Source organism: Liolophura sinensis, chromosome 10 (assembly GCF_032854445.1).
Source record: "Liolophura sinensis isolate JHLJ2023 chromosome 10, CUHK_Ljap_v2, whole genome shotgun sequence".
Lineage (NCBI taxonomy): Eukaryota > Metazoa > Mollusca > Polyplacophora > Chitonida > Chitonidae > Liolophura > Liolophura sinensis.
In genome coordinates, this window is record NC_088304.1 from 28,654,746 (window position 1) to 28,789,998 (window position 135,253).

General features: G+C 40.1%; 6 protein-coding genes across 8 annotated transcripts; 3 read left to right on the forward strand and 3 right to left on the reverse strand.

Annotated features, from left to right (window-relative positions):
* Nucleotides 1–9,499: 9,499 nt before the first annotated feature.
* LOC135477076 (uncharacterized) lies at nt 9,500–14,868 on the reverse strand. Its single transcript, XM_064757230.1, has 2 exons — nt 13,651–14,868; nt 9,500–12,638 (listed from the first exon to the last, which is right to left on the reverse strand). The coding sequence occupies exons 1-2, from the start codon at nt 14,866–14,868 to the stop codon at nt 10,989–10,991; spliced, it is 2,868 nt and encodes a 955-aa protein (XP_064613300.1). The 3' UTR covers nt 9,500–10,988.
* An 8,534-nt stretch (nt 14,869–23,402) lies between these two features.
* Nucleotides 23,403–42,199, forward strand: LOC135476662 (uncharacterized). 2 transcript variants are annotated; one of them, XM_064756763.1, is made up of 6 exons: nt 23,403–23,685; nt 27,047–27,357; nt 30,913–31,046; nt 34,093–34,211; nt 35,417–35,541; nt 41,401–41,538. In XM_064756763.1, exons 2-6 carry the CDS (start codon nt 27,085–27,087, stop codon nt 41,401–41,403), a joined length of 654 nt encoding a protein of 217 aa, XP_064612833.1. In that variant the 5' UTR covers nt 23,403–23,685; nt 27,047–27,084; the 3' UTR covers nt 41,404–41,538. The 2 variants fall into 2 exon arrangements, with proteins under 2 accessions (XP_064612833.1, XP_064612834.1); XM_064756764.1 differs by lacking the exons at nt 23,403–23,685; nt 35,417–35,541 and having other exon boundaries at nt 26,645–27,357; nt 41,401–42,199.
* Nucleotides 42,200–45,400: 3,201 nt separating this feature from the next.
* On the reverse strand, nt 45,401–56,166 carry LOC135477077 (uncharacterized). The gene is made up of 5 exons (XM_064757231.1): nt 55,856–56,166; nt 51,981–52,114; nt 50,516–50,634; nt 49,652–49,779; nt 45,401–45,508 (listed from the first exon to the last, which is right to left on the reverse strand). The coding sequence occupies exons 1-5, from the start codon at nt 56,126–56,128 to the stop codon at nt 45,401–45,403; spliced, it is 762 nt and encodes a 253-aa protein (XP_064613301.1). The 5' UTR covers nt 56,129–56,166.
* Nucleotides 56,167–63,775: 7,609 nt separating this feature from the next.
* LOC135476647 (cilia- and flagella-associated protein 119-like) lies at nt 63,776–78,293 on the forward strand. The gene is made up of 10 exons (XM_064756745.1): nt 63,776–63,914; nt 64,688–64,719; nt 65,251–65,316; nt 65,801–65,970; nt 67,621–67,691; nt 67,925–68,041; nt 70,699–70,759; nt 71,267–71,380; nt 72,901–73,114; nt 78,155–78,293. Exons 1-9 carry the CDS (start codon nt 63,855–63,857, stop codon nt 73,095–73,097), a joined length of 888 nt encoding a protein of 295 aa, XP_064612815.1. The 5' UTR covers nt 63,776–63,854; the 3' UTR covers nt 73,098–73,114; nt 78,155–78,293.
* On the reverse strand, nt 74,965–89,447 carry LOC135476646 (DNA repair protein RAD51 homolog 3-like). 2 transcript variants are annotated; one of them, XM_064756743.1, is made up of 8 exons: nt 89,382–89,447; nt 85,691–85,872; nt 84,069–84,303; nt 83,358–83,524; nt 81,217–81,350; nt 78,149–78,280; nt 77,118–77,315; nt 74,965–76,214 (listed from the first exon to the last, which is right to left on the reverse strand). In XM_064756743.1, exons 2-8 carry the CDS (start codon nt 85,815–85,817, stop codon nt 76,122–76,124), a joined length of 1,086 nt encoding a protein of 361 aa, XP_064612813.1. In that variant the 5' UTR covers nt 85,818–85,872; nt 89,382–89,447; the 3' UTR covers nt 74,965–76,121. The 2 variants fall into 2 exon arrangements, with proteins under 2 accessions (XP_064612813.1, XP_064612814.1); XM_064756744.1 differs by having other exon boundaries at nt 89,378–89,400.
* A 19,506-nt stretch (nt 89,448–108,953) lies between these two features.
* LOC135476640 (protein phosphatase 1E-like) lies at nt 108,954–117,772 on the forward strand. Its single transcript, XM_064756733.1, has 6 exons — nt 108,954–109,078; nt 109,757–109,956; nt 111,684–111,872; nt 112,791–112,934; nt 115,259–115,352; nt 116,185–117,772. The coding sequence occupies exons 2-6, from the start codon at nt 109,846–109,848 to the stop codon at nt 117,378–117,380; spliced, it is 1,734 nt and encodes a 577-aa protein (XP_064612803.1). The 5' UTR covers nt 108,954–109,078; nt 109,757–109,845; the 3' UTR covers nt 117,381–117,772.
* The last annotated feature ends 17,481 nt before the right edge of the window (nt 117,773–135,253 follow it).

Sequence of the window (135,253 nt, forward strand, 5' to 3'; positions counted from 1 at the left end):
ACATTTAGTGCAAGACTTTGTCGGGTAGAGAAGTGGTGTAGGCAGATACCTGACTAAAAGAAGTGTGAAGAAAAGTGTCGACAAACATCTACATTAAACTGCAGTGAAGACATTAGGTCCGCTGCCCTGCATTGTAAATTACTACAATATGGTTTATACGCCCACATCATTGACTTCGTGGTTCATTATGTACGCCTGTGGCTCATTTCTGTCAGTCTGAATGAACATTACGTCGAGTCAGTATGGAATGGCATAGACATTTTAAAAAGTAGTGATGGCCAACACTATTTTATAGTGTAAAAACAAAGTACACTCAACAAAATGTAACCGCACAAACCAGAAATGCTATGTTAAAAAGAGTTTTCACGAAACATCCCCCCCACCCCCACCACCACCCCCTCTTTGACAATCTACGTGTATGTTCAAGTCATCAAAATGATGTGTATCTATGTCTGTTTGGGGTTTTACGTCGTACTTACCACCTTTTCAGTCATATGACAACAACGAGTCAATCGGTGTGTGTATGTATATACTGTGTCTTCTTGTGGCGGAGCGAATTCATGCCGCCAAAGTGCAGGTGTAGCTGAAGTACATGTAATATGCCGAAGGCACCAGACATGACACCCTACCCAATCTTCTTATAGTGACACCTGGTGAACCAGTCATGTTTCCTTGCTCTAACCTCTCAGTGCTAAGCACCAAGTAAGACAGCAACAAACCTTTGATATCACCCGACCCAGATTTGATCGATCCTACCGTCAAGATCAACGTGTGAAAACTGCAAAGGCAACAAGCCAGGTATTTATACTTCAGGATTTCTGGAAGGTTATTGTTTCTTCGACGGAGAGACTTTTATTTTATATCGTATTTCTGCATAAACCAGGATTTTGCTGGCGGATTAAACATCCCCGAGGCCCATTCCCTTTGCGTTGTTTTGTAATGTCTATGTATATTAAATGTGATGACAATACAGTGGCGTCTAATAACTTGCAACTGACATCACCGCATGTTTTTCCTATTTTTGCTTAATCCTTGGCGCTGCGGAGCGTGTAATTTGCTGTTATTGGATCCATTACGTGAACAGTTAGAATAAATCCTAACTGAGATAAACCGACAGCAGGCGGTTCATCACCGGTTACGTATGACCATCACACTGTGGTCACTGCTCTGTTTTTAGTCTCTATATGGTGTAATCTTGTATTACTTCATAAAGCAGGATTCTGTTGATACATTAACCATCCCTGCGCATGCTAAATGTGATAACAATACAGCATTCTGGGTTATTATTCCCCAAAGAGGTCTAATAAATTGAAGTCGTAAAACTGATCGCCATCGCATTAGTGAAAAATTCTTGATAATAGACAACATTAGATAAAATAAGTTAAATTAAAAAAATTCTGTTCACTCTGATGTTTTCACCTCAGACTTCGCTTAGTTTCGTAAGATTCATCACCTGTAATACCAACAATAATCAGTGCAGTCCTTGGAAAGAAGACACCTTTGTACGCTATTGACATCTGGCTCAGAAAGAGACTTAGCGGGCACGTGTCACATGTAGATATGGCCGTCTGAGGAAAGAGCCTACGGTCTGGTACTGAATCTAATGTTTAGATCCGTTTTTAGATCCTCTTTTTTTGGTTTTGAATAGGCAGACTTAGACATAAGCTCATATCAAAGCTGAGGTGTTACTGACAAAAACCTAGAAAATTAAATCATGCCACGACGTAGTGTTACCGAAGAAAACAATGGCAACGACAATCGCTAGGTTACACGGAATGCGGTTCTAAGAGTCATTAGTAGATTCCTCACTTTCTCACTACGTGTAGGGCTTTCGTGGCAGTAAGCGATCGATTACGCGGAAATGGCCTTTTGGGATATCTCTAATCATTTAAAATCCATTGGTCACACACGGGCAAATTCGTCAGTAAATTCGTCAGTAAATTCGTCATGATTAACTACACTCGGGTTTCTTCTATAAATGTAAATTCTATACAAGCATGGTATTCAGTTGGAACTTATTTCATTCATTCGCCTAGAATTCATTCATTTGCTTGATTGGTGAGACTTTAAAAAAATTATACCTGTTGCTGCCTCGCTTGGCGCTCAGCACTGAGAGGCTAGAGCATGACTTGCTGGCCCGGTGTCAGCATGATGCAACTGGGGGGGGGGGGGTCGTGTCTAGTGTCATCGGCATGATACTTCACTCGTGGAAGCACTTTGACAGCATGGACTCGCCCTATCACAAAAGGACACACTATATGTACACCCACTTGATGACTCCCGAAATATGAAAAATTGTTAAGTACGACGTTAAACTCCAAGCATACATTTTTGATTGATGATTCACGCCGTTCTCAAGAATATTACATTTATACGCCGGCAGCGAGCTTATGGTGGGAGGAAATCGGGCAGCGCCCGGGGGAAACCCACAGTTGCTAAGAGGCTTTCCCACGTATAAGAAGAACCACGGTGACCGCATTGACCAGAGGCCCCTGGTCATTCGCCTAGACATTTCTTACGTCTTTCCTACATCGTTGAAAACTGTTGACCGCTTCCCTTTCCAAGATTTCGCTTTAATCTCCTTCTTTATATACTGTTTTAAGTTTTTCGGTCCTTTTTGATCATTTTTATGGAGAGAGGTGGAGAAAACTTAAAAAATACACAAAGGTCAGATAAAAGAGTGCGAAAAGTTTTCAGTATCTTTCTTTCGATTTTTCGTCAATGAGAAGAAGACACTTAGAAATGATTTTTGTATGGGGGATTTTGGTGGATATTCATATTTCAATATATTCATAAATATTATCATATTTTAGATTGAATTAATGTTTGGGTGTAAAATCACAGTTACGATAACATCTTCAAAACAGGAGACGGTGAGTGGTTTTCGATATAATGAGCATCTAAAAAAAATCAAAATGACGAAGATGCCGAAAACCAGTTAAAAAGACCTACATCTTTTTTAGAAAATTCGAAAAACAAAACAATTGTTTAATATATAATATAGTTAATCTGTTAATGTATTAATGTAGTAAAGGCCATATTTGCAAATTAGTTTTGGCACTCTTTTATCTGATTTTGGCATCATTTTTGTTTTTTTCTCCCAAGAGAAGCATATTAGGCCATGGCGAGCCCAAAGTGAAACTAATAATAACCTGGACTTGAATCCAAGGTAAGACTGTTGTGTTACTTGTTGAAGCTTTGATAGCAAGCCTTGCCAAAGTTGGAATGTAAGTGATGAAGCTCGGACATCAGTCTTTTCTGTTTCGCAAACTATACGAGAAGATCGATAGTTTCAATTTTGACATTGTAAATTATCCTGGCTTGGACCGCAATACACCGAAGGATCCTGCATATGGCGTGTACATGTCTCACCTTGTTAGATCATTATTATTTAATCATTGTAGCAATTCCTTCCCGCAAAAATTGGTATGTTAAGGTTATTCCATGAAATATAATTCATGGAGAGTGTGATAGCTGTGAAACGGACACACGCAACCGGTGAAATACGACCTATCAACTTCCCTCAGTCAGTTTTTTTGTAACAGTTCAATGTATATGTTTAAACAGTAGTAAATTACACGTCCCCTTAGCACTATGACTTAAGCGGAGTGAGGGGGAAAAATGCTGTGTCGTTAATTGCAATTTATTAGACTGGTGTAGAATTACTGAAAACGCAGTGTTGTCGACCACATTTAACATACAATAACATAAAAAGAGCTCAAGGTACCAGGACTAACATAAAACGCCTTCACTGTAAATTCCTAATTTTTACAATGAGTATAATTCCCTTGGAAGTTCATATGTACAGGGCGTTTAAAGTCTGTGGCGCTCTGCTTGATGATTGTGTCTTAACTTAGAACAGAGGTTTAGGGAATATATATTCACCGTGTTGAATTAGATTGTCACGTTGGATAGATGAAGAGTTTCAAATAAAGAGCACCTAAGATACAGAGTTTAGTATCGACAACGTATATACTAGTATGGTACACGATCTAGATACTGATGTCGCTCATTTGCCCAGACCATTCCTAGACTCTTCCCAACATCACTGGAAACTGCTGACTGCGGCAGTGTTCCTTTCTAATTTCATACTTTATGCACTCTTAGTTCTTGGTGGCTTGGTGAATCACACTGGAATGTAACTGATGAAGGCTTTGACAGCCAGCCGGAGCAAAGCCTGTCAGTGAGTGTTATTGATCAAATCATGTATTCAGACTTTGTTAAGGGCTTCAATAGAAGCCAAAACTGTATTTTTCCACACTTCTACATGCGCACATCTAGGCTGTAGGTTATTGTCTTTTGAAAGTTCTCCATGCTTTATTTACAAGCATCCCTGATCTCGTTGTCTCTTGTTAATTTGTGCCAAGCTACAGTGCCTGAAAGAAAACATTGGAATGTTTTGAATATAACGTTAAAAATGACAGCAGAATGAAGAATAAAACTATGGCATCGGCGATATCATAGAAGGCGTTTTGGTTTCCACTGGTCAATAACCGATCAAACTGATAGTCCGTAAGACAAGTACAGCGACAACACCCCTCAAACAAGGCAAACTATTATCCCTCGTTGACGATGGAAAAGTTAACGGACCCCGTGCTCATATCCAACGATTACGTGCGTCCAGTTATCTCCCATGTATGTGTTCTATAACGTATACTTGTTTGTAAACAGCGTGACGATAGCTAGATCCGCTGTCGATGTAGAAATTCAGAGATTTGAAGCACTAAGTGAGGATGTACACCTTTTCCGGTATATTATTAAATTTGAGTGCATGCTCTTAGATGGGATATCTGGAATTGATCTCGATATCACTGGTATAATGAGTCGGTATCAGTGAGATGACTCACGTTTAGAGTGTTTAATTTCGAATGTAGACAAGCAACATGCCTTAGCTAATCATAATTTTTTAGTTCTTTGGTGGTTTGTGTTATACGTCGTTTTGGGAGTTGGCCTTACTATTACTCGCCTGGAACGTCCGTATTGGTTGACGGCTGGTATATTAATGTTTGTTTTGACGCATAGATTTAGCTCGATTCAAATTTAAAACTAGTTGTCTGTGGATAGTTTCGAGATTGTATACAAATTATATATCAGTCGCGGTTTGACACCAACTGTACATAAAGGTGTCATGCTGATCAAATAAAATAGATGCATATAAATTTTCTATCACCGGGTTAAAGGAAATTAGCTAAAAAATAAAAGCAGATCGCCGTTGATCTGGAATGCTTCGCAACTGTCAGGACTAACTGACACAATGCATCCTGTGAATGACTTGGCGATTTATTGGGTTCTGTCAACATAAAACGGTGGCTAACCAGTTACAAGATGATCTTGAAGTAAAAAAAACATACAACGAATGAAAGTGGATACGATACCTCACATAAAGACGTCTTTTACATGACTTAGATGAGAACATTTGGAATTGAAATTCGGAATACCAGAAAGAAAAGATGTACATGGAGTTTAGTGTATTCCATAAAACAAAACAAATAATGCTAAGAATGCGGGAATGTCATATGTCGGATTCGAACTCTCGCAGTGGTGTGATCCTTTGGTATATTACTATCTATTTGTGGATAATTTGCAATTTCCAAATTGAAATTATTCCATTGGTTAAAAAGAAGGTATGATACAAGATCTTTGTCTAAATAAGATGAAGGATTCTCACGATTGTGTTGTCGCCTTCAAACATCCAGCCACGGTGGATATACTCGACAGATCCAGTGCAGTGCATGTTAAATAAATTGTTCTTCTAAAATATTACTTTTCAATACATTCTGCATATCTTCGTATTCAGATGAAATAGTGATAGATCTGCCAAGAAAGGTGCGTATGTAATTGGTACCCAATGGCCTACACATCCACTGTTGGTAAATGCTATCGAACTGCACATATATACATTAGTCATGAGATATTCCACCAGTAGAGCTGAGCCGAACTACCTCCCTTGAGACCATTCTCCCATTTCAAATGTGCGTTTGTACGAGTAAGTTGTGGTTAGGTGACCTCAGAAAAAGGCAAGTGTAGAGTTTCTGTACTAGAGCGGCATAAGTTAGTTAATGACCTAGCCTTGACCTAGATTTTAATTTTGTAAACTTATTTGGAAAGCCCAGAATAAACGTTATGTATTTTTTAATCCATTTTGAGGTAATTTTAAAACCCTGGCCCTAATTAAATACAATGGACAACTTCGACGAACTCTTAACCTGAAAACATCGATTTCATCTACAATCCTTCGACATTCTTCGACATTCAACGCCTCATATCATTTTTTTTTTACATTCTCTTTCCTACAAAATATTGATCAGTGTTATGACATAACCCACATACTGCATGTTGTAAAAGGCGAGGTCCCAATTCTTGCATTTTCACGTCTCAACATTAATCTCGCGTTACGCCATAGTCACTGCCGCTTAACAAGGGAGTATATTCAGAGCAGTTCCATTCAATTAACAATCAATAATATCGTTTATAAGTATTAGCACTAAAGAAAGCCTTGTTGTTTTTGATGTAAGTATAACGGTGATTTGTTGTAATAAAACCAAGACAGATGCCTGTCTCCATGCCCAGCGTGCAGTATTGCGCCATTCGTGTCGAGCTAAAAACTCCTTGTCTTCTTAACGCTTATGACGTCCTCGGAGAAACAGTCTAGCATTTACATAGAAATTGATTTTATTTCCTCTATTCTTCTATTTTAATCCCCAAATATCTCAGGACAACGTTTCGCGTTGTTTACATGTAGTGAACGAGATATTCTTATTCATACTTGAAAGTTCACTTGGAACGTTACTAGTTTGATGTTCTGATATCAAAGTCTGCCATCTAAACAAACATAGCGTATAAAGCGACAGAGCTGGAGCACACAGTTTTGGCCGATGAAGAAAATAGATCCTTCTCTTAAAACATAGCTTTATCCTCGATAGGTACATAGCCCCAAGAATGTTTCGTGTTTACCAAAATCCTAAAACATATTTCTAATACTGTTTTTGAATTTTATTCATTCTTATGTTTTACTTATTGTTACTTTAGTTTTGGTTTTGAACGTTATCATTCCGATGCGGAAGATCATATCTCATCCCTAAGATGTTCTAACCACGATACTGCCAAAGTGGCGTTAAAGACGTGCCATTCAGACTTTCTGAAAAAAACTCAAACATTTTCTCTCGACCAATATGTTGTCATGTTAGAGTCTAATCGTTCTGAAATATGCCAAACATACGCAAGACTCACCATTGCTTATGTGGCAATTTAGTTTTGCTTAATAATTTAAGTCAACGCTTCAAAAATGCTGAATACAGCTTATGATGAGAGTGTGCTTGACCTGCTGGCACTCCTTTAACGCTACTTTCAATGTTTTGCTAAAATGATGGCTTCAGACATTCATTGTATAAAGTACATGCATTATTCATGTATGCACTGCTACTTATCATGAAGGTCATCAACAGATTGACAATCCCCTTCACGGTGTGTACGCAATTTACCACAAGGATGACTTTATATAACCTTCCCAGGCCGTGCTGTTAGATATGGCTCAGGGGCATTTAAAAGATCAGATACATCAAGTACAATCAGTGGGACAGAAAATGTCACAACATTTATTCTCCTGACGTGGTTTACATGAGCTTTCGCTACCGAGGCGAAGCACACACTGCAAGAGTGCTCATGCTACTACAGAATAATAAAAAAACTTTACCTTTAACCAAGGATACATTGTGGTTGACATTTGCATTAGCCTAATACCAGTCACCTGGATAATGTATTTGAAAATTTAGTATTTGTTTCATACCTGGATATAAACTGTTCAAAATCAGCAACCGCGGCGTTCTAAGCCCGGTGGAAAAGCATCCCCGAGGGCGAAACATCCTCGAAGCCCGGTTCATTTGCCTTATTTTAAGTCTTGAGCAATTCTAGACCAGTCACATCTAATTATGTTTTACCTAATTCTGCTCATACCATCATACTAGAGGACATGCATATACTGGTATATACATCTATATGTACAGTAAGAATAAAACGCTAACTGAAGTAAATTGACAAGAGGCCGTCTTTGGGTCACCTTGACTTTTTGCCAATCATCACACCGTCGTCACTGCTATGGTTTCACTCTCAGTACAGTAAGTGTTCTGTTATGTTCTCATAATTCCTTAAACGATTAGCCAATCGTCCTATTTACAAAGATTATATTCCGACTAAACAGTATACTACTAGAAGGGTTCTGAAAATGACCTTAAACAATAAGGACTGTAAATCCACTTAAAACCATGGAATTCCTTTCCTACTCGCCATCCAGCCGGTGACCCGAACTCTCAGCGATGACGTCATAGCTAATCACACGCAAAGCTGTTAGTCATTTAAAATGGAAAAAGAAAACAACAATGTCAATTTCGAAATGAATTCTAACTATTAAGAAACTAATACAGTGCCGTATTTATTCGAATAAGTGGTAAACGACGTAAAAGTTCCAATTTATGACACTGACAACAGTGAATACTTCAGCTCCTGAGATTTCAGACGAGAAATTGTATGCCTATCGGGAATCTTCAGTCACACTGACAAAGATCAGTTAGATTGACTTTGTCCTGTGTTGCATTTCGTGCATTTATCTCAAAATTTAATATTTCTTTTATAATTTCCGCCACCTGCCGCATGTCAGTAGATATTCTTTTCAATGAGTGTTTCTAAGTTCAAACCTATACAGGCGATGATAACGGAAGTTAATTCACAAGAGGCGGTATTTCAGAGGTTACCCTCTCCTCATGTGATGAAATTTCCGCGGTCCTCAACTCAGTGACAAAGGGAAATTCCAAGAGTCAAATGACAGCTTGGAAGAAACATGTTAGTCAATAAATTCTACTGTACAAGATCGATGGTCAAGATTATCCGTCAAGAGTGTTGGAACTCCGCCATCCCACTTTCACAAGTACACTACAAACCTCTGAACTAAAAGCCAGAAGCAGCGAGAGCTGGGTTCGAACGTGTGACTTCACTGTCTCAGACTGGTCTAGAGTTATTTAAAGAAGCTCTCGCGTATACAGCTATATGAAATACATTTGAACTGGGAACAGTTTTGTTTGTTTTTTTTGTTTTGATTGGTGTTTTACGCCGTACTCAAGAATATTTCACTTATACGACGGCGGCCAGCATTATGGTGGGTGCAAACCGGGCACAGCCCGGGGGAAACCCACGACCATCCGCAGGTTGCTGCCAGACCTTCCCATTTACGGCCGAAGAGTAAGCCAGCATGAGCTGGACTTGAATTCACAACGACCGCATTGGTGAGAGGCTTCTGGGTCATTACGCTGCGCTAGCGCGCTAACCGACTGAGCCACGGAGGCCCCGAACTGGGAACAGATTGCAGGTATATGTCAGAGATAATGATATTGGTAAAGTGATAATTTACCCGTATGAAAATGAAATAAAACGAGGTGAAACCTATCGTGTTGTTTTTTTAAACAACTTTACTATAACTGACAGACACACAAGATAAATAATAGGGTACACATTATATAAATCATATAACTGTTCAACATTTAACAGCAATCGATTATTTCTACGTGTACATACGTAATCAAACAGAGAAGATTACCCTATATGCTTAAATCTCATACATCAGTGTACACGGCTGTCAGAGATATTAATGTAATGTGACATTTAACTAGATGCATATCAGAAATTAATCACAACGAGTAGAGACTCATGTTGCGGTTTCAGAGAGCATGTGCAATTACAAAATTTTATTAATTAATTGTTGGTCATCTAAAACTTTGGTGAGATACAGGTGAACCACATTTGACGTACAGACCTGCGCAACATGCTAATGAAAAACAAACTGTGGAACACAAAAACGATGTCAATAGTTCATGAAGTGACCTATTTTCTTCCCCTATTACCTGTGTTGAAAACTGACTAAAACCAAACAAAATATTTTAAGATACAATACAGTAGCACTTGGTCATTTTAGCACTTCCCAACAACAAGTTTCCAGTCACTGAAGGACAGAACAACAATTACGGCAAGTTTAACTGATTTATGTTTTACAGGTAATATCTAGTGTGTAAAATCAAAAGTAACCTGGACTGAACATATCCTTAGTTATGTAACACATCAATGTATAGAGTAAATCAATTAACGATAAGAGATGCACGGTCATGCTGTTGGAGAAAGGCCGCCATGGTTCCGTGTCCCACAAGTAAAGCATTCTGAACATAATAATTTTCACTTCACGACAGTGTGATAGACGTACAGCATAAATAGTATTTATTTATTTATTTGATTGGTGTTTTAAGCCATACTCAAAAATACTTCACTTATACGATGGCGGCCAGCACTAAGATGGGAGGAAACCGGGCAGAGCCCCGGGGAAACCCACGACCAGCCGCAGGTTGCTGAAAGGCTTTCTTACGTACGGCAGGTGAGGAAACCAGCCTGAGCTGGATTTGAACTCACAGCGACTGCATTGGTGAAAGGCTCCTGGGTCGTTAAGCGCCTATTACCACTCCATAAAAAGTGGGAGCGGGGAGATCTACCAGATGGTTTTATTTCAGGCATATGGCTAACAGCACATGAAAAATGGATATATAATGAATTCAATATTTTCATGGCATTTGGATATTGCCACCTACAAAGACAAACTTACCACAAAAAACACACAATACCCACATATCTCAGCTATCCAACCGGTTGTTCGTATAGAAAAGAATTCTGTACGGGAAATAATTTTGATTTGAGAGTTACATCACAAGCCCTCCTCATTCTCTAGCTCCGTGCGACGAAATACGAAGTTATGTAACAGTCTTAACCCATTCATCAGTTCCATGAAATTAGATGTAAGTTATGTGAATTTCATGACTGCTCAAATTGCTTTGTGCGACCAGATGTATAGCTTGTGTTGGTTCATCCCTTCTGTGTGACCAGATTACAAGTCTATAAGCTTTTGTCTTACTTCAAAATGCTGTAGTAAGAAGCAGATGAAAGAATGGTTTCCTGCGTCAGTTCTTAGAATGGGTATCTCTGGTGCCCGTGGACATGGTGTATTTCTTATTTGAGATGACATCAAAGCGAGATTTTTTGTCACCAGACATTTCGGCTTTTAATTCCGCCCAGGTACGTTTGTTGGCACAATAAGACAAAAATATCATCACACCTTGACTCCCCGTCAGAACGGTAAATACGTACTGTAGCACTATAGATTCTAAAAGAGTTGCCAGAATCCCGAATGTCCAAGTGAAGCCGAAGAGCAGTGACAGTTTGATGTAGACAAAGACGTGTTGCTTTTTGGATTTGTTGGAGGCTTCCTTCATTTCAGGAACTGATCTTATCGCAAGTATTGTCTTTGTAAAAAATATAGCGTTCAAGACAAGAATGAAAGCCAAAGGACCAACAAAGAAAACGCCAATAGAGAAGGGACTGTTCAGAAAGCATATGGCCCCACCATATCCGATATCTACTCCTTTGCTTTGGACAGCGTGCGTTACTATACAAGATGCAATGATAAATATTGGAATAAAAATGCCAAAGAGAGAATACATAATCAATTTTTTCATATCTCGGTTACCATCGCTTACGTAAGCCCGTATGCTTGTGAAGACCCTGTACATGTGATATGCACAGATCAGCATCCAGGTAAATGAAGCCATCCAGAAAAAGTGAACAAGTACCCCAAATACCTGACACAGTACAACATTTGTTGTCCTGTTAGACGTTGTCAGAAAGATAAGATGTGAGCAAAACAGGTGGAATATAAGCGCCATGCTATTTTTTCCAGGTAACGTGCGAAGTTTTGGTACAGCGCAGTAGACAATGAAAGTGAAAAGTAGACCAGCGAGGGACAAACTTATACAGACCAGGGACACGATGGAGAGAGCTAAGTCTTGACCTTGCATTATACCCTGCGTCCTGTCACCAAATATCACCTGAGTCATGTTGGCGATAGTGTCAACACATATCCTCAAAATCCTACCACAGAAACGGAATTCGTTTCGATTCAAGCGAAAGGAGTAATTGCCAAATTCTAAATTGTATGTGAGTGGATCGAACGTAAAGTTTTCCTCAAAACGATCAGTGTATTCTACAAATGGGCAACTCAGTGAAAGGGTTTGATACGTCATCTCATGAACGCATTTATAATGTTGGCAGTTGGGAAATATATCAAAGGAAAATGCTGCATGGGCTTCTCTGTTCACAGGTGTCATACCCGCTGGATCTTTAAATGGTTGAGGACAGAAATAGGGTCTGCTAGATAATGTAACAAGTTCTCCAGAGGAATTGTAAAAGAAATTTTCCCACATGAAAGTAAACAAAACATTTTCTAGCTGTGTGGCATTTGTCTGACAGTGGGTGAAAATGTTGACGCTAGCAGTAACGAGATCTGCTTCTTTAGTTAAGTCTATTGTTTCCTTCTTCTTTGTGAAGAATGACATTTTCATGAATGCAATGAGAATTGGGTGGAAATCAGTTAGCTGGTCTTCAATTTTTGTAACATATTGCTTCCTTAAGGACGTTGTATCAAAAATTCGAGAAGGTGGGTAAAGAGTGACATCCAGCAAGTAGCCAATGAAATCTTCACATTCGACCAACTCCTTGCAAATTCCATCCTTCAGGCTTCTGCCCTCAGCACAGGTGATATTACGACAGGTATCCTAGAAGCACAGAAATAAAGGGATTATTAATTATTTGATTGGTTTTTAACACCACATTCACGAAATGTCCATGTATGCGATAAAAATCTTTTTTATAGGTGGAAGAAATCTGCTAGCTGAGACAAAACGGCCTACCCTTGGCAAGGTACTGACAAACTTTCCTGCATGTGACGTACAGATATGCCGATCATATTGGTGATAGACGTTTAACTGCCCAAACAGTCTAACGAGCGTCGCCGACCGCTTATTATAAGGAAGACCCGACGTACAGTGAGAGCGGGAGAATATACAAATTCAATGTCAGACAGGAACAAGGCTTATGATAAAACGACATACAAATGCCTGCTTGAAGATTAGCTAACGTTAAATTTCAGAAGAACTATGCAACGAGTGTTTTATTATTTTATTAAGCCGCACTAGTTGGATCAGTCGCGGGGAGAATACAGCTATTTCTAGGAAAACAAGCCAGGGGAGATCGGTTTGCGTTGTTTTAATGTTATTGTAATATATATGTGATGAAAAAAAATGTCATTTTAAGTAATTCTAGACCAGTGACGTCTAATAAATCACATTTAATTTCATTACATATTTTGACCTTATTCTTAAGCCATGGTGCTATGAGGCATGTCATTTGCTGTCTTTTAAGCACTTACATGGACGGTTACAATAAAACTCAAGCTGAGATAAATTGACAACAGGCCTTATTTCACCTGTTATGTGTGACCATTTGTTATCACACTTTTGTCACTGCTCTGGGTTTACTATTTGTGCTGAAAGTCTTTCAGTATATTAGAAAAAATGATCTCGATCGTAACAAAAAATGGGCAACACATTTGATAGTCTTACGGTTAAAGGAAAATGTAAGTTGTTGTTTCCTAATATAACTGATGCATACAACAAGGGATAAAGGTAAAGTTATTGGAGAAATCTCAACTGATACATGTGTAACATGAGTTTTTTTCCATGTTAAAATACTACCTTGTCTTTGAGTAAACACAGTGGATAACCTTACCGTGAACGGGTCAAAAGCCTGCCCTTTTTCACACATAATGATTTCTTTCCAGGTTGTTAGCGGCTGTTCGGGTTTGGGGTTGAAATCCAATAATACGGTCAGAGGCGGTGGTACCAATACTGGCTCCACCCGAGAACAACTCATTGATTTGTTTAATCTTTCTCCGTTGCAAACAGCACAAAATATATTTCTGTACGTGGTATAAAATGAGCTTTCCCCATAATAATCCACTGTGTTTTTAAAGGAAACACATAGGTTTTCTATCACAGGATCTGGGTTCTCTCCACACCTGTCCACCTCAGAGTGATAACACTCTCTAAGTGTTACTCCATCAGGTGGATAGGACTCAACTTTACACTCTTCATCCGCCAACACACGACGCCACAAATCAGCTTTGGACTTGGCAGTGTTCAGCGTATTATCCGTCTTACAGGCGACATGATGTCTCCAAGCCTGGGCATCAGGCACATTGTGACACTTAGCACAAAAGATGTTCCTGTATGTGATTTGGGTTTCCAAAACCGACACAGGCGTAGCCTGATCTTGATCGTTTATATCTAACCGCTCACATTTCTCTGCGGTGATGGGATCAGCATCAGGTAGACATGAACTCACCATAAATACATCCGTCAAATTTTCCCAAACCGTCCAATATTCTTTCGAACACGATACATCAGGGAAAGGAGTGGATGGGAAGTGAGGAGAGTCTATGTATAACAGATCAGGACAGCAGTCTCCGTAGAAGTGGCACATCTCGTCACACTGACAAGGATCGCACTCAACAATGCAATGACCATATTCCTGTGCGTCTGTCTGATTACAGAGTTGCCCAGACCCGCAGATAAATTTTGTAACATCCCTGGCGAGGAATCTGTTTGTGTGGGTAAGATCGAATTGATAGTCAGTATATACCGTAATGGGTGGGTTAGTGATGTTTTCCCACGTTACATCATCTCTATCGGTGCTAGTAGGCAAAAAGTTCCCTGAACTCAGATTTTTCTGAGGTGTATTTTCAGCGGTGTTTTTTTCTGCATTGTTAGGGTCTTCCGTCATTCCAGAATATATCCCCGGCGAGTCAATATCCTCAAGTCGTAAGGTAGTCTTGGCTGTGTCATCAGGAGTATTGCTTACGACGATATCAGTTTTATCTGTCCTGTCCAAAATCGTATTAGTCACGTTGCCTTCAGAAAGGCGAGTTGTCAAAGCATATATCACCATTCCATAGAAAACTGTACCTCTCCACCCAAGCAGTCGCGAAGCCCTCGTCATGTTGAGGTCTCTGTCAGACTGACAATACTCTAAGACCATTCGCTTATTTATATACATTATAGATGGATGAAATGTCGTCATTGGAATTGCCATCCCCTAATACCATCAGACGGAGTTCAAGTCCCACAGGAAAATTAAATGTCACGATAGGGATATGAGTCTCGGGGACTGTACAAATGACACCATTATGACCCAATGTTCTAAATGTCTGGCGTTTGGAGCATTATTTCCATTGCTGCTATTGGACACGCAACACTACGCTCCTGAATTATAGAGATGACGGACGCCGTCGTGTGATCAATTTTGTGCCCTTTATTGAAACTAGGAATACAGTTTGGGTGCAGCAGTAAATTAACTGTGCGTGTGTGTGTGTGTGTGTTTGTGTGTGTGTATTTGTGTGTGTGTGTGTGTGTGTGCGTGTGTGTGTGTGTGTGTGTGTGTGTGTGTGTGTGTGTGTGTGTGTGTGTGTGTGTGTGTGTGTGCGTGCGTGATTTACTCTGCCGTGATGCACGTTGATGCACTCGCCAATCCAACAACCGGTAAAACGTCTTCTGACACGCTTCACATGTGTACACCTCACTGCTTGGGGAAACGTCCGGGCACAGGTAGGGTACGTGAACTTCTCTCCCTCTGGGTGCTGCGTTCGCTCTTGCCTCAGCCATGTGTCGCGTCTGAAAAATGTCCTGTCGCACGTTCGGCAAGTAACCGCACCCCCGCGCCGCCGAGGTAGGGGAGGTAGGTCAAGCTCTCTCCTTCTGTGTGTTGTGTTCGCTCATGCCTCAGGTTGTTGTCCCGTATGGAAAATGTCCTGCCGCACGTTCGGCAAGTAAACTCACCCTTCGCCGAAGCCTCTCCAGAAGCGGATCGTTTCATACTGACAGCGTAGCGTCTCTGGGTGAACGTGGTCTGGCAGGCTTGCTCTTCCACGGTTCACACACATCAATTTTATCGCATCCGCGCGGACGTCAACGAAATTCAGGCGCCAAGGCCGCGTGGTCACCCACTGGTCAGTTTTTGGGCGCGAAGGAGCTGAAGAAGCTGTTCAAGCCGACGTTTTCTCAACCCTGATCAACATTTTTGATGTTTCATAAAAAAGGAAACAATGTTGCAAAAGATAGATACTGGGCGTCCACGTGAACGTCAACGAGATTTATCAGTTTGGGCTAAAGGAGCTGAAGCAGCTGCTCAGCCAAACTTTACAAGCCGACGTTTTCGCTCCCCTGTCACTCATTGGTCCGTCACGCTCCTCGCTCATTGGAGGACGCGATGCAAACGTCAAAGAAATATCCAAGCGGGAAAAAACGTCCAATCTACCCACACGATTGGTCCATTTTGATGCGACACTGCTCAACACTCAATTTTAGAAGCTTAACCTCCTCAACCACTCCAATCGGACACGTTCGAGACATTCCCTACTTCTGTCAGGTCTCAGTCTATAAATATACATGTATATATAAGTTACTTTATGTTTTCTACATGACCATTATGCCGTTATGCTATCAGTTGCAAAGGCCTATATCTAATTATGGTAACTATGTCAAATGACGAAAATCGTACGTTCTCACCAAAACATTGCAGGAAGCTCAGTTAACGCAAAAACAACATGCAATTATTCATTCTGCTAGTTTTTCTTCAAATTATGTTCTTCTTTGTTTTCTGTTAACAGTGTCAGAGAAATTTTAAACGGCAATTAACCCCTTTGCAAGGTCCACCAATTGCACTAAAAAAGACTTACCCCATCGGGTAAATCTATGCGTTGAAACAGACATTCGTATACCAGCTGTCAACCAATAAGGACGGCTCAATAATGACAAGGCCAATTCCCAAAACTACGTTTAACACAAACTACCAAAGAACTAAGAAAGTAAATAAAGCAGGAAAATAGGATGGAATAATACAAACAGAAGCAAGCAACAGTTTTCAGTGATGTTGGAAAGACGCAAGTTATGTTCTAGGCGACTGAGTGAAATCAGTATTCCAGTTGTGTACCATGCTAGAATATCAGTTGTGCATAACAAAATATTTATCTCAGTTGCACTTTAATTGCAACTGTTCGTATATTCAACGTGGCGATCTAATGAATATACTATCCCGTGTTAAGTGGATTTAGACACAACCATGAAGCAGAGCGCCAAACGCCAGAGATTCCAAAAAATTGTTGCAAGAGCAAGAGAACTGTGAAACTTAAGAAACTTGGAGCGAAGGCTTTTGATGGAATAACCTTGACACACTATTTTTGCAGCAATAGCTTGTGACGTGGATTGAAATCGTAACACACAGAGTCTAACAAATGCTACAAGACGAGATATGTATACGCCATATGCAGAACCCTTCGGTATACTGCTGTGCAAGTAACACACCAAAATTTGGACTTTGTACAAACATACGTTCAGATAAGATGTACCGTGTGGAGAGTCTGTGGTTTCCTTTAAATGGAGTGAAGGTGGGTAAATATCTTTCACAGCCTTTGTTATATTGTTTTGTTATTGGATTGTTTCCAGCTAGGAGATCATGAATATACCGTTTAGTGAATGAGAAAGATTGGACCTGGTGAGGATTACTTCTTAATAGTTTCTGCTTATAGCTGTATGCAAATGAGAACATAAGCAACTGTTGATATATGGTTTCCCCGAATTTCACATAGATGTTATTAAAGAGAAATTCAAACAACTAATTGAACATGGAAACATCTTGTATGTAGTTGAACTGAAGAAGTCTTTGTTGGATTTGACGTTAAAGTAGCAGTGACCAGTTTTATTAAACACCTTCAGTGATGAAATTCTATCAAGTAAATATGTGTGAGGAATTGTTATATAGAGAGTGGAGAAATCCAAAGTAGACATGTCCTTATACCGTACGTGTAACTAAGGGTCTCACATACAGTTACCACCTGAATTTTTTTTTCAATTGCACAACAGTACTTTTTGCAAAATGACCATACTTCTTGGTAGTGCCTTCGTTAAGAGAGTTGATACAAGTTTGATGGTACAGCTTCTCGATCACCCAATAAAGTGAGCTTTGTGTGGCGATTATGCAACCCGGTAAAGTTATGGGAGATCGGTGTGACGGGATACACTCCTCCGCTTGAGAAAGGACTGATGCTTTTTAAATCGTTCCTACAGAGTATTGGTAACTAATACTCTGTAGTTCTAATGTAACTGTATGTTAAATGTGATGACAACACAGGATTTTGAGTAATTATAGACCAGTGACGTCTAATAGATTGAAATTAACTTCACTGCATTCTTTTTCTCGTAATTCTGTTTAAGCCATGGTGCTAGGGGGCGTGTAATTTGCCACTATTTATGCATTTACATAAACAGTTAGTGCCAGATTTGATAAAACACATTCACTCCTCGTGGAAAGTACACCGGGACAGAACACGAAGACGACGGCTGTGGGTAAACGAGAATATTTATCTCGCACACAAGACGGCACAACGCTAGGGGGAAAAACAACACAAAGAACACCAACCGCTGAAGGCATGCGCAACAGAACGAAGACGTCACATGACATAGGCAGCGACCAATAGTCTACCTACAACAATACTTTTTTCTTTACTAGCTCAAGCCAAGTTACAAGGACTGAAGGTTCTACCTTCTCCCGTTTACACCATTTTTCTTTTGCAAAGTTTTCAAGCGCCGAAGGAACAATTTCCTTGTTAGCTCTAATATTGATCTTTCTCGGCTCCTTATACTTAGGATCCTTCACAAGCAGACTTCGTAGATCATCATTATTTACATTATTCAGGTTACCAATCAAGACATGATTTCATAGGTGGTAAGTAAAGTGTAAGGATTCACAGTCACAACTGTATCTACCAGAAGTATAATCACACCTCTCAAAATCTTTAATTACTTTCGCGTAATTAAATAATAATTAAGTGATTTTTTTAGTAAACTGGTAGGAAATGCAAGGGGGCTCCCATATGTTGAAGTAATTCGGTACAATATTAATAACTTCTGGATCCTTTAAAATTCGCAGAATGTTGATTAAATCAAGACCCTATCTAGGTACTTTAATTTTAGGAACAGTCTATTTTTAGCTTTTAAAAGCAGGCCAGGGACGACAGTGTGATAATTGGTAAGCGGTAAAATACGTTCTCAGATGAAATTACCTCAGTTAAGGTTTTATTCTAGCTGTTAATGTAAATTCTTAAAATAACAGAAAATGCACGCTTCCTACCACCAAAGCTTAAGCAGACTTAGGTAGATAAATGCAGTAACGTTGATCACCATTTATTTGGTGTTACAGAATCACAACGCAAAGTGACCAAGCTTCCGGAATGCGATGTTGGTTCAACCACATTTCAACACGACTCAGATGGAAGAGGAGTTACTGCACTCTCTGCGTAGAGTACATTTCTCTGATAGTTGTGTCATTTCTTGTCAAGGTTTATCTATTGATGTTACGCTCTATAAATCATTGGGTAACTATGTATATACTTATACTGGGTAAAGCTACTAAATACCTCACGGGGCCTCCGTGGCTCAGTTGGTTAGCGCGATAGCGCAGCGTAATGATCCAGGAGTCTCTCACTAATGCCGTCGCTGTGAGTTCAAGTCAAGTAAATAAATACCTCTCCCAGCACCTCTGACATCATCTCCTCTTATTTCGAGGCTCTAGGTTTATTGATGGAGGAAAGTCTGGTGGCTTATCCTCAGCACTCCGGTTTCCTCCACCCCTTCGTTTACCCCTGGAAACTGGTTTCCTCCACCCGTTCGTTTACCCCTGGAAACTGATTTCCTCCACTCGTTCGTTTACACATCGAAACTGGTTTCCTACACCCGTTCGTTTACCCATCGAAACTGGTTCCCTCCACCCGTTCGTTTACTCATCGAAACTGGTTTCCTCCACCGGTTAGTTTACCCCTGTAAACTGGTTTCCTCCGCTCATTAGTTTACCCGCCATTCAATCCAGTCAGGTTTCTGCAACAAGACTACCATATAGAATTCCAAGGTTCCACAAACATCACTTACAGCATATATAAATAAAGGCGTATGTGCATGGAAAGTTAAACCAGCGTACTGACGATAGTGTGATAGCTGGAAAATGGTCACACGTAACCGGTGAAATACGACCTCTTCTTTACCTCAGTCAGGATTTTATTCCGAACTGTAATTTCCTAATGGTAGGAAATTATAGTCCCACTAGCACCATGGCTTACGCAGAATTAGGTATAGAAAATATGCAGCAATGCTAATTGCAGTTTATTGGACATCACTGATCTATATTGTAATTCACTACTGTTATGTGCACGACTGCCGTCCGTTTCTAAATTTAGCTTGCCACTGTTTACATATGCTGAGTTCAGCGCCTGCTGTCTGCCTCTACCTTAGAATATTCCAGAATGCGCTCAGTTCGGTGCCTGTTTGTTTACATCAAGTGTTCACGAATTTTCTTATTCTAGACAATTCCACCAGGCTATATAAGACCTATGAAAGCAGGTCAAAAGGAGAACGGAGAATTATTGAGAGTTTTGGATGCTTTCGCTGTGTGTTACCTTAGTAGGCCTTTTGTGCTGAATTTTGGTGTCTTTATAGCCTCTGGCTTTGTTATATCTCCACCGAGCACTTGTTCAGTCCGAGCTTGTATATTTGAATTTGTATAAGTTTTATTATCTGTTCTTTTTGCTCTTATGTTCCAAATAGACAACGAGTATGGCGGATGGAATTTCTATTAAGTAACCATTGATGTAGACATTTGTTCCCGCCAAATTTTCGCAGCAAGATAAGCAAATACCGCTTCAAGGTTCCACAATCATCAAATATAGATTTGATGATATATATAAATATAGATTTTTCATCAAGGCGGTTGGATGAAATGAGCAAAACAGTTGGATATGCGCACATTCGGTCAGTTCTGCATGCATCTGTTTCCTGCCACTGTCCTATCAAGGCGGTTGAATGAAATGAGCAAAACAGTTAGATATGCGCAAATTCGGTCAATTCTGCATGCATCTGTTTCCTGTCTCTGTCCTGTAAAGGCGGTTGGATCAAATGAGCCAAACAGTTAGATATGCGCAAATTCGGTCAATTCTGCATGCATCTGTTTCCTGTCTCTGTCCTGTCAAGGCGGCTGGATCAAATGAGGACAACATTTAGATATGCGCACATTTGGACAGTTCCGCATGCATTTGTTTCCTGCCGCTCTCCTGTCAAGGCGGTTGGATGAAATGAGCAGAAAAGTTAGATATGCGCACATTCGGTTCTGCATGCATTCGCTTCCTGCCACTGTCCTGTCAAAGCGGTTGGATCAAATGAGCAAAACAGTTAGATATGCGCACATTCGGTCAGTTCCGCATGCATCTGTTTCCTGCCACTGTCCTGTCAAGGCGGTTGGATGAAATGAGCAAAACAGTTAGTTATGCGCACATTCCTTCAGCTGTGTTTGCATTTGTTTTTACTTATAGGTGTAAACAATTGGTCAATTTCCTGCCACTGCCCTTAATACATTCTCAATTTAATTACTTGTTAACTCCTCACAGCACTGTCCCTAAATCTGCCCGTAATACGTTTTCAATTTCAGACTTGTTAACTCCTCACAGCACTGTCCCTAAATCTGCGAGCCCCGAGCGCTCCGAATCTTATAATCTTCGCCCCCTGAGACAACTCCAGTCAAATTCTTGACAGGGGCTGACCAATGAAATTTTCCACAATAGGACGAACAGCTCATTGCACCCACAATAATGCTGGCCGCCGTCGTATAAGTGAAATATTCTTGAGTACGGCGTCAATCATCAATTAAATAAATAAACCAACTCATATTCCCACGAAAAACAGCATTTTAACAGGCCGGACTTCACCGATTACGTGTAACCATTTGCCAGCTGTAGCATTGTCGTTGCTGCTTTGGCTGTACATGTACTTTCTGTGCTGTTGTTTACATTGTATACAAATATGACGGCAATTGCCCACTTCTAACGCCCCTTTATGGTTCATGGCTAGTATAGAAATGTCGGATTTCAGGCTTACTCACTGCATTATTCTGTTGAAGCCATGGTGCTCGGGGATATGTAATTTGCTTCTATTTAAACCTTTACATGAACAGTTTGTGTGTTTTACTGAAACTTTTATACTGTGGTTACCCGTGATCTTATGAGCACACAGAGAATATAGACCTGCTGTAATACAGTTAGCTGAGTTAAGATAGATTGTTGTATATTGTAACACGGTTTGAAATATGCCTGTTCAAAACACACAAATGAAAAACCAGGACAAAATAGCATTTGTACCAGTGCAAGTTCTTCTATTCTTCTATACTTCTATAACTAATTAAACCTTGGAGGAACGCTGTATTCAATAATGTCTGCTGAAAAAGCCGTTCATGTAGTGTGGATATAGTCAGATTAAATCCTCGAAACTTCATTCTTGGCACGAGGTACAACATTCATAACAAACTTATATACACATGAGATGAACGCCGCCGAATAAAAGGCTGAAAATTGAAGCCGGTAATAAATAATTCAACAAACCGTGTTGGTCTGGCCTATTTTCTTATAAAATAATGGACCGAGTTGTGATCATTTACAATACCTGTAGCTCCCAACAATTGTGGAGTCATATCCGCCGAGGTCACAGACATTCGCAATGTGTACGTCCCCACTGGTGGTATCAGTCAGTAATATCCTCTTAAAGTGTACGATACGTGATATCCCTTTATGGTAAATGTACATTAAGGAACGTGAATGCTATGGGCATGCCATATAACAATGAATTTGTGGACACAATTTCGATTCAAAGTAATATTTTACAATGATGATGCACTGACAGAGTATATCAGCGCGAGAAGAGAAGCAGATTTGAACTGAATAGCAACTGCGTAAATGACTATTATTAGTGTTCCAAAGCTCCGTGTGGTCGTGAATGGTATAGGCTATATGTGTAGTGTGGATACATGTGAGCTCGGGCGTCCTACAAGGCTCCATTAACACATGGGTAACACTTGGGTAACATATGTTTAACATATGAATAACATCTGGGTAACATGAGTAACATATGGGTAACATACGAGTAACATACGGGTAACATGGGTAACATATGGGTAACATGGGTAACACATGGGTAACATATGGATAACATACGAGTAACATATGAATAACATATGAGTAAGATATGGATAACATATATGTAACATATGGGTAACGCATGGCTATTCCTCTGATTTTGGACAATTACCATGACAGTGTATAGTGAGATTTTTGTTAGTTTGTCAATTGATTGGGATGGTGTAGCGTGAAAGGTCATGATAATATATTTACTTTTCTCATTTTCGAAACCCTAAAAAAAGAGATACACGCTTTAGTTACGCTAGACAACAGCATCGCTTATGACATATTGTTGATAATGGCACAGCTGTGTAGCGAACTACGCATTTAAAAGAACAAAACAAGATTGTATCGTATAAAATAAACTGCATTTGTATGTCTGGAAAGTTCATTTTCATGCTCTGTCTACGTATCTGGGTTGATCACGTGATCGATTTTCTAGTTGACTACTGTCATATTATTATCTTATCGAGTTGTGTTTTTAAACTATATTTATTATGACTCATTTGTATGTGTAAATGAGCCTTCCTCCACACCGTGTTATAACACATGTATTATATACTTGTCCATCATACTCCCAGTAAAAGAAGTGACCCGTGCACATCAGGATTATTTGCCGAACTACAGCTGGTATATCTCTGATCGCATTCTGATACGTTTTTCTCAAACTGTGGCCACGTTGCCTGTTCAGTGTTGCACTGTGTTGCAGTAACAGAGAGGTAAGCTTTATATAGCTCGACTGTTGCGCAGAAGTCAGGTGAGCCTTTACGTGTTATATAATTCAATAACGCCGTACAAGCTGCTATTAGTTAAGTATTTACATAAACAGCATAAAACCATTACTGAACTAAATTTACAAGAGGCAGGTCGCTGTGAGATCAAATCCAGCTCATGATGACTTCCTCTTCGCACGTGGGTTCCTTTCGGGCTCTCCCCGTTTTCTTCCCATCATAATTCTAACTGCCGTCAAGTAAGTTAGAAATATTCTTGAGCACGGCATAAAACGACAATCAGATTACATAAAATAACTATCAGGCTACGATTCACAGTCTTTACCGAAAAACCGACCGAGGGATGACAGTATTGCATTGTTACTTTGAAGGCTAGTTTACATATATTTACATTTCCTAAATCTCAGGATTTAATGTTTTTTATAGCGTAGATAGTAGAACCAGTGCGGCGCCGACAGTGTGATAGTTGGCAAATGGTCAGACGTAACCGGTGAAATACAGCCTCTTGTCAGTTTACCTCAGTCAGGGTTTTATTCTAATGTCTCATGCACATCTTTAAATAGTAACTACTTGGCCTTCCTCAGCACCATGGTCTAAACAGAACTAGGTAAGAAAACCGCGGTGATTTTAATTGAAATTTATTAGATGTCATTGGTCTAGATATACTCAAAATGCCGGGTTGTCACCACATTTATTAAACAATCACTTGAAACAATGCAAAAGAGCCATGCTACGGCATACTTAGTCAATGAACAGATAGGTAATAGTGTAATATTTTCATTATAAAACCATATACATTCCAGCACGACGGTACAGAATGTATTGCTTTGAAGCATGAGCCTTAAACAAGCCAGAAAACATGTGGCATTTAGTCCGGCGTACCCAGTGATCAGTTGATATTAGAAACTGGTCTGTTTGTTAGCTTGCTTACTATACAAACCCAAAAAACAAATTCAAAGTAAAATACACTTATTGTATGTGTTCACAAATATGATGCCAAAACAATAGTGCGGAATGGATAAAATTAGATCATTTTGTACAGCATTGACTTTCATAATGGCAGCACCAATGCGTCATACACAATTGACTTTGTCTGCATGGTTAACGACGACCAGGGGAGAGAGTAGGATTGCTTTTACCTTTAACAACAAAAGAGTTCAAACTCAGAACTTCCGTATTATGATGTTCAAATATTTATTCTATCTATGTGTCGAAACAGTAATTCGTCAGCCAGCCCTCAACCAATATACAAAGACGTTCCAAATCAATAATCGTAAAGCTAATTCCTAAAAGGACAACCTCGTCGGGTCATATCAAAGACTTTAAAAGTGGTACTTGCTCCTGTGACTGAGTGGGGTGTAAATAGATAAATGAATCAAAGTATGCATCGTTCATATTAGGCTTTTTCTTAGCACTTATTTGTGTTCATCATGGGACGTCAGCGTATATATACTGTGCACAAGCGGTTGATTGATTCATTGTTGTTGTTGTTTGAACAAACTTGCATAAATCCACATCTTGATACCAACGGAATCGATCAGCATACACGCCTACAATGTAGTGTTTTCACAGCTGATTGAGTTTTGCTGGCAAAAGCGATATATGATGTACGTTGTTCAGTACAGGTCTTCTGGCTACACATCTGTTTTAGGCTTTACAAATGTAAATGTAGGGCTGATAGTATCTGTATAAATTTAAACTAATGTTATTTCAGTAAAATATGTTAATTCATATTCAAGCAAATCGTATGGTATCTGTCGGTCGTATAGGGATCACCCAACCTCATTTATTTATTTGATTATTTACGCCGTACTCAAGAATATTTCACTTATACGACAGCGGTCAGCATTATGGTGGGAGCGTAGGTTGCTGCGGGACTTTCCCATTTATGACCGAAGAGGCAGCCAATACGTGCTGGACTTGAACTCGCAGCGACCTCATTGGTGAGATGATTTGCTGTCATAGCGCTGCGCTAGTGCGCTATCCACCAGGCCAAGTTGGTCCCAAGCTATAAAATTACAATATACATGTAGGTGGTAACCAGCGCCTGCTAATGGGTACCCAGCACCGGCTAAGGTGTACCCAGCGCCGGCTAATGTGTACCCAGCACCGGCTAAGGTGTACCCAGCGCCAGCTAATGTGTACCCAGCACCGGCTAAGGTGTGCCCAGCGATGGTCAAAGTCATCCCAAGTCAATCGTATCGCAAACAAAACTCGTGTTGGTTACCTTTTCTTAACCAACGCATTTACAAGGATATATATTACATCTTTTTCAAAACTGAAATCAAACTGGCGTACCTGACAAGAAGAAGATTGTGGTCGCTGCTCTGGTTTTGCCTTAATGATGTTGCCTTTTGGGTTTTATTATACAAAAACATCTCATCACAGCGTGTCTAGTAATAACTACTGAACAACTGACATTAAAGAACTTGCAATTAACATATCTGTATTGTTTTACCTGATTCTGCTTACGCCGTCGAACTATAGGGGCTTATATAGTTGTACTGCTGTTTAAGCATTTACGTGAACAGTTATAAATATCCTCCCACCGAGTTAAAGTGACCAGAGACCGAATTCCACGGAACACAAGTGGCCATTTATCAAATACCACACTGTTATCGTAGGTGATGTTTTAGGGCCATAAATGAGGAGTTGTATACGTTCTTGAACCTTGGTCCCAGTCTGTGAAAGATCGTCCATAGAATTCGATCTAGTTTCTAGTGTCAAAAGTAAGGTCGGTCTTAAAAGTGTATCATTCTTCACAGGAATAAAGATGGCGAATGTCTATTGGCTAATACCGCAGATGGGACAGGATGGATGTAACGTTACTGACTTTTTAAGTCACTGGGGACCTAACTGAATGTATTTATAGTTTCGAGACCGGGCCTCCCAGCAAGGAGCAGGTGGTGATAAATAACATGAAAGTGAACGGATCCTTAAAGATCCATACATTCATCTGATTCATAAAACTGCATTCTTGCCCTGTCTCCAATGTTTTGAATTTGCTTTATTTTCACGTGACCAAAGAGGGCTGACGATTGGCTTAGGGCAGCTATGACATCATTGTAAAACTAGAATTGTATAGAGGTAGGATAAATATGATACGGGTCACGAGGTCACCCCAAAACTAGGCCATACCTGTAGACCAATCTGGCGCCATTGTCTGGTTTGCATGCGCGGTTGTGTTTTGAGTGGACTTTCACAAGTTTACTTGGATTATCCTGATACCCGATGAAGTCACGTGATCATTGCTGCGGGATTATCCGTGTCAAGGGCTGAGTGTACAGCCCTGTAATTTATACATTGGGGTTTCTGCACACGTCTCAATGCATTGGTTTGTCTTTTAAAGTCAGACAGAGGAAATCGCTCATCACGAATCTAGCAGCAATGAAAGGGATACTTTGTGCTGTGATTTTCATTGGCATTGCCTCTGGGCAGAGTCGAGTGCCTATCCCAGCTACACCCCTAGGACACGCGTACAAGGGTGTCCCTGCCAGTGCTCAAATCCACATCGAGTTCTTCATAGACCTATTGTGCCCGGACAGTAAGGCGGCCTTTCCAGTGCTCAAGCAGGTCGGCGACCACTATGGGAATTCTGTCAGGATTTCGACAATTCAGTTTCCGCTGCCGTACCACAGAAATGCCTTCTTGGCTGCAATGGTGAGTGTATGACCATTGGTTAAGAAAACGGCACACGTTCATTATTTCATGTAAATTTTAGGAATTAATGAATAGTTCACTGTTGTTTTTCCTATTGCAACAACAGAAACAAATAGAATGAAGTTTGGATATTGTATTTTCGGGCATTTCAAGATTATGCTTAATCTTTGCATTGATACAAGAACCGTTTTAATATCAAAATCATTTTTTGTTTTTGCTACAACAAAAACAAATAGTTGATCATCGAAAAACTGACAGTTTCTTAGCAAAGCTGTAAAAAATATTTCTTAAAAAAAAAATCTGATTTTGTATTTGGGCATTTCAAGATTATTTTCTTTGCATGAATATAGGAACTGTTTTGTTATGGGTGTCAATACATTCTATACCAGAAAGGGTACTGAATCCTTGCCAGTGGATTACCTGTTTAATTTTAATATACTTTCAATGTAATCGTATGATATGTTAATCCGAACAACGGAATGTTTGCAGTAAGTGAGGAGTTAACCGAGATCGAGTTGGAAAAATATTGCTTATAGCTTTGAAGGATTACTGAAGCGTAAGGTGTCTTGTAAGCTGCATTTAGTTATTGGCCTGTCCTGATGTGTAAGAGCGAAATAAGTCTGTCAGCCTTCCTTTCTAAAGTGTAAAATGAGACTTCGGAGGGCCCATAGTCAGTGATGTTGGGCAGTATGGTGTAAGCATTGTTATAACAACTGGTGTTTGAAAAGTTTCATATATTGTTGAAATGCCCTTGCCTTTTGTTAGTCGGTTTATATTGCGAGTGCAGTGTGGTGGCTAGTATTGTTAAAGGGACAATTTTGAAAACCTATACAAGCGTGATTTGTGTCTTTTACAGAGTTTACAGACTCGTGTTACAGTAAGCATAAATGTCGGGTCATAACCGATAGTACGTATGTGGCTCTCCATGAGTAGTTTCGGAATAAATTAACCATAGCTTTGACACTACAACTCATACGTTGTTGACCTCAAATACGTTGGGTAATTTTTACAGAGTGGACCGATTGTAGGCGTCACGATTCCCCATAGAGAAAGAGAAGTAAATTATTCAAAAGAGATTACAGAAAGTTACAGAAAATTTCTTCAGCGATATTACAAAAAAGTAAACATAGGTTAGTATTTGATGTCGCATTAAGCTATATGCCATTCACGTGAGGATTTCTGAATAGGTCATGGTTTGTATTTAAGTAGAAATCAAAATGCCGATAGCCCATCATATATTTACCGCCAAAAATAATGCATCTCAAAATATCTTCGGTGATGATGTTGAAAAATATCAAAATTTCAATAAAGACGAAGAAAACTCCTATGACGTCTTAAAGGGCAAATACAAACAACCTAATTTTGCTTTTAAAAATAGTTATTGAAAGTACTTCCAATGCGGTTTTAAGTTTTCGATGTAGTTTCTTTTACTTTAACTTTAAATCTTCTTTCGGCTGAAGGGTAAGATGCTTGATTTATTAGCACAAACATATTTGATATGTATTTGTTTTTCTCTTAATTGTTTTTATCCATATTCAATATTTTTCTCTTATATGATTTCTGTTAATTTATGACTTGAGAAAAGGGAAAGTCGGGAAAAAACAGCAGAATTTGGAATCCGTACCTCTACCGAGTGAAAGACAATACTCTAAACCATTCCCCCTCTCGAGATATCGCAGTAGACTTTTTGCCACACATATGGTTGACGAGAAGATTTTGGCCGTAATCTTCCCCTGGATGTCCGTCGTCTGTGATACGCTTAACGCTGATCAGTTGTGTCCCCTATTATGTGTACCGGTACAAACATTCATAACGATACATGACTAAATGTAATGTGGCGCTGTTGACATGGGACAGTGATTTATTTTCTCGGTGGTTGGGTGAGGTGGGAGGGGTAGTTGTGGCGGACATGCTAAGTACCATCTTTATCATGTATATCATGAGCACAAGTAAAGGGCTCAGCCGGTCGCTAACAGTGTTTTTCTCACGACAATCTCTTGGTCCGTTGCCATCTAACACGAATCCATCTCTCTTCATGTCAGTTGTGGCCTCGAATCAGTTGGATGGACAGGTACTTCGCACAAAGCCGTCGGTTACTCCCCGCTCTCTACTTTCCTAGAGTCATAAATAAAGTACGGTCTTAAGCAACCATGAAATACATAAATTATAGAAATGAATTCATTATTCAGTGTTATTAATGTTAACAATTTCACTCAGCTATACGCTATATAGTTCTGTGCACTGCCGTGCATGTTACGGGGACGCTGTATGTTAACCTGTAACTGTAGTATACCATAAACATCCAGGGTCTGCTAATACGAATCCATTCCCCACCTCCATCCCCACCCCAACCATTACATACACCTAACTTTGGTTGTATATATTACATTGAGACGTTGAGAGGGCTTCGTGCAAGTAGACCCGTACCATATCAAAAGTAATGTCACTAAATTAAGGTTTACATTGCTAGTTACATGCTATATGTATAACACGATGAATATATCGTCCCTTAATTTGGACTCAATAAAGATCTGGGTTGACTATAAAAAAGATCGCCAGAGTGTTTGATCATACCACCCACACGTAAATCATAAAAACGTATGGCGCAGAAACTCGCGATGTAGCTGCCAATGACTTTTTTTTTACTAATGTGCTTATATGGCCTTACGGAAATCTTACCTTTGAAATCGTTGAAGACAACTTCCCCTCAACATGTATGGTGTGCAAGCCTGTGTTTCATACAAATGACCATCAGTAACATCACAACGGTGGGTAGTTTTCCCCGGGGGACCTCAGTTTCCCCCACCCATAAGGCTGATCGCACAGAATATGTTAAAACGTCGTGAATAAAAATAGTAAACAAGAAATAAATAAGTAATAACACTGCCTTTTTTGTTTTATATATTTCTTTGGGGAACATTGGTCCTTGAGTTTTCTAGATCATATCTTCCCAACATCATATCTTCCCTAGATCATGTCTTCCCTAGATCATGTCTTCCCTAGATCATATCTTCCCTAGACCACATCTTCCCTAGATCATGTCTTGCCTAGATCATATCTTCCCAAGATCATATCTTCCCTAGATCATGTCTTCCCTAGATCATATCTTCCCTAGATCATATCTTCCCTAGATCATATCTCCCCTAGATCATGTCTTCCCTAGACCACATCTTCCTTAGATCATGTCTTGCCTAGATCATATCTTCCCAAGATCATATCTTCCCTAGATCATGTCTTCCCTAGATCATATCTTCCCTAGATCATATCTTCCCTAGATCATGTCTTCCCTAGATTATGTCTTCCCTAGATCATATCTTCCCTAGATCATATCTTCCCTAGACCACATCTTCCCTAGATCATATCTCCCCTAGATCATGTCTTCCCTAGATCATATCTTCCCTAGATCATATCTTCCCTAGACCACATCTTCCCTAGATCATGTCTTGCCTAGATCATATCTTCCCAAGATCATATCTTCCCTAGATCATGTCTTCCCTAGATCATATCTTCCCTAGATCATGTCTTGCCCTAATGTTGACTTCTTCTCTTTACCAGGGAGTTCAGGTTGTACATAACATGACGAACGGTAATGTGAACAAGGTGTACGAGTGGATGGGGCTCATATTTGACAACATGGATCAATTCGGAGGCTCCGTCAACTACAACGTCCCCGAAAACAAAACTGTTGGGTAAGATCAGCATAGCATATAGTCAGTTCGATTTTCTAAAGAAAATAGAATATTTGAAATACTGGTGTCTCTTCTGCAGTGATGTGACAAAGATTTCCACAACAGTAGGTAGAATACGGTCACAATTTTGTTTCATTTCATGAAAACAAGTCTTATATCTGACATGTCCATATATGACATCAGACCTCTATTACTTTTTCATATGCAACAAATGTCACGTTTGGTCAAGTAACTCAGACGCCATCATTCCGTCAAAATTTGGACCCTACTATGCCAGAAGCCAACACGCCAGGAGACGTCACTCACGTCTTCATCCCTACTATTTCCACCGGGCTCTATCGGGTTTCTTCCCACCATACGGCCTCAGTTTCTCATTAATTTTCCATAAGCGACAATGTTACGTTTAGCGCTATAGCTCAGTCCCAAACAGTCCGTGGCCTTTGGTGCATACCTTGCCCAGCCTGTAAGAAAGCAGCCATGAAAATCTTGACATAGGTTGACCATTAAAATCTGAACCTTTCCATGCCGGCAGCTGCTGGAGGGGTGCGTAGCAACGCCAAGGGGACGTCACTAGAGTCTCATCACCTCATCTCTCCTTGTGTCCTCTCGCTCAACTATCTTGGAAATGTGTCTGTCTGTCTGCTTCTGATAACTCTCAATCTTGAACTTTAAAGCTTTGTAGCGCATACTGCTCAAAACGAAAGTTGCTAATAGGGTTCTGATTAAATAATGCTGGCCGCCATCTTATAGGTGAAATATTCAGCGTAAAACACCAATCAAATAAATAAATAAATCATCACTACCTGACACCGTGGGTGTATTTCAATCTCTGCACTGGTGATGAACCCACACGAAAACGAGATTTCGAATGCCAACGTCTGACAGGAGGTCATGAGTTCGCGAACTAGGCTTTTACTCGCCATTTCTTCAGGGTTGGAACAGGTTACAGCTTGGAAAGCACTGAAATAAAGCGGCTTCTGTGTCTGTATATTTGCGTTTATTCATTCGTATCCTCTGAGATGAGCAAACTTAGTTCGAGAATGCTCTGACGTTAGGTTTGGCATAGATCTGAGATTTGCTTCACTCTTCCCAGTTTAGCTGTGGGAAATACAGATCTGCACTCTTCCATTTACTAACCTGGAACTCGGTCCTTCCGTGTGTGCTGTCCTTAATATGTCAAAACTGCCCGCTATCAAAACATTTTTCCTGTAATCCTAGAGTAATTCTTACTTCATATCACCTGGTTATTCGTGAATAATAACCATAACGTCACAATTGACACGAATGTATTTGTTACATCGACGACGAAACAAACTTCGTTAACCACCATTTTCGATTTCTCGGTACCCGAGAAAGATAAACTCGAGGAATGATTTGATTAAAATTAGTGAGATGTACACCATCTCAACGGCGATTGACAAATTGTTTGGGGGGTCTTTAATTTGTGTGTCAATAATGAATAGAAATGATATATAAGCAATTATATTGTGAAAGAAGATGGTCTTAACTTTGGGAAGAGCTGTCGAGTTCTCCCTAGCGGGTCATGTGACTTGAAAATGGTAGCTTGCGAAGTTCTGATGCTGTCCGAGTGGGTTTATTGGTTGCATTTGTGTTATGTGCGATGTTATGGCCTTTATTATTCACACATAATGAGCTAAGATGAATTCAGAATTATTTTAAGATCATGGGTACCTCTTTTTGTGGCGGGGCCTCCGTGGCTCAGTCGGTTCGCGCGCTAGCGCAGCGCAATGACTTAGGAGCCTCTCACCAATGCGGTCGCTGTGAGTGCAAGTCCAGCTCATGCTGGCTTTCTCTCCGGCCGTAAGTGGGAAGATCTGCCAGCAACCTGCGGTTGGTCGTCCGTTTCCCCCGGGCTGTGCCCGGTTTCCACCCACCATACTGCTATCCGCCGTCGTATAAGTGAAATATTCTTGAGTACGGCGTAAAACACGAATCAAAAAAAAAAATCTTTTGTGGCGTACAGCGTTGCCACTTGCGAGGCCGCGCAGGTAACAGGGCGGAGTTCCAAGTTAGTGAATGTAACGGTTCAAAACGGTTAATGTGTAAGCTTTTCTGGGAACATGGCCAACCGATCTCAGAGCTAGGTTTGGCAAAAGTTTTCTTCGGTCAAAGATAGCCCCAATCCAACATCAGAGCACGCTCCAACCTGATGCAGTTTCCATGGCAGTGTGTCACGTCGTTTGAGAAAAAAATTAAATGTTAAATAGGCCTTCACGGACTTAAATTTGCTGATACTTATGTTCCTTATCTTTTCATCTGTCAATTAATCACAAGCGCTTATTTTCCTTATCTGTGTGGGCCGGAGACTTCTTGGTGATGCTCAAAGCGATCGGCTGTACTGACAGTCTCGACATACTTGACAAGGCTAGGTAACTACATCTGGCGTTTGAATGGAGCGCGCTCTGACGTTGGTTTGGGGTCCATGAGGCTGGATAAAATTTTGCCAATCCTAACGTCAGAACCGTCGTCTACTAGAGAACACTGCACTCAGGTTACACACTTACGTTGATTCGAATTCATCCCATGTGTGCTATCGCCCAGAATTTCAACTTAAAATACACAGGATTACATTTGTGAAAAACGAAAGTTGTAATAGGCAACAGGTTCTATATCCCCCCCCCCCCACCCACACCCACACACTCAATGCAAACACCAGAGAGTTTAAGGCAGCTGGTATTCAACATAAACTGGATTATCTCCCATTACTCGTCCTTGCAGGGCCCTTGATTATCTCCCATTACTAGTCCCTGCAGGGCCCTTGGCGGAGGATTGTAAATGCGACCATGTTAATTGTTGATATTCACGTCTGATGTCATCTCATATAAGCATATGCACCTTCTCATATCTCTTATCATGTAAAGAAAAACGTCGACTGGCTGTCAAGTATGGACTAAAACTAATGAGCCCATGTCTTTCATATATATAGTACATCTTTTAATTCATGATCGGCCCTCGGGTAGTACTTCACACCTATGACCACCAATCTGTACAGTTTTCTTTGTCTCCTTGATGATTTTCTCTGAAGGGATTTTGCCGCACTTGCCGGTGGAATGGGTTTGTCGACATCTCACTTTGCTGACTTGTTGGTCAACGATGGCTCAATGAACATGGCCACAAGGGTAGACTGGAAATACGGCTGCACCCGTGAGTACTGGACCCCTGACCGATTCTAATTGGCCATTTTAACAACAACGACATCTGTTGTAGACCTGCTCTAGGTTACCAATGTTACCAATGTAATATTCCGGGAAACAAAATACAGAGTTTCAGCACTAATTCTTGCATAAGCATCGCTACTCAGTAATATCTACTGCTTCGTACTGTCCATTTTGTGTTTTTTATATTAGCTGTTTCCACATTACTTTTGGGAATTTAAATATTTAAATGTGCACGTTAATTATGTGTTGCAAGCCATGGCAGATTTAAATTTCAATGATGCATCAACATGTTGCAAGCCATATGCTTGGGCACTGTTTGCCTTTCTATTTGAATGGAACGCTCGAGAGAAATAGGACATTTTAAGCTAAGATCACGCAATGGACTCACTTTTAAAATATCTCATGAAACTTTTTTTTAGTTTGGTTGTTTTTTTTTTTCGGAAACTGTGCTCCTTAGATTTAAATCTCATAACGCAACTTCATTTACTCAGATACCCTCGGCGATGTTCATTCAAAAGTTCTGTCTAGTAAAATGCATTTGAAAGTTTGGATTCTACAGTTGCCTTTTCTACGAATACTGTCATCAGTGACGTCACATCCGGTTTTTGAAACTTAACACAGCTAGACCAGACGAATCTACTTTGAAACACGTTATTTCAACCAAAAGTTATGGATGTGACGTCACTGAAACCCTCTGGTTCACTACAGACCACCGTTTTAAACCATTTTTCATAGATGAAAAATTCGTGGACAGTGTTTGATAATATTTCACCTGACATATATTCCTTATAATGTTATTTTTACCTTTCAGCACGCATCTGCTCTCATTGTTTATTGTTTGTGACAACAAATGATGCCCGTTGCTGGTAGACCGTTTGGATAGTCTTACGTTCTTTATCTTTTCAAAAGGAACTTTCATTTCTTCCATCCTCAAATCTGGGCGTAATTGTATAATTCAACCACAATTGTAAACCACAAGCCAGTATGACCCAGGAACCTCTTAACAATACGGTCGCTGTGAGTTCAAGTCCAACCCATTCCTATCTGTTCGTATGCGTGAAGGTCTGTCAGCAACATGCGTATGGTCGTGATTTCCCCGGGGCTCTGTCCGGTTTCATCATAGCAAAAACTAATCAAATACATAACTATAACAAGCTAATAGCTTTACCTTAACCCCTGCTGTTCGGACAGGCGGCATTGCCGGCACTCCATGGTTTATCGTTAATGGCGTTCTGGTGACGGCTGACGAGAGATGGGGATTCGCTGACTGGAAACAGCTTCTAGATGGAATACTGGTGCAGGAAAAGAATAACGAGGTAGTATAACACGAGATTTAGTCCTGCTCCTGCAATGAAATTCCATAGGTCTGGTCCCTCTGCATTGTTTTAATGTTGCTGTATGTTAAATGTGATGACAACACAGCATTTTGAGAAATCTAGACCAGTGACGTCTAACAAATTACAAATAACATCACTATTTTAACCATTTTCTTTTTTAATTCTGCTTAAGCCATGGAGCTAGTCGGCGTGTAGATTGCTACTATGTAAGCATTTACATGAACAGTTACAAGAAAACCCTAACTGAGGTTAACATTATCTAATCTGTGAATCTCACCAGAAAGTCTCCTGTCTGCGTGATGCTGGAATGTATTCTGTTATCATAACACAAAATTGTGTCATATTTAACATAATATCCTGTAAGTCTAATAGAATGGTTATGTTGAATTAATAGAATATGTGTATTATACTGAACAAAATTAACTGCTGCAATAACAAAATACATTCTAACAGCAACCAGGTAAAAGACTTAAATATAACAGATGAATTTTTTGATTTGGTTTTACTCTTTATGCTGTAAGGCTTTCATTATATTAATATTTAAGTCAAATAAATAATACGGCAAATACCTTTGAAGAAAAGAGAGTACCCATCAGTGTTCACTGAGCATAGCTTCTCGTATCCGTTATATTTTCAGCATAGTTCTGTTTTGTTGGCCATCATTCATTGTTAGATTTCGCCATAATTTTAGTAGTTTAAAGCTCTTGAATATAATAAGCCACACGTTCAGCAACATTTTGGCAAGGAACCACGTTGTTTTAGCATGTACAACAAAAGATATAAAACCTGATAAAGAAAAAGTAGAGCTTCAACATAAATGTATGAAGAGGGACATAAGCATTATATACTTGCGGAATAGAAAAATGACGAGATGAAAGAGAGAAGAAGTTTTGGACTTTATGACTCCTAGTAGTCGTATGAATGTATGAGAAATTGTTAAGTACGTCGTAAAGCCCGAAGTATATACACATCCTAATTATTGCCTGTTTCGTAAGGGGAAACCCTTGCAGGAATCGTTCTTCGGCGTGTCGGGCCATCTACCCGCTTTATCAGTACCATCGTGACAGCCAGTAGTCACACATCCCGGCATGCCATCGCGGTACGCCTCGTTCACTGACATATCGAACATTCTACCCAGGCTTCGACACACTTCAAATGGTAATAACTCTTCATGATCACTTTCTAGCTGGCGAAATTAACCCAGGGTCAAATGACGGCTTTTGTTATCTTGGCATATGTGTGGGCATGTGCACACATGGCTGCACAACATTATCAAGAATTCGTGCTCATTTCATTGTACACATTAGTTTTTTCGCCTGCCTTTAATAAATGCAGGAACGTTTACAATTTTAAAACGTGAGTAGCATGGAAGTCTCCTAATATTGAAGAAAACTGATTATATAAACTGTTTAGAGTGCCGATGTGTGAAAGGTGGTTAGGATGACACCGTTTCAGGCAATGACAGTTTCTAAGCTTTGTGCCTCAACATGATATAGGGCTTCGCAGTAACGGGAATGGTTTGATTACAAACTAAAAGTTTTGAATCATAATTTAGCCAGAAAATAAGCAATCTGTTCACTGATATCTGACGTAAAAACCCTCTAGCTAGGTATCTTATCTGTAACCAAACCTTCACGCAAATGTAAGATATTCTGTCTGGCATAAAGCCGAGTCCACACGTTGCCATTGTCTAGTCGCTATTTCACGCCATTGTAACATTCGACAAAAACGCAGCTTACAAAACTAACGTGTCCTGTTTTCATTCCACTTGCCGAAATCAACGGGTACATTCGACAACTCGCATCGTCTGGACGCAGGCATTGAAACAGACTTCTATTTTCATTCCACTTGTCGAATTCGACACATACATTCAACAAATTGCATCGTTTCAGTGTATCTGTTCGCATCTGAACGTTTCAATGTAACTGTTCTTCTCATAAACGGTAGCCGAATTATTAAGTAAATTACAAAGCATGTAGTACGGCATAAAACACCAATCAAATCAATCAATAAATACAAAGCATGTGCATGGATGGCCTCTATTTGCGAATTAATATCTATATTTTAGTTTATTAGTAATTAGTGAATAACAATGGATTATTTTTATATTGATTTACATTATTCATCTTAACTGTAAATAAAACCAATTTGTTTCAATTGTTGATGATTTCATTATGGCATGAACTAAGATGGATGGAACGAAGTGGTGCAAATATTAGTGTTTTGCTGAAGAGAGATGTGTCATTTCGGTTCACTGATATAGCACAAAATATTAGTTTTACATCACACTAAGTTAATTTTTTGGTGGCATGCTAAGTGGTGTATTGTGCATGTGATTGGGAAGGCTTGTTAATGCTTCATGTCTTTCTTCATCGCTTGTATATATAATTTCTTATCTCACCTTTTCTTAAAGGGCATTATTGTTATTACCATTGCAGAATTGAATGGTTTTGATTTTATTTCAGAAAAGCGGAAGCCCACGTTTTCAGCCTATGTATTCTGCTCACTTTAGAATGCCCCAGATAGCTAGCAATCGTTTTGTATTTGCATTTCTTGGGATTATACTCTGTGTATTCCACAATACCGTTGGCGTGTAATGTCACAAAATGGGAAACATGAATAACTCTTGTTTTGCCATTTATTTCAAAATGCTTGAGCATGGTTTTAAACAGTCAAATAATCATAATTAATCAAACCATGTAAACATATTCAGACAAATGTGGACATAGTTATTAGGATTCGTGTACTTCTATTGACGGTTTGTGCATGAAATCCCGTGCAGGATCTACTGAAGGTCCGTGCAGGATCCTCTGAAGGTCAGTGCAGGATCTATTGAAGGTCCGTGCAGGATGTGTACAGGTTTAGGAGCTGAAAGTCAGTGCAGGATCTACTGAAGGTCAGTGCAAGATCTACTGAAGGTCCCTGCAGGATGTACTGAAGGTCCCTGCAGGATGTACAGGTTTATGAGCTGACATCCCGTTCAGGATCTACTGAAGGTCCGTGCAAGATCTACGGAAGGTCCGTACAGGGTCTGCTGAATTTATTCGTCGAAAGGCTCATGCACGATCTTTTGAAGGTCCTGTCAGGGTCTACTAAAGGTCCGTGCAGGATTTTCCCTGAAGATCTGAAAAATGTATGGAATTCAGCATTCTGGATCTCCTGAAGGTCCGTGCAGGATGTACAGGTTCATGAGCTTAAAGCCGGTGCAGGATCTACTGAAGATCCTTGCAGGATCTACTGAAGGTGTGTGCAGGACGTATAGGTTCATGAGCAAGATTTCCTGAAGGTCCGTGCAGGATCTACTGAAGGTCAGTGCAGGATCTACTCAAGGTCGGTGCAGGATGTACAGGTTCGTGAGCTGAAAGCCGGTGCAGGATCTACTGAAAGTCCGTGCAGGATCTACAATAAGGTCCGTGCAGGATGTACAGGTTTATGAGTTGAAATCCTGTGCAGAATCTACTGAAGGTTAGTGTAGGATATACCGAAGGTCCGTGCAGGATCTACTGAAGGTCGGTGCAGGATCTCCTGAATGTCCCTGCAAGATGTACAGATTCATGAGCTGAAAACCCGTGCAGGATCTACTGAAGGTCCGTGCAGGATGTACTAAAGGTCCGTGCAGGATCTACTGAATGTCCCTGCAGGATCTACTGAAGATCTTTGCAGGAAGTGCAGGTTCATGTCCTGAAGGCCAGAGCGGGATCTACTGAAAGTCCGTGCAGGATCTACTGAAGGTCCGTGCAGGATCTACTGAAGGTCCGTGCAGGATCTACTGAAGGTCCGTGCAGGATCTAGTGAAGGCCCGTGCAGGATCTACTGAAAGTCCGTGCGGGGTCTGCTGAAGGCCCGTGCAGGATCTACGGAAGATCCGTACAGGGTGTACTTAATCTATCCGTCGAAAGGTTCATGCACGATCTTTAGAAGGTCTTTCAGGGTCTACTCAACCCGTGCAGGGTTGTCCCCTGAAGATCTGAAAAATGCATGGAATTCAGTCTTGTAAGTGGAACCTTCTGATTATTCACTACTATGAGTGGGTACATTTTAAAGCAAACATGAACTGTCAAGTTCACTGACCTGAAGCATATATGACACCAGTATATTGACATCTACAACAACTGTAAATCTCCTCTCTAGAGCTTTCACTAAACACATTGTAAATCAAACCTTCTCTATCTTTCGCTTTACATCCTTGCCACAAAGAGACAAGCATGACGTCTGGAGCCTGTGAGACGCACGTATAGGTTTGTTTATGTTTAGCCTCATCACGTGCGTTCTCCTGCGAAACTATTTAGTCATTTAAGCATACATCAATAAAATTGTTTTAGGTTTTGGTTAGAATCATGTTGTACATACTCTAGATAAAGAGAATGCATCTGTATAAAGTATTGTTAGACAAAGGTTGAGACGGATTGTTTGTTTTTTCTGACATCACTTCCATCCTCACCACCGTGACCCCAGTGGCCACGGCGTTGTACAAGGTTTCTGTACAATATTTACTCGTGGTGGCAGGGATGTGAAGGGAAAGGTAGAGAGCGACGCATACACTGCAAGGGGTATGACACGAAGCATCGGTTGTGTTTCAAAGCCGTGTGACGTCATCCAGATTTGGATCAGATGGAATTGCCCTAAAAAGCCTTGTAGAGTGATCCGAGCCCAGGATCAAGAAACTATCTTAAACATAAATCTGAAATAGCCTTTACACCAAAACATTTTACGGCTTTAAATTTTTTACCGTATATACCTTAATCTTTTTTTTCTATTTTAATACACAAACTTTCACAAAATTGAAAATTAGCTCTTATGTAAAAAATTAAGCTGAGAAATAATACCACAAGGTAAGACTAATCCTGACTTTAGTCTAAGATAGCTTCGTTATCCTGGGGCCAGGGCTTTAGCAGATACGTAATAAGTTTTTAATGGTTTGGTTTATTTTTTTTAATATCTTGGCTTCATTTTTTTTTTATTCCGGAGAATAAATAATCTGTATTATTGTTTTTGTGTTATATTGTAAAGGTTTGTTTTGTGTTTGTGGGGTTCTGCATGTTCTGTGTTATATGGGCCGAGTGTCCGGTGAATGATATGTCCAACGTGAGCATGTGAGCTTGGGATACGCTTCATTAATCTGCATGGTTTTTGACACAAGGATTGCACTAACATAACATATCATAACGTCTAAGATGAGGTTCCAATGCAAGCCTTGACAATCAACGCTTGTTTTATAGGTTTACCATTTTGCCTTGCAAAAGAAAATAATTTTTGTAAAGATGTAACGTTTCTTGAGCCCCTTCATCATACTTATCTCCTACAGATTTATTAATTCTCAATTTTGACAAATTTCATTTCTTCACAGAATGTCCGGACGTAACAAGCAGTAAAACTGAACGTCACTGTAACCTCCGTTTGCATTACAGTTATCAGTTTTCATACACAATTGATTGCTTAGAGCAAAAATGAAAATTCATGAAAACTACGTCAAATGAATATTTATACATCTGACCGCTTAATGTTCGCACTAGTGGGTGAGCAATTTGCTACTCTTTAAACATTTACCTAAACAGTTAGAATTAACCATTTACTGAGATAAATTGGCAAGAGGCCATATATCATCGGCCAAGTGTGACCATTTCCAAATGTCACATTGTTTGAAAGTAACTTGTCCGGAAATTGTTGCATGAACTGAGAAATTATAGTTTTCGTTCTTGGAACATAATTATGTCATGATTATAGGACTGAAGCAGCCCAATCCGAAAGGTCTTGATATAATCCGCAAGATTGCCGCCAGCGTCAATATTAGCGTATAAAGCAAATATTTGAGCACCAAAAGAGAATTTTATCTTTCAGTGATGAAGACGAGAAGAATCCCTGTACCAAGACGTGTTGGAATGTACGTCAGGGGACGTCTCGCTCTCTAATAATCAAGTGATGAGGAATGACCACAGTCTAGCCTACACGATATGGTCCAAAAGACGACTGGATTCTTACAACCAACGGCATGAGGATTTCCGTTCCATTATTTGTAAAGCATTTATCGTAATGCAATAAACTCTGAACGATACGCAAACGTAGTAATTCAATATTCCTTACCTATCATATACATACATTTGAGTGTGTTCAAGGATAACTTACTATTTGAACAATAATTCAGTCTATGAAGTAATAATTAAAAACATACATTTTAGATACCATTTATTATCGATAAAGTTACTATAACTAAATAAAACGACATTTAGTGCATGAAAGCAAGACACTGATAATTCTTACAGTGAGCGACTATCTGCACAATTAAATGTTCATTGGCTGGTATATATTTATTGATTGATTTATACATTTATTTGATTGCTATACATGTTTATTCTTTACCACGGTCTTCACTAATACTGGAATAAGATCAAATAATTTATTTAACTGATTGGGCGGGGGAAAGTCATTTATAAACATCATATACTTGTCAAGGTATGGGGCACGATAAGACAAGGGTCTGTTGAGCATCGGAGACAATGGAAAAGGGGATTTCCCGCCGTTTTATATATAAACACGTGGATAAAATATCAAGAACACCTGTATTACATTACACCTGTATTTACACGTAAATTATACCTCGTCTCTGTGTTAAATGGAATAAGTCACAAAGGCTCGAAAACAAAATCCCTATATATATATATATATATATATATATATATATATATATATATATATATATATATATATATATATATACGGTCCAGTAACGGATTTCTTTCGCGTCCATTGTATGACTGTAATTTTTGATATTGTCCCGGATCTGTGGTTGCCTGATTCACAATTCTATCTTAGTTCCGCTTAACCCTAGACCAAGGCCCACACGATATTCCAACGATTCATGTGAACGATTATATGGTAACAAGTTAGATGCCCCCTATAACACTGACGGTCACACTGAACTATTGGTAAAAAGCATAGTGCTGTCACGATGTTAGTTGCTCTAAGTTATTAGACCTCGTTACTCTAGAATTACTCAAAATGTGGTGATGTCATTACACTTATTAAACATTTGCATGCCTCTAGTTTGTAACAGATCAGGAAGACTATGTTCAGCTGGTATAGTCTTGATCTTATTACCCCAAAACAACGTATAGCGGCGGTTCTTAATTTGTTTGTTTGGTGTTTGCGCCCTATTCAAGAATATTTCCCTTAAACGATGACGGCCAACATTAGAGTGGGGATACAGGGCAGGGCCCAGGGAAAACCCACAATCATCCACAGGCAGCTGGCAGTCCTCCCCAGGTATACGGCCGGAGGGGTCATTGCGATCACGGAAACCCCCGTATCGCGGTAAGACAATGATATGGAAATATTTTGTGAAGCTATAGTTTTACTGTTCTTTGTTCTCCAGTATTTTATTTATATGTATTTTTTCATAAAAATTGTAAATTTATCACAATAATTTCAATGTATTTTTAAACTAAACTATGATGCTGATGTTATTTAGTTTCATGAATTGCTCAGGAGAAAAAAAAAATCATTATAAAAGAATTAAGCATCTAGGCTTACGCAACGACATTTACGCGACACAATTCTTTCTACCTTTATGCTCAGGTGTGAATAAAATGCTTGAAATTTACTTATATACGTGTATATTGTCCGTCAGCAAATCTGACATTAAATTTCCGTTGTATACGAATAGAGAAAGACGGACAAGAATGTTTCACTTATACGAGGAAACCGGGCAGAGCCTGGGGGAAACCCACGTTCATCCGCAGGTTGCTGACAGACGTTTCCATGTTCAGACGGAGAGGAAGTCAGCATGAGCTGGACCTGAACTCACAGCGACCGCATTGGTAGGAGACCCTAATAGACCCTATTTGAAGACTTCGTTGAGAAAGCTTACTGCTTTAAGAACGCGTGTTACCCCGTAAAGCTGGCTTGTTGCGCTAAGATAGCTCCTTTAAATATGGCTTGCTCCTCTGTCGTGTTGCATTGATTCCTCTGAATGAAAACTTTAGCACACCAGACGTCGACCGAAATGGACGTAAACTATGCAATAATGACGGATTCATACAAAGAGAAGATGTCTGCAGTTTTCAATGATGCAGGAAAGACACAAGGTATTTTCTTGGCGAATGAATGCAATCAGTATCCCATCGTGCACCATGCTAAAAATACAAGTTGCTCTTTGATTGTAATTTTGTATATCCAAGGTGAAGATCTAATTCAACATGACGAATATACAATCACTAACCCTGGATTGTGGAATTATCATAGGAACAGATATGAAGCACAGTGGCAGAAATTCTCGAGACATTGTTCATATTTACTTACAGTATATTGTGTATACTCTTAGCAATACTTCAGAAACGTGGATGAAATAACGCTGACTCATCAGTTTTTGCGGTAATAACTTGTGACGTTGATTGAAATCGTCACATAACACACAGGATTCAACAAGAGGTACAAGGCGTCATGTGTTCACGGCATATGAATGTTGCGACTTCGGTACTCTGCTATCCGATTAAGAATAATTTACTGATGTACTGCTAATTTGCAAAAGGGTCTGTTTCCTTTTTGCCCTGTGAATGTTGCAACATAAAACATAGTATTTCTTGAACTCTGATGAATAAATCCGTCTCAAAGCAGAAAAGGGAGCTGGCCTTACAATCGCCAAGACCCACCTACTGGGTGTTCAAACCTGCCATTGGACAAGAGATTTGTGTGTTTCTCACCTCACACACATTTATTATGGGACTTTGACCGTTCGTGCAGTCTGAAAATCGTTGAAGACCACTTGTCTTCCACGAACACTGTTTGAATATTTGTACCTCACACATAGGAAAGTTTGTCAGGGATGTACCTTCCTCTTCCTCTACCCAGAAAACTGACCGCCATCGTATAAGTGAAAACTTCTTGACAATATATTCAGCTAACGGAGTTGTGTCATCTCTGATCATCAGAAGGGTAACGCATGTTCACCGTGAAGTCTATGCCAATCAGCTACCTCCTAGTTTTGAAGGAGGTCTGTTGGTAGAATGGTCAAGATAGTTGGCGTGTATTGCTGGTGATTTGTATGGTGCTTGACTCTGAGGTACATATACCTGGTTCGTAACTCGGAGAGGTTTGGGCCAAATTTCACCACTGTCTACATGAGTTAATGTTATAACCAGAAAGTGTAAATCTCTAGTCACGATACCACTGTTACTTAACCTTCCGTTTCTATGTAAAAAAAAAAAATCTGAAAATTTGTGAAGCGCGCAACTTCCAGCCCCTCACAAACCTTCTTGGTTTCCCCAGTATCCAGTTTCCCTAATATTACTATGCCTGAAAAGGCATTTTATACGTTATTACCACATAGCGTATAAACTATAAAGCAACACATCATTTCACCCGGTTTTTGTGAAATGTGACATCTTAATATCAATGTAAGCCAATATGGTGGTTAAAATAAGTATAACAAATTACGCTCAAATTAGACAAATCAAGCTGTTGTTTTATTAACACAGAATAATGGACATCTACATCCGGGGTCTGAAGTCACATTATACAAATGCTTTTTTTGGTACATGATAGTTTCATCTCCAGGGAAACATGTACATATTACTTTATACAATCAAAAAAAAAATCATGCTAAAATACATTCTGTTATTGCAGAAGATTATTCTGTTAAATATAAAACACATATTCTGTTAATTTAACATAAAGATCCTATTAGACTAACATGATGTTGTGCTGAATATAACAGAACATTGTGTTAAAATTAAAGAATGCATTGTAGTATCACTGAGATAACAGATTTTCTGTTCAGATTAACAGATTAATGTATCGATTCTATGTGGAATGGTCCAGCGATCGTCCTACACAAGGATAATCCTCAACAACGACAACCAACGTTGGGTATACAGTTCTCTCCAGGCGTACAGCACTCTACCTTCCCCGGTAGAAACTCACAGCGCTTCGTACAGCCATCCCCAGCTGATCTCTGCAATATAAAGCCGTAGTTGGTGGCCTCGCACATTTGGATTATACATACCGCAAAAATTAAATCCATTTCGTTGTAGGCATTTTTTGTTCGTTTCGAAAGCCATTTCATCTGGTAATATCTTCCTAGTGAATAGCTGAAATATTGCCCGAGTGGCAAGTATCTATATTCATACATTTACTTATCCCATGCCAATGCGATCATTTCAAACCTGGAAGAAAAGAGGTGCATCGGCACTATAGACAGGTTAAAGACTACACCTAAATGATTACACAGGCATGGTGAGTAAAAGTGAGTAAACGGTTAGACAGGTACAATAAATGCTTACAGTATAGTGGTGAGCAAATCATGTGACAGGTATAGTTACTAAAAGTGAGTAAACGGTTAGATAGGTAGATGTATGATGAGTAAATGATTACAGTGTAGTGGTGAGTAAATCATGTGACAGGAATAGTGACTAAAAGTGAGTAAACGGTTAGAAAGGCACATTTGTGGTGAATAAATGATTACAGTGTAGTGGTGAGCAAATCACAGATATGGTGAGTCTATGATTACACAGTGTTGTCAGTAAACATCACGCATTTATGGTGAGTAAATAATTATACGAGTGTGACGTGCAAACGGTTACACAGATATGGTGAGTCAATGATTAAATTTGTATTCGGAGAAAATGAGTACTCAGGTGTGGTGAGTATATAATTACTCCGGCGTAGTGATCAAATGTTTACGGATGCGTGGTGATTAAATGTTTACCGATGCAGGGTGAGTAAATCTTTTCGGATTCGTGGTGAGTAAATGTTTGCGGATGCATGGTGAGTAAATGTTAACGGATGCATGAAGAGTAAATGTTTACAGATGTATGGTAAGTAAATGTTTACAGATGCATGGTGCGTAAATGATTACAGTGACATGTTGAGAAGTCATGCAGACAAGCCTTGATCGCGCGACGACACAGGCACGGGCTTGGTGAGTGATTGCTTACATAGATATATCGGTGAGTGATTGCTTACATTGGTATGCTGGTGAGTGATTGCTTACATAGATAGATCGGTGAGTGATTGCTTACATAGGCATGCTGATGAGTGATTGCTTACATAAGTATGCAGATGAGTAATTGCTTACATAAATATACTGGTGAGTGATTGCTTACGTAGGTATGCTGGTGAGTGATTGCTTACATAGATATGCTGGTGAGTGATTGCTTACATAGGTATGCTGGTGAGTGATTGCTTACATAGATATATCGGTGAGTGATTGCTTACATAAATATACTGGTTAGTGATTGCTTACTTAGGTATGCTGGTAAGTGATTGCTTACATAAGTATGCAGATGAGTAATTGCTTACATAAATATACTGGTGAGTGATTGCTTACGTAGGTATGCTGGTGAGTGAATACAGGCAAAAACTTGCGTAAAGAAAAGGAAAGCTAAATATTATGTAGGTAATGGTAACGGAAAGAGCGCCTAAAAGTAGGCAAAACCAAGAGTCCATTAAGTTGCGTTGGCCAAATATGTTGTGCCATTGTTACGCCGCTTTCTTTCATCAACTTAGGGAGGATGAGAAGGTAAGAAAGTTTAATATAATCACTCAGTGTGGAAAGTGCCATGGATTCTAGAACGTTTTGTTTTTTTGCAACAGCTGTCGAAGGATAAGAAGGCAAGAAAAAATAAAAAATTAAAGACAGCACCTGAGTAATGTTTATATCCACTAAAACACCACCACTCAAGGTCTCTTAGTCCGGCATTAAATATTTTCTAAGATTTTTTCCAACCCTGTAAAAGTTTAGTGAAACTTAGTCTTGACACAGCTTCCACACGTCTCCATTATCGACAACAGGATGACTCACGTTTACTATAGCTCTCTAACGCCGAAGGTATTTTAAGTATAGTGGTCTAAGCAGTAGTTTATGGCAGATAAAAGTTGTGGGCGATAAAGCCTCAAGTGATTAATAGCTGTCTTGGAAATTGGGCATACTGTAAGAATATTTCTATAACTGCTTAATCTGCTGATACGGTAGGCCCACTGTGCCATTTACAAGGAACTCCAGCAACCCAGTTCAAATAGAATGCAAATGCACGACTGGGGTATTCCTGGTTCAAGTCGTAGCCTCAGGAGAAGTTGTGCTGGTGAGTTTGACGTCTGTTACATGTTCTCAAAGTTACAGTAGGATTGTTATACAACTAGATTCTTGCTCAATTCTGAAACAAATCTAAGGACCACAGAGGCTGATCCAGGCTTTTGACTGTCGCTTGATTTTATGCTTCATTTTTGTCGTGGTGGATTCTTGGATGAGAGTAGTGCTTACCTAGTTATTGGGGGAACATGTAAATTTTTCCCTTCCTTTTTCCATGAACTCAGTTTATCACCCGTCCATTCAAAAGATTTAACTTGCCAGTTACAAAATTGGTTGTGTGGCAGGCTGTTCAGAAACAGCTACGACATCGGGTTATAGTGATAACTCGCGTTTGATTGGCTAAAACTAATAACATCGCTTTCGATTGGCTCATGGTGTGTGATTTTGCTCAGTTTGAACTGCGAAATGTCACATCACAAATAAAATAAAAGGTATAATTTTTAAACTTTATGTGGATACTTCAGAAAGGCATGTATACAAATGGTCTAGAGTTATCTTTTATTTTAATGTGCGGAGCGTTCCAAAAGGCAAGTTTTTGTCTCTAACCATTTCTATTTGCCTGGGGAAAGAAAAGTACGGAATAAAACAAAGCCGAAGTGGATGGAGAATACGATAAATGGGGTGATCTGGGAGGCTGGGGCGGAAGAGGTTGTTGTTGCTGGGTGTAAATCACGACTTCCGCTTTTCTGAAAGGAAACGACAGAAGCTAAGTAAAAAATGAGAATTATTGAGATAGTATTTGTACGCGATGATTAACCGCGTACTCAGGATTATTTACCTCGTTCCACGGAGGCCAGTTTTATGAGTGAATGAAGGAAGGGGTGTACTTCAATGACACGGAGTCCAGTGTCATGACTGAATGAAGGAAGGTGTGTACTTCAGTGACACGGAGTCCAGTGTCATGACTGAATGAAGGATTGTGTGTACTTCAATGACACGGAGTCCAGTGTCATGAGTGAATGAAGTAAGGTGTGTACTTCAGTGACACGGAGTCCAGTGTCATAAGTGAATGAAGGAAAGTGTGCACGTCAATGACACGGAGTCCAGTGTCATGAGTGAATGAAGGAATGTGTGCTCTTTAATGACACGGAGTCCAGTGTCATGAGTGAATGAAGGAAGATGTGCACTTCAATGACACGGAGTCCAGTGTCATGAGTGAATGAAGGATTGTGTGCTCTTTAATGACGCGGAGTCCAGTGTCATGAGTGAATGAAGTAAGGTGTGTACTTCAGTGACACGGAGTCCAGTGTCATGAGTGAATGAAGGAAGGTGTGTACTTCAGTGACACGGAGTCCAGTGTCATGAGTGAATGAAGGAAGGTGTGTACTTTAGTGACGCGGAGTCCAGGGTCATGAGTGAATGAAGGAAAGTGTGTACTTCAATGACACGGTGTCCAGTGTCATGAGTGAATGAAGGAAAGTGTGTACTTCAGTGAAAATTTGGTTATTGAGTGAATCATGGGTGCTGAAGGTTCAGCTTGTTTTTCACTTAAATGACGTCGGTGAACTTTACGGGTGAGGAAACTGGAGTGCCCGAAGTAAACCACGGACGTTCGAAACTCACAAACGTATCAACTAGATTTTGGATTTCCTGACAAATAAACCAGACTTAGGATAATGATTACCGCAGAGTGAGTCAAACAGAACAGCCAGTGAGGACAGACAGACAAGAGTGGGAAACAAACCCAATATGTTTTCTAGATGCACCTGTATATAGGGGAAAGCCGTCGATATTTGGTACATTGGAAACGCCAATGGATAAGGAAGTGTTGTGTGGTGCTGTAGCCACAAGGTTTTGTGGAATGTGTCGTATTCTCGTAAGATAAGATTCACTAACCTGATTCCGATTAACAACTCGATAACACAGGTCGAGACAGAGATCAGGAAAAGCATGATTATATGTACAGATTTAAAGTGTAATGAATTTGTCAGTCCATCAATCAATTAACCAAATAATTAATTCTTGTTAACCACGTAACACAATGTTTCAATCCAGAACAGGGCTCACCTTGTGTGTGTAGTGTTTTTGGGCGAGGAGTGGGTCAATGACTTTTATCCAATCGCTGACGCTCCAACTCGCGTCTGCGGGCACCGGAACTCCGTTTATCGTGAACCAAGGCGTCCCTGCAACACCTCCTGTGAACAGAAAATAGCATTTTGGATGATTCTTTTTGTCACCAAACAGCACACTATATTACCATAATTGAGATAGACAGTGTACTGTTTGAGTTCAAATATTGAATTGATTTATTTATATGATTAGTGTTTTACGTCGTTCTCAAGAATATTTCACTTATACGACTGAGGCCAGACGGAGGAAGCCGGGCAAAACCCAGGGGAAACCCACGAACCTCTGCAGTTTGCTGACAGACCTTCCCACATACGGTCAGACAGGAATCAAGCTTGAGCTGGATTTGAACTCACAGCGACCACATTGGCGGGTCTGCGCCAGGGTCTGCGCCAGGGTCTGCGCCACACTGGCGTGCCCCCACATATTAGACAAATGCCAGGTTATTTGAGTTCATATTAACCAGTGTCACTGTTTACCTAATTAAACCGTGTTACACATATTACATTGTAGAACATTGTAAGCCTGTTTTTCACAATAGATTTCAAGAGTGAGGGAAAGATCAAACTTGACATTGCGGGTTTTTCATGAAAAGAACACTAATATTTCCATATTGAAAGTAATGAGGAGTCGGCGTTCGAAAACATATGTGTGCGTGCAGGCGTATTTCGACTCAAACTTTTGTTAAATACACCAAACATACGTGTGCAGGAGTAGGCCTATTTCTTCTCAATAGGCCTAATGGTGTTAAATACAAAAGACTTACATGCGAATGTAATTCAGTGTTACATACACACAACTTACGTGTGCAGGCGTATTTCCATTCAATCCTGGTGTTGAAATCCAAGTCTGAGTTATTGGTTAGAAGATCTTCAAAGGTCGCGCCGGACAGACCCATTGTAGTGGCAATGGCTGAAAATTGTCTACAGAAATTAAAAAAAAAAATAAATAAGTAAACATAGGTAGGACTTGAAATGCTGGATTCGTGCACATGTATACATGTATACCTGCTAACACCCAGAACAACAACAACATCAAAACCGAGCGGAAGTGTAATACAGAGGCTATGTCATTCCCACCGTTATGACACTTATGACAAATTCGAAAATGTAACGTACATGTACGGTTTTCAATTTTACTGATTCACACCATGGGTTAATGTACCCAACGTTTTCGTGACGAAAACTTGTCAGACATAAACAGTTTTGGGTGTCTAGCAGTTTGGACTGCCTGGCCGAAGGGGGGTTGCAAATCAACACGGCGCAATAACCTAGGAGCCTTTCATCAATGCCGTCGCTACATGTGATTTTCTAGTCCAACTCATGCTGGCTTCCTCTCCGGCCGTATGGATTGTTGTGGGTTTTCCCAGGGCTCTGTCCGCTTTCCTCCCACCACAACGGTGTCCGCCGTCGTGTAAGTGAAATATTCTTCAGTACGGCGTAAAACACTACGGAAGTAATTGATTTCAGGTGTTCTACATGTTTGATCTGTAACTTAAAAAGTTTTAATGCTCGAACGCTGAAAGCTGTACTTAACTGTAGAGATTGTACAGGATTGTATTCTGAATGTAGGTGTTTTTAATCTACTATTATTGGTTTTATAGCTGGAGCTGTTTATGGTTCTCTGAATCTTTCCTCATACTTTTAAAACTTTTAAATCGTCCCCATGTAAATAACCCGGGAACTTAGTGTAAGACTAATCATTGCTTTCATTTCTTTACTGTATTCTTTATGTTCATGTATACCAAAAAACTAAAACTTCAACGGGCTTGTGAGATTAATTCAAATAAACTTTTGACTGTGTTATTATTATTATTATTTCTTTATTATAAAATTGGAGCACTCACGAAAGTACATGTGCATGTATGTTGATATAATCATGTCGGAATACATAAAAATTCGCCGTGGTCAGGCCATACTAAAGCTTTAAAAATTGTACCTGTTTCTACCTCGCTTGAAGCTGAGCATTCAAAGCATCGAGCAAGGAAACGGGATTGGTTGCCCCAGTGTCAGTGTAATGTGATTGGGTGCGGGTATCATGTCTGGTGTCTTCGGCATGACACTTCTGTGGCGGCAGTACACTGGCGGCATGGACTTGCCTTGCCACAAGAAGACAGAATATATGTACACACACCTATTGACTCCTCTTCGTCATATGACTAAGAAATTGTTATGTACGACGACAAACCTCAAACATGCATACATGTACATATATCGCAAATTCGTCATAAAAACGATTTATTGTGCACAGATCGAAGACTGGTTCTTACCCTACAGTATCATTCTCGGGAAGGTTATAGTTCAGTGCCTCGCCGAACTTTGCCTGATACTGGAACACGTTCGCCATCCACAGATACACTTTATCCATGTCTCCATTTGTGAGATTGTTGACTACGTGAATGCCCTGGAATGGAATACAATTATAATACAGTACAATAGCACTTATGAACAAGAAAACGGAATTTCTGAAATTTCACAACTGATTAATATTTATGGCGCCGTTCAGTGATCACTTCCATTTTCCGTCAAATAGATGTGCTGAACTGTGATCAAAATTTTGGGATCACACACCACTTTAAACTTTGCGTGAAAATAGCTTTTAAAGATGATGTGGGAGTCGGTCCTGATAGACTGATTAATGCGTATCTTTTTTTCAATCACAATGACATACAAGGTGGTCGTCGGGCATTGAATCCCCGAAATTTCTTTTCCTCCACTGTTGTGACTGGTACCTTGGTGGCAATAAGATGTCAACAAAGATTACAGTGCCGTTTAGATCGTTTTGCTTGCTAAAATCACTCCGATTTCTTCAACACATACACTCAAAACATTTATCTGTTAAGTTTAACAGATTCTGCTATTGCACAAGATTATTCCATTAAACATAACACACATATTCTATTAATTCAACATTAAGATTCTATCAGACTAACAGGATATTATGTTGAATATTACAACACAATACATTCTAGCATCACTCAAGCAACAGGTTTTTTGTTAAAATTAACAGATTATTTTTTAGTGTAGAAAAGACGATCGGGTATATTTGAAATACACGTATTCTTGGATTAAGCGTTAACTTAAACAATTTACGGCGTAAAACACCTTTCAAATAAATAAATAACTTAAACAATCAAACTAGAAACAAAGAATGTGAAGTCGAGGCTATCCTTCGATGAAAACGTCACAAGCGCTTTTTTATCTTCACGTGTTAGCTCTAAACATAATTCATTTGAAGTGCACAGTAAAAAGCTATTCTGGATGTAAACAAACACTTCAGAACCAAAGCGAATAGGGTAGCCATTAAATTCATCATATTTGAAATGATGTGTACAGTGACAATGTATTTTTCTTTAAAGGCAAAGAAAACACTAGCAGGAAATATATTTCAGTTAAAAGGCCATTTAACACTGCCCAGGAAAATAGTTAGATTTATACTTTTAGAATATTTCTCATCTGAATGAAATGCATTTGAAACTTTGCATTCTATGTTGGCCATTTCTGAACAATTTTGGACCAGTGACGTCACTTCGGGTTTTTGCCATTTCACATAGATTGTTAGATTTCATGATTCAAAATGCATCAATACATTTACAGCTATGAGTGTTACCACCAAATGGGCCTGGAAAAGAGTTATTTCAAACCAAAAATATGGCTGTGGCGTTGTTGATAATCTCTGGGTCCCAACATACCGCCGTAGAAACCTGTGTTTAAATGCATTTTATTCGATTAGCGAAATTCTAAAAAAAAGAACATAACAAACTATTTTCTGAACAATGTTTAGTGGTCTTTCAGCTGATAAATATTTCATTTTAGTGTTTTCTTTGCATTTAAAAGAAGGTGGGAGATGCAGTATGGGAAAATAGGCACATGTTGTACATTGTCTATGTACAAATAGTATCCATTACGGGTACAAAGTCCAAAGTGACGTAATAACTATATTAGTGATATAGTTATTAAACAGTGGACAGAATTTCGGGAGACCATCAACAATGTTTCAGCTTGAATGCACAGGGGAAAATGCGTATAGGTCACTTATAACACAGTATCACATGACCAAAGTGATACCATCTATGGCTATGACTATCTATCGCATGTTGCCAAATGTCATCACTGACACACCAACACAATAATAGCACCCACATCCACTGACTCGATTAAGTAATTGTTTGTCTGCTTGCCCTGAACATGCATATAGCATTTGGCATTATGTCAGATGTCATGTGGGTAGGCCTACACCAGTGTTGCATGTTTCATGGTGTTTCATGGTACAATTCCAAGCCGTTCAGTGCTTTAATGTGTCGCCTTACGGAAGAGCCATGTCTAAGGTATCACCGTATTTCTTACTAACAAAGAATCTCATTTTCTTGTCCAGCAAACATTGATATGGTAACAACCACCAGTCGCCCAACTTTATTGTGTCCTTTCACTAAACATCATTTAGAAGATAGATCGTATTAAAAAAATTTCTTGTCAACCAAACACTTATATCACCATAAACACCAGTTGCCCAGCTTTATTGTGTCGCTTTAATAAAGAACCTCGGGACTGGTAGATCCAGGATCAATCCTTGATCGAGTCACACCTAAGACTTTAAAAGAGGAAGTTGTAACTTCGTCGCTTGGCGTTCAGCATGAAGGGGATAGTGCAATGACTGGTTGACCCGTATCAGTATAATGGCTCAGGCGGGGCAGCTTACTTGCCGTCGTCTCTGGGAAGCAGCACTAAATAAAAGAGCGGTGGAAATCCGTCCTGTAACAAGGAGGCACACTACACGTACATGCACCCTAAGGATTCCTTCTTCGTCATATGACTAAAAAATTGTTGAGTACGACGTTAAACCCCAAGCACTCACTCACTCACTCACTCACTAAAGAACCATGCAGACCATACCTTCGCAATAACAAAGGAGGACAATATTTTTGTCAACCAACCACTTATATCGTCATAGACATCAACTGCCCATCCGTATTCTATGGCTTCACTAAGGAATCGTGCAGATGATAACATCGTAGATGTATTTCTAACAAACAAGGAGTACTATATAATGGCCTACCAAAACATTGTTGTGGTAGCAGTCACCAGTTATCCAACTTTATGCTGACATTTCACTAAGGACCATGACCAAGTACCATCGTAATTCGTACTAACATCGGCTGTCATTTTCTTGCCCACCAAACGCTGATATGGTCGGTCACAGCTACCAGTCGCTCAGCTTTATATGTGCCACTTCACTAGTCATGTAGATTACACCATCGTATTTCTTACTAACACTAGGCCTCATGTGCTTGCCCACCAGACGATGACATCGTTACAACGACCAGTCGTCCAGCTTTTTTTGAGCTGCTTCGCAAAAGAATCGCTCAGCTTTATAGTGTCGTTTCGCTAAAGTGTCATGCGGATTGTACTTGTTCACTTAAGATACTTGTCAGCAATTGACACAGATAATAGCTGTACACTTAATGGTACAAAGTATATATTTGACCGCGCTGAGGTGGCCATCACGTGACTCAGGTTCAGTCACGTGCCTTGTTTCACCGAAGTGGCATCATTGACATACTCAGCATAAGTTGATAGGCAAATAACTGTTCGACCTCACTGGCTTAGATAGTTAAAGCGCTTTACCCATGTTTATCAAACGTTAGGAGATTTTTGTTCAAAAATTTAAATACAATTAAACTACTATTAATATGTTTTCTTCTAGGATGTTTAAAGTTTGTACACCTATTTTCTTTCCGGCAGAACTTAATGTAAACAGGCACAATTTTACCCTTTCCTGTTCTGAGTTTGGCTCCTTAAGCATTTGCTATTTATGATTGAAATCTTAAGTTGCTTGATAAATACGAGCCTTGGTTTGCTGCAACTAAAATGCCAATGACCAATGATAGTGTATATATAGTGTGACGGGTGTGGTGGCGGGATCATGGTCTAATGTCATGTGAATAGCGTTCCAGTGAGGTAGCACTCCATGTCGATAACGGTTAACTGCTATACATTTACTTTTGCCCGGAAACACTGTGGTAATGCGACCAAAATATTGAAGGTACCCCTAACCCCTCAACCCATCAATAATAAATAAATGAAGAAATACCTAAATTAAATGAAATTAACAGATAAATTTACACTTCAAGATTTCATAGCTCACCTTGGCTGCCAGGAAGGCGTTTCTGTGGTAAGGCAGTGGGAAGGGAATGGCGGCAATCCGTACAGAACCTCCATAATGGTCACCTACAGCCTTTAACACAGGGAAGGCAGCTTTACTGTCCGGACAGATCAAGTCAAGGAAGAATTCAATATTGACTGGGGCCGTAGGAGCCACGCCTTTATAGACGTATCCCAGGGGCCGCTTCGGGATGGGTACTTGACCCCGTGCAAGAGAAACGCCAACCAGTAACACAGCTAGTCTTAATAAGCCCATATTGCGGATTGTACAGCTGTATAATCCCAGTGCTTTTGTTTTTCTTTCTTTCTTTCTTTCCTGTGAAATCGGAGATATGTGAAGGCCTGGCCCCTAAACAGGTGTGAGCGTATAAGCCAGTCACTAAGACACCTGGATATGTCACAAGACGGTCCTAAGATCTCGGATCACCGCAACTGACCCCACCGTGCTGAACACGTGATGTGTGTGCCGTAGTTCATGTGGCCTTGTGATGCGACCTGTCCAGTACTGTTGACGGGGCGGAAGTTGGGGTGGAGGAGGGTTTAGCCACGGTATCTGGTAACGTTAGATATCTAAGATAACGGTAGTGTAGTTTTCTGTTCATTAAAAAAGAAAAAAAAAACACGTGCAGTGAATTACGCGTAAATTGGACAACATAATTAAAAGCAGAAAACATAAAAGTAGCATTATAATTACAACCGTTATATCATATAACCACCCACCCCTTCATGGATAATCAAATCAAAATGTATCGCAATTATGAGCTTTGTGGCTTTCATCAGTACTGCAGAAAACATAGATAGCGTCTGAACTATTAGTTGTCATAGGCCAGACCGGGAACGTGGACGGGATAAAAACATGGACGTGTTTTCAACTGCCGTATACAAGCCTATGGTTTACACACATTAGTCTGCTGGATTTATTTTGCCTGTTAATTGTTACACCGTGTGCCAAGCAAATGGCATTTTAAGAGGGTTCATGAAGTTGGGGGAGGAGGGAGTCTTCATTTATTTTTTTTCAATCGCGTATAAATATATCGCTTATTTCTGAATTCCTGAACTTTACCACGTGTTACACCTACTTTTACCCTATTTGCATGGAAGCTCAAGATGCAAACTATCTTTGGTGGAAGGCAAATGATTTCCAAAAAACCAGCCATATGCTAACACTTCCTCTCTGTGGGGGGAGAGGTGGGTTAGGGTGTGCCGTGGCCAACTAGTAAATTAAAACACTCGTTTTTATAATCACAGGGTCACACGAATTGTTTTTTCAAATCAAATTGCCGGTCAGGAAATTTTTCAGGATTCCCGCAGTCCCCAGTGTTCTTGGGACACTCTTGGCAATACGTGGGCTTTAAGGTGTGACATTACAACATCGTGGTTGGGCCACTGTATCTTTACGGAACGGAGGGGTATATCACTGTATTTGAACATGAACGCTATGTAATGAAATTATCCACAAACCATTACTTTAATTACCTGGTAATATTTAATATTTCTGGTAGTGAAATTCATCGAATATGAGAGACAGTAATCATTGTACATTCGTATATTTCTTCATGTTAAAATGTATTTATTCGCCTCCACCTTCCCATAAAGTGATGACGTCATGGCACAAAGAGACGTCACCACGATAACGTAACGTTCCAGCTCGAAATCTCCAAATTGACTATCTCTCTGTCTCGTGCGTATGAAGTTCACTGGAGACCACATGTCACATACCAGTGTGACATACATGTACATTCCACACGTGGAAAAGTTCGCCAGTATAACTTGCCAAAGGTACATGGTTTATTCCGGGCACTGGTTTACTCCGCCTATATAACGTATACTGGCCGCCATTGTATCAGTGAAAAAGTTTGAACCGATAGCAAAAATGGGCCGTAAGTGGGAAGGTCTGCCAGCAACCTGCGGATGGTCGTGGGTTTCCCCCCGGGCTGTGCCCGGTTTCCACCAACCATAATGCCGGCCGCCGTCGTATAAGTGAAATATTCTTGGGTACGGCGTAAAACACCAATCAAATAAATAAATAAATAAATATTGGCACTCGTCCGCGCCATCCACCACCCGCTGCATACCCCTCACTTTTACGGCGGTCCCTTCCGACACGTCTTGACGAAAGATGCCTTGTATTCAACCGTTATCATCAAACGGGTTTTACTTGTACTCGAGCCAAATGCCATTTGTTCACTTAGCCATGCAGTAAACCTAATTTCCCTACCGAGAAGAAATATTCCTCTCTATCCATGTCGGACAACTTTAGTCTGGATCTGTAAAAAAACATCGTATTATTTATTTATTTATTTATTTATTCGTATTCAACAATTGTTCATTTATGATTACTATCAGGTTTACAGCTGAAGGAATCCGGGGCAGGCAGTGTACACCACCAACCTTTGTTAGGTAATAGACCAACCTCCTGAGCCAATATTATAAACTGTGATATGTAGTGTTGTATATATTACTTTGATACGGGCTCTCGGTTGGTTGGGGGGGGGCGATCATTTATTTATTTTATATCTTTGATTGTTGTTTAACAAGGTACTCAAAATTGTATAAGTTTAGGGGTTTTGCCAGATATACGTCCTGACTTAAGGCAGCGGTCGAATCAGCAAGAGTTGGTTTTGAACCTGCAAGATCATTGGCCAACGGTCGATCAGTCACAATGATTTATTTATTTATTTGATTGGTGTTTTTACGCCATACTCAAGAATATTTCACTTATACGACGGCGGCCAGCATTATGGTGGGTGAAAACCTGGCACAGCCCGGGGGAAACCCACGACCATCCACAGGTTGCTGACAGACCTTCCCACTTACGGCCGGAGAGAAAGCCAGCATAAGCTGGATTGAATTTACAGCGACCGCATTGGTGAGAGGCTCCTGGGTCATTACGCTGTGCTAGCGCGCTAACCGACTGAACCACAGAGGCCCCCAGTCACAATGAATAGACATGCGTGTATACAACGTGTAGACTATTTGATATACTTACGGTATTGCGCCATCTTCCAGTTAATAGTGATACGTTCATACTTAACCCTCAAGCAGAAAATGTAGTTGAAATGTCCATTGTAAAAAAAAACAAAAAAACAATTATAGCCCTCTCCCACGTTAGGATGTGAGGCTGCTATAATCAGGCATGTGCTGCGAAAGAACAAGTATTTATTATATAAATATATGCATAGTCCGTGTGTCCATGGTGGCGAAATAACAGGTAACTGAACTAACCTCATGTACTACGTATGGCAAGATTTCACGTTGTGTAGGTTTTGTTATGGTATTTCTGGAAATGTTAGAATGTTTACATGAGTCTGCATGCGAAAACAATGTCTATATGCACAAATATTACATAGCTTTTATATCCCCAATCTGTGAGAGCCACATACATCACCGAGAGTAATATGGTGTGAACAGTCAGTCTTATATCAGAAACTAGAACAAAACGCACAGACAGATCTACATAAAGAGGCAATATATACCGGAGATTTTTGATAAAAAAAAACCAAACCAGCATATACGTAATCAAATAAACCTATGTGCCTAGCTCAAATTATTGCATTTCATTCAGTATATAACATGCTCGTACTTGCACTCTCTGCATAGCGTTAAAATGATCGTAAGGGTTGAAAAAGTTCGTATAATGCGAGTCGCTTTATAAAGCGTAGGGACTTTTCTACCAGTTTTGAACGGTGACACGTTACATACTAGGCTGTATTTATTTTTGACGCAATTATTTAAGATATTCAAAACTAATCACAAAAGTTTTATTTACTCTATTTGATTTTTTGTCAAAAAAATCCTGGTATGGTTTCTTTCAACCTTTTACATGTACATGTGGACCTAATCTATATACTTAGCTTATACAAATGGTTAATCTATACCGTATACGCTATATCATTCAGATTAGGACTGATAAATCTACGTGTGCATTTTTCAAGCTCGCTGACTGACTCATAAACCTGACAGTCGTCATATTAATTTTTCACTACGGCGTTAAATAACCATATCAATCTCAATAAACTCACTCACATAAAGTTTCACATAATTCATTCATTCGTTCACTGGTTGTTTAACTCAACCAATCAAACAGTGATCTATTTAACATGTGTATTGATGGGAAAGTCTCACATTAAACGTTTGTATTTTTTGTCAAGTAGTCAACTGTCAGCTATTCTATATATACAAACACGGGATGACAATAATATGTAAATGTTTCGAATAGCTCTGAACCATGCACGGAGTTGATATCCCAGGCTAGCTTGGTTATGTTTTCAGTATTCAGTCTTGAGATATGGAGTAGCCTGCATGGTAGGCTTAAGTTCTTCAAAAGTGAGTCTATATGGGGTCACACAAAAGTAAACGTCGCCTTTGTTAATTAAACCGGGACTCTCGCAAGCCACGCTGTGCACATGACCGACTCATTGAAACTCATGTAACGTGCTCTCGCTAATATCACCACAACCTTGATTCAGGACATTTTTCAGGTAGATGTACATGTACCATACGAATGGCGATGGTTTACACAGGACAATCCGTCGGTTTCCTCCCACCATAATGGTGGCCGCCGTCGCCTTGCAGCAGCCTGTGGATAGTCGTGGGTTTCCCAGCATAATGCTGGCCACCGTCCTCTGTCAGACACCTGCAGATGGGCGTGAGTTTCCCACCATAATGCTGGCCGCCGTTGACTGCCAGTAACCTGTGGATAGTCGTGGGTTTCCCACCTTCTGTCAGCAACCTGCAGATGGTCATGCGTTTCCCACCATAATTCTGGCCGCCGTCGACCTCCAGCAACCTGCGGATAGTCGTGGGTTTCCCCACCATAATGCTGGACGCCGTCCTCTGTAAGAAACCTGCAGATGGCCGTGGGTTTCCCAACATAATGCTGGCCGCCGTCGACTGCCAGCAACCTGCGGATAGTCGCGGGTTTCCCACCTTCTGCCAGCAACCTGCAGATGGCCGTGAGTTTCCCACCATAATACTGGCCGCCGCCGTCTGCCATCAACCTGCAGATAGCCGTGGGCTTCACACCATAATGCTGCCCGCTGTCGCCTGCCAGCAGCCTGAAGATGGCCGTGAGTTTCCCACCATAATGCTGGCCGCCGTCGTCTGCCAGCAGCCTGCAGATGGCCGTGAGTTTCACACCATAATGCTGGCCGCCGTCGTCTGCCAGCAGCCTGCAGATGGCCGTGAGTTTCACACCATAATGCTGGCCGCCGTCGTCTGCTAGCAGCCTGCAGATGACCGTGGTTTCCCACCATAATGCTGGCCGCCGTCGTCTTCCAGCAGCCTGCAAATGGTCATGCGTTTCCCACCATAATACTGGCCGCCATCGTCTGCCAGCAACCTTCGAATAGTCGTGGATTTCCCACCATAATGCTGGCCGTGGTCGTAAAAGTGAAATATTCTTGAGTATATACAGGGTAAAACACAAATTAAATAAATAAATATTGATAAATAAATTAATAAATGAATAATATACATGAGAAATTCTTGGGGCAGAACGAAACACCAAGAAATTAATAAATACATAGATAATGAATAAGTAAATATAATGAATCAAATCTCCCACGGTCATTGTTTCTACAGATAAAACCACATGTATAGCCTATACTAATATGAATGATCACATAATTCAGGTATTTACAGATCACAGAAATATTTATAAATAAATAATGCATTGATACCTATGTAAGCCTAAGTCTACCTATATATTATTTATCGATATGCAATGGATAAATCATTCATAGATAGGTTTGACTCGGGTTAAGGTTAGTCAGGTGATTTTAAGTGTACCGGTACCTAACCACCAGAAAAGCAAAAAAAAAGAAAAAGAAACTATTCATATATTTAAGCGGTCTTTCCGTTGATATGATTGTGGGCGAAAAGGTTTATAACCTTTAACCTAATTTAATATTCATCTTATCACGCGTGTTTTTAAATCTCAAGATTTGACACTGCGACTTGATTAAAGGATTAGCGTCCAGATCCGTTATTTATTCATAATTAGCTACCGCTGTATATATTGTTAAATTAAGAGTAAAGAAATATTGGGAAAAAGAACAGCAGTCTGAGTAATATGTCATTAAAATCACTAGATAATGAGGCTGGTTTTATACATTTTGTCCGCCAACACTCTGTAGTCTCCGCCGAATGACGCCATGCAAGTCCAACCTTCAGGAGCTGTCAGTGTTTCTCCATTTGGTTCAGTGTTAAAAAGCCACACAAGTGACAACAAGCATATCTAATTTCTCCACGAAATGGTTGGCTGTTCTGCAAACGGTTGTAAAAACAGTTCGTCGAAGAACCCTGAAGTTAGTTTTATCAAGTTTCCAGACTATTTGGCCCTCAGGAAAGCGTACATTAGCGGCACAAGACGGGAAGGATTTACACCCACCAAACACAGCCAAATCTTTGCCCGGCTGACAGGAGTTAGGATGACATCCTGTCGGGCAGCTAAATTTTAACAGCACGGAGGACGAATTAGGCTTTAAATACATGTATATAAACCCTAGAGATATGGTTTGGTGGGTGTAAAACAAAGCGGGAGTTCATTCGTCACTAGTTTTATCAATCATCGGTATGCCGGTAAAGTGAAAGAAAAGTATAGGTACAGCCACTTGATGGCTTCCAATGAGAGTCGCTTTGATACACGCCACCCTATTGGCCGTGTCTCTACTGTAGTCAAACGAGTGAGCTTCTAACAAATTGTGAACTGCGTACAACAACGCAATGGCCGTTTTTGACAGCTATGGCAATGCAAGCGATTGCTGACCGGCTACAGCGGACGATTAAAACCGAAAACAATCGAAAGCTAATCGTGTTGCTTCACTGCGATAATCAAGAATTAATGACCGGAGTTGAAATACTGGTTGTTGATTAAAATCACTCATCAAAGATGCGAAAACAAGTAACATCTGTCTGAATACTGCTCAGAAGGCCTAGGTGTGAAAGCAATCTTACATAGTGATAATCCATCCTCCATTGTATTAATTTCTGATCCAGATTACGAGGATTAACAAAAACGCAGGAAACAAAAGAGGATTAATGCCAGCCTTCATAATACCTGTTTGACATGCTTAAGTAATTCTGATCATAATATAACTAGGAGTAGGCCTATTAAGCAGTTGTAGGAATTTTTTTCAGTACTGCCTTGATTAAATGCACTAAAATTAATTCCCGCGAACCCATTTTTGAAATACATTCACTGTGATAATAGAATGATATTTACTGTGAAGCAGACAGAAGGCTCGAATGAATAGTAAATATTAAATCTGATATACACACGAAATGTAGACCTACAGTGTAGCACAGGACAAACCTATAGCTTACCGGCCCGTATTGCCAGTGCGGTTGGAAATGCCTGGACAAAGATCAAATTCAACGTGTGAAAACTCGGTCTTTGAAGTCTGACCAGAGATGCCCTTGTCATAAATCGGAACTTCAACGTCGTCAAATATGGGTTCAGATTGATACAGCAATATATTTGCTCCCCTGCTCCTGTGTAGTTAGAATCTATTTCGAAAACCATATCGTTTTGATACGAATTCTCAGGCTATAGCCAGCTCGACTTGGTTTGGCCATCTATGACGTCAGCCGCTCAGCTCTACCGGGAGGGCGGCTGGAGATCGGCTAGGATAGTAGGCCCTAAATGTATTTCTTTTGGTGGATTTAAAGTGTTAATTACGTTTCTCAGAGGCCCTCCTGGTAACATTTTGTTAAACAAGTTATAATCTATGTGATAAGAACAAGTAGCTATATCTAAACACTAATGCGTTGAGAACCCCATGCATGCATTTGTAGAGCTATATGCCTCGATGGATAGCCGATGTGTTGGCGAGCACGGACATGCAGTTCAAGGGAGATAATCGCTACCGGTAGTGCCCGCATCGTTCCCAAGCAACCCAAAGGCGCCATCTTTCAACAATTTTGATCGATGGCATTGTGTTAAAATCAAGTTCTCTCTAAGTTCTGTGAATCGAGGAAAAATGGTTCTAACTGGGGAAGATACGACACCTTATGCTCAAGAGCCTACAAAGTTAATTCAGGTAGGTTTGCACATGGTATAAGCAACACCTAGACTTAGAAACCAGATGAATGGAAAATGCCATGAACAACAACAACAACTTGAACATCAGCGATGTTTCGGTTTTTCATCGTCAGTGACCGTGCCATAGTACATAGTTTTAGTTTGCATTGTATATAGTATTATACATGGCACTAATGCCTGAACATATGTTGAGACGTTACCATTCATGTGTCGAAATGTAAAGTGCACTATACATTCTCACAATTTAATTGTGAAAAGAAACGGAAAATAGGACGGCTAAGCTTGGTACACACATTGATACAGGTTTACATTGATCGACCTCTGGGTATATATTTTTTTCCTTTTGTTTTCAAAAGGCTGAAATGGCTCAGATATGATAACAAAATCCATAAGTTTTCCACGAAGACCACTGATCATATTTCCACTGCAATCTAGATATGTCATACTTAGACCATTTGGGAAGAAATGCCTCAGGCAAGAAAGTAGGCTATTCATTCATTCATTAACAACAGTAATATGTGCCCATACTAAATTCAGGACTTTTTATTATTAAACCTTATGTTTGTATAATTTGTATAATTCCTTGTCAAATATATGCAGTGTTTCTTTACTTACTGTAATTCATTTCCATGTTTCATCTGATATTTTTAATTCCTGGTGGTCCTTATCTTTCAACATTAAACGAAGGACCTAAAATGTGGCAGAGGAGTTTTTTGTTTGTATCAAAACATTAAATGGGTGGTATAATTTCTATTGTTTTGTTCCTTTCAGCCTCGGTCTCACACAGCAAAAATATGCATCTGGTAAGTGCATCACTACATCAATAGTATGGACACTCACAATACGTATTTATTTATTTATTTATTTGATTGATGTTTTACGCCATACTCAAGAATATTTCACTTATACGACGGCGGCCAGCATTATGGTGGGCGGAAACCGGGCAGAGCCCGGAGGAAACCCACGACCATCCGCAGGTTGCTGGCAGACCTGCCCACGTACGGCCGGAGAGGAAGCCAGCATGAGCTGGACTTGAACTCACAGCGACCGCATTGGTGAGAGACTCTTGGGTCATTACGCTGTGCTAGCGTGCTAACCAACTGAGCCACGGAGGCCCCCAATAGGTATTTAAATAGAAAATCATGGTGTTTACTTTTGTGGAATTATACAATTTTAACCATTGCTGCAATATCAATATTTTTGGCGACATTGAAAGACAGTGAACCCACGTCATTATAAGTATGTTTTATTATTACATATGTATGATCCTCAGTCATTATAACCTAATGCAAACCTAATATAATTATAAATGTTTTTTTTCCTCATTTGTTCAGGGCAGATTTATCTGTGGATGACATTGACAGACTGAATGAATCCCAGAATGCTGACCATATCAAAAAGTAATTTATTATATATGTACCAATACATTACTAATGTCAAGAGCATTAATGTGCATCTGTTTCTATGGTTGTTGTTTTTAGTCATGTTAACATTTTATATGTAAGTTCACCCAAAACCTGCATTGTAAAAGTCCATCATGTATAATATCAGTTGAGTACACCTGAAAACACCTGTTCATTTCACATTAGCGAAACACATGCTCATCTTTTCCCCTTCTATAAAAGCAATTCTGTATCATTTATTTTTGGCCAAGAATTTGTTTCTTTAAATATGTCAGATTAGGTAATACTTCTGAAAATAAGAATGGATGATTATGGTTTAATGCAACTGAGGCAGTATCGCAGTGTTCTGGTAGTTAAGAAAAGGACACTACAGAATCATAACATGGGTTGTGTACTTTACAACATTTGACAAAGAGATACAGTCATTGGGTTAAATCTGACTCCTAAATCCAGTGTTCACCTGGACTTGTTTTTCTTTCAGAGTGTTGGCAGAAATATTTCACCTGGAGGATTACCAACAGGATCTGAAAACTGGAGTACTCATTGACCTCTACTATTACACTGTTCAGTTTGCCAGAGATCATTCCTTCAACAAGGAGCAGACCTCCACATTATTCTCTATTGTCAAGAAGACTCACGAGGTCTGCATAGGTAAGGATGACTCATGGTTGAATCCTGTATTATCACTTAGGCCACACTGATTTAAATACTATTACTAAAACATGGTTGAAAATTCCACCCAGTTCAGTCACTGAACTTTACAGGACATCTGGTGATAGGTGAGGGTTTTTCTGAACTCAAGAAAAGGTAGAAATTCCTCTGGCACAATCAGACAGTGCCATCACTCATAATGAGGTAAACTATTTTTACCCATGAAAATGCCAGGTGAAAGTGAATGGTATGATATATTACTGGTCCACAGGGGTGTTAGCTGTCCTCTCTGAATGTTCTGGGACTTCATTATCTGATTGTTCATTTCATTTCCAACTAAGGCCACACCAGTTTAGTTTGTTGTTTTATGGGTAGAATAAATTTTTTCCAATGTCAGAGGGTATAAATATACAACTTTCAATATCATTGAATTTTGTATCATAGTAGCCTGATAAATTTAAAGACACGTTTGTTTCTTTACCTAAAGTGTACATTGGACTACTCTGGCTGTGTGTGCTACTTGCAGCATATCATGAAATCTTCTTCCTAGATTTCTATTAAACTTTGATGAAATTTTCATTGGATGGGACTTTGGAGCTTATTAGACATTTCATTGTTTAGTTTGTCTGTCTATCTAGCTGTACGAGGACCCTCGGCTTGCTCATTTGGCTCAAATGTCACCCTTGCTGTAGTTGAACTGCTCTTTTCCAATTATTTTGATATGGTTTGCTTAGTGTTTTGTTAAGCGCGTACTGAAGAATATTTCACTTATATAACAGTAGCTGCAACTACGGCTGCTGGCGGACCTGGCTTCATGTGATGAGGAAGCCAGTATTAGCTGGACCTTAACTCAATGCAGTCGCATTGTTGAGAGCTTCCTGTGTCATTCTACTGCGCTTGCATGGTAAGCTCTAGGCCAGCCCTTCTCTTGACCAAGGAGGTTGTGGGCTCAGTTCTTGCCTCTGAGAGTTTAGGCTAGGTCTGTATTCAAGCGCAGAGGTTTGTCTGGTATCCAGCAAAGGGCAGGCCTTCTAAACACAAGCTGTATGTCCATAAACCTGTCTTGCCAGTGCAAGTCAAAGATTCGAGACATTCAGACACTTCACTCGTACAACACAGCCGCAAGCAGAAGACAAGGTAAAAGATAACATGGAAGGTATAGGGAAATGAGCAAAATTGCATGATACGTCTGATAATGACCAGAAATCATAGTATGTAAGACAACAGAACAGTGTGCACAGCACATATAAATTGTCAACACAACATGATTTTGGACTTACAGAGTATGAGGTCATGAAGCAGAGTTATGTATTACAATGTAGCTCCCATGTTATTTTGACAATGTTTTCACGAGTGTGAGCGAGTAAGCTTGTTGGCGTGAGTAAAACGGCAAATGCTCAAATGCCTGTGATCTTGAATTCTGGAATATGATTACAGTGCAACATGCCAATGTACAGGTACATCCATCAGCTGTGTTGATCCATCAAGATGGCTCGGTAAATTCTTTTTCCATAATTTTATCTATGTTCTCTCTCTCTCTTTCAGATACAGGGAAGATATAAATTTCCTTAAATAAAGGCCTGCACTTCTATCACATGTAGTGCTTAACAGCAGTTTACACATGTACAGTATGTCATGTTACTTTTCCAGAAACTCCATTTGGAAATGTTGATCAGACGTTTGCCTACTTCAAAGAGCTCATGCTGTGCCATGCTGTAAATGTAAGTAGATGGTGTTCCAGTGAGGTAGCACCAGTGAGGCAGCCCTGTAAATGTCAACAAGAGATTACTCCTCAGTGTCATATAACATATATATAAGAACCAAACAGTGTTGAAAGTGAAATTAAAACCTTATCAAGCATATAACCAACATGTAAGAACCTAACCTCTACAAACTACATTTACTTTTGTCTCAAAACTTTTAATGTGTTAATTTATTTTACCTTTATTGCCAGCGCCCACCCCACAGTATTGAGCTATTCAGTGCAGATGAGGTGAAGAGCATCACAGAGTATGTGATAAACACATACTTCAGACATTTCAAGATGTACAAGTATGCATTCACACCCTTGGTAAGTAACTTGTGGCCGCTGGAGGTTATAGAGTTATCATGTGGAACGATAAAGCTGTCCTTGAAGTGTGACATTGAATTTAGGCTTAAACCAGTTGTTCAAAACTGGTTTAAGACTTGATACCAGATTTAAATTTAATCCAAATCTTCAATTTTGTACTAAGCCTGAAAAAATTGTGTACCAGTGTTTAAAATATGAACTAAGACTGTTGCTGTTATACTGTGACTATGGAGAAGTGCATTGGCTGCTGAGTTTGGCTAAACTTTTAAATATAAAATAGGACTTAATACCACTGTTAACTAATACACTTTTGAACAACTGGGCACAAGAGGACAAGGTAGCAGTGTATCAAGACAAGGTGGCAGTGTATCAAGACAAGGTGGTAGCGTATCTAGACAAGGTGGCAGTGTATTAAGACAAGGTGGCAGTGTATCAAGACAAGGTGGCAGTGTATTAAGACAAGGTGGCAGTGTATTAAGACAAGGTGGTAGTGTATCAAGACAAGGTGGCAGTGTTTCAAGACAAGGTGGCAGCATGTCAAGACTATGTGGTAGTGTATCAGGACAAGGTGGTAGTGTATCAAGACAAGGTGGCAGCGTATCAAGACTATGTGGTAGTGTATCAAGACAAGGTGGCAGAGTATTAAGACAGGGAGGCAGTGTATCAAGACAAGGTGGTGGTGTACAGCATTAAGACAAGGTGGCAGCATATCAAGACTAGGTGATAGTGCATCAGGACAAGGTGGCAGTGTATCAAGACAAGGTGGCAGTGTATCAAGACAATGTGGTAGTGTATCAAGACAAGGTGTTAGTGTATCAAGACAACGTGGCAGCGTATCAAGACAAGGTGGCAGCGTATCAAGACTAAGTGATAGTGCATCAGGACAAGGTGGCAGTGTATCAAGACAAGGTGGCAGTGTATCAAGACAAGGTGTTAGTGTATCAAGACAACGTGGCAGCGTATCAAGACAAGGTGGCAGCGTATCAAGACTAAGTGATAGTGCATCAGGACAAGGTGGCAGTGTATCAAGACAAGGTGGCAGTGTATCAAGACTATGTGGTAGTGTATCAAGACAAGGTGGCAGAGTATTAAGACAGGGAGGCAGTGTATCAAGACAAGGTGGTGGTGTACAGCATTAAGACAAGGTGGCAGCATATCAAGACTAGGTGATAGTGCATCAGGACAAGGTGGCAGTGTATCAAGACAAGGTGGCAGTGTATCAAGACAATGTGGTAGTGTATCAAGACAAGGTGTTAGTGTATCAAGACAACGTGACAGCGTATCAAGACAAGGTGGCAGCGTATCAAGACTAAGTGACAGTGCATCAGGACAAGGTGGCAGTGTATCAAGACAATGTGGTAGTGTATCAAGACAAGGTGTTAGTGTTTCAGGACAGCGTGGCAGCGTATCAAGACAAGGTGGCAGCGTATCAAGACTAAGTGATAGTGCATCAGGACAAGGTGGCAGTGTATCAAGACAAGGTGGCAGTGTATTAAGACAAGGTGTTAGTGTATCAAGACAAGGTGGTGGTGTACAGCATTAAGACTAGGTGGCAGTGTATCAAGACAAGGTGGCAGCATATCAAGACTAGGTGATAGTGTATCAGGACAAGGTGGCAGTGTATCAAGACAAGGTGGCAGTGTATCAAGACAAGGTGGCAGCATATCAAGACTAGGTGGTAGTGTATCAAGACTAGGTGGTAGTGTATCAAGACAAGGTGGTAGTGTATCAAGACAAGGTGGTAGTGTATCAAGACAAGGTGGCAGTGTATCAAGACAAGGTGGCAGTGTATTAAGACAGGGTGGTAGTGTATCAAGACAAGGTGGCAGCATATCAAGACTAGGTCATAGTGTATCAAGACAAGGTGGCAGTGTATCAAGACAAGGTGGCAGTGTATTGACAGGGTGGTAGTGTATCAAGACATGCCGGCAGCATATCAAGACTAGGCGGCAGTGTATCAAGACAGGGTGGCAGTGTATCAAGACAAGGTGGCAGTGTACAGCATTAAGACTAGGTGGCAGTTTTATCAAGACATGCCGGCAGCATATCAAGACTAACCTAAAATTGATCACAGTTTTATCTTTGAATTATCAGTGTGTCAAGACAAGGTGGCAGTGTATTAAGACTGGGAGGTAGTGTATTTAGACAAGGTGGGAGTGTGTCAAGACAAGGTGGGAGCGTATCAAGACTAGGTGACAGTGTATTAAGACTGGCAGGGTATCAAGACAAGGTGGCAGCGCATAAGGACAAAGTTACAAATACGCTACTATTTTAAGAAATTTATTCTGTTTTCTGCATTAGTTTTATTCTGTCCTTTGCATTAAAATTTTTCTGCCAGTTGTAAGTACATATATATACTTAACATATTTAAAGGAGCGTGGGAGCTCAATATTTGCCACCTACATGTACATACATATAAGCTTGTTCCAACCAAAGTGAAAACGCATCATTTCTGCTATTCGGCTGCAGTTCTTGTGAACTATCTTTTTGGTTTTTGAATGCAACTGTACAGAAACAGTGACAGGCTGAAGAAAAGAACAAAAGAGCACTCCGCTTAGATTGACTAGTGTTAAATGTGCTCTTTGTTCCCCCGATATTTCACGAGTGATTTTCAGAATGATACATATAGTTTTAACATACATGTGTTGTCTTGACAGGTGAGGTTAGATCTGAGCATGAACTACATCGGGATGCCTGACCCCCCACCAGAGCCTGAAGGTCAGTTTGACATGTACATGTAGTGTATGGAGAAACTGAGGTACGCATGATGGAAATCACATCATTTCAGTTATGGTAAATGACCAAATATTGCATTTTTAGAGGCAAGTAAAGGTCATAAAATATTATTCTCTGGAGCTGAAACTTTTGTTTTTTTCCTCAAGGATATCATCACGTTTCTAAGATGAACAAAATTGTGAGAATTAGACAAAATGTGCAACTTAGTGATTGGCAAAATTTTCGATCATTCTTACTAAATGCTGCTTTATAGGTACATGTATATATGCTGTTCGAAACTGAGAAGCCTTGCCCTTGTCATTTCAGTCATGAGAATTTATCTTTAAATGTAAGTCCCCACGCGTAGGTGTTTCTTGTCTCTCTCCAGGATTTAAGGCATAGCATGATGTTAATATAAGCCATTGAGAACTGGCAGCAAGTTAAAGGGAGAGACTGGCCATCAGATCTTAAATGCAAACTCTGTTTCATATACTCATCTTTTCTCTGCAGAGTCTGGAGTTGTCTCTCCTGAGTCAGGTGCACCAGAAGAGGGAGTTGGTGGACATGAGACACCAACCAGTGAAAGAGAAAAGAGTGATCTCATGGAGGAACCAGAGGCCAAGCGTAAGTTACTCTGACACTGCTTTAAAGTGTGCTGTAATCAGTCTGTGGAAGGATGAAAAGTCAGTGAGGTTTATGGGGGACAAAGCCAGTGCCTTCTCCACTGGTTCAAAAATGGATGTTTTGTCGTCTGATGCTCACCAATGCAATACTCTGTCACTGGAGACAGACACTCCATATCCCTTACAGAGATGCCAGCAGCTGCAAGTAAAGCCACAGCTGAGCCAGTGAGAGCTGGATTAGTGTCTGCAGCCTCAGTAACAGGCATGTTTCTTTAGTAAACTAAGCTTGAGAGGCTTACCTGATATAAAACTTTAATAATTGAATAGTAAAGTTGACATGTATTGTGTATTGTGTGTTATTACCCTAATTTTTCAACCTTTTTAACCACCTTTGCAACCAATATTTTGAAACCTTCTGACAGAATTACATGTATGGGGTGTACAGAAATAATTTGTACAGTTTTATGAAGCTTGTGTCTTTAATGACACAAACTGATCATTTTAGCTTAATTTTCATGAAAATGGTATCACAAACGTGCTTCAGTGGTTGAAAAGGTTGAAGATCTACAGTAATGAAGTCTTTTTATATTACCTCGATCGCCACAATATAGCTGAAATACGTTAAGCCATAATAAGCCTTCGTTCATTTGTCTTGCCTCGTCTGAGTTTTTCCATTTTGGCCAGTTGCCTATTTCAAGGTCAGTGTAGAGATCTGAAGTTTCTATTAATTGATTGTGTGTGTTGTGATCAGAGTATATCCATGAGACCACTACATTTCTACTATAACTGAACATACGCTGCTCAAATGCCATTCTACCGGCAAACACAGCTGTTGTCGTCAATGGACTTATACCAAGGTTGCTGAGACACAACTATCACATCATTCTGCATCGATGCAACCCACCCCAACACGGACAGTTTCACTAAAAAACTAGAGCCCAAGGGCTGTGAAATGAATCTAATGCTCTTCTTCTATTTTTATTTTCCTTGTAACTAATGACCAATTGTCTTCTAACACAATCCATTGATCTTCTTCACCCAAAAAGTGCCTATCAGTTATTCCGTCTGTAACGGATGACCTGGCCCCATCTCATTATGACATGACTTTAAAGAGAATGCATTGCACCAGAACGTCATATTATGATATACTGTAAGATTGTAGACATTTTCTCGAAATTTGTTTATATCCAAGTCATTCCCATTTCTATTTGTTTGGTTAGTGTGAAAATCGTAATTATTTGTGCCACTGTCACATGCCAACGGATCAGGGCAACATATCGTAATACAATCCGTCAAGACATGGCAAAGTATGTGTTAGCTGTTAAACTATTGACAGTGAAATCTAAAGTTGAGTGCCCTTATATTATAAGGCAATACAAAAAAACAAATTCCCTGTGAAAACTAATGTTGGAAGAAATTTGCAAACAGCTAGCATGTGTAACTTGATTATGATGTTAAACAAGAATGAAATAAATGAATGAATTGACACAATGATTTATGTATTTTGTATTCCTCTAACAGCTGAAGAGTCTGCAGCCAAGAAGGAACTGCGCTCCATGATCAAAAACTACCTGGCTGAGGAGATGAAGAAGATGAAGATGTCAGTAGAGGATCAGCTGAAAACCACAGAAGATGTGCTGATTAAGAAGTTAGAGGTGGTGGAGGGGGCTACGGCCAAGAAAGGTGGAAAAGGATCAGCAAAGGGGAAGAGAAAATAATCTAACCACTGTTTCAAGTAATTCACTTCTATAATGAACTATTCTTATGGGCACGAGGATTTGGGGGTTGTAAAGGTTAGGGTGTTGCCATTGTTCGGCATTGACCTACTTCTCAGATTTTCACTGTAACAACCAGGTTCTTAAATGAACTCACTTCACATTCTGTACCACGTGGGATCTACTTGCAGTTGTCAACATCCATATTGACACAAGCAAACCATGCTTCCCATATGCTCCATGATCCTTGCTTGAACAGAAAGGTCAATCCTTACTTCCAATTAGAATCATTTCAGAATAGAAATGGGAACGGTTGTCATAACTTTTCAAAACATAGACACAAGAATTCATTTCACCAAAAGGCGCAGTGATTTATATTACAGCAAATGTAGCAAGTCAGTGAGAGGGAGTTGCTACAAGATCAGGCCTAGGGATCACAGAGCAATCCTCATCATAGACACCAGTCAAAATTTCATTCATTAAATTTAGTATGTTACTTTTCGTTATTTTAGCTGAAATTTGTTACCAATAACTTACAGAGAATTTACGTTGTCAAGCTATATTTTTGACAGTATAAGAAATAAATAATTTTAAAGTGATCTGAAAATCGCTTTGTGATTCCCGGGCGCAGACTTCAACTAAATGAGGCAGTGAAGGGTAACATGACAAAAGACAATAGCAAGGTCATCAAGTGAACATAAAGTCAGCCACTAAAGCTGAATTAATTCATAAAGTAATATTTTAGGAATTTTCTAAAAATTTTACACCCCTTATCAACAAGATAATTAAGAATCAATCGTCAGTACCTAGCCACTTATTTGGTGACTCCATTTTGAAATGTTATACTATTAGAGTTGTGTTTAGCTGTCCGGCTCGTCCTTGTCCGGAAAGGGTGTTCTCGGTTCCCTTCTTATAAATGTGTGCTTCAAAATGCATCTGCTTAACACTTAAACTTAAACAAGCGCAAAATCCAATTTATTGCATCCATATCTGTCTATCCACAATAAGAAACCACACTGACAATCAAGAGTTAATAGGTTTTTTGACATGACAGACAATTATCACGTGACGCTTTCAGCACTAGTGATTAGCCAACTTCATAAGGGCTTCTACAAAGTGGCTGCTGGGAGTGAATGTCCATCAGTGCCATGTCCCCAACACTAAACTTCATCTTCTCGGCTTTCAAAACAAAGTCTTTTCACATATTTTTCTGTGATAACTATGTCCAACATCGTCTTTTCTATGTATATATAGTGGCAGACTTTATGTTCACTTTAACCACAGGCTGGTGTATCATATGTTGCGGGCACTACATTCTCTTCACGGGAATAAACGTTACTGATAAATGACCTAAAATTTCGCCCATGACTTCGTACACCAGTTTACCCCATTCTGGGAGTTCATTTACCTTCAGAAAGGTATTTTGAGGTCCTTTGAAAGGTACTTTCTTATTGTACTGGAAAAAATATATTTCAGCACAAAAAGCAGTATTTTATGACATTTATTTTCCTCTAAAGATGCACTCTTTGGCAAAATTTCAGGTCATTCTACTGCATCACGTTTTTAAGTTTAACCACGATCAGTGTTCACGCTCTTCCTTCGGGTTGAGCAGTTGTCCTCTCAGGAAGCAGTTTAAATCAGACAAAAGTACAGAGACCAAAAACAATCAAGCCTCTTGCGGTGTGCTTGTCATTTACTTGATGTAAAAGGTGAAAGAGATGTTGTGCAGACATATAACTGCTACTTACTGGTTTTTGATAGATGATATTTGTCATTGACAAGTATATATATATATATATATATATATATATATATATATATATAGAACAATGAAGAGGACCATCACTGAAAATGCATATTTAATGGTTGGTGTATTTGTAAAGAAAATATATATGAAAATAAACAAGTTATCGTTGCACTTTGGGTCTCGTTTCTTCTTTAACAACCAACAGTTTATCATGCATGTATCATATATAGTCTATCTAGTCTCTTTTTTCAACTTTGTATTCAGGTGTTTTATGTGTACCTACACACTATACACATAATATACATGTATATGGCAGGTGGACGCTTTGCTTTGGCACGACTCCACAAATGTAAGGCATTTTGGCAGGTGGACGCTTTGCTTTGGCACGACTCCACAAATGTAAGGCATTTTGGCAGGTGGACAATTTGCTTTGGCACGACTCCACAAATGTAAGGCATTTTGGCGGGTGGACGCTTTGCTTTAGCCCGAGTCCACAAAGGTAAGGCATTTTGGCAGGTGGACACTTTGCTTTAGCCTGGCTCCACAAATGTAAGGCATTTTGGCAGGTGGACAATTTGCTTTAGCCTGGCTCCACAAATGTAAGGCATTTTGGCGGGTGGACGCTTTGCTTTAGCCCGAGTCCACAAAGGTAAGGCATTTTGGCAGGTGGACACTTTGCTTTAGCACGACTCAACAAATGTAAGGCATTTTGGCAGGTGGATGCAGCGCAGTTTCAGCAAATGTGAGGTCTTTGGCAGATCTGTATTTTCATCTGTTCACATGATCTCAAGGCACTGGGAATGTTCCCCTGCAAATGGGGAAGCTTTTTGACAGGTCTCTTTTTTTTTTCCCCATCTTCATATGATACATGTATGATCTCCAGGCACTAGGAATTTTCTCCTGTTCATATGATACATGTATGATCTCCAGGCACTAGGAATTTTCTCCTGTTCATATGATACATGTATGACCTCCAGGCACTAGGAATTTTCCCCTGTTCATATGATACATATATGATCTCCAGGCACTAGGAATTTTCTCCTGTTCATATGATACATGTATGATCTCCAGGCACTAGGAATTTTCTCCTGTTCATATGATACATGTATGATCTCCAGGCACTAGGAATTTTCTCCTGTTCATGTGATACATGTATGATCTCCAGGCACTAGGAATTTTCTCCTGTTCATGTGATACATGTATGATCTCCAGGCACTAGGAATTTTCCCCCATTCATATGATACATGCATGATCTCCTGGCAGTTGGGTTGTTTCCTCTATCAATGACGAGGTCTTTTGGCTGGCGGGTGTTCCTCTGGACTAGAGTCCCTCACTCTCTCTGAGTCCTCACAAACATCACGTATCCCACCAACCTAGACAAAAACACATGCCAAACATTAGCATTATAAAAAAGGCACACAATGTTTTGAACCACTTGTAATATACATATTTATTTTATTGATTTTTAAATACAATAGAATTTTCAGTTTCACTATGGTGGCTAGTTTTATGGGTGGAGGAAACCACAGGGCATTGGCAAGTTACCGGCAAACTCTAACATGCATGACATTTCTCATATGGGTGGAAGGCAAAGTCATCTTCAGACCACAACAGAGTCATATCCTACTGGAAAAATATGTTTCAGGGCGAAAAGTAATATTTTGTATAGAGTCATACACAGTCCTCAAATATTGCCACCAAGTCCCTGAGGGCAAGGGAAGCTCGGGGAAATAAGAAAATCCAGAGACCAGAACACACTCTTGCGTGACCTCGCAATCCAAAGGCCATCAATTAACCACTTGTGCAAAGGCCTCCTCAAACTAATATTCCCACCAATGCCCTGAGAACAACATAAACTGGGGGAATTCAGAAAATCCAGAGATTAAGAGTGATCGCACATCTCGTGTGACCTCATGATCAAAAGGTCATCAACTTAACTACTTGGCCAAGGTATGCTGGCTGTATTTCTATATAACCAACACCTTCACAAACATGTACTATTACCAGGATGTTGTTGAAGATCAATGTGACTTTATTATTCATTTCATTTTAAACTATAGGCCACACCATTTTAAATTGCTGGTTTACAGGCAAAATCAATATGTTTCCAATGTCAGAGGGTATAAAAATAAAAAGAAAACTTAAATATTGCCTGATTTGTGGTAAATGTGAACTGTGTTATCAATTTTATTCCTGTTGAGGATGTATTTACATTATAGGAAAGCTGTGTCGCCTATAAATGTCCATGCAAATCAAGAGTAAAAATTGAGATTTACCGTGACCTGGTACTGAACGACAGTCTCTTGTCTGGATGGGGACTTGTAGAGCAGGGCGTACCTCTGCTTATTCTCCCAGTAAAGAATCACGCGGATGGTGCTGGCATGACCCCAACTCTCTCCCAGCGCGGGTACCAGGTGTGACCTCCCATGAGGCTCCTTGCTTATCTTTGTCGTCATCTGATTGGTCAGAACAACCTGCCAATCAAACAGCAGAGCTGATGTGGGTCTTCTACACTTTATGGACACAATACAAAGCTTCAGTTAGGATCTTATTCAAACTGTTCATGCATATACTTAGTGCCAACTACCACCATAGCTTAAGTAGATTTAGATAAACAAAGGTATGCAGTGATGTTAACTGCAATATAGACTATAACACTGGTTTAGAATTACCGGTACTCAAAATGCTGTATTTTCATCACATTTAATATACAAACGCATCAAAACAATACAAAGGGACCAACGATGACAGTTGCTTTTCACATAGCGGTGAAGTAAGACAATATCACTATGAGACAGGTAAAATCTTGATTATTGTTTCATTTATTTATATATTTGATTGTTGCCATAAAGTATCCAGGATGAACCATCAAATTTTGATAAGTTGCTGACAAACTTTCCCACAGGTGATGTTCAAATGATCTTCAACACACGTTAGGCTGCATCGAAGACCACATAATTATCACCGACGGATTTGTTATGATGATGGCACTACAAATGGTGAGAGCAAGGGAGTCCAAAAGCCCCCTTCCCAAACTATGGCATGTCAGTCATGTAAGGCAATATCACGCTTGAGAGCGAGATTTGCAGGTTATCAAATAGATTTGTAGTCACATGTCAGTCCTATGATTTTTAATAAAATTTATGCTGAGAAGCAGGGTTTTGCACAATATGAACTATCTCCGCAAAGCTGGGACTGAAACTGAAGTGTTCTTCTGCATCCTTGTGATTGAAAAAAATAAAGTTTCTTATCCGATTATGGTTTAATGACAATTCTAAAAACACACTTTGATTTCACTTTCTCTTACCGCCAGTCTGTTTGCTGTCGCCATGGTGATGAAGCTTTGGGCAAGTCCTGCAAGTAGGCGTGTCCTCAGTGCCAAGTCTTCGAAGTCATGACGGAAGTGAAATGCAATGCTGTCCACGACAACCAACTTGACCTGTAAAAACATGCCCATTTGTCAGTATACATGCTGCCAACGACTCCCTGTGTATCCCAGTATGCATGTAAGTGTGTCAAGTCCAAAATGTAAAGGCAATGTGACAGCTCTGTGGCATCTGTTTGTAACCATGAAACTGCTTTTGAATAAGTTAGAGTAAATAAGACAAACTATAGCTTTGGAAAATCTTTTGGGGTCAAATTTGTACGAACATTTATATACTTAAATATAATTATTCCAAGAGGCTATACCTTATACAAAATATTAGACTTGTATGTACATGTGTTATCACTTAAAATTGGAAAATAAAGTTTTATTTATAATGCAGGTCACTTTTTCAAACTTAAGAATCATTTTTACACTTAATAATACAGCTGAGAGTCTGATATTTACTAAAAGACATTAATTTCAGATATTCCTGGTAAATAACCGGCCCGGATAGCACAGTTGGTAGAGCATCCGCTTTGGAAGCGGTAGATCCAGGATCAATCCTGGATTGAGTCACACCTAAGACTTGTAACTTAGTTGTAACTTCCTCGCTTGGCATTCAGCATGAAGGGGATAGGGCAATGACTGGTTGACCCGTATCAGTATAATGGCTCAGTATAACTGATCCATAACATTTTTTCCCCAAAATGATACGATATATACACCAGTTTTATTTTGTTTTACAGAGGAGCCGCCAATAAAACATCAAAAAATGCAATTAAAATAGAAAATGCATCGTTTTATTTCCTCTAATGTGATTTCCCAGGTTTTCAAGACATTTCGATCACATAATTAAGATCGTAACAGGAACAATTGCTGGGACTTTCAGTTATAATTTTTTATACCTTCCTTCACTTTTGAGAAAAGATTCATTCTGCTGGTACAACAATGGTTTCAATTGGTGTGGCTTAAAGCTAAAACTGGTGAGATTGCATCTCCTTGGTGAGGCTAAAAGCCAAAACTGCTGCATGATGCATCTCCTTGGTGTGGCTTAAAGCTAAAACTGCTGCATGATGTATCTCCTTGGTGTGGCTTAAAGCAACTGCTGCATGACGCATCTCCGTGGTGTGGCTTAAAGCTAAAACTGCTGCATGATGCATCTCCTTGGTGTGGCTTAAAGCTAAAACTGCTGCATGATGCATCTCCTTGGTGTGACTTAAAGCTAAAACTGCTGCATGATGCATCTCCTTGGTGTGGCTTAAAGCTAAAACTGCTGCATTATGTATCTCCTTGGTGTGGCTTAAAGCTAAAACTGCTGCATGATGCATCTCCTTGGTGTGGCTTAAAGCTAAAACTGCTGCATGATGCATCTCCCTGGTGTGGCTTAAAGCTAAAACTGCTGCATGATGTATCTCCTTGGTGTGGCTTAAAGCTAAAACTGCTGCATGATGCATCTCCTTGGTTAGGCTAAAAGCCAAAACTGCTGCATGATGCATCTCCTTGGTGTGGCTTAAAGCTAAAACTGCTGCATGATGCATCTCCTTGGTGTGGCTTAAAGCTAAAACTGCTGCATGATGCATCTCCTTGGTGTGGCTTAAAGCTAAAACTGCTGCATGATGCATCTCCTTGGTGTGGCTTAAAGCTAAAACTGCTGCATGATGTATCTCCTTGGTGTGGCTTAAAGCTAAAACTGGTGCATGATACATCTCCTTGGTTAGGCTAAAAGCCAAAACTGCTGCATGATGTATCTCCTTGGTGTGGCTTAAAGCAACTGCTGCATGATGCATCTCCTTGGTGTGGCTTAAAGCTAAAAATGCTGCATGATGTATCTCCTTGGTGTGGCTTAAAGCTAAAACTGCTGCATGATGTATCTCCTTGGTGTGGCTTAAAGCAACTGCTGCATGATGCATCTCCTTGGTGTGGCTTAAAGCTAAAACTGCTGCATGATGTATCTCCTTGGTGAGGCTAAAAGGCAAAACTGCTGCATGATGCATCTCCTTGGTGTGGCTTAAAGCTGAAACTGGTGCATGATTCATCTCCTTGGTGTGGCTTAAAGCTAAAACTGCTGCATGATGCATCTCCTTGGTGAGGCCAAAAGCTAAAACTGCTGCATGATGCATCTCCTTGGTGTGGCTTAAAGCTAAAACTGCGGCATGATGTATCTCCTTGGTGTGGCTTAAAGCTAAAACTGCTGCATGGTGCATCTCCTTGGTGTGGCTTAAAGCTAAAACTGCTGCATGATGCATCTCCTTGGTGAGGCTAAAAGCTAAAACTGCTGCATGATGCATCTCCTTGGTGAGGCTAAAAGCTAAAACTGCTGCATGATGCAACTCCTTTGGTAACGGATACATGATTACCATCCTGACTCAGGATCGACTCGGAATTAAAACAGCTCGTTATGTTATGTTTATTACGAACATAAATGATCTTGTAATACTTTAGTGTAACTCCAAAAAACGAAAGGCTCATTCTGACTCAATATTTCGGCACTTTATTTTGTCATCATCAGAAGCAATCTCATTGGTTAAAACTCACTCAAGGAACAGTGAGTGCTCCTAAACCCAGGCGCATCAGAGGGAATTTGAAAGTGGTATGGCCATCGGTTGATTATCCTAGCACAAAAGGCCAGGGTCCAGGGGCCACCTAGGGCCCATAAGCTTTGGGATGCTACAGTGGAGGTTGGAGATGTCCTGAAATGGTTTTACAGGGTATTTATTCTTCACACAGATCCATCGTAGTTTTATATGCTTGACAGTCTACAGTGCATGTGGGTCTTCATTTTGTTGGTCACCATTGATTTGGTTCGACCTTTTTTTTTTTTTTTTTTTTTTTTGACAAAAAGTGGCCATACTGCTTCCAACACCACTGTAAAACTCTATATTTTGTGATCAGAACAGAGTGGTATCAAAGTTAGTGAGTGAGTGAGTGAGTGAGTGCGTGCTTGGGGTATAACGTCGTGCTCAACAAGGTATCAGAGTGTGCAGTGTTCAGGATATACGGGGACTCACCTTCGGGTGTTCTTTTATAAAGTCTGGTAAGAGATGGACAGTGGCTAGAAGTTGAACATAATCGTGACACCTGTAGTAGTGGACTCTGGATAACACAGACTCCAGACTGAATGTCTGCAGGGCCTCCATTTGCTCTGAGAACAACAATAACAGTCCTGATGACACAACAACCATAACACAGTGTGGACACCTGATAAGACAGAAACAATATCATACAGTGAGGACACCTGATAACACAGACTCCAGGTTGAATGTCTGCAGGGCCTCCATTTGCTCTGAGAACAACAATAACAGTCCTGATGACACAACAACCATCACACAATGCAGACACCTGATAACACACACTCCAGGCTGAATGTCAGAGGGTCTCAGTCTGCTCTGAGAACAACAATAACAGTCCTGATGACACAACAACCATCACACAGTGTGGACACCTGATAACACACACTCCAGGCTGAGATCAAGAGAGATAAATTCTTGAAAAGGGAAGTAGCTTATGTATTAATTCGGAATTTTGTGGTTGATTAATTTTCATCATACTGTTACTTCCAAATGCTTACAGCCTTGGGAAATTAGCCTGTTACTCTCCGTGAAGGGAGGTAACCTACGCATTACAAGAATATGGAATACCTCAAGCAACTGATACATGTAGATCTTCTTTGCAAGCAATTTACATTAGGGCAGGCTCCATAGGCTTGTCTTTTGTTGTGAGATGAAGTTGTGAGAATGGTTTGACAGTGCTATTTTATAGTAGGGCGCAATCTCTTCCTAATGCTTTTCACCTTACAACATAAACAGCTGTTGGAGAAACTGGCCACCAAATTAGGCGTGAACGATTGTTTGCGTGGCAGTTACGTGGGGTGTAATTGTGCAGACGGATAAATCGGTTATGCTGATCTGCTCCCCGGAGCGTTCCTACAATTGCATCGCTTGAATTGCCTAGTGCTCAACTACGACAGCTACCAAAAAATAGAAGTCTTCCCAGGTTATTTTAATGCTTGTTTGTTTGCAAAAAACGAGTCTTAATATGACCATGAACAAAAACCATGGAACTGCAAAGTATTCTATTGAACTTGAACCTAAAGCCATTATGCATTAATGCAGTCACCAGCTTTCTGCTCTGGCCAAATTTGAGGTCTGCGCTCTATTTAATAATCGGGTCAATGCATCCGTGCTGTCTCCTGTCATTTTGCCCTCAAGTCCAGTCAACTAACCAAATATTAACTTAGCAACCGCGTATAGGTAACTCCTGAGAAAGCTTCCGGATTAAAACAAAATATTAAAACTTTTGGCTGAGAAAATACCATTCAACTTTCAGCCACATTTTCCCCACCGTGACCATGTGCTCTACATGTCTCCTTTGCTATGTACACAGCACGTGCTAGTTGGTGGCATTTGTGCTCTTGGTAAGCTAGCGATAGGCAGAGAAAGGTGACATTCAGTTTGAACTGGATTTAACTTTCACTAGTCAACAGCTTCCCTGAGCTGGTCATCACTGACAATCTCTCCTGTCAATGGCTATGTCATTTCACCCTGTGGATGAAACCCTTTTATCAGAGAGGGATGGTGAGGGCTCCATAAGCCAGTTGGATATTACACACACTACAAGTAGCAAACTATAGAAGTAATTATTAATCATCAGGAGAAAAAAAAAACACTCAGGAATGCAACACATGCTGATCTGGCCTTGGAAGCCATGTGATGCTGAGTGTGTATGACAAATATGTTTTATACTGGCTTCCTGATCCACCCTGATCAGTGCTGATCACAGTTCATGCTGTGTCCCCAATGTAGCCATTGTGCTGAGGATTCCCCTGCAAATGCATGATGGCAGGCTGTACTGCACTGCAACCGACTTCACGCGCAAATTAATAGGTTTTGCCGCAGTTACAGTGAGTAAAAGAGAAAAATCTATTAAATTTCTGTAGACGACTTTCAGGTTTATGGGTGGAGGAAGCCAGTGTGCCCAAGTAAACCATGGACCTTCACCAGGTACCGAACTAACCCTTTGAAATAAAAGTGCATCTGAAACAGCGAGAGCTGGATTTGAACACGAAACTTCAATGATAATCAGCCAGAACTTTGACCATCTATTAAAACCAACAGGTCCCAACCAATGCTTATGAAATGACCTCTGATACCTGCATTGTCACTGATGGCTGCTATCTGCTGACAGTGTTCTACCGTGGCTGAGGCAATGTCCACCAGTCGCTCTACAATAAAACTTCCCTCTGTATCCACATAAACAGCCTCGCCCCCCAATCCTCCAAATGCCTCTGGGATCTGGACGTCAACGGACAACTGAAGGCTGAAGAGAATTCATTTCTTAAGCATATACTGGATTTGTCCCAAATGTATACCTGAATATGTGCATTTTTCTACAGGCACTTTAAATTTAAATATACAAAATAATATAACAATTTATCACTTAGATTACTTGCACCTGCAGCTGTGTTGGATCTCAAGAACAGAAATATTATGGTCCAGTTCACATAGCTATCATGAAAGGTGACAACCATGGAATTTTTCTTTAGAGATCCAACACGGTCTGCTTGTCCCAGCCAGAAACAAAATTAAGGTCTCCTTTTATAGTTAAGTAGGCTACACAGGGAAATTAACTACAAAAAACATTGAGACCTTTGCCACTGCTGTCACACAGCCCCAAGTGCAAACCATGTGCTTGTCTCACCTCAAAAAACAAAAAAAAAAATTAGCCTGAAAGACATCCAGAGCTTTTTGCCATTATTAAGAAGTTCTGTCTTATATTAAAAATTTTCGCCCATATTCCATCACCACATATATGATTAGTAAGACATTTACAATCAAAGTACACATATGTGGACATCTCTTACCAGACTTGTGTCTTGCCGACCCCTGGGGCCCCACAGAGCTCTGTAACCTTACACAGCGGCACTCCTCCACCAAGCATCTCATCCAGCTGCTCTGAAAATGTGATAATGCCCCGTGAGGAGTCTTCCTGTCTGAGGATGTCTAGTGCGGTGCGGGTTTGACTGACGCCAACCTTACTGCTAAAGCCTTGCACAGTGGTCAGGATATCCAGGGCCTCTGATGCGGATACTCTCAGGTCTGAAACAGTGAGAAATACAGCTGAACGTAGACACAGTAGACAGGTATCCATCATCAACGAACTTTTGTAGTTTCACAATCTCTAAAGGAAACACCTTTAATAAAAACATGCCTACGGTAAATGACCTAAAGTTTCACAAGTGAGTTGATGTCGTTTTACTTTCACACGATCCAAGTTGGCGGCAAGATGACAGAAAAGAGTGATAAGCCCCCTTTCCGTTCATTACCCTGCATGGCACTTAGTAGCTCTGATAGCTAATCCTCGCCACATGGGGTCAAGTAACTGACAGTGAGGTGTATATGTCTCCCGGCTAGTTGGCCTAGTATCAAGACAGTTGATGTCTACTAGAAACCTTCAAAGTAGCACTGTGTGCAAGTCTGGTATATTGGGAGATAGGACTTGTTTGAGCTCTTATCACATTAGTGAATCTCACAACAATATCTGGCTCTATATCAAATTAAAATGCATGTTTTATGATTTTTTGTGTACAGTTTTGCCCAGATGTGATTTACGCGTCGCCAGCGACAGACAAGATTATTGTTTTACCTCTCACTATCAAAAATCACGTGATCGATGGGTAGACATAAGGAAATTTCATAAAAACCTATCTGTATGACTTTAATTTCATCCAAGGGGACTCAATGAAGTATTAAGAAAATTAAGCATTCTTCTTGACAAAATATGGGTGGAAGTTGATTAGTCTTTCAAATTAGGCCAGAATAAACAAAACATGTTTAGCTGTAGCATTGCAAACGCACGTGTGTAGGTGTCGCTTTAATCACAGTTTGACATCTTCATCTTATCTGCTGGTAGGTCTAGTTTGCAAGTATTGATTCGTAGTATGCTAAATTGTGCTACAGCTTTGTATACGGAGAGCCCTGCAGTTTAAAAACAGATATTTGACACGACACTACACATGCGTAAAGGTACTGGGTAGTCACACAGTCACACAGTTAATCTCCACAGAGTTTTCTCCCAAATTCCCATTAATCATAAAATATCGATAACAAAACAACCAACCTGTTGCACAGTGCATATACTAAAATCATAGTGATTAAAACTGAAGAAAACATGAACTGTTGGTAGTAGGAGCATAGACTAACTGCTCAGTGAAGCGTGAGCTTGTCTATTCTTGAAATGTCTGTATAATCCCCCTGACCACACCTGATGCTCTCCCATGGCGCTCAGTCAGTAACAACAACAACCAACACAATAAAATGTGAATAAATTGAAGGGTCATTTAAGAGATGTAAAATATGCCTCAAAATGAACCATTCTTATTACTTTTTCTTTTCTCCAGTTCCCTTAAAACCATAATTCTTGTTTTCAGGTGTTCTTTTCATGTATCTTTTAACTACAGCTGACCACAAATTTCAGCATTCTAACCTTTAGCCAGTTCTGTAGGGCGTACATCCTTTAAATCATCAACTGTTAAAAACCCAGCCGAGGACAACTTCACTTTGTGGGCTGAGGACAAAGGGAAGCTACTCAGTTCTCTTTGACTTTGCATCATTGGAGTTCATCATTCAAACTTCAGATAATTTATGTGGGGACATCATACGAAACACCTGAAACATAAAATGTTGAAGAAAAGGTATAAACTGAATGTTCCATTGCTCCGACCATCCTTCAGTACGAAGCAGGTCATAACATGATCAAATCAAAATGTCACCAAATAAGACTGCTCACATTTGCAATGTGAAGCTAACGCCTTCACAAATATACATGTATATAGGGCAACAAATGTATTACATTTACCGTACAGTACGGCCAGACACTCGACATTAATTCTACATCCACAGTGGCCAGAGGATACTCTAGCGGTCAGCCCATGGTCAGCTTATGATAAGCCGACCATGCACCTTCATACGCGTACCGTGACGCGATACTCTGGTCATCGCACGCGAACCATCAGCGGACTGCAGGCCAATCATCCGCCCATGATCTGTAAATGCTTTAACACTAAATTCAGACCTGTAAACCCTCATGCCTCTTATGAACATTGTGATGGTTCACATGTTTGTGCTCCCTAATGTTCTGTTCCTCCACCTGTATGCACCGTTCTCTTGACAAAAGAGGATTCAAGTTTATACTAGGCATCTCAAGTACCTGTACACACCATTCTCTTGAGGACAGATGATTCAAGTTTGTACTGGGCGTCTCAAGTACCTGTACACACTGTTCTCTTGAGGACAGATGATTCAAGTTTGTACTGGGCGTCTCAAGTACCTGTACACACCGTTCTCTTGAGGACAGATGATTCAAGTTTGTACTGGGCGTCTCAAGTACCTGTACACACCGTTCTCTTGAGGATAGATGATTCAAGTTTGTACTGGGTGTCTCAAGTACCTGTACACACCGTTCTCTTGAGGACAGATGATTCAAGTTTGTACTGGGCGTCTCAAGTACCAATACACACCGTTCTCTTGAGGACAGATGATTCAAGTTTGTACTGGGTGTCTCAAGTACCTGTACACACCGTTCTCTTGAGGACAGATGATTCAAGTTTGTACTGGGTGTCTCAAGTACCTGTTCACACCATTCTCTTGAGGACAGATGATTCAAGTTTGTACTGGGCGTCTCAAGTACCTATACACACCCTTATCTTGGGGACAGATGATTCAAGTTTGTACTGGGCGTCTCAAGTACCTATACACACCCTTCTCTTGAGGACAGATGATTCAAGTTTGTACTGGGCGTCTCAAGTACCTATACATACCCTTATCTTGGGGACAGATGATTCAAGTTTGTACTGGGCGTCTCAAGTACCTATACACACCCTTCTCTTGAGGACAGATGATTCAAGTTTGTACTGGGCATCTAGAGTATACAATATTTTGTATACAGCATAAATTACTTCACTTATTATTAAATAACAAGCCTACTTAGAGGCATTTATGGCAGAGTTATATGCTGTTTCCAAATTTGAAAATGGACTCAAGTTCTTTGTTTTATCAATTTACCACAGTTTCATATTGGATACAAAACTACACAAGAATATTTGACTTTGGTGTGTGTAATGTGTGCCAGCATGCATGATTCTATACAGCAAAAGGCACTTTAAAAAACCAAGTTTGAAAAAGTACGTCATGAATCATACTGGTAGATCACACAAGGCAACCTACAATTTACAAAATTCAAATCACTGACTCGAAGGAAGGTCTGCATGTTAATGTTTTCCATTTAATCTAGCGTCCATTAAATGTATCCTCAATTCACAATCATCATTTGTTAATTCTTAAAGCACAAAAATGTATTTATTATAAGTGTGCGCATGACTAACGCAATTATGTGTAGCCTTTACATACATCTACGGGTGAACACATGTGATGTAGGCCCTCAGCCTTTATATACATGTAGCCTAAATCTTGCAAGCTGAAATTTTTGGTACCAGTAGAAAAATCTAGTCAGTTCCAATCGAGTTATTTCTGTTACTTTAGAATAGCCCAAATAATTACCTGTCACAAAATATCAGCCTTGTGTGTGTAAACGTCACATTCAAGATTGGTAATAAAGTTCCCAAAATTTACACAGCAATGATTTTAACAATTTAAATGGCACAGGTAGGAGTCTGGCATTATGGTGGGAGGAAACTTGTATCAAATAAGTGTTCACACTGTACAACATGCAGGTTATGTGGTGTGAGGTAAAAATTTCAAAGGATTCTTTTGTCAGATCAGTAATATACCTGTCCTTAGCTTTGTGCACTTTAATGTGTCAGTCCATCATTAACAAACAGATGTTGAGGGTAACCTGACTAACCCATCAAAAATGGGTTGTTCTAAAGTTTTTATCTGGCCATTGAGGATTTTTTCTTTTTTTTTTCAATGTTAATTTCCTTAAAATCACTATGTCCTTCATTAGCCAATAGGCTATGTTCCTGTAACAAAGAATTTTTAAGAATTGCCTCAGTTTTCACTCCCCTCTGTTAATATCATACTCACACCGGGCCAATCACTTATCAGTCATGTTTCCTTGCTCTAACCACTCAGTGCTGAGCGCCAAGTACCATTTTTAAAGTCTTTGGTACAATGAATAGTCAGTTACGTCACTGTTATTTGTACATTATGCCATCCATGTTCGTCGCTCATTTTTTATGAGAACGACGGTAAGTATTCCTGTTGAAATTCGAAGAAAATATTTATTTTATCACACAGTATTTCAAAACTCACAAAACACTGGGGGTTTTGTTCAGCGCTGGATTTTTAACTAGCTCTTTATGTATTTAAAATTTTTTTTTAGTTTGCAAGTGTGATGCAAAAGCAAATAAAAAGCTGTAACTTCAGCTTATCTGCATACCGTTTGAGGAAAGGTACAGAGCAGCATGTGTAAGCATTGGTACATAAATACACCTTGAAAGGCGGCATGACACATGGCTTTATTGCAAACAGGCCTTTTATTAGTCCATGTCAGGAACGACAGAAGTTTTTTCAACACAGGGTGGGGGGATCCTGCCAATGAAAAATGGCTTCTCTCCAGACTAAATTTAAAAAGCTGATGCAGTTACTGTACCTGTGCAGTGTGCTTTCCATAAAGCTTACCATAAATCGCCAGACGAAAAGATAGGAGCACAAGTGTCTGAAAATTAAAGGCCATGGAGACGTACTTGATAGATAAATTTTGTCTCAAACGCCGAGAAACACTGTCACGGCAACTGTATCTGGTTTTTAAATGGAACACGCTCTGGCTTTGGTTTGAGGTCTTACATGACCAAACAAAATTTTGCCAAATCGAACATAAGGGCAATCTCGGACTGCATTCATTCACTGTACTATTTTGTAGTTCTGACATTCTTCATCATACTGTTTATATTATTGGCGTTGTGGATTTCTGAACACCAACTCAATGAAACTCATCTCACTGAGGTCGACACTGGTGGCACTCAAAGTTATCTGCACTAGCTAACATAATTTAAGCCAAAACTAGACCATTAAGGGCAGAGATTCCGTCATGCCCGCTGCCGCACTACAAATGAATTTGCGATGAAGGCACCTAAACCTACCGCAAATAATTGCAAAATTCACATATTTTTACCGCTGTGAGAAAATCAAAGTATTTTAGCAGTGAAAATACCAGCCTGAAATTTATGTGAGCAGTCGTTTTTCCCGCGGCGACCTCTGCTCCCGAGCGCCGACTTCTTCTGTCAAATCAACGCGAGAGTTGATGACGTCAAGGAAACATGGGTGTACATTGGTAATGTTAGTGTTTCGTGATGGGGGAGGCGCACAAAAATAATGTTCCGGCATTCAAACGATTCTTAGAGAAATTCTGCGAAGTTATCGAGAAGCGAACAGACGGAGACGATGACCTGCCGATAAGGCTTGCCCCGTCTTATCTGGTCGAATCCGAAATAGAGGGCGAATGTTTGGACTGGTTTCTTCAATATCTTACTACAAAGTAAGTATAAGCATTGCAACAACAACAACCGTTAACAGCTGACTAAAACTTAGCGTAAATGGGACGGGTGCGCTGATCTTAAGTACCTGTCATCTTACTGCATTGTTGGGTTTTGCCAGGAGCTGGTCGTGAACTTTGATTTATCCTGAAATTTGCACATCATGAGATAATTTATTCATGTGATATATTGACTGATATGTTGATTATTCCGAATTCTGGCTAGGCCGTCATGGCAGGGCACTGTCAACACTTACAGACAGTGATTCTGAGGTAATTGACTTCACAGTTCCTTGCCAACATTCTGACTTCCGTAAGAATCCTTCTCCTGTCCTGAGACCAAGTAAAAGTATGGTTTCGCTGTTCTTTCAACGTGCTTGATGTGCCATGGGAGACATACACACTTTTTAGTCCTGTGACTAGAGTACTGGAGGTGAAAACAAACCGAATTTAACCCAGGCGAAATATACCTTGAATAAGTATGTATAATTAAAAATATAGCTTTTAGGTAAAGATTTTTTTCCTGGAAAAGTAACCAGAATGTGCCTAAACTTAAAGTATGATACTTTCATTGTCTTGTAGTTCTTTAAACCTTAGATATCGACAAAAATCAGTGTTACGCCCAGTTAGCTCCATATTATTAATCACCTCCTGGTCTTGGGGAGGAACCCAGATGCTCAAAGCTATGAATTTAGTGTCCTGAATGACTGGTCCAGCTAGGCTCTTTCCTAGACCTCCTCAAAGTGTGTGAGGTGAATATAATTAACACATACCCTGTAGTTTCATTCTAGCCCATTCATAACATGGCTTCTGCCATAATTTTGTCAAACTACTATAACTGTTTGATATTGTATATTGAATGACATGTGAATGGACATGCTTAGATTGTAAAGATTTGCTGTATAGATTATAGACAAGGATTATTGTAGATTTCAGCTTTAGAGTTTATTAAAATCTCAGAATCTTGTGTATAGGTATGTTTTAAGCCAACATTTGATAAAACAGACACTTAACAATAAGTTAAATTATTACAATTTTGTTGTGCACAGCATACAGTAAAGCATAGAACAGCGTCAGAATTTGTTGGCTCTTATATAAATAAAAGTTTATATATATGTAAACATGTAGATATATATATATATGGTACATCCTGCTATATGATAATGTTTAATATAATTGATAATGATATTCAGAAACACATGAACATGTATGGCATATGAACAGTAATTTTGTGTGCTGGCAGGAGGTGAACTGGGTCTCTAGAGGTCCCATCTACGAATATACAGTGTACTATCTGTGCATAAGGCAAAAATAGTTGTGGCCAGTTTTCTGTGTTTTTCTGTAGATAAAAAGCATGAAATTATTCATGCAAATGGGTAAATACAGGGATAAACTTATGCACAACAAATACATTCAAAATTATATGTAAAGAGATCATCATCAGTTGATAGGTGGTGATTAAGTCTGTGTATGTATCCTGAAGCCCTAGAGCCAGTGTGTTTTGCTTTGACTTGTTGATACATGTATGGCATCCATGAACTTCCTCATTGTTGTGTATTTGCGATGTTGTTATTCATTTGCTGTCAGTTAATTGGATAGGCATACATATGATATGCCATGCATTTTTCAGCCATCCAGATTTGACCTGTTGTCTGGTTAAGCTGTGCTGGAACATGAAACTCTTGCCATATCAAATCAACTTTCCTTCACTTAATAATTAAAAGCACTCAGTACTGTTTAGTATATGCACAGTTTCAATTGTTTGTTGGGGTTTTTTTCTGTATTTTTTTGTAAGTTTCTCATACATGTACATATGTGTAATCAAGTAAAGCATAATATACAAGTACTTGTACACTGATCAATACGGTATTGCTAATTGATGATATTTTCATGCATGCAACAATTGTAGAGCACTTCGCTTGCTAAATTTTGCACTCACGCTTTTATTGTTTGAGTGTATGAAATGAAATGCCTTGTTATTGAAAATGCATTTCATGTAACCAATATCCACAGTAAATTTTATGGGAAATAGCTGAATTTATAGTCTATATCTTTCACACTGGTCCAAGTCCAGGCATATATGTGCATATATATATACATGTATTGATGTGGATGGGTATGTGCAGTATACGCTACAGGTTCTAGTAGTTGAGCAGGAATCCTGCATCAAGGTTTTCGGGGGGGAGGCGGGGGAGGCGGGATGCTATGTCTTGATCATCGCACGTACTATAACCCCAGAACTTTGTCCCACTCATCGATCACCAGTATGTGGCTGTTGCTGCTGCTGCATTGATCGCGATCAATCCTCAGCTGAAGGGTTTATTGATAGAATTCTGCCGTGGGACTAAATGGCTAGCTGTATGACTACACAGATGAACATCATTTACACGCACAGCCACATTTGGAATATACGGCTGCTCCAAGGGCTTAATTATGGAGTCCTATTGATTGTGATTTGTTCTCATTTAGCGGTTTATCTCAGAGTTCCATTGACCAGTTCTTTGTGCGATGACCGTCAACCTATTACAGAGTCCCAGGTGACTTTAACACTTCCACACCTATTCTTTCCCTGCACAGTCTCATCCTCCTTAACATCTAGCCTAACTATAGAGGCTTTGCTCAGAGCTTTATAGCAGCAACCTTTAATCCTCAGCAGACATACACATAGCACACATACACGTAGCACACATACACATAGCACACATACATGTACACGTACTCCTGTGCATGCACTACTGGTATAAATTTATAACTGTTAAGATGCCTTCACAAAGCCATTCTCACAAAATACACATGTTTGTTTTGTAGAACCTTAACACCTACTTTATTTCTTCTAAATTTTGGAACACCTGGTCTGCTCATTTTAGCCAATTTATGTGTAATTCTAGCAGGAATATTGAGTTTCTTGTTTCTCACAAATGAACAACATACTCATATGTTTACTTTTGCAAAAGGCTGGTAAAGGAATGTGATATTCAACTTTCAACACAACTAATATCTGTCCCAAATTTTAGAAGAATAAAGGTACCCACCAAAAGGAACCCTATATGCAAATGTTCTTATTGAGCATTTCTTCAGAAAAATCTTTTATTGTTTTGTTTCTGATGTGTTTTTGTATTCTATTTGAAGGACGTCCTAAATTTGTTTCGTAAACCGTAATCTACCCACATACTGTATAAATGTACTCATTGAGCATTTCTTCAGAAAAAGATTTCTTTTTTTGTTTTTATTTTGGATGTGATTTCCTGTGGAAACAAAGAAAAAATGACCTTCTCTAATGGTCCACATACATAATTGCAAATGATATGGCCAGATCATCTGAAACCAACATTGTTTAACAGTTTAAGGATGGTCTAATAGGTGTAGACTAAATGTTGTCACTTTTCTGTTTGCTGTTACATGTATTTATGTAAATATTGGTATATTTGTTTATTCGTATAAGCAAAGAGCAGATAAGTAAATGTGTGTCCTGTAGCATGATGTGCCTGTGGACAAGCAAACAGTATGTACTGTACAATAACATGTATGTCCTGTTAAACATGCATATCCTGAAGATTAAAAAGGGGAGCAAACATGTACGTCCTGCCATCAACATGGAGCATGTGTCACAAATAGATATGTGTTCAGGTGTTTAATAACATACTGTATATGCCTTTGAACGTATCGCCGGCCGTACGTTGGAAGGTCTGTCAGCAACCTGCGGATGGTCGTGGGTTTCCCCTGGGCTTAGCCTGGTTTCCACCCACCATAATGATGTCTGCCGTCATATAGGTGAAATATTCTTGAGTACGGCGTAAAACACCAATCAAATAAATAAATAAATAAATAGAACTTATCGCTGCAACACACAAGGTGTGAGTTTCAAACTGGCCTTTGGCAGGGAATAATATGGTGTGCATATCTGCTTATCACATGTGGAAATCTTCATCAGTAACTTGCCAAAGGTCGGTGGTTTATCCTAGCACTCATTACCGAGTGTGTCCACCATTAGCATCATGAAGAGCATGAACTGTATACCAACCTCTCTGTTTTTGCCCTGCCATAGGTCCTAGATTATCAAGCCTAGAATTTTGACAAGAATCTGCGAATCGATTCGTGCAAAGACTCGCGCCACACTTGTCACACTTGAGAGTCCACACAGAGAAAATGTATCCTACCTAACATTTTTGGCTGTACTCAACCTGTGTAGGGAGAGATTATAGCATTCTGTGCTTCTTTTATACATGTTGATCCAACACTGACAATCAAAAGTATACATATATAAAATATAGACATACACTGTATGGGCCTGTGTGTACATGTAGGTGTAGCTAGCGGTAATTAGGAATCCTGCGGACACTATTGTTAGGACAGAGCATAATCTCCCATTGTTTTCTGCAGACTTGTTTAAGATACATGTATACTTGGGCAAACACGTATGTTGTGTACTGGCAGGGTTCCAGGCAGTTTCCTGTTGGTGTATCCAACCCTGCTGTCTGTCTGAAGATTTAGCTGTTTGGTTGGTGATTAGTTCTCATTAGGCCAGTCATGGCATGTGTGTATTCATGCATATGGCTCTGTTTTAGATAGTAAAAAAAAAAGCACCTCTATATTATTATATACTCTAATTCCTCAACCTTTTCATATATCAAAAAGAAGCATTCAGTGTAATTTATGCACATTTATAATCTGATTTTGGAGACAAAAACTACACTGGTTGGATTGGCCCAATTCAGGGCTTCACCAAAAGTATTCTTTTCTCTGTCTACGTGGAATAATGCCTTCAGGATATGCCTGGATAAACACCTCGCAAACATGCAAAAGGTTGAAGAATTACAGTGAGTAAATTGTAAAGTCATGAAAGTTTACCTTTCTTTTGAGAAATAAAGTCCTGTTTTGCACTAGTGTTCTTCAGTATCATGCTGATTCTTCAGTGATTACTATATTCTTCAGTGTTTTCCCTGCTTGTGAAAGCTTATATTTATTGTAATAGAATTTCTACAAAATGGGCCGGGATCCCGTCGTCTCTTACCCCACTTTACATGTATGTCTCAGAACTCCCATTTTGTGCTGAAATTATGTTTGGCAAAAGAAGGTTAGATGCATCCAGACGTTCAGACATCCAGACATCCAGACATTCAGACATCCAAACATTCATACATTCAGGCATCCACACATCCACACACCTAGACATTCAGACATCAACACATCCACACATTCAGACATCTACACATTCAGACATCCACACATCCAGATGTTCATACATCCAGAAATTCACACATCCAGACATCCACACATCCAAACATTCAGACAACCAGACATTCACATGTCCACACATCCAGACATTCAGACATACACACATTGACATCCAGACATTCACACATGCAGACATTCACACATGCAGACATCCACTCATTCACACATCCACACATTCAGACATCCATACATTCAGACATCCACACATTCAGACATCCACACATTCAGACATCCATATATTCAGACATCCACACATCCACACTTTCACACATCCAGACATCCACACATCCACATATTCTCACATCAACACATTCACTCAACCAGACATCCAGACATTCACGCATCCAGATATTCAGACATCCAGCCATTCACACACCCAGACATTCACACATTCACACATCCACATATACAGGCATCCACATATTCACACATTCAGACATCCACATATTCATTCATTCAGACATCCACACATCCAAGCATTCAGACATCCCCACACTCACACATCCAGACATTCACACATCCACACATTTACACACCCACACATTTACACACCCACATATTCACACATCCACACATACAGGCAATCACACATGCACATATTCACACATCCACACATTGACACGTCCACAGATTCACACATCCGCATATTTAAACATTCACACATCCAGACATCCACACATCCAGACATCCATACATTCATAAATTCACACATTCAGACATCCACGCATCCACACATTAAAACATCCAGACATCCATTCAGTAGAATAGTAGCACAGTAACCAGCTTTTAAATCTAGTTATAATCTTTATTTGAGCCTTTTTTTACAAATAATTTAGATCTTTTGAATAGATCGCTTTTCTTTTAACACTATTCTCCTTTTTGCCATGGTGTACAATACATGGATGTTCTTGTTTAAAACTGCTAGGGATCCATTGAAAAGGGACACCAAACTTGAAACCTCAACAATAAAACCGTTGAATGTATACAAAGTTACTGTAAATCTTCAACCTTTTCAACCACTAAAGCACTTTCTCAGTGGAATTTATGAATACATTTATAATGAAAACGACAAGAAAAATAATTTATTTGTGTTACTAAAGATGCAAGTTTCGTAAAAGTGTTTAAATTATTTCTCTACATTCCATACATGTCGTTCTCTCGGAATGTTTTAAAATATTGGTTGCATAGGTGGTTGAAAACGTTGAAGAATTAGGGTAACAGAAACCTTTCCTGAAAAAAGTAACTTGATCCAAAGCTGTGTAGTTTGTTGTTCATTTCTGTTTATATGCGATTTTGTTTTGTTGGCAAATTGGTAATATGTTACTCTTACATTACAAGAGGTCAGTGGTCTGTTCAGCTTGGACCTGAATTGCCATTACACAGGTAAAGGTTCCCAGCTGTGCCTTTACCCTTTCCCAGAAGCAATCCTTTGCTTTTGTTGTTGTTGGTGGTGGTGGTGATGATTCAATCCACTGTTTTAAACTTGTGCCCAAAAATATCGTGTATCGTAAAGTGTTGCAACAAATTAAAGTAACATAAAAACAAGTTAATATTAAAGAAGAAAATAAGATTTTGTGTTTAATACACAGCCATTAGTGGTTTCCATGTGTAGAAATAACCGCAAAGAAAAATGCTGTATTGTACATGTATTGTTTTTTGGGGTTTTTTTTTACATCTTAGAGTGAATGCCTGTGAGACATTATAAAATGGCTGAACTTTGGTTGTAGAAGATTGTAGTATAGCTATAGTCAGACCAGTGGGTAATTCTTTGTATCTGGAGTAATTGTACTGTCAAATATTGCATGAGTTTGCACACTCCCACTCTGTTCAAATCTTTTCTCTTGCCAACAAATGCTGAAATGTTCCAGCAAGCCAATTACTGTTACATGTAGCTCCGTTGCAAACATTCTGCCTGACCATGAATAAACAATGGGAAAGCTTTTACTGATACGATTGGAATGTCTCTCAATTATCTGTATGTATTTATAGTTTCCTTGTGTGCAGTGGTTGAGAAGGAGTAGCATGGTGTATTGAATTTGAGGGACCTTTTTGAGCAATTAACTGGCATCTGATCTGGGAGTTGTGTTGTATGTCATTCTGAAATAACAGTATATAATAAAAAAGCATAAATGTTAAAATGAAAATGGATGGAAGGACATTGTCTTGTGCTGCACCAAATAGCATTTAGACAGAGAAGAATAACTTTGTGGAACTTCTTTAATAATGTCTTTAATAAAGCTGAAAGATTTGCCATTATGGCCTGCACCAACTTAAAAATTATATCCAGGCTTGCAAACTGCTTCGGTGGCCTAATGGTTAGAGCATCCACCTCATAGTCAGGACACCCAGGATCAAACCAGGGTCAGGTCATACCAAAAACTTTAAAAATGGTACTTCTTGCTGCTTTGCGTGGCATTCAGCACTCAGAGGTGAGAGCAAGAAAACAGCCTGGTGTCAGCATAATGTGATTGGGTCGGGGTGTCATTTCTGCTAGTGTCCGCAGCATGGTACATCAGTGGCTGCAGCGGTTTGGCGGCATGAACTCACTGCGTCACCATGCGACAAGAAGTATATGTATATGTACACACACCTAATAGCTCTTCGTCATCAGATGACTTAAAAACTGATGAGTACAACATACAAAAACCAAATTCATTCATTTCTTCCTACTGGTGTAATTGGATTTTCATTAAAATTTCAGAAAACCATGCTGTATTTGGGTTGGGCCACATCAGTTTTTTCTAAAATTAATGCTGTTTGAACATAGAATGGTGACCTGTTGATAGTGCATGCCGTTGATGGCGTGGGTGATACACGTACATGTGTATTGAATTGATCTGTAAAGCATAGCCCTGGGGGGATTTGCCATCTTCTGATGGCTGTTATTTTCTTTCGGGGAACTTGAAAAATTGATGAGCCTGTGACAAAGAAAAGAAAATTTATCCCGAACTCATTTAGCTAGGAGTGTTAAGAACAAAACACCCATTATCTGCATTATTAAACCAGTTGTGTAATCAGCATGTTTGAAAGTGTACATCATGTCCTGTGTTCCTTTGGTTAATTATCCAACATTGTATATGTATTATATTTCATATCTCTGGCTAGAAATCAGTCGAGGAAGGGACTGGGTGCAATGTACACTTGTCAAGAAAGGTGAAGGGTGCCAACTGTCCACTATCTATCTGTTAACATTGAGTCTGACAAAAAAGGGACATGGAGGCAACTGTCCACTGCCTATCTGTTAACATTGTGTGTGACAAAAAGGGAAAAGCTGGCAGGTGTCCACTGCCTCTCTGTTAGCATTGTGTCTGATAAGAAAGGGGAGAGGGGACAACTGTCCACTGCCTGTCTGTTAACATTTTGTGTGACAAGAAAGGGGAATTGGACAACTGTCCACTGCCTGTCTGTTAACATTGTGAGTGCCAAGAAAGGGGAAGGGGGACAACTGTCCACTGCCTGTCTGTTAACATTGTGTGTGATAAGAAAGGAGAAGGGGGGCAACTGTCCACTGCCTCTCTGTTAACATTGTGTGTGATAAGAAAGGGGAAGGGGGCAACTGTCCACTGCCTGTCTGTTAACATTGTGTGTGATAAGAAAGGGGAAGCGGACAACTGTCCACTGCCTGTCTGTTAACATTGTGTGTGATAAGAAAGGGGAAGGGGGACAACTGTCCACTGCCTGTCTGTTAACATTGTGTCTGATAAGAAAGGGGAAGCGGACAACTGTCCACTGTCTGTCTGTTAACATTGTGTGTGATAAGAAAGGGGAAGGGGACAACTGTCCACTGCCTGTCTGTTAACATTGTGTGTGATAAGAAAGGGGAAGGGGACAACTGTCCACTGCCTGTCTGTTAACATTGTGTGTGATAAGAAAGGGGAAGGGGGACAACTGTCCACTGCCTGTCTGTTAACATTGTGTCTGATAAGAAAGGGGAAGGGGACAACTGTCCACTGCCTGTCTGTTAACATTGTGTCTGATAAGAAAGGGGAAGGGGACAACTGTCCACTGCCTGTCTGTTAACATTGTGTGTGATAAGAAAGGGGAAGGGGGACAACTGTCCACTGCCTGTCTGTTAACATTGTGCCTGATAAGAAAGGGGAGAGGGGACAACTGTCCACTGCTTGTCTGTTAACATTGTGTGTGATAAGAAAGGGGAAGGGGACAACTGCCCACTGCCTGTCTGTTAACATTGTGTGTGATAAGAAAGGGGAAGGGGACAACTGTCCACTGCCTGTCTGTTAACATTGTGTGTGATAAGAAAGGGGAAGGGGACAACTGTCCACTGCCTGTCTGTTAACATTGTGTGTGATAAGAAAGGGGAAGGGGACAACTGTCCACTGCCTGTCTGTTAACATTGTGTGTGATAAGAAAGGGGAAGGGGACAACTGTCCACTGCCTGTCTGTTAACATTGTGTGTGATAAGAAAGGGGAAGGGGACAACTGTCCACTGCCTGTCTGTTAACATTGTGTGTGACAAGAAAGGGGAAGCGGACAACTGTCCACTGCCTGTCTGTTAACATTGTGTGTGATAAGAAAGGGGAAGGGGACAACTGTCCACTGCCTGTCTGTTAACATTGTGTGTGACAAGAAAGGGGAAGCGGACAACTGTCCACTGCCTGTCTGTTAACATTGTGTGTGATAAGAAAGGGGAAGGGGACAACTGTCCACTGCCTGTCTGTTAACATTGTGTGTGATAAGAAAGGGGAAGGGGACAACTGTCCACTGCCTGTCTGTTAACATTGTGTGTGATAAGAAAGGGGAAGGGGACAACTGTCCACTGCCTGTCTGTTAACATTGTGCCTGATAAGAAAGGGGAAGGGGGACAACTGTCCACTGCCTGTCTGTTAACATTGTGTGTGATAAGAAAGGGGAAGGGGACAACTGTCCACTGCCTGTCTGTTAACATTGTGCCTGATAAGAAAGGGGAAGGGGGACAACTGTCCACTGCCTGTCTGTTAACATTGGGTGTGATAAGAAAGGGGAAGGGTGCATATTTTAGGGAAACAGTGCAGCACGTTTAAAATCCTGGGTAGAGGTATGTGTTTGGTAGTTTTACATTTTTTTTTAATATCCACTTGCATACTGAATACACACCAAATCTTTGAGGAGGTTGGATTTAGGGTCACCGAATCAGTAGGATGGTTAACAAGCGTTATTAATAGGGACGGGAGTTAGGTGTATGGGGAACCGTTGTATGGTCATGGCAGGCGATTCATGGCCAGAGTGCCATCTAATCCTGCTATATCAGGAGCTGCAAATGTTAAATAATCATAGAGTTGCCGAAAGGGTAAGCCATCATGTCACACCCACACAAAACACCTAGCATGTCTACGGTGTACCCGGGCTGAGAGTGGATGAACAGTGGCTCGATCTGTCACGACAAGAGTTTGTAACTGATGAAGGGACATGTTAAGTGCTGTGGGCAATATTGGCAGCCGAGAAATGATCATTTATAAGGGTTTAAGTAGTAATCTCTGCTTCATTAGGGACGCATTAATGGCAAAAAATGAGAGATTGATGTATGGAGTGTGGTATGTGTGCTGTATCATCCAGGTGTGGTTTGGGATTATAAATATCTTTGAAACATGTTTTAGGAAAAGAGTAAACTGAATTGAACAGGCACCTGTTCATATAGTGTGAAATTTGAGATTAATTTATTTATTGTATATTTGATTAGTGTTCAGTGTTGAGCCTGAGATTTTGTTTTAACTTCTACGACAGCAGTCAGGTTTATAGACAGAGGAAACTGGATAGCCCAAAATGCTATGTACATGTAAACCCTAAACCTCGCCGCATCACTTACCTGACAAACCTGATGACTATAAGCCACAGGCTATGCTATGTATATGTAAACCCTAAACCTGCATCACTTACCTGATAAACCTTCTGACTATAAGCCACAGGCTATGCTATGTATACGTAAACCCTAAACCTGCATCACTTACCTGACAAACCTGATGACTATAAGCCACAGGCTATGCTATGTATATGTAAACCCTAAACCTGCATCACTTACCTGATAAACCTTCTGACCATAAGCCACAGGCTATGCTATGTATATGTAAACCCTAAACCTGCATCACTTACCTGATAAACCTTCTGACTATAAGCCACAGGCTATGCTATGTATACGTAAACCCTAAACCTGCATCACTTACCTGATAAACCTGATGACTATAAGCCACAGGCTATGCTATGTATACGTAAACCCTAAACCTGCATCACTTACCTGACAAACCTGATGACTATAAGCCACAGGCTATGCTATGTATATGTAAACCCTAAACCTGCATCACTTACCTGACAAACCGGATGACTATAAGCCACAGGCTATGCTATGTATACGTAAACCTGCATCACTTACCTGACAAACCTGATGACTATAAGCCACAGGCTATGCTATGTATATGTAAACCCTAAACCTGCATCACTTACCTGATAAACCTTCTGACTATAAGCCACAGGCTATGCTATGTATACGTAAACCCTAAACCTGCATCACTTACCTGACAAACCTGATGACTATAAGCCACAGGCTATGCTATGTATATGTAAACCCTAAACCTGCATCACTTACCTGATAAACCTTCTGACTATAAGCCACAGGCTATGCTATGTATATGTAAACCCTAAACCTGCATCACTTACCTGATAAACCTTCTGACTATAAGCCACAGGCTATGCTATGTATATGGAAACCCTAAACCTGCATCACTTACCTGACAAACCTGATGACTATAAGCCACAGGCTATGCTATGTATATGTAAACCCTAAACCTGCATCACTTACCTGACAAACCTTCTGACCATAAGCCACAGGCTATGCTATGTATATGTAAACCCTAAACCTGCATCACTTACCTGACAAACCTTCTGACCATAAGCCACAGGCTATGCTATGTATATGTAAACCCTAAACCTGCATCACTTACCTGATAAACCTTCTGACTATAAGCCACAGGCTATGCTATGTATACGTAAACCCTAAACCTGCATCACTTACCTGATAAACCTGATGACTATAAGCCACAGGCTATGCTATGTATATGTAAACCCTAAACCTGCATCACTTACCTGATAAACCTTCTGACTATAAGCCACAGGCTATGCTATGTATATGTAAACCCTAAACCTGCATCACTTACCTGACAAACCTGATGACTATAAGCCACAGGCTATGCTATGTATATGTAAACCCTAAACCTGCATCACTTACCTGATAAACCTTCTGACTATAAGCCACAGGCTATGCTATGTATATGTAAACCCTAAACCTGCATCACTTACCTGATAAACCTTCTGACTATAAGCCACAGGCTATGCTATGTATATGTAAACCCTAAACCTGCATCACTTACCTGACAAACCTTCTGACCATAAGCCACAGGCTATGCTATGTATATGTAAACCCTAAACCTGCATCACTTACCTGATAAACCTTCTGACTATAAGCCACAGGCTATGCTATGTATACGTAAACCCTAAACCTGCATCACTTACCTGATAAACCTGATGACTATAAGCCACAGGCTATGCTATGTATATGTAAACCCTAAACCTGCATCACTTACCTGATAAACCTTCTGACTATAAGCCACAGGCTATGCTATGTATATGTAAACCCTAAACCTGCATCACTTACCTGACAAACCTGATGACTATAAGCCACAGGCTATGCTATGTATATGTAAACCCTAAACCTGCATCACTTACCTGATAAACCTTCTGACTATAAGCCACAGGCTATGCTATGTATATGTAAACCCTAAACCTGCATCACTTACCTGATAAACCTTCTGACTATAAGCCACAGGCTATGCTATGTATATGTAAACCCTAAACCTGCATCACTTACCTGACAAACCTGATGACTATAAGCCACAGGCTATGCTATGTATACATAAACCCTAAACCTGCATCATTTACCTGACAAACCTGATGACTATAAGCCACAGGCTGTGCTATGTATATGTAAACCCTAATCCAGCTAAAGAGCTGTTTTTAAGAAAAAGAAGGATTTTCAAAGTGTCTATTAAATCTTTGACCAGAATTTACCAAAACTAATCATTTTACTAATGTGAGTCAGCTAGTACAAAACAGTTTTAATGGAAAAGATTCTTTTCCGTGCATACCCGTAGCTTTCTGTGTTAGCCCTTTTTGTGTGTATATGTGTGTGGACAACATTTTCACTACTTTATTACAAATTCCAAAATTACTCAAGTACCTGTTGAAATTTGTGAGGTGTTTTTGATGACTCAGCTGTGAGATGTGGATCATGAAGCCCGTTTAAGGCAATATTTCTATCATTAAGCTTGGTTTGTTCTTATCTGTTATTTTAGTTCTTAATTGTGTTACAGTAACTTACCCACAATTTATGTTGTCAAGCAATATCTTAGAGTTAAGTGTGAGATAGCTTCGTGACCCCGGGCAAGGCCCCAACATCACCATTCTGTCTTAGAGTTAAGTGTGAGATAGCTTCGTGATCCCGGGCAAGGCCCCAACATCACCAATCTGTCTTAGAGTTAGGTGTGAGATAGCTTCGTGATCCTGGGCAAGGCCCCAACATCACCAATCTGTCTTAGAGTTAAGTGTGAGATAGCTTCGTGATCCTGGGCAAGGCCCCAACATCACCAATCTGTCTTAGAGTTAAGTGTGAGATACATGTAGCTTCATGATCCCAGGGCAAGGCCTCAACATCACCAATCTGTCTTAGAGTTAAGTGTGAGATAGCTTCGTGATCCCGGGGCAAGGCCCCAACATCACCAATCTGTCTTAGAGTTAAGTGTGAGATAGCTTCATGATCCCAGGGCATGGCCCCAACATCACCAATCTGTCTTAGAGTTAAGTGTGAGATAGCTTCGTGACATCGGGCAAGGCCCCAACATCACCATTCTGTCTTAGAGTTAAGTGTGAGATAGCTTCGTGATCCTGGGCAAGGCCCCAACAATACCAATCTGTCTTAGAGTTAAGTGTGAGATAGCTTTGTGATCCCGGGCAAGGCCCCAACATCACCAATCTGTCTTAGAGTTAAGTGTGAGATAGCTTCGTGATCCCGGGCAAGGCCCCAACATCACCAATCTGTCTTAGAGTTAAGTGTGAGATAGCTTCGTGATCCTGGGCAAGGCCCCAACATCACCAATCTGTCTTAGAGTTAAGTGTGAGATAGCTTCATGATCCCAGGACAAGGCCTCAACATCACCAATCTGTCTTAGAGTTAAGTGTGAAATAGCTTCATGATCCCAGGGCAAGGCCTCAACATCACCAAGCTGTCTTAGACTTAAGTGTGAGATAGCTTCGTGATCCCAGGGCAAGGCCTCAACATCACCAAGCTGTCTTAGACTTAAGTGTGAGATAGCTTCATGATCCCAGGGCAAGGCCTCAACATCACCAAGCTGTCTTAGACTTAAGTGTGAGATAGCTTCATGATCCCAGGGCAAGGCCCCAACATCACCAGTCTGTCTTAGAGTTAAGTGTGAGATACATGTAGCTTCATGATCCCAGGGCAAGGCCTCAACATCACCAAGCTGTCTTAGACTTAAGTGTGAGATAGGTTTATGATCCTGGGTCAAGGCCTCAACATCACCAAGGTGTCTTAGACTTAAGTCAGACTCAGTTTTTACTTGTGATATTACTCTTTAACATAGATTTGAGCATGAATGGCTCTGACAACTCTCAGTATTAAATCAAAAAGCCGTGAAAGTGGGTCACAATTTTAGCATAGTAAGTCTGAATGAAGTCTACAACAGCTTTGTGTTATAGTAAATTAACCATCTACCTTCTAAACATGATTGACTGCTTCCTGGTGGTTCCTGGCCTAGCCTATTATAGTTTGATTTAGACGTCAGTGAGGTTGTGATGCAGGCCATCCATATGCCTTCCGGCCTGTCTAGGGCTTTGAAGGGTGCTTGTATGAGACTGGACAAGTCATCCTCTCAGTTTGCCTCCAGGTATGTGTGTGCTGTCAGGGTTGTTAAGTGATAAGTGGAAAGCTGTTTGTCCCTGGACACTGTCAATGCCCAGTCTCCGCCTATAACCCCAGCCACAGAGCCAATTAATAAGTCCTTGGCAAAAATGTGACTGTCCCTGTTGTATGAAGTTTCCACCAATGCTGCATGCACTGTGTGGTTCTACATTGCACATTTGAAGGTTATTTCAAATGTTTTATTGTCCACGCGATTCTGTGTATCTTATTGTCGTGATGACCCTGTAAACCAAATTTATTTGAATCTGCTCGGATTCTTGTAAAAGACACCTATTTTAACTCACTTTGGTTTTCGTTTTTTGAATAATAAAGCACACATTGTTTTCCACTGTCAAATACAAAAAAACACACATTGTTTTCCACTGTCAAATACAAACTCCCCATGTCTGTTTGCTGTGTGTCAAAACCATTGCCTTTGGTCAACTGCTTTGCTGCAGTAGCTTTGCACAATTGTGATTCTGGTGGATTCAGGTTATGAAATTCCACAGGAATCCATTTAGATTCTGGTAAAAAAAACATGACAAAAATAAATGCCTGTGAATGTATAGTAACGCTAGGCCAATAGAAGAAAATAGTTGGAGTGCTTTAGGGCTAACATTTCATTTGTATGCCGATTTGAAGTCACACTGATCATAAAGTTTTGTGCACATGTACGTGTATGTATTTGCTTATCGCATACATGTAAATGTACATGTCATATGTACTTGTATCAAGAATTTTCATGGTTTGAAAGGCAGCTTAAATTACATGTGGTTAAGTGTTTATATATTCTGTAACTCTTCAACCTTTTCGCAGATTTGCAAGGTTTTTAATTAAGCATATTCTGAAGTCCTTATTCTCTGTAGACACTTGGCATGAAGGCCTGTAATCAATTAACTCAACCAATATAGTTTTGTCTCTAAAATCAAATTAAGAGTGTGCATAAATTGCACTGAAAGTTGCTCTTTGATATGAGAAAATGCTGAGGAATGAGTTTACAACAGAACTATTTTAACAAAGTATGTTGACAGGCATGCTGGTGTCTTAGAGATTCAGAATGACGTCATCAGGAATCTGCTGAATGAGCAAACTACCTCCTCGTGCTCGCCTCTTTATTGAAAACCCAGTTAACTGTAACATTGATAAACCTGTGGTGTCCTCAACCTGAAGTAGTCTCACTATTAATAGTGTATATTAGTGTATGAAGTTTGTATCCTGTTAAACAGACGTAATTGTCATTCTACACACGTGTACATGTAAATAGTATCAAGGCTAAAAATACAGGTATGTTTTTGACAAAAACCCATCCAGGTTTATTTCAAATCATTGTTCATGACACATCTTAGGGGCTTTTATGGCCCACAACTTGAAACAGATAGATGTATACTGCTTATAAAGCCTGTTAGTTGTGTGTGAGTGAAATACATGTAGTAGTAATAATGAAGTCGAGGCATGACGACGTAAATGTAACAGATTGGTGCACTTATTATTATTATTATTATACATGTAGTTTAATGGCCTTTTTAAACACGTAAACATGACTTTGACATGTACTTGTTAAAACACGTAATATGGCTGAAAAAAGTAAAATGGTCAGAACACAGCAAGAATTCTTTCACTCATTATTACTTTCTAAATGTACATATATTATTGTGATGTCAGGTGTTATGTTTGGTCCTAAATCTACATGTATATATTATTGTGATGTCGGGGGCCTCCGTGGCTCAGTTGGTTAGCGCGCTATCACAGCGTTATGACCTAGGAGCCTCTCACCAATGCGGTCGCTGTGAGTTCAAGTCCAGCTCATGCTGGCTTCCTCTCCGGCCGTACATGGGAAGGCCTGCGAGCAACCTGCGGATGGTCATGGGTTTCCCCCGGGCTCTGCCCTTTTTCCTCCCACCATAATGCTGGCCACCGTTGTATAAGGGAAATATTCTTGAGTACGGCATAAAACACCAATCAACTAAATAAATAAATAAATATTGTGATGTCAGGTGTTATGTTTGGTCCTAAATGTACATATATTATTGTGATGTCAGGTATTATGTTCCGTCATTCATTCATTATTAGAGCTCAAAATAAAAACAACAATCTCAAATTGAACAAAGGTCATCTAGTGGAGACCGGTTGGGTGGCCTAATGGTTAGAGTGTCTGCCTTGAAGTTGAGAGACCTGGGATCAAACCCAGGCTGGGTCATACCAAACACCTTGAAAATGGTACATGAACATGTTGCTTCCTTGCTTGGCACTCATCATTGAGATGTTAGTGCAAGAAAACAGGACTTGTTGGCCCGGTGTCAGTATAATGTGAGACTGGGTGGGGTGTCATGTTTGGTGTCTGAGGAATGATGCTCCAGTGGTGGCAGCACTTTAGCGGCTCTGCCACAAGTATATGTACACATAGTTAATGACTCCTCCTCATCATGTAACTGGAAAAATTGATTTAAAAACCCAAGGCAAATAGTATATATACATCATAAAGATTGCTTTGTATCATGCAAATATTCAAAATGTTAGACACATAATTGATTGTATGTTGTATTTTATCAACATGTTGTTTTATTGACGTAAATGAAATCTAATAGATTTCACACCGTTATGTACATCACATTCGGGTACATCACATTGGTGTACTGCAATTTTTGTTCTTGTCGTCACTGTGAAGAGGTCAAAATACGTAACATTTTGACCCTTGCAAAAACAATACAAAATTGCTTCGCGCATTTATATTTGTGTTGAGTACACTCATAGATATGTGTTTGTACGTGTTTGTTAGTTGAGGACGGTCTATGGGGGTATTCATACAATGTTGTGTTAACTGCACTGCAACGACGACAGCTGCAATATATCAGGCGCAGGTGAATCTCATTATGTGCCCTATGGGCCGACAGCTAATTGCGTAACACACCTACGTATAATATACAGGTATATGTCAATGTCTCTGCTTCAAGCAGCGTGCAGGCACATGGTTACTATCATGTCAGGTGTACATGTAATGGCCATGGACATGCCTTGATGCAGAGGCCTAATTGCAACTTCTACATGTAGTTTCTGTCTGTGTAATTAGCTTCAGAAACATATGCAGAAGTAAAAATAGCTAAGACACAGCTACTTACCAGGTCCACTGGATTTAGTGTATATGTTTATACTGACCCCTTCCCCCTGATGTGGAAGGATATTTTGAAACATTCTTTGAGAACCATAAGGTGTAGGCGAAATAATTTGCATAGTTTTATGAAAGTCATTTTTTGCATCATTTTCAGAATAATTGTGTGCATAAATTTCATTGAAGAAAGTGCATTAGAAGTCGAAATAGTTGAAGATTTACAGCATATACCGGGACAAAATTAAATCATTTCCATGTAATACGCCTTCTTCGATACAATAAATGTATTTTTGTCAAAGCTCAGCAACTGACCCTGCCGCATGAATAAAACATTAATGTCCTCAGTCACTGAATCACACTCATACAGACTGAATGGTATGGGTTGGGCATCATGAATCTGTCCATTTTTCTTTAGGCCTATAACTCAGCACATGCACGTCCACATGTAACCTTGGTAACAGATTTGACCAAGAATGAGACTTTGGAATATAATGTCCCATTGTCTAAAGTATTACAAGTGTGATTATAGGGTTTACATATGTTCTTCAGAAATTTCAGAATCTTCTAACATGTTTGTCATTGTAATGTTGTGATTTTAACTTATTTATTTATATATTTAATTAGAAAAAAAAAGAACTTTGAAATCCAATATCCTTAAAATTTTAATGTGATTTCTCATGTACATACATTCTGGACCATTGTACAATTACCAGTCAAAATTTTAGAATGTGTTGGTCAGCTGGAATTGAGGCTAACACATTTTGCAACCTTAGTTAAATCCATATTCACACCAGCAAAAGATACATGTGCGTGTACTGCTGGATAAATATTCACAGTTCCTCTCCCTTGCCGAGTTCCATACTACATGTATATATGTGTTTGGTGGGGTGTGGTGATGGCCATGATTTGACTTGAATATTTGTTATATTTCCAGTAAATGTCCGAGTGTGTTGGCGACTGCCATAGCCCCGCTGTGCATGTGATGACCTACTACAGGTGGACCTCACAGAGCTTTATGAGGAAGGAGAGAGCTTTGACACTCAGGATGGCGACCTACAAGAACAGAAACGAGTGCCACGTAAGCCCTGGAAAAATATGTCTCCTTGCATTTCAGTAATAATATAAAATGTAACAGGGTGCTATATAAATACTATCTACCTGCGGGCTGGAGGGAATTTCCCGTTAGACTAGTGTAGAACCCAGAAATCACTGGATCAAAACCTCAGCTGGTAATCCATGGTATTCTGTGAACCATTTTCAGCTTATGATGACAACGGAAAATGTCAATATTAAGGCCTAAATATGCTAGTTCAATAGAGACTGGTTCCAAAACACAGACATGTTGTGTGCATGAGCCACTGCACTGCCGATATGAGTCTAAAGTGAAAACATTTCAATTTCATTTAGCATCTATGTTTATAAATGTATACATCCTAAAGGACCTAAAATTTCGTCCACAAAAATGCATTTTTAAAGGTATATAAATGTCACAAAATAATATTTTTGGTGCTGGAACTTAAAATTTTCCAGTACAAGATCACCCATGTTCCAAACAAACCTCAGAACAAACCTTTCTATAAACATAAATAGGATTCTGAGAATCAGTGGAAAAATGGACAAGTTAGTCCAGGACCAAATTTGTTGTCATTTAAGGTACATAAGATAGTGTTTGAGAAATTTGTGTTGCAAGCATATGAAATAATGTTTCAGTTTTGATTGACCAATGGTATGTAAATGTAGGCCTTTGTGTTGACAGAGATTGAGTGTCACCGTCTTGCCAAGGCCGCGTTTGAAAGGCTGTACAGTGTGTGCGAGCGCTGGAATCGCGAATTGCCGGATATCCCCATGCCAGAGAGGATGTACGAGGTCTATGCACATGCCATCAAGAACACGCGGCGCAAGATGGAGGACCGCCATATCATCTTACACGATCTGAACAGTCTCTTCAAACTCAAGGTCAGCATCTCAAGGTCATAGTTTGTGTTGTTATAAGCTAGACATGCCAGAGGTTGCGCTCTTCATATACACTACATGGGTAAATGTTTAATACATATTCATTTGTACTGGGAATACTCTTCAGTATTGAATTCACTGAAATCAAATATTTAAAAAAAATAATGACTACCCTGATTCTTCAACCTTTTCAACCGGCCCGGATAGCACAGTTGTTAGAGCGTCCGCTTCGGGACCGGTAGATCCAGGATCAATCCTTGATCGAGTCACACCTAAGACTTTAAAAGAGGAAGTTGTAACTTCCTCGCTTGGCGTTCAGGATGAAGGGGATAGTGCAACGACTGGTTGACCCGTATCAGTATAATGGCTCGGGCGGGGTGGCTTACTTGCCTTCGGTAAGTCGTCTCAGTGAAGCAGCACTAAATAAAAAGAGCGGTGGAAATCCGTCCTGCATCAAGGAGGCACATTACACGTACATGCACCCTAATGATTCCTTCGTCGTCATATGACTGAAAATTGTTGAGTACGACGTTAAACCCCAAGCACTCACTCACTCACTCACTCAACCTTTTCAACCACCTCTGCGACCCATATATTGAAACATACTAAGAGAACTATGAGATAAAGATAAATAATTTGGACAATTTTATAAAGCTTCCTTATTTTAGTGACAGGCAAATCATTTTAAGTGTCATTTTCACAACTGTATGCATAAATTCCACTAAAAAGTTCTTTAGAGGTCAAAAATGGAATCCATCTCTCAACAGCAACAGACTTAAGTCAGGAGGTTTAGGAGACACCCAGCAATCAGCCATGTTTTACTCTGATGACTCTGTCACTGTACATGCACATATTCTCGCGTGTGCTTAAACTCCAGTCAGAAAATTAAACAAATACTTTCCATCATGAATGGTAACCCTTGAAGGCGCCCCTGTTTGGGACAAGAGTCCATTTACGCTCTCTACAGCTACCTATATTGGAGTTGTTTTCTTGCTGTTTTGTGGGTTTAACAAGCTCATCTGCTACTAAATATGAAAATAGAAAAAAAAGAATAGAAAGCATTATTGTCATAAGTTTTAATGTTCATATTCACTTGCATGTGAGTGGATCTTGAGAAATGCAGATTGAACTAACAGAGGCCCCACAGGTTCTTTTGTGTTCAGAATGGGGTTGTTTCCCAGGGTTTGCATCCAGTCAGTCGTACTTTGCCGTGTCTGATGGTCACATGCTCCCGTGTTCAAATCTCCTGTTGTTTCTCTAGGGTTTCCCCCCAGTCAGTTGTACTATTCTATGCATGATGGTCACACGCTCCTGTGTTCAAATCTCCTGTTGTTTCTCCAGGGTTTCCCTCAGTCATTTGTACCATGTCATGTATGATGGTCACAAGCTCCTGTGTTCAAATCTCCTGTTGTTCCTCCAGGGTTTCCCCAGTCAGTTGTACTATGCCATGTCTGATGGTCATACATTTCTTTGTTCAGATCTCCTGTTGTTTCTCCAGGGTTTCCCCAGTCAGTTGTACTATGCCATGTATGATGGTCACATGTTCCTGTGTTCAAATCTCCTGTTGTTTCTCCGGGGTTTCCCCAGTCAGTTGTACTATGCCGTGTATGATGGTCACATGCTCATGTGTTCTAATCTGTTGTTTCTCCAGGGTTTCCCCCAGTCAGCTGTACTATGCCATGTATGATGGTCACATGTTCCTGTGTTCAAATCTCCTGTTGTTTCTCCAGGGTTTCCCCAGTCAGTCGTACTATGCCGTATATGATGGCCATGGAGGGGTGGAGGCAGCCGTTTACACTGCCAGTCATCTCCACTGTCACATGGTCCACAATCCCCAGTTTGACGGGGATGTGAACACAGCAATAAAGGAGGCCTATCGCAACACAGACAATAACTTCATTGAGAAGGCACAAAGGGAGGTAAGTCTGGCTGACAGCATATACATGTATGTATTTTTTTTTTCTAAAAATTAATATTAACACTGATTTGTGATATTTTGTTTAGAATGGTTTAAGGGCAAAGACTATCTGGGGTGTGCTTCTACCTACACAGGTGCTACAGATCAGTGTTTTCTTGTAATATGAATATGCTGAAATTATTTTTCTTGGACATTGTCTTAGCCACGTAATCAACTGAGTTGCAAGAGTGATGGGTGAGCAGTTCTTCAGTCATTGTGGTGACACTTCATATTTTCATTGTTCGCAAGTTGTGGAACTTTGCCCTGAAAAAGGACTAGTGGAGGAAACCATTTTGATTGAATCTGAGAACTTTATTGATTTTTTTATTTATTTATTTGATTGGTGTTTTATGTTGTACTCAAGAATATTTCACTTATACGATGGCGACAAGCATTATGGTGGGAGGAAACCGGGCAGAGCCAGGGGGAAACCCACGACCATCCGTAGGTTGCTGCAGACCTTCCCACATACGGCCGGAGAGGAAGCCAGCATGAGCTGGACTTGAACTCACAGCGGCCGCATTGGTGAAAGGCTCCTGGGTCATTACGCTGCGCTATCGCACTAACCAAACATCATCAGTGGTTGGTTGGTCGCTGCAAAGAAGTATCTCATCAAGTGCAGCAGATGAACCTCTTAGCGGTGTTAACGCTATGAGTTCAAGTGCAGCTCATGCTGGCGTCATCTCCGGTCGTAGTTGGGAAGGTCAGTCAGCAGGCTGTGACTGGTTGTGGATTTCCCCTGGGCTCTGCTCATTTTTCTTCCATTCTAACGCTGGCGGGCATCGTATAAGTGAAACATTTTGAAATACGGCGTACAATTGTAATCAAATAAATAAATCAATCAATCAGTCTACACATGTTATCTTGTTACTGCTGTCAGGGATTGCGGAGTGGAACTACCTGTGTGACAGCTTTAATTCGGGGTCAGATGTTACACCTGGCCTGGCTGGGGGACTCCCAGGCTGTCCTGGTGAAGGATGGCCAGGTACATGATGTGATGAACCCCCATAAACCAGAGAGAGAGGTAAGAGTAACTGTCTATATATTACTTCAGGTCTAGTTGCCATAACTTAGTACGACACAGTTGCTTGAAGTTATCCATGTGTGAAGGATATATATAGAGAGGACGTACAATGAGTGACCTATTATATCAGTTTTATTAAACGAATGGTGTAATTTTCATTTGTTTCAATACTCTGGCTAGGAACAAAGGAAAATTATGTCACGAGTTTAAATATATTTAAACCACATAGTTTATTTTGAAGGGATTTAGGTGGTTGATAAGATTTATTTATTTGATTGGTGTTTTATGCTGTACTGAAGAATATTTCACTTGTATGACAGAGGCCAGCATTATGGCGGGAGAAAACCGGGCATAGCCCAGGGAAAACCCACAACTATCTGCAGGTTGCTGGCAGAACTTCCCATGTTGTTGATAAGAGAAGACATCATGCATTGACTTGCAAGGTGCGAGGAGCGGTGATTATGGGATAAATGGGTTTAAACCGTTGTCATGAAATTTTAATACTTCACACTCAGGCTTTAAGACTCTATGTCCATTTACCCTTCTCAACACACAGGCAATTATTTTGTTGTGAAGTCAAGACATGCAGCCAGTGCCAATGTACAGGTGTAGTGGAATGTCGCGTCACATTGAAAAGTGATGCTAGCTGAACGTGCTTGTGCCTGTGCAGTAATTTTGCTGTATGAATTATATACTGCCCCTCCCCCCAATGTGATTTATATACACCCACCCCTATTACCTCTCATCCCCCAGTGTGAGTTATGTATACCAACCCTGGTACCTACCTTCCCCAATGTGATTTATTTACACTCACCCCTACCACCTCTCCATCCCCAGTGTGAGTCATTTACACCTACCCCTACTACCTACCCATCCCCAGTGTAGTTTATATACACCCACCCCTTCTACTTACTCATCCCCGTTGTGATTTATATACACCCAGCCCTACTACCTCTCCATCCCCATTGTGAGTTATGTGTACCACCCCTACTACCTACCCATCCCCAATGTGATTTATATACACCCACCCCTACTACCTCTCCATCCCCATTGTGAGTTATTTACACCCACCCCTACTACCTACCCATCCCCAGTGTGGTTTATATACACCCTCCCCTTCTACTTACCCATCCCTATTGTGATTTATATACACCCACCCCTACCACCTATTCATCCCCAATGTGATTAATGTACACCCACCCCTACTACCTCTCCATCTCCATTGTGAGTTATGTATACCACCCCTACTACCTACCCGTCCCCAATGGGATTTATATACACCCACCCCTACTACCTCTCCATCCCCATTGTGAGTTATGTATACCACCCCTACTACCTACCCATCCCCAATTTGATTTATGTACACCCACCCCTACTACCTCTCTATCCCCAGTGTGAGTTATTTACACCCACCCCTACTACCTCTCCATCCCCAGTGTGAGTTATTTACACCCACCCCTACCACCTCTCCATCCCCAGTGTGAGTTATTTACACTCACCCCTACCACCTCTCCATCCCCAATGTGTTTTATATACACCCACCCCTTCTACCTACCCACCCCCTATGTGATTTACGTACACCCACCCCTACTACCTCCCTATCCCCAGTGTGAGTTATATACACCCACCCCTACTACCTACCCATCCCCAGTGTGAGTTATTTACACCCACCCCTACCACCTCTCCATCCCCAGTGTGAGTTATTTACACTCACCCCTACCACCTCTCCATCCCCAGTGTGTTTTATATACACCCACCCCTTCTACCTACCCACCCCCTATGTGATTTACGTACACCCACCCCTACTACCTCCCTATCCCCAGTGTGAGTTATATACACCCACCCCTACTACCTACCCATCCCCAATGTGATTTATGTACACCTACCCCTACTACCTACCCATCCCCAATGGGATTTATGTACACCCACCCATACTACCTACCCATCCCCAGTGTGATTTATATACACCCACCCCTACTACCTACCCATCCCCAGTGTGATTTATATACACCTACACCATTATATACTACCCATCCCCAATGTGATCCCCAAGTATATATCGACATTTTAACTCATGAAATGAAGTCAAGGGCAGTCAAGAATCAGAGACACGTGTCAAAGTTAGCACGTCTGCATGTTGAAATTTGTTCAGGGTAAGTGGTATTAACTGTCGTGATTTGTATTCATTGTACACATGTACATCGCTGGCATGTTGAGCACTTATAGCCTGGCTGCCCTGCTCTCAGTGTTGATAGGGCCTTGGTAACAGTATATCATATATAGGGATAATAATCCTTGCTTTTGATTCTATTTGTGCCTTTAAGGATGAGAAGAAAAGGATAGAAGACCTTGGAGGCGTCGTTGTCTGGTTTGGAACATGGAGGGTCAACGGAAACATCGCCGTTTCAAGAGCAATAGGTAAATACATAACACAGCAGAAGTCTTCTGTTAGATATATGTAATCGGTTATGCATGTACAAGTGAGATCCCAATTTTGTGTGTGACCGATTTTGATCTCGAGGTTCTGCAGCAAGAAAATGGTGTGAGTCTGAAAACGCAGATCTCCTTCTAACCCCTTGGCCATCTTGTATTATTCCACGTGGAAAGTCATTTGCATCACGAAAAAAAAAAATGTGCAGATACAACTGAAATGTGTTGATAATTCTGAAATCATCCCTTTGGAAAAGTGCTAAGACTTACAGTATGTTAAAATTATATAAAATTTGCCCATGGTTAGTAGGGTACTTTTCAAAAATATCACTATTTTCATGTTTGTAGATAGGCTTTTCTGGTTTTTAAAGTCGGTTGATTATTATAAAGCAGCTTTCATTGGATTCCTATGTGACCTTTTGATAAAAATCCAATTGTTAACCATGACTCCCATAAACCAAAGCTGGTTCCTGGAAAGTTACAAAGATATTTTTTTAAACATCCAGATGTTTTCAAATGTCCAATGCCTAAGTGCCATACCTCCTTTGGGCACCTTAGAATTTCACACCATTAAAGTTAATTACATGGAATGCCAAAAAGTTAGTTATTTTTATTTACTTATTTATTTATTTATTTGATTGGTGTCATACTCAAGAATATTATTGCTTATACAATGGTGTCCAGCATTATGGTGCTAAGAAACAGGATAAAATGCATAGGAAAACCCATGACCATCTGCAGGTTGCCGGAAGAAAAGTTAGTTGTAAGTAAAAAAAGCATTTCCCCCCAAAGTCATGTAGTGTGTTTGTCTGCTGTACAGGTGACATTGAGCACAAGCCCTACATCTCAGCGGTACCTGACATTTTGAGCGTAGAACTGGATGGCACAGAAGATTACCTGATTCTAGGCTGTGATGGTGTCTGGGACACACTACCCAAGGAGGAACTACCTGAGATCATGTACACATACTTGCAGGAGTGCGACGGTGACCGCACCATGGTTGCCCAGCGCCTCGTCAGTATAGCCCGCGACAATGGCTCCACGGATAATATCTCTGTTGTTATCGTCTTCTTCAAGGATGACATTTCAGAGCCCAAGCCAACGAGATCCACCATTGAAGAGGCCAAGAGATCTGATATGGATGCGAAAGGCAAGGGAGATAACTGTGAAGGAAAGGAAAATTCTGATGGAGATTTGTCTCCCCTTGGCACATCAGGCGGTCTAGGGTCCTGTGATAATAATGCAGGGTCAGTAAAGAAATGCAACGGTGTCACATCTGATAAACAAAACAGCAGCCGAAAGTCACGACGTGATGGAAGCTGCAACGCAAACAGCAGACAGAAAAAGAATTCCACAAAAAATGGGTTAAAGGCAAAGAAGAAGCGAACCACAACATCAACAACAACGACATCAACTAAGGATGCAGGCAAAGATAATTTCATGGAAACTGGCAAGAAACCGCTACGGTCCAGTTCCCAAATAAACACAGATTCCAGAAAGTCAAGGTCTAAGTCATGCACATCCAGAAACAAAAAAGTCAAGAACAAAACAGATAGTAAAGAAACTGTTTGGGCTTTTACGGGTAAGTGTCAAACACGTGTACAAAACCACAGGCTAAATCATAGAGCACAGGCCCCAGCACGATTAACTCAGGCCAGCATCGGTCCAGCAAACTCGTACATGAGCAAGGAATGGCTGTCCAAGACAATGACGCGAATCCTTGAGAAAAGGCAACATGGCGGAAAGCAAACCCAGCCAGAAGCAAATCGAACAGAGGAGCCACAGCATGAAACGCTGATCCCATGGTACGCCCAGCGAGAAGACGAACTGTCCGACGAAGAGGACGGAGTATTAGTAGATGAGACCTTGTACGGGAATCAGAGCACGTTGTACCAGACCAAAGGGAGGTCACTCTTGATGACGTCTGGCCTCAAACATCAGCAGGGGAGTATGAATCCTAGCACATCGACAACCCTTGGCAGTACCAGAGCAACACCACTCTGTGGCTCTAGATAATTGGAATTTGCTTTACCATCTGAACTATTACTGTATCGAAGCTTGCATGTGGTCTTCTGTATGTCTGCGTGTGTGTGTGGCACATGTATGGAATCTTGTTGTTGATGTTGTTGTTGTTGTTATTGTAACATTCTGTTTACAGGCAGCTGTATTCTGGTCATAGTCTTCGATATTTTACCTATAATTTTTTGTGTCTCTTCCCCCATATTTATACTCTTGTTGTGTCCTTGTGTTATCTTCAATCACTTGTGAACTTGTACTCTCATCAATATATTTATTGCAGTGTGTTTATTGACACTACAAAGATGCCAATTTTTATATTTAACTACACGGAAACGTCAACTTCTGCTACAAGGAAAGACCAAAAATGAATGAACGTTTTTTTTTTTTGTTGTTTTCTTTCTCCCCACTATTGCCCATGGATACTTTTTTCACCACCTGTGAAATTTGGGCCTATTCAGGACTCTTTTTATAGCCCAAATGTCATTTTATTAGAATAAACAATCAAGTGCATCTGGTTTGTTGCCCAATTTGGGCAAGAATAAGATTTAATCTGTTGCTTATGTATATGTTCTCCAAAGCATGAAGTAGTTGACATATTGTAATGAAACGAAATTTGTTCAAGACAACAAAACTGTGTAAGTGGATGGGCTTTTCTTATCTTCACAATGAGTTGATGCAAATGGCCTACATGCCCTTCGTTATAGAACTGTGTGGCCATATTCTCAAAGGCCCATAGAACATATGCATATGGAACTCCCAAGGGCATGCATTGCCCACAGAGCTTACAGACTGCCATGGTACACATAGGTGAATTCTTGTATGTCTGCTTACAGACTGCCATGGTACATGTAGGTGAACTCTTGTATGTCTGCTTACAGACTGCCATGGTACACATAGGTGAATTCTTGTATCTCTGCTGAAGGTAATGTGTGAAACCAGCCTCATGATTTTAATGTACATTTTTTTATATAGATTGTGTGCTTTTGTTTTTAGTGCTTTTCAGTGAATTCTCATTTTAATTATAGTTACAATGTACTTTATGTACGTGTATGTGTGTTATTGGAAGGATGACGATGTTGCACAAGCCGTAGGGTTTTTATGTTACCTTCAGTCAAAATGCTTGTAAAACTCACGACAATGCACAAATCTGCAAACCCACAAACAAAGGAGCAATACATATACAGTGTAAGCCTGGTTACCGAGTAGACTGCCACTACCTCACCTCTAGCCTGACAGAGGTTTGCAGGTGGCACGATTGCGTGAAACTGAATGAAAGTTTCACTCATCTGGTCTCTGTATGTAGATTATATCTACAAACCACACTAAGACTAACTTTTTCATCTCGGCCCAGTTTCACAGGGTGGTGTATGACCTTTTTCTCCGTACATTTGTCACACTATATTTTGTACGTCGCTATTACCGTACCATTATCCTATGCGTGCGATTATCGTACATGTACGACATCTTTGTGAAACTGAGCTGATGTGTGTAAGGTAGATAGTGAAATGCTAGAAGGCCATTACAGGTGTGCTACTAGTGATCCAGTGGCCTGCTATGAGTGTGCTGGTTGTAAACTAGTGTGCCAAAATGACTAAGGCCTTCAGTCTGTGTGGTACTGTGCAGTGAGATCACTCCTGTACCGTGGGCAATCACCAGGCAGGTCATCAAAAGCAGTGCACTGTAAAGAAATACTATCTTGAAAGGAGTTTGTGAGACTTCTTATTCAAAGTCATTGTTTCATTTATATAAATGTAGTTGTTTGAGTACAAATACATGTATACATGCAGTGGTTCGGAAGCCATTCCATACATGTAGTGCACACTGGTAGGCTGGCTTTTCCATAGATACACGTACATTTCAGATATGAAGTTAGTACTGTTGTAGGTATGACTATGTTACTCTGAAATTGAAAGAGGTTGAAGGGACTGTTGATTAAAATTAGCTCATGTGCATGTATATTAATTAGTATGATTACCATGTTATTGTTGTTTCTAGTTGGAGGGGCCACTCAATATTTAAAATGACCAAAAAGTTAAATCTGAAAGATTCCTATAAACCTATATCACCTCAGTCATTCAACTGACAGTTGAGCTTTCAGTTTGTTAAATTTATATTTAATTTTAATATCTCTGTTTTGTGTGAGTATATATGTATTTAAGCTTCCCCTGTTCACTACAATGTCACTCACAGATAAAACATGCTGTTTTCTAGTACATTTCTTTTCATGTGAGGCGTACCGTAAACATTTTACATTACGTGTAATTCAATTTTAACACTGGAATTTCTCTTGACAGACTTTCCACTTTGAAATGAGTGGTTTTAATCCCTGAATGAAGACATGAGATATTGAAAATGACATTAGAAAAAAAGATTCAAATAGGCTTATTTATTCAAATAAAGCCAAATATCACTTTTCGTATGTTAAAAAAGATTGGTTATTCATAAAAACAAGGTAGAAAACAAAATTAATGTTCTGCGTATATCTTTACATTTACGTGTACCTTAGTACGGTATAAAGTACGAAACTGAAGGCTGGTTTAACACTGAACATTGCATTGACCTACACCTATTTTCAGGTCATTTCTCCAAAAAGGTCTATTGCAGCCAAAGATTACATGTGAGTATAGAAACATTCAGTTATGCTACAATATTATGTGCCAAATGTAACAACAATCCCAACCATTTTTTCTGTGTTCAGTGTGGTGTCTCTGGATTTTATGTCATGAAGTTTTATTTATTTTTTATATTATATCACAGTTAGCAAAGATGTTTTTTTATATTGTTGATATTCCTACGTCTGGGTCTTCATGGAGTAAGGACCAATCTTAAGCACATTTCCTCTTGTTGTATACTTACTTTTAATTCCAAGTGTCTATGAATGAAAAACCGATACCTTGTATAAAGAAAGAGATAAAGATTTCTTAAAGGAATGCCGGATTAATTCTGATTGGCTGGTACAAGAGATTTGCAAGTCCAAGCCATGCCTAGGGTAAGCGAAATTTGGGGTATCCAGATTTATTCAAGCGTGACCAAAGCTGGAGGGATTAACCCAGGAAACCCAGTCTCCACTGTTTGCCAATCAGTGTCGATCCTGGATTCCTTTAAAACTCAAAACGACAAATCAATACGAAATCAAGGAAAGTTGTGAGTTTTAAAGAGAAACTTGCAAAATGTTTAGTTTACTTTATACAGGGCAGACAAAACTTCAAGACGACTTTGTATTTATTCTTCTGTCTCTTGAAATTGCATAAATATTTACCATGTTACCTCAGAACAGATCAAATTCCACTGGATGTACATATTTGAGAATTATTGGGAGGTGGGAAATCCATATAGGAAGTGTTACATAACTGTTCAACAGGGACACAAGCAAGAAAGAGATGTCATACAAATATTCAGAATTGGCATTTTGAGTGTCATTTTATTGTAAGACTGAGAATAACTTGCACAGTTCTTTCATTTTTCATTTATTTTTATAGTCCTATTTACTGGATCCTCTCTGCTCTAACTGGCTTTCTAGCATCAACTAAGAAATGAAAGTCAGTAAGACCATCAAGGTCACTTGTTTCCCTTTGTCACTGCATGACAATATGGTTACTTGCTTCAGCTGTGCATGTATACCGGCCTCACAATTCAGTCACACCACACCCCCAAACCACATCCTCCTCAAACCACACACCCAAACTGCACACCTAAACCACACACACAAACTACACACACAAACCACACCCACACACCCAAACCACACGCCCAACCACACATCCAAACTGCACACCCAGACTGCACACCCAAACCACTTCACAATTCTACCTATATTATCTCACTCAACCGTCTCCCAACCCCACCTGCCCCACCACCATTTGTTAAGTGTATATGTATGTTAATTAGGTCAGTAATTTTTTTGTGTAAGTTGTTTGTATATATCTGGTTATATGTACATTGTGTTAAGTCAACACAGAAGCCAAAAAAATAAAAATACTGAAAAAATGTAAGGTAAGCATGAGGAAAACAAAATACCTGTATACATACATGTGTAGACACAGCAGATGTGTTGATGTGTTTAGGTCAGTATAATCAAAACATACACCCCTAAATAACATATCCCATCCAGTGTCAATTTCACCAGCAATAATGTTTTTGATGATATTGAGTAGATAATATGTAAATATACCTATATACATGTACTTATATGTCATTTCTTTATAATTTCAGTATGACGGTGTACACATACATGTGTGTAATTGTGTATATACTGTAAATGTACAGTTTTTGGCATCCATTTTAATTACCTCTAAACACCAGATTAGGGCTTGCTTGCACATGTGACTTCTGCAAATGAAAGCATTCTCTTTTAGTTTGGATGACCTTCAGACAATGACCTTGACATGTATCATAGAGGCTGAACGGTTCAAAGCGCATGTTGAGCTTATTATATGTCTGTATTACTTGTGCAGTACAGGAACACCAGATTAGGGCTTGCTTGTTCATGTGACCGCTGCAAATTAAATGTATTGTGGAGGCTGAACGGTTCAATTTTAATTGTCTTTGATCTTGGATGACCTTCAGGCAATGACCTTGAGACTTATCATGAATTTTTAACAGGTTAAAGGGCATGTTGGGCCATTGTGGTCTCAGATGGTATTTATATGTTATAATATATGTTATGTTTAGGTCATATTGTACATTTATACAAGTATTGTGTACTGTAATTCTGAAGGCGTTGATTGACAAATTGTACTTTTTCTGAAGCCCTGAATCTGGCCAATCCAGCCAATGTAGTTTTGTCTCTAAAGTCAAAGTAAAAATTTGCATAAATTGCATTGAAAGTTGTTCTTTCATATGCAGAAAGGTTGAGGAATGAGAGTATGTGCAAAGCTTCACATGTGGCTCTTTTGATTAAATTATTAGATGACATAACTTGGCCACATATTATGTACAACATTTATGTACATTTAACGCCTGGATTCATTGTAGGTGCTTGCATGCACCTTTTACGTATTTATTTGTTTCTTTTTTTTGTATTAAATGAAAAACCTGTAATAAATACAACAAACTGTTCGGAGGTCAAGAGGAACGTTTTTTTAGGATGATGTAAATGACTGCTATGACCAACCAAATAATTCAGCCATTATAGTTTGTGAGAATCTACCTGTACAGCTTACATTTGTTCTATGATCTCAGACCATATGCTTATGTGATTGTATTGGAATTCGTGTTCAGCTTCCAAAATTTTGGTAATTTTGGTTATGGTCTCTTATGCTCAGCTTCCATCAAACATCCACCATGGCCTTGGTGTGTGTGTATCAGATGCTTATGTTTTGCTTATGTTCTCACATGTTTAGCTTCCATCAAATATTCAGTATAGCCTTTGTGTACGCTTGTGTTTTGCTTGTGTTCTCACATGTTTAGCTTCCATCAAATATTCAGTATAGCCTTTGTGTACGCTTGTGTTTTGCTTACGGTCACAGATTTTCCGCTTCCATCAAACATCCAGTATGGCATGAGTTTGTGTACACGTGCATCAGTAGCCTGTGTTTTATGTGTGGAAGTAGATTTTCAACTTCCATCAAACATTTTTAGTATGGCCTCACTACATGAACAGATTTTACTAACGTATACATACATACACGTATGTGATCTCTGTACTTTGTAATGTGGAACACACATTCTCCCTGCTCTGTTGTCTGTACATCTGTATGTAAAGTGGAACACACATTCACCCCACTCTGCTGCCTGTACATCTGTATGTAAAGTGGAACACACATTTACCCCACTCTGTTGCCTGTACATCGGTATGTAAAGTGGAACACACATTTACCCCACTCTGCTGCCTGTACATCTGTATGTAAAGTGGAACACACATTTACCCCACTCTGCTGCCTGTACATCTGTATGTAAAATGGAACACACATTTACCCCACTCTGCTGCCTGTACATCTGTATGTAATGTGGAACACACATTCACCACGCTCTGCTGCCTGTATTTTGTAGTAAGTAGTGTGGAACACCAGTGGTCACCGGTGTGATATATATTCATACATGTGGTTGTATTTTATCTGCAATGTGCTGGTGTTAATGTGGATGTAGCCCTACAGGCCAATGTGTATGTGATAGTACTGTAATTACTTGTACATTAACCAGCATGGTACGGTGCATGTATGTATAAAGTTTTCTGTGTCAGACAGTATGTGACCAGTGTGTCAGTCAGTATGTGACCACTGTGTCAGTCAGTGTGTGACCAGTGTGTCAGTCAGTGTGTGACCACTGTGTCTGTCAGTGTGTGACCACTATATCAGTCAGTATGTGACCTCTGTGTCAGTCAGCGTGTGAGCACTGTGTCAGTCAGTATGTGATCACTGTGTCAGTCAGTGTGTGACCACTGTGTCAGTCAGTGTGTCAGTCAGTATGTGACCACTGTGTCAGTCAGTATGTGACCACTGTGTCAGTCAGTATGTGACCTCTGTGTCAATCAGTGTGTGACCACTGTGTCAGTCAGTATGTGACCACTGTGTCAGTCAGTATGTGACCTCTGTGTCAGTCAGTTTGTGACCACTGTGTCAGTCAGTATGTGACCGCTGTGTCAGTCAGTGTGTGACCAGTGTGTCAGTCAGTGTGTGACCACTGTGTCAGTCAGTATGTGACCACTGTGTCAGTCAGTATGTGAGCACTGTGTCAGTCAATATGTGACCACTGTGTCAGTCAGTATGTGACCTCTGTGTCAATCAGTGTGTGACCACTGTGTCAGTCAGTATGTGACCACTGTGTCAGTCAGTGTGTGACCACTGTGTCAGTCAGTGTGTCAATCAGTGTGTGACCACTGTGTCAGTCAGTATGTGACCAGTGTGTCAGTCAGTATGTGACCACTGTGTCAGTCAGTGTGTGACCAGTGTGTCAATCAGTGTGTGACCACTGTGTCAGTCAGTATGTGACCACTGTGTCAGTCAGTATGTGACCACTGTGTCAGTCAGTGTGTGACCAGTGTGTCAATCAGTGTGTGACCACTGTGTCAGTCAGTATGTGACCACGGTGTCAGTCAGTATGTGACCACGGTGTCAGTCAGTATGTGACCACGGTGTCAGTCAGTATGTGACCATGGTGTCAATTAGTGTGTGACCACTGTGTCAGTCAGTGTGTGACCACGGTGTCAATCAGTGTGTGACCACTGTGTCAGTCATTATGTGACCACTGTGTCAGTCAGCGTGTGACCTCTGTGTCAGTCATTATGTGACCAGTGTGTCAGTCATTGTGTGACCAGTGTGTCAGTGAGTATGTGACCTCTGTGTCAGTCAGTATGTGACCACTGCGTCAGTCAGTGTGTGACCACTGTGTCAGTCAGTGTGTGGCCAGTTTGTCAGTCAGTGTGTGACCACTGTGTCAGTCAGTATGTTACCACTGCGTCTGTCATTGTGTGACCACTGCGTCAGTCAGTGTGTGACCAGTGTCAGTCAGTATGTGACCACTATGTCAGTCAGTATGTGACCACTGTGTCAGTCAGTGTGTGACTTCTGTGTCAGTCAGTTTGTGACCACTGTGTCAGTCAGTATGTGACCACGGTGTCAGTGTGTGAGCACTGTGTCAGTCAGTGTGTGACCACTGTGTCAGCCAGTGTGTGACCACTGTGTCAGTCAGTGTGTGACCACTGTGTCAGTCAGTGTGTGAGCACTGTGTCAGTGAGTATGTGAGCACTGTGTCAGTCAGTTTGTGACCACTGTGTCAGTCAGTATGTGACCAGTGTGTCAGTCAGTGTGTGACCACTGTGTCAATCAGTATGTGACCACTGTGTCAGTGAGTATGTGAGCACTGTGTCAGTCAGTGTGTGACCAGTGTGTCAGTCAGTGTGTGACCACTGTGTCAGTCAGTATGTGACCACTTTCAAAGCAAAGGTAGTATACATATAGCTTATGGTTCACGAGGAGAAAAAAAAAACAGCAAATAGTGACCCCTGAGTTTGTGAAGTACCTGAGTGTACTGACCATCATTCTGGATGAAATAACATGTAATATGTAGAAATGTTACCATACTGAAATGGTAATTTGTACACACTTACATTACATTAGTAACAGAAACATTTTGTACACCTGTCTTGCAACATGGAACAATTTGCAACTAATTGTTGTACGAAGGCCTACACTGTTAGAGCTGAGCTAAACATAATTTACACCTGTCAGTCTTAATAATTAGTTGTTAATTATCAGTCATCATTATAATCATGTGTTATTTAAGACTTTGTCAAATGTATACAAGATTTAAAGCTTGATGGACACTGTTGATTATGCTGATATAGAGCTGTTTGGATACACTGTTAACTGTTAAATAGAAGTGTATATTTTGTTGAAATAACAAACATTTTGTTAAAATGGGATACTTTGTGGTCACTGGGCAAGAGTTTGATCATTTATTTTATGATGAAAAAAAAAACAATCCATCATGTTTTTCATAAGCAATAATTTTGAGCCGTGTATATACCAGATAGGATTTTTAAAAAAGTGGCAGTTCATGTTTACACTGATTGTTACAGTATAGAAGCTGCATGTGGACATTTCCTCAGCAGTTTTTGACTGCTAGGGGATTCAGGAATGGGACTGATAAACAACAAAGGTAGGACTGAAATACATGTTCTCGTGTTTTATTGTAACGTGCACTGTCATTTTTCAAGGTGGTAAGGTGTTTACTCAAACATATTCTGAAGGCATTATTCTCTGTACACTGATAAAATTCTACTTTTTGTGAAGCCCTGAAATTAGCCAATCCAACCATTGTAGTTTTGTCTCCAAAATCATATTAAGAATGTGCATAAATTGCAGTGAAAGTTGTTCTGTCATATACGAAAACGATCAGGGATTAGGGTAGGTATTGTGATGCAAGACAATATCTGAGGACTTGTGTAACCTTTACATACCATACTCAAAAGCCAGTTTTCAAAAGCGAAAGCATAGGTACAATCTATACAGTGTATTTCATCGGTACCTTAAACATCCAAACGCAAGTCGATGCTTTCATGAAAGTGTCATTTTATTGAATACCAATGAATGTGATAATTTCATAATCACGTGTAAGCATCTAAAACACTGTAACATTTAATTAAAACATGAATGAACAATGCATGTTTTACTGTAGTATTTGACAGTGCCAAAGTGTGTACAGTGAGTAATAAGTATAATATGTAAATATAGTCAGTGGGAGTGGATGCTTTAGGGCGTATACATGTGTTAAGATAGTGTACTTAGGCCATCTTATATCCCAGACGTAGCGAGAGTTTTCAAACTATTTTTGAAATCTACATGATGTATACGTACAACACATAATGGAGCAGATGTTTGTTTGATGTGCTTCCTACATTCAGCAAGCACTTATGGTAATACCAAACCATTCAACTCTGTACTACATTGACACAATATGGCATACATGTAATATCTTTGCAAGCTACTGAACTAACAATTTCTCAAGACAAAGAAAGGTATATTGCTTTTTTTGTGGTTATTAACAAAATGTTCATATGTAGCTTGCTTGTACAACGCTGTATTATCTGTGTAAACGACTGAGAATTAACAGTTTCGAAGACAAAGAAATATATGTTGCTCTTTTTTCAAACATAATGTTGATGTCTTTATGTAGCTTGTATGTTTCAATACAACAATGTGCTTGAACTGTGAACTGAAATCTGAAATCCTGCCAAGAAATCTGCACCTAAAGCTTTTGCTGTCTTAAATGCGCAGAGAAGTTGTCTGTTTTAGGTTGAAGTTGGACCACTTTGAGAAGTTTATTCTTGTAACATTGTAATGTTGTAATATTTAATACTATATGTGATATTTTTTGACACCTCGTTAGCTAAATCCCATAATGATTGCAGCCCTCCAGATATTATTGTCAGGTCACACAGAAAGAGAATTACGAATACATGTCACGTAGTTGATGTTTCATAGACGTTTTATGAATTTTGTAACTTACGGAAATTCTCAGTGTCCACAGAGACAAAGCTTTCTCCCCACTGAGACTAAAGGCTCTCTGTCAAACACAGCACATCTCAGTAATCTGTATTTTATGAAGTGTTTCAGAAGTATATTGTCATATGTATTAGTAAAGATTTTATATCTACATGTACGGTGGCTGAATTATATGCAGTTATTAAATAAGCGTTTTTAAGTGAAGCCGTAGAGTTGAGAGATGTATGAATGTGTGGTCACTTTAATTGTTATCAATATTTAGGGCCTACCCATTTCTCCCAAATTCCCAGGATGCTGTGCTCGTGAGAACCATTACAGTAGGATCGTTGTGTTAGAGTTATCCCCCCTGCATTGCTCCACTCATGCGGGAGATGTAGAGGAAGGGAACAGATACGAAACCTTCAGTGTTTGGACGGGTTTTAGATCGTCTTAACTTGTGGTCCCCATAGTTAGTCCAGCAGAACTGTGAATAAAAATAATATCCACAAAACTTAAACGTTATTTCTTTGTTGAGTTGTTTATATTATCTTCGCTAGCGCAGCGTAATGACCCAGGAGCCTTTCACCATTGCGGTCACTGTGAGTTCAGCTCATGCTGGCTTCCTCTCCGGCCGTACGTGGGAAGGTCTGACAGCAACCTGCGAATGGTCGATGGTTTCCCCCGGGCTCTACCCGCTTTACTCCCACAATAATGCTGGGCGCCGTAACATAAGCTGAATATTCTTGAGTATGGCGTAAAACGCCAATCAGATAAATAAATAAATAATTTTCTGTATAATGACCGCAATGGTGTAAGTCCGCCGAAAGGTGAACAGACGCAGATTAAGTCCCCAACATTACATTTAGAAGTTTCCCGTGTTTTGGAACTAGGCATAAGGGAACTAGGCCGAATGGTAGTGGTGTCAGTGTACGGAGACTGGTATGAGTGTCGAACAACACGTTTCCTTCGGCGAAAATACTTTTAAAAGGTGGAAAGATGCCAGCTGCCTTGTTGCCAGAAAGCCTAAACCTTCACTATAATTGATTGATTTTATTAGCGATGGAATAATAAATATATGCATTGGATTTTAAGACATCAACAAAATACGGACACAATGTGATAACAATAAAGTCTAGAAAAATATAATACATGGTGGGAATAAAGCTCAGGTTGAGCTTGTCCTACCCCATATATAAGTAATAACAGTATTGGAAGGGTGAGGCTGACATTTGAGATTGTACCTAAATTATTTCTTTTCTTTCTAAATATATATATGAATTTATTTTACCTGAACTGTGCCCTAATTGTGCAATGTCAGATTGAAAATTGCAGCTTAGAAAGTAGAAAAGATTTTAATAAAGATAGAAAGTGCGATTTAGAAGAAACTGCTTGTTGGACGTCGATAAAACCTCGGTCATACTTAGATGAATCTTGTTCTGAAGTGTTATGGCATAAGATTCGTATTGCATTATCTAGCAAGATGTAAATATGCGTGAATTTCACGACAGACTTTCAAGAACTTCAAAAGAATAATAACGATCTTCACAATCGGTTTATGATACTTGCGAATAATTATGAATGCGTTACGACACTATCCATAGTAAATTTGTATTCATTCGCAAGTATTTCGTTTCTAAGTTTCTGTCTTAATGGGCTGCTTTCGAAAACCGTTGCGACAAAGCAATGCTTCCTGAATGATTACGTTACCTTTTCATTTGCTACCGACGGCTTCTCGAATGTTTACGAAGCTTTTACGAATACTTATGATCCATTACGAACGTCCAGTTATGAGATTTTTGAAATTGTAGCCAACAAGAAAAACAGAACCCAAGTTCATTATGAAAGTTCGTGAATCATATACGAATGCAAACACGGTATATTATCCAGAGCCGATCTCTACACGTAGTTATTGTAACTAACAAAGTAAGCATACTACAGAGAATGTTAATGGTAAAATCAACAGGTGTAAGGTACACCGGAAACGGCAAAATGCACACACGGTACACAGAAACAGTAAAACGCAAACGTGGTACACAGAAACGGTAAAACCCACACATGGTACACAGAAACGGTAAAACCCACACGTGGTACACAGAAACGGTAAAACCCACACATGGTACACAGAAACGGTAAAACCCACACATGGTACAAAGAAACGGTAAAACCCACACATGGTACAAAGAAACGGTAAAACCCATTTACTGTACACTAAAACGGTAAAACCCACACAATACACAGAAATGGCAAAACCCACACACAGTACACAGAAACGATAAAACCTATACACAGAAATGGTAAAACCCACACAGTACACAGAAATGGCAATACCCACCCACAGTACACAGAATCGATAAAATCTATACACAGAAATGGTAAAACCCACACAGTACACAGAAATGGCAATACCCACCCACAGTACACAGAAACGATAAACCCACACATGATACACGGAAACGGTAAAACCCACACATGGTACACGGAAACATTAAAACCCACACACGGTACAGGAAAACATTTAAACCCACACAAGGTACACGGAAACGGTAAGACCCACAGATGGTACATAGGAACGACGAAACCCACACACAGTGCACAGAAATAGTTAAGTCCACACTCAGTACACGGAAACGGTAAAAGCCACACACGGTAGACAGGAACGGCGAAACCCACTTACAGTAAACAGAAACGGTGAATCCCACTCACAGTACACAAAAACGGTAAAACCCACACAGGGAACACAGGAAACGGCAAAACCAACACACGGTACACAGAAACGTTAAAGCCCACATATGGTACCGGCGAAACCCACAGATGATACATAGAAACGGTAACACCCCCCCCCCCCCCCTATACAATGCACAGAGACGGTAAAACCACACACGCTTCACGGAAACGGTAAAACCCACAAAGTTGTAGGCCTACACAGAACGGCGAAACCCACAAATGGTACACAGAAACGGCGAAACCAACATCGAGAACACTGAAACAGTGAAACCCACACACAGTACACAGAAAAGGCAAAACCCACATACAGTACACAGAAACGGTAAAACTCACACAATACACAGAAACGTCAAAACCCAATAACAGTACACAGGGACAGCGAAACCCATACACAGAGACGTCCGAAGTACATGTACGTAAGTAAATACTGGTCAGTTTGGGAAAAGCAAAGGTTTGAAAATATAAGGATTCATTAAAGCTTCTGTTCCTTGGCCACATGGTTTGGGACATGATAAATCACGAATATGTTTGAGTTTACTTGTACTGTTTTATTGCCATGCTGGGGTTCAATCCCTGGTTGAGTCATACCTGGGCTTTAAAATCGGTAATACTAGTGCAAAGTCGTTCAGAACTCAGGATTAAACAGGAATAGATCAAGTGCTGGTCGCCTCTGTGCCAGTATTACGTGACAAGGCGCCGTGTATGGTGTCTTTGACATGATGCTACAGTGAGCCAACACCAAATAAACATATTTTCGTTAGAACCGGTTTGTTTGAGGCACTGTCGTGATATGACCGAATTTTTTTTTGGCCATAGACGTTTAAACCCTAATCAAACAAACTAATTTTAAAATTTAATGACTTTGAACTTTGTGAGTTCAAGTCCAACTCAATCTGACTTCCTCTCCAGTCCTACGTGCGAAGGTCTGCCAACAGCCTGCCAATGGGTTTTCCCACCATGCTGTTTGCCGTTGTCGTATAAGAAAAATATTCTTATATAAAAATAAAGATTCAATGTTTTGTCGGCGAAACTCACAAAACGTAACTAAGTTCCACTAAAAATTAAAAGAATCGATTGACCTACAATATCCTATTGGTTGTTGTTGTTGATGTATACCCCTTCATGCAGCCATGGGAATGGGAATTACGTCCAAACTACATGAAAATGCTCTTTCGTATTAAACCAAACTCCATGTGTACTCCATACAAACTCCATACAAACTGACCACTGATATACCTGGTCATACCCGTTCATTACTTGGCTCTACCTTTGATTACCTGTCATGGGACGTTAAGGCGTCACGGCTCAACCACATTCATCATGGCTACAGGCTCTTAATGCCTCAGGGCTCCTGAGCACACACGAAGAACGTGGGTGTACATGCGCTGACCGCGTTAAGCATGGACATCTTTTTACCTCTCTAAAAGAGATGTTAAGCATATAGACTCTGCAAATTAACTTTTGGCACCGCTAAATCGCCAGAATCCTTTGAGCGATTACCTTGGTCATCTCAGAAGACGCCGGCTAGTTCTCCCCTTTAACTTTACAAACACATCTTGGATTGTCTAATCAGTGCCATGTGTATTTTTAGTTAGGCTAGTAGTCAGAAGAGCTAGGCATGTTTTACCGCATGCAAGCCTCAGCAAGAACAGCTTCCCAAACCGACAGAGCATTTAGTATGTAAATATACTGTAACAAAACATATTTACACATACATGTATGTACACGTACATTGTATGTATACCCCACATCTTCAATACGTTAAAAGTTTTGAGTAACCCTTGTCCCGACATTTACAATAATAATGTTCGTAAATGTAAGCGTCGAAACAAACATTCGTATACTAGCCGTCAACCAAACTGGACGTTCCAGGGTAATAATTCCAAGACCAATTTCCATAACGACGTTTAACATAAAGCACTAAAGCACTAAAGAACTGAGGAACTTTGGACGGAGGCAGTCAGCACTGTCCAATGTTGTAAGAAAGACGCAAGGAATGTTCTAGGACAATTGGTGACATTGATCATTCAAATCGTGTATCATGCTAGTATATAAATTGTTGATAATAAAATATGTATCTCAGTTGCGCTTTGATGTCATGTTCTTTATGTACCATAAGAAATAACAGTGTCTATTTTCTAGTAACTTACTTGCCTATTAACTTTAAATACATTTACGTGCCTCACAATGTTATGCTTTGATCACCTCACCGCAAAATAATCGATTTCACAATTTGTGACATAGTCAATAATTCGGCGTCAATTTCACTATTTCAGCGTTTCTTTGTTTAAGATGCACTGAGGATCTTGATTTTTACACAGCATAGTGCAGAGATTTTCACCCTCTGACAAAGCTTTTATATTCTTTGTGTCTTTTACACAGTCGTTCAAATCTGTGTTAGTAGTTAAACCCAGTATTAACTGTAGTCTGGACTAAAGTCCTGTTAGTTTTGAATTAGGCCAAGACTAGTCGTCGGGTTTAAGCCTGGTTTAACTTTTAATACCCCTTAATACTGGCCCTATCACTGATAAAGTAGTATATGATACTATATGATACAACACTGACGTCAATTTGCAAATAAAACCAAGTGAAGTGATAAACTTCCAACATACGCGTTAAGCTGAGCATGCAACGTTTCTAGTTTAGGGCCACTGTGAGTGCATGGTTAGCGTGCTATAATGAAGCACAATGACACAGAAGCCTCTCAGCTGTGAGTTCAAGTCCAGTTCATGCTTGCTTCCTCTCGAGCCTAACGTAGGAAGATCTGTGTAACAGCAACAATACTAATTTAAGTGAAATAAACCACTTGCCTGTCACTATAGCAACAGTTAGATATAAATTTACTAATGATGCATGTACGTGTACTTTGTGTGTTTATAATGGACACGAATAAATGTAGTTGTATTTTGACTCCTTTATATGAGATAATTTACTCTGAACATTTCCACTTTTTAGTGTATGTTAAACATTCAAAACGTCACAAGTTAATAAACGAAGTTGTTGTACCCATATGCAATGTACTATTCTTTGTGCATGTGTTTTTTCATTTTAAAGGGTAATCAATGCCTCTGAAACCAGTGTAAATGTTCTGTTGAAATCTTTACTGGAAACCCCCTTCAAATGAAAAGAAGAATATTTTATTTTTTCTGTGAAATTAATATGATTTGCCCATTCCTACGAGTTTAAAATATCCGTATATGGTGTATATATACAGATTTCAGTGTTTCGCCATAAGCTTCCTACAGAACGGTTCAAGTTAGCTCATGCTTGCTTGTCTGTCAGCAACCTGTTGATGGTCGTGGGTTTGCCCTGGGCCCTGCTCGCTTTCCACCCATCATAATGCTCGTCATCGTCGTATAAGGGAAATATTCTTGAGGACGACACCAATCAAACAAATAATTAAATCCTATAGAACGTTTATACACAGTTGGATGGATGCTGTATCAATTCGTGTTTTTCATCGTTATTTTGTAACTTGTGAATTACACAATAATAGCACTATTTTTTGTCGATCATTAATACTGCACGTTATCAACTTTCCAAGCCAGCTACAAGTACGTGTAGTTCCCATCAGTGTGTCAATCATTCCCATGTAAGCTACTTCAACAGAACACGGGTGCATAATCCTAAAGGTTGTACCGCTGCTTATGGAAAGAGGATTCACTCCAAAATCAATCGTGCCATGGATTTGTACTGCATATTTCAGGTTCTCTGTTCTTAAGTGTCCCCTCCCACTGCATATTGGTCTGTCCCGTGCCATTATAATTCAATGGGTTGCAGTGTTCTATCCGTAAAAATCCATAGTGCTTGAGAAAACATCCACGATTTGCAGAGAAAGTATCATTGATTCTATCGCATGTCTTTGTTGTCACAGGTTTTAAGTGCCTTTCACATAATCCCGGAGGAGTTCGCCCGGGGGGCACGCTCTGTACCGCTTTGTTTAAGGAAATTGGGCGCCGCCTTGCCCTGGGTGATGTGACTGGGTGCTGCCCCAGTCCCTCTTCAAGTTTCCCTTGTAACGTCCTTGGTCATACTGAGATAATGGACTTCACACCAATTATCAAGCCTTTATGAGAGTTTCCCCAGACGTTAGATCCGTGATAATCCCGTCGTTTAACTGTTGGTCTCCGTCGGTTAGTCATTCGCACGTGGTCAGTCGGCCGTCCATCTCAGATCGATAACCTCCCTCTGCTCTTCTGACTTCACGGCTACGCCGACAATAATATTTAAAGATAAAGCAATTAAATGCGCACCAAATTTAAATGTGAACTGCGGTGGGGCGCCAAAAGACATTGTTGTTAAATCCAATTATCAGCGGCGATGGTCTTGTCTGAGTCAACTGCTTTTATTATATACACTGTAGGCCTATTTCTCCACACCCGTAGACGTATAATGAGCGCCAAATTCTGAATCAGCGAGCAAATTGTTTAGCGGAAAAGGGTTCCCACCAAATTCTGCATGTTTGAACAGTGACGGGTCGCGAAATACTGAAGATATAATTCCAGTGACCTTGAAAACGTAGTACCAAATTTATACAAGCTTGGTTCAACTCATGACGGCGTATTCTACATGATTCCGTCATGATAATGTGTATCATTTTTCTTATGATTCCGTATGCTTCATTTCCTCACGCCTCTGTACATAACCCCGTGATGAATTTATACTTCATTCTTTCATACTTCCCTTAAAAGCAAAAGAAATCAAAAGTGACAGCTTTGCAAGAATTGAAAATATTTGCGCATAAACTAAGCGCGATGGTTACAACGCAAAACAAACGAATATCACAACATGAGAGAAATGCTATCAAATTAAGCGTCTTGCAATGTGTTGGGGTTGTGGGAGGATGTAACGATCGTGTCAGTCAGTGGCCTTGTGTGAGCTCTCTGATACTTAGCTAAATCAGATGTGATGAGCCAAATATCCGAACAGCTGGCACGAGCTATCCTTCAAGCAATTGCACATTGAGACAAGAAATCAGTCTCATGCATACATCTATAGGCGCATTATTCCCAAAAACTGCTCGACATATACATTGTGGTATTACTGATTCATCCTGATGTTTATAACACGCGTTTGACAACAAAAAGAAAGAAGATTTTCTCTACAACTGCAGCCTGGCACTGCCACCTTTTCTTGGACAGATCGATGTTTTTTTTTTACGTTATATGTTACGTTAAGATCTTACAACCACATGACTAACGGCTACTCATCTGACAACAAAAC

What these genes read in the sequence shown, in the direction of transcription:
- LOC135476662 (XM_064756763.1), top strand. Translation starts at nt 27,085, where the DNA reads ATGAAAGGGATACTTTGTGCTGTGATTTTCATTGGCATTGCCTCTGGG. An exon ending in ATGCCTTCTTGGCTGCAATG is followed by an intron (nt 27,358 to 30,912) that starts GTGAGTGTATGA and finishes TCTCTTTACCAG; the next exon opens with GGAGTTCAGGTTGTACATAA. An exon ending in CCCGAAAACAAAACTGTTGG is followed by an intron (nt 31,047 to 34,092) that starts GTAAGATCAGCA and finishes TTTTCTCTGAAG; the next exon opens with GGATTTTGCCGCACTTGCCG.
- LOC135476646 (XM_064756743.1), bottom strand. Translation starts at nt 85,817, where the DNA reads ATGATGCAAAGTCAAAGAGAACTGAGTAGCTTCCCTTTGTCCTCAGCC. An exon ending in CCCTACAGAACTGGCTAAAG is followed by an intron (nt 84,304 to 85,690) that starts GTTAGAATGCTG and finishes TCACTGTTTCAG; the next exon opens with ACCTGAGAGTATCCGCATCA. An exon ending in CGACAGCAAACAGACTGGCG is followed by an intron (nt 77,316 to 78,148) that starts GTAAGAGAAAGT and finishes TTTGATTGGCAG; the next exon opens with GTTGTTCTGACCAATCAGAT.
- LOC135476647 (XM_064756745.1), top strand. Translation starts at nt 63,855, where the DNA reads ATGGTTCTAACTGGGGAAGATACGACACCTTATGCTCAAGAGCCTACA. An exon ending in AGTATGCATTCACACCCTTG is followed by an intron (nt 68,042 to 70,698) that starts GTAAGTAACTTG and finishes TTGTCTTGACAG; the next exon opens with GTGAGGTTAGATCTGAGCAT. An exon ending in CCCCCCACCAGAGCCTGAAG is followed by an intron (nt 70,760 to 71,266) that starts GTCAGTTTGACA and finishes TTTTCTCTGCAG; the next exon opens with AGTCTGGAGTTGTCTCTCCT.
- LOC135476640 (XM_064756733.1), top strand. Translation starts at nt 109,846, where the DNA reads ATGCCAGAGAGGATGTACGAGGTCTATGCACATGCCATCAAGAACACG. An exon ending in ACAGTCTCTTCAAACTCAAG is followed by an intron (nt 109,957 to 111,683) that starts GTCAGCATCTCA and finishes TTGTTTCTCCAG; the next exon opens with GGTTTCCCCAGTCAGTCGTA. An exon ending in CCCATAAACCAGAGAGAGAG is followed by an intron (nt 112,935 to 115,258) that starts GTAAGAGTAACT and finishes TGTGCCTTTAAG; the next exon opens with GATGAGAAGAAAAGGATAGA.
- LOC135477076 (XM_064757230.1), bottom strand. Translation starts at nt 14,868, where the DNA reads ATGGTGATATATGCTTTGACAACTCGCCTTTCTGAAGGCAACGTGACT. An exon ending in AGGCTTTTGACCCGTTCACG is followed by an intron (nt 12,639 to 13,650) that starts GTAAGGTTATCC and finishes CTGTGCTTCTAG; the next exon opens with GATACCTGTCGTAATATCAC.
- LOC135477077 (XM_064757231.1), bottom strand. Translation starts at nt 56,128, where the DNA reads ATGGGCTTATTAAGACTAGCTGTGTTACTGGTTGGCGTTTCTCTTGCA. An exon ending in ACGCCTTCCTGGCAGCCAAG is followed by an intron (nt 52,115 to 55,855) that starts GTGAGCTATGAA and finishes ATTCCATTCCAG; the next exon opens with GGCATTCACGTAGTCAACAA. An exon ending in AAAAACACTACACACACAAG is followed by an intron (nt 45,509 to 49,651) that starts GTGAGCCCTGTT and finishes TTTATATTGCAG; the next exon opens with AGATCAGCTGGGGATGGCTG.